General features: G+C 38.3%; 15 protein-coding genes and 1 long non-coding RNA gene across 41 annotated transcripts; 11 read left to right on the top strand and 5 right to left on the bottom strand.

The window, feature by feature from the left end:
• Window positions 1–827: 827 nt before the first annotated feature.
• Window positions 828–1,400, top strand: LOC147517644 (uncharacterized). Its single transcript, XM_086593664.1, has one exon. It carries the CDS (start codon window positions 828–830, stop codon window positions 1,398–1,400), a length of 573 nt encoding a protein of 190 aa, XP_086449790.1.
• A 121-nt stretch (window positions 1,401–1,521) lies between these two features.
• On the top strand, window positions 1,522–2,121 carry LOC147517643 (uncharacterized). Its single transcript, XM_086593663.1, has one exon. It carries the CDS (start codon window positions 1,522–1,524, stop codon window positions 2,119–2,121), a length of 600 nt encoding a protein of 199 aa, XP_086449789.1.
• Window positions 2,122–21,932: 19,811 nt separating this feature from the next.
• Window positions 21,933–22,532, top strand: LOC147517642 (uncharacterized). Its single transcript, XM_086593662.1, has one exon. It carries the CDS (start codon window positions 21,933–21,935, stop codon window positions 22,530–22,532), a length of 600 nt encoding a protein of 199 aa, XP_086449788.1.
• Window positions 22,533–33,671: 11,139 nt separating this feature from the next.
• LOC147517641 (protein FAR1-RELATED SEQUENCE 5-like) lies at window positions 33,672–35,080 on the top strand. Its single transcript, XM_086593660.1, has 2 exons — window positions 33,672–34,914; window positions 35,004–35,080. Exons 1-2 carry the CDS (start codon window positions 33,672–33,674, stop codon window positions 35,078–35,080), a joined length of 1,320 nt encoding a protein of 439 aa, XP_086449786.1.
• A 2,099-nt stretch (window positions 35,081–37,179) lies between these two features.
• Window positions 37,180–39,055, top strand: LOC147517640 (uncharacterized). The gene is made up of 3 exons (XR_015213917.1): window positions 37,180–37,481; window positions 38,455–38,666; window positions 38,799–39,055. It is a non-coding gene; the product is annotated as an uncharacterized LOC147517640 (long non-coding RNA).
• Window positions 39,056–47,977: 8,922 nt separating this feature from the next.
• On the top strand, window positions 47,978–48,544 carry LOC147517639 (uncharacterized). Its single transcript, XM_086593659.1, has one exon. The coding sequence runs from the start codon at window positions 47,978–47,980 to the stop codon at window positions 48,542–48,544; it is 567 nt and encodes a 188-aa protein (XP_086449785.1).
• A 5,428-nt stretch (window positions 48,545–53,972) lies between these two features.
• Window positions 53,973–54,736, top strand: LOC147517638 (histone H2AX-like). The gene is made up of 2 exons (XM_086589794.1): window positions 53,973–54,250; window positions 54,341–54,736. Exons 1-2 carry the CDS (start codon window positions 54,053–54,055, stop codon window positions 54,560–54,562), a joined length of 420 nt encoding a protein of 139 aa, XP_086445920.1. The 5' UTR covers window positions 53,973–54,052; the 3' UTR covers window positions 54,563–54,736.
• A 490-nt stretch (window positions 54,737–55,226) lies between these two features.
• Window positions 55,227–64,068, top strand: LOC147517637 (serine/arginine-rich SC35-like splicing factor SCL30A). Its single transcript, XM_086593658.1, has 6 exons — window positions 55,227–55,363; window positions 55,442–55,606; window positions 55,719–55,768; window positions 55,895–55,944; window positions 62,865–63,290; window positions 63,762–64,068. Exons 1-6 carry the CDS (start codon window positions 55,266–55,268, stop codon window positions 63,795–63,797), a joined length of 825 nt encoding a protein of 274 aa, XP_086449784.1. The 5' UTR covers window positions 55,227–55,265; the 3' UTR covers window positions 63,798–64,068.
• A 3,203-nt stretch (window positions 64,069–67,271) lies between these two features.
• LOC147517636 (DHHC-type zinc finger family protein) lies at window positions 67,272–73,412 on the top strand. 3 transcript variants are annotated; one of them, XM_086589791.1, is made up of 10 exons: window positions 67,272–67,525; window positions 67,608–67,701; window positions 70,598–70,692; window positions 70,770–70,937; window positions 71,021–71,093; window positions 71,188–71,240; window positions 71,354–71,445; window positions 71,536–71,588; window positions 72,382–72,507; window positions 72,718–73,412. In XM_086589791.1, exons 1-10 carry the CDS (start codon window positions 67,377–67,379, stop codon window positions 72,985–72,987), a joined length of 1,173 nt encoding a protein of 390 aa, XP_086445917.1. In that variant the 5' UTR covers window positions 67,272–67,376; the 3' UTR covers window positions 72,988–73,412. The 3 variants fall into 3 exon arrangements, with proteins under 3 accessions (XP_086445917.1, XP_086445919.1, XP_086445918.1); XM_086589793.1 differs by having other exon boundaries at window positions 67,362–67,503; XM_086589792.1 differs by lacking the exons at window positions 67,272–67,525; window positions 67,608–67,701 and adding an exon at window positions 69,221–69,556.
• A 502-nt stretch (window positions 73,413–73,914) lies between these two features.
• On the bottom strand, window positions 73,915–74,862 carry LOC147517635 (uncharacterized). The gene has a single exon (XM_086593657.1). The coding sequence runs from the start codon at window positions 74,860–74,862 to the stop codon at window positions 73,915–73,917; it is 948 nt and encodes a 315-aa protein (XP_086449783.1).
• Window positions 74,863–79,548: 4,686 nt separating this feature from the next.
• On the bottom strand, window positions 79,549–80,280 carry LOC147517634 (uncharacterized). Its single transcript, XM_086593656.1, has one exon. It carries the CDS (start codon window positions 80,278–80,280, stop codon window positions 79,549–79,551), a length of 732 nt encoding a protein of 243 aa, XP_086449782.1.
• Window positions 80,281–81,784: 1,504 nt separating this feature from the next.
• LOC147517633 (uncharacterized) lies at window positions 81,785–85,527 on the bottom strand. The gene is made up of 8 exons (XM_086589790.1): window positions 85,025–85,527; window positions 84,362–84,456; window positions 84,145–84,248; window positions 83,928–84,028; window positions 83,750–83,853; window positions 83,235–83,672; window positions 82,994–83,125; window positions 81,785–82,159 (listed from the first exon to the last, which is right to left on the bottom strand). The coding sequence occupies exons 1-8, from the start codon at window positions 85,268–85,270 to the stop codon at window positions 82,000–82,002; spliced, it is 1,380 nt and encodes a 459-aa protein (XP_086445916.1). The 5' UTR covers window positions 85,271–85,527; the 3' UTR covers window positions 81,785–81,999.
• Window positions 85,528–97,562: 12,035 nt separating this feature from the next.
• LOC147517632 (NADH dehydrogenase [ubiquinone] 1 alpha subcomplex subunit 8-B-like) lies at window positions 97,563–104,874 on the bottom strand. Its single transcript, XM_086593655.1, has 4 exons — window positions 104,860–104,874; window positions 104,758–104,812; window positions 104,163–104,184; window positions 97,563–97,731 (listed from the first exon to the last, which is right to left on the bottom strand). The coding sequence occupies exons 1-4, from the start codon at window positions 104,872–104,874 to the stop codon at window positions 97,599–97,601; spliced, it is 225 nt and encodes a 74-aa protein (XP_086449781.1). The 3' UTR covers window positions 97,563–97,598.
• A 17-nt stretch (window positions 104,875–104,891) lies between these two features.
• Window positions 104,892–106,997, top strand: LOC147517631 (uncharacterized). 4 transcript variants are annotated; one of them, XR_015211520.1, is made up of 3 exons: window positions 104,892–105,034; window positions 105,244–105,781; window positions 106,614–106,997. XR_015211520.1 is itself a non-coding variant. In XM_086589789.1 (2 exons), the coding sequence occupies exon 2, from the start codon at window positions 106,646–106,648 to the stop codon at window positions 106,817–106,819; it is 174 nt and encodes a 57-aa protein (XP_086445915.1). In that variant the 5' UTR covers window positions 104,904–105,034; window positions 106,614–106,645; the 3' UTR covers window positions 106,820–106,997. The 4 variants fall into 4 exon arrangements, 2 of the variants coding, with proteins under 2 accessions (XP_086445915.1, XP_086445914.1); XR_015211521.1 differs by having other exon boundaries at window positions 104,927–105,034; window positions 105,192–105,781; XM_086589789.1 differs by lacking the exon at window positions 105,244–105,781 and having other exon boundaries at window positions 104,904–105,034.
• A 1,010-nt stretch (window positions 106,998–108,007) lies between these two features.
• LOC147517630 (NPL4-like protein B) lies at window positions 108,008–111,169 on the bottom strand. Its single transcript, XM_086589775.1, has 2 exons — window positions 110,174–111,169; window positions 108,008–108,548 (listed from the first exon to the last, which is right to left on the bottom strand). The coding sequence occupies exons 1-2, from the start codon at window positions 111,164–111,166 to the stop codon at window positions 108,294–108,296; spliced, it is 1,248 nt and encodes a 415-aa protein (XP_086445901.1). The 5' UTR covers window positions 111,167–111,169; the 3' UTR covers window positions 108,008–108,293.
• A 197-nt stretch (window positions 111,170–111,366) lies between these two features.
• LOC147517629 (potassium transporter 5-like) lies at window positions 111,367–129,721 on the top strand. 21 transcript variants are annotated; one of them, XR_015211510.1, is made up of 21 exons: window positions 111,470–111,611; window positions 112,564–112,693; window positions 112,790–112,917; window positions 113,070–113,157; window positions 113,345–113,425; window positions 113,941–114,017; window positions 115,543–117,329; window positions 119,278–119,336; window positions 119,489–119,513; window positions 119,707–119,938; window positions 120,381–120,463; window positions 121,337–121,413; window positions 123,904–124,018; window positions 125,463–125,711; window positions 125,797–125,847; window positions 125,989–126,372; window positions 126,451–126,505; window positions 126,680–126,975; window positions 127,517–127,591; window positions 127,693–127,811; window positions 129,387–129,721. XR_015211510.1 is itself a non-coding variant. In XM_086589784.1 (20 exons), exons 12-15 carry the CDS (start codon window positions 125,639–125,641, stop codon window positions 126,314–126,316), a joined length of 276 nt encoding a protein of 91 aa, XP_086445910.1. In that variant the 5' UTR covers window positions 111,470–111,611; window positions 112,564–112,693; window positions 112,790–112,917; window positions 113,070–113,157; window positions 113,345–113,425; window positions 113,941–114,017; window positions 115,543–117,329; window positions 119,278–119,336; window positions 120,381–120,463; window positions 121,337–121,413; window positions 123,904–124,018; window positions 125,463–125,638; the 3' UTR covers window positions 126,317–126,372; window positions 126,451–126,505; window positions 126,680–126,975; window positions 127,517–127,591; window positions 127,693–127,811; window positions 129,387–129,721. The 21 variants fall into 21 exon arrangements, 10 of the variants coding, with proteins under 10 accessions (XP_086445910.1, XP_086445908.1, XP_086445909.1 ...); XR_015211517.1 differs by lacking the exons at window positions 119,489–119,513; window positions 119,707–119,938 and having other exon boundaries at window positions 115,543–115,631; window positions 117,185–117,329; XR_015211516.1 differs by lacking the exons at window positions 119,489–119,513; window positions 119,707–119,938 and having other exon boundaries at window positions 115,543–115,631; window positions 117,151–117,329.
• The last annotated feature ends 12,191 nt before the right edge of the window (window positions 129,722–141,912 follow it).

Raw genomic sequence — 141,912 nt, 5'->3', positions numbered from 1 at the left:
ATGGCCAAAACCTTATTCATAATAATGGTCGCATTAGAGATCCAAGCCAAAGCCGGAAAATCCACCCTATCGTGTCGGTCCCCACTCATTCACAGTCAAACAATGTCTGGGATTGTTTGGGCACAAATCCTCGGACACACCAGTCACAACAATCTGGAACGCCAACAACTGCATTGAGTTCCAGTTCAGAAATGCCAGCATGCATGGAGGTGTCCGGATCAAGATATGAATCCCAGTGCACAAATCAGAATGAGAGTTCACTACCTGCTAACAAAGTGGCAGGCAAAAGGTGGGGTAGAATCGAACATCTGCAATGACCGAATCCCAATCGAATCTTAGCCCGCGATGAACGGATCTGGAGAGAAGAGAATCAAGATGAAGACAGCTATGAGAATATGAATGAACAAAGGGTTAAAGAATTAATTAACCAAGCCGTGACTAGGCAAACCATCCAAACCATCCGAGATGATCCACTCTTGGAAAAGGCTGTGTGAGGTCCGAAATTTTCACCCTTTGTAAATGACATTAGGGACTGTGTTCATCCTGAGGTATTCAAACAGCCCCCTGTTCCGACTTACGATGACGTGGATGGCTGTCCGAACAAGCACGTCATGAGCTACCAAGCGGCTATGACCTTATGGGAATTTCATGAGTCGTTAATATGTCGTATTTTTCCAGCAACGTTGAAAGGATACGCACTGTCCTGGTTCAACAAGTTGGCTCCGCGTTTAATTGATTCATTTACCAAGCTCAGTGATAAGTTCGTTGAACGTTTTTAGTACAATATAAAGACGAAGAAAAGTCCGAGCACACTGTTCAATTTAGCTATGGAGAAAGGTGAAACAATTAAGAGTTTGGTACGACGGTTTAGGAAGCTTCATGCCGAAGTTCAGGATGTAAGTGATGCTTTCGCAATACAGGCATTCCATCAAGCGTTGCATTTCGACAGAGATGGACTTTACAACTCTCTTACTCGAAAGCCGCCTACCACCCTCTCTGATTTATTCACCCAAGTGGAAGGGTACGTTCGAGTGGAAGATGATCAAAAGTCTCGACAGAGAAAGGATGGCGCAGATCCTGCTTCCAAGGACTCCACAAAGGATAAGCTTACCAATCAAGGTAACAAGAGGAGTACTCAGAATAATACAAAGGCCCCAAATCTAGATGAAAAGGTATTCACCCCTTTGACTTTTGGCCTTGCAAACCTGTACGAAAAAATCAGAACTAAGAAAATGTTACTGCCAACTCGGCCGCTACCAGAAGATCCTACAGGTAGGCGGGATAAAAATCGAAAATGCAGATATCACAATGATATTGGGCATGAAACAGATCACTGCAGAGCTTTAAAGAAAGAAGTTCAACGCCCCGTTGACGATGGACAGCTTACTGAGTTTGTTTAAAATAAACCTCGGTCAACCCATATCAACTTGGTTGAACACAACGTTATCGATGTATGCCACGCACGTGTCAATATTGTCTCCCGCTGTCATCGCAAGATAGAAACACGCTTGAAACTTTGTCATGTACAAGATCATTACCAAGTCAACAGTTTCAATTTTTGACCAAGGTATCAATACTGAGACCTATGAAGGCCACGAGTTGAAGTTCACTGAGAACGACGAAAAGGGGGTTTATTACCCCCACAATGACGCTATTGTCATTACTGCATGGATAGGAATCTTTAGGGTGCAGAAGGTTCTTATCGACACAGGAAGCTCATCTAGTGTGTTATTCACCAAGGCTTACTCCAGGATGAAACTGTCAGAGGACCTGATCATAGAAGACCGTAATCCAATCATTGGGTTTAACGGAGAACCAGCCCATGCTATTGGAAAGGTTCATCTCCCTGTCACAGTTGGGCATCAATCTGTCGGGATAAATTTTCTTCTGGTGGATTGTGGTTCTTGTTATAATGTAATTTTCGGTAGGGATTGGATCCATGCCAATCAAGCTGTTGTATCCACCTTCCACCAGGCATTGAAATTCCCGATGCCAACAGGAGTCTGTAAGGTCCGCAGTGACCAGATGATGTCGCATCAGTGTCACGATTTGGCACTGGAAGATACCAGGAAATCCGAAGTCCGGGGCAACACAATCCTCCAGGGTGATCATGCCAAATAGCAATTACAGAAATGTTAGGCTTATCAGGTACGAGAAGCTTGACGCTCTGTAGAAGGTCCCTTGATCGATCAGTTGGAAGAAGTTCAGATAGGGGTCAAGAGTCACGAAACTACTTTCATCATTGTCGGTTTACCCCCAACCGAAAAAAGAGCTCTAATTCACCTGTTATGGGATTATCAAGAAATATTTGCCTGGAATCGACACGGATGTCGCTTGCCACAGGCTCGATATTGACCCGAGAATCAAACCAGTTCGACAAAGACCAAGGAGGATGGCTCCCGAGCGAAAATTTAAGGTCAATGATGAGATTGGTAAACTGCTGGGAGTAGGGTTCATTAAGCCCGTCGAATACCCGACTTGGGTATCCAATATCGTCGTGGTTCCAAAGAAAAATGGGAAGCTCAGGCTTTGCATTGACTTCACCAACCTAAACAAAGCTTGCCCAGTGCATCCATACCCAATACCTCGCATCTCAGATCTAGTCGATGCAACCTCGGGATTCGAACGTCTGTCGTTCATGGACGTTTCCTTTGGTTAACCAGATACCTCTACATGAGGAGGACCAGGAGCACACGACATTCGTCACAGACCAAGGCCTGTATTGCTTTCAAGTCATGCCATTCGGTCTGAAGAATGCAGCTGCCACCTATCAGAGGATGATGAGTACAATGTTTGCCGATCTGATCGGGCGTATCATGGAAGTTTACATCGATAACATGGTGGTCAAATCTAAAGAAAAACCCGACCACCTTCAACATTTACAAGAGGTATTCGATAAGCTCGTCAGATATAAATTGAAGTTGAACCCTTCGAAATGTTCTTTTGGGTTAGCGTCTGGAAAGTTCTTAGGAAATTGAGGCAAACCCGGAACAGATTTGGGCCATTCTCGAAATGCCCCCACCATCGAATAAAAAGGAAATTCAGCGGCTCGCTGGTCGTTTGGCAGCCCTAAATAGATTTATATCAAAGTATTCGGATCAATGCAGGCCATTTTTTCAAACATTGAAAGGTGCCTCAGTTTGGAACGAGGACTGTGATAGGGTTTTTAAGGAAATTAAAGCGTACTTGGTATCACCCCCCGTCCTGGTTAGTCTGCAAACTGGCCAAGATATTGGAATTTATTTGGCAGCTTCTGAGATCGCAGTAAGCACAGTATTGTTCATGAAAATCCCAGAAGAGCGCCTAATATACTTCATTAGCAAAATGTTGACTGGCTCAGAGAGTAGATATTCTAAAATTGAGAAAATCGCGCTTGCCCTAGTGCATGCAGCACGCAGGCTTAAGCCGTATTTTTAGGGACGTGTTGTTAAAGTATATACAAAATATCCCCTTCGCAAGGCACTCAGACAAACCGAAGAGTCTGGCCGCCTCGCTGATTGGTCCAGCTATCTAAGTGCTTACCACACCTTATATGAGCCTCACACTGCAGAAAAAGGTCATGCATTAGCTTCTCTGATGGCGGATTTCCCAGTAGAAGATATCGTGGTTTCGCCAGAGTTATTAGAGGAAGAATAGCTGCAAGATTTTCCCAACCGCCAACCTGATTTCGTTGAAGAGAATTTTATCGGAGGCGAGGCGTGGGTTGTGTATACAGATGGTTCAAGTAATAGGAAGGGGTCCGGGATCAGTTGTGTGATAGTCGACCCAAACGGTAGCCGAATCGAAAGGTCCGTCCGACTTTGCTTTCCTGCTTCCACCAATGAAGCCAAATATGAAGCAGTAATATTTGGAATGAGAGCGGCGCTCGAAATGGGGGCAAAGGAAATCAATATGGTAACGGATTCTAAGCTAGTTACTTGTCAGTTTGGAGGGTCATATCAAGCACGAGATGAGCGAATGACGGTTTATTTAGATGTGATATGCGATCTCGCTGCAAAATTTGAGCGCATCTCAATTTCGCAAAGACCAAGGAATGATGTTCGGCACGCCGATGCATTGGCCTACCTTTCAGAAGCAGCTGATTCAATGGAACCTCAAAATATCAGGGTAGAGGTCCAATTAATGCCTAGCATCGACCTCCCATTGACAGATATGGCTGACGTCTACGCTGCCGAGTGCAAGGCATTCACGCAGATTTACACAGTTATGATGCATGTGCAGCAAAGCATAGGACAAGCACCAAGATCATCCCACTCAGGCTTCTCCTCTCAACCATGAGCAGGATACAAACATCTCCCCAACGATGGTTACTGACTCTGCAACCGCAGACAATGAGGTTGTACAGGAGGAGGACTCTGTAGCTGATTCTAAAACAGATCTTGCTAACAATACTCCTGAAATACCGGACGATCAGTTTTCCGACATCGAGTCAATGGAACTTTTTATTCCCGATTGGAGTCGGAATCTGGTTGAATTCTTACATATTGGAGAACTCCCCGTAGACAAGGTTTTATCTGACAAAGTCAAACGAGAGGCGTGGCAGTTTGTGTTGTTACTTACCTTGGAGGGGGGATCCCGCCTTTATAGAAAACCCATGGGTTCAGGCCCACTCCTCCGGTGCCTGACTCCTGAACAGGGACAACAGATCTTAAAAGAAATTCATGAAGGCATTTGTGGAAATCATTTGGGTGGTAGGAGTCTCGCTCACAAAGCTCTCACCGAAGGATACGTACTTGTGGCCATATATGCAAAAAGATGCCAAATGGTTTGTCCAAATCTGTGTACCATGCCAGAAACATGCTCGGATCGTTAAGCTTCCTGCAAATGAGCTTCATCCCATACTTAGCCCTTGGCCATTTGCTAAGTGGGGACTCGACATTGTGGGTCCTTTGCCTAAGGCCCCAGGTAACATAAGGTTTCTCTTGGTCACAATTGATTATTTCACGAAGTGGGTTGAAGCTGTTTTCTTGAGTCAGATTCAGTCTTCAGACGTCAAACAGTTCATCTGGCACGAAATTGTGTGCCGATTCGGCGTTCCAACTGAAATGGTATCGGACAACGGACACCAGTTTGATTCTACTGAGATCCACATCTTCTGCAAATCCCTAAAGATACGACATAACTTCTCTGCGCCCTACTATCCCCAGGGAAATGGACAGGCAGAAGCAACGAACCGTGTTATTCTTGACACGTTGAAAAAAAGGCTTGAATTAGCTAAAGGAAACTGGGCAAAACAATTACCAGGGGTGCTTTGGGCTTACAGGACAACCCCCCGTCGTTCAACAGGAATGTCACCCTTTTCATTGGCATATGGAACGGAAGCGGTACTCCCAACTGAAATAATCGCTCCAACAGCGTGCACACAAGCCATCTCCACAGAGACGAGTGTTGACATCTTGGCTTGACAAAGTCATGGTGGATGAGCTTAGAGATGAATCCCTGCATAATCTCATGACTTACCAGGACTCTATGAAGCGCAGTTATGATAAGAAGTTGTGCGCACAAGCATTCAAACCAGGCGATTGGGTCTTACGTAGAAGGCAAAGGAGCAACGAAGAACCCAACAGCAGGAAACTCGGTGAAAACTGGGAGGGCCCTTTTATCATTGAAATGCTCGCATCCAAAGGTTTTTATTTTCTCAAGAACTTGACTGGCGATGTTCTAACCAAACCCTGGAATGCGTCTCATTTGCATTTATTTCACAAGTAAATTAATTATCATTAGTTCCACCAATAAATTTCACATACATTGTACTTTCCTTCCATTTATCATCAATAAATTTCATTTTCATTTACATTGTGTTTTAATTTCATATTGGTTACTTAGTTTTACACTTATTAAACCCAGGTGGCGAAGGCCATCCTGCACTTCAATTTCGGCTTGTGTGGTGCAGTGGGCCTACACTTGGTATCATGGTTTAACAATGTAAACCCAAGAACGATAATGTATCGTTTTTTATCTGGGTGCGATTGTTTAGATTACATCAAGCGTATACCCTTGGTGGTGAAGTATACACTATACTCAGATTTAAACCCAACTAATGAGGTACTTCTTGGTTGTCTCTTGGTGTCTGCAAGAATCATTTATTGGAGCATCTTTGCAATGTAACTACGCTTATTCTTCAAATGACTTAGTTGCATTGATATAGTCGCGGCAACGGTAGACCACCGTCTAATATTTTATGAAGATGATTAGATATTACACATCCTATCCATGTTACGTCTACTGACTTTGTTCTTCACACGACACGGCTGCAGCGTTCGATTCATTAGATACTATGTTATTTTTGTGTTATTCCGCGTCACAAAGCCCATGTTATTTCTGATATGGTTGAGCAATGTACCGGGCGTGTAACCCAAGTGGGGGCATCTTAGTTGATGAATGTTGTAATAGGGGTTCTGACATTGATCATGTAAGTCCTCAATGTTGTGCCAGGGACTGCTGAGCAGTGAGCACAGTAGTGGAACCATTAAGAAGTCAGTCATGTTGGCTAGTTTCGCCGCCTGGAACATATATAGTTTAAGACTTGACCATCAAATAATTGGTCAGCCACATAAATCCCAGCTGTTCAAGACATCTAAAAATTCATTTTTAGAATAGCTTCCCATGTCTTAAACAAAGGCCTATCCAAAAGGCCCATCCCAAAAAAAAAAAAAACAACAGTACCGAACACTAACGAAGTTCACCGAAATTCAACTGTGAACTTCCACTCTTGACCCTCTACCACTAGCGACCGGCACCTGTACCGGCAGTTTTTTGGCCGGTTCAGGCATTTTTCACTCGGTCTAGGCGGTTCCCAACCGGTTTAGGTGGTTTCTAGCCAGTTCAGATGGTTTTCATGTCTGTTTAGGCATTGGCCAGTTTTTCCATGCAGTTTTTAGGCCGGGTCAGCATTTTTTTCTTGTCGGGCCAGCATTTTTTTTGTCGGTTCCGCATGTTTTCTTACCGGGTCCAAAAATATTCAGCTGGGTACGCCTCTTCCATAACCATATCACTCATCCCCACCCAACCACCACCCTTTTTTACTTTTATCTTTTTAGCTTGGTCCCTCATTATCACACTTTTTTACTTAAATTCCTTTTTCACGTTTCCTTAATTCTTCAACATATCACCTTCATCTTCGTTTGCTCATCTGTTGAAGAGGGGGCAATGTGTATACCCTATATCATATTTTTGGACCATAGACCGAGAGTGGGACCAACAGTGGATTAGTCGGGTGGCAGTCAAATAAACACTTTTGGATCATCCGGCACTCTAATCCGTCAGAGTTCACAACAAGTCCAGGGCCCATCCAAGTGGCCCAAGTTCATGGATCAAATCCATCCAGATGATTATGATCTAGTAACCCAATCCGCGGAGGCGAGGAATCCTAGAGCAATCTAATAAGATCTTGCACAAGGATAGAACATCCGTACGGATAATTCTGATCCAGTAACCCGATCCACGGAGGCGATAAATCATATTGCAATCCGATAAGATCTTGCACAATGATTGAAGGAAATCTTGGGGAATTATCCTATTTTAGATAGGATCGTACTAAGATTCATGAGGAAAGGTAATTTTCGAGAATCACTTTCTTGGCTGCCAAGGCAGGAGATTGCTATATATACAGAGGCTTCTGCATCTTCCAGAACTACGTTTTAAGAGACTTGATCCCGAATTTCTTATTGGGTACGTAGGCAACCAGAACATTGGTGCAGTCTCTCTTCTTCCAAAATACCTAATCCCATCTCTTTCAAGCTTTCAGAAGCACCATTACATTGGGAACGTCGGGTTAACTTTTTGCCCCGACAGATGTAATATAAGATATATTCAATATATTGTAAGCAATAAATCAAGAGCTTGCCTTTTGTGCATTTATAGGTTTAGAGATTATTTTTGTTGGTTTGAAGTTTATGCTCCAATTTATCCAAATTCAGAATTTGCACTATTGGTTTGCCTTTGAGTTATATTATATAGGCGATTTAAATATGTTTTATTCCTATCAGATAATTAGTCCTTAAGGACACCTTTATGTTATATGGTGTTGATTGATTGCATTGCTAAGCTAGAATATCACCTAAAGATGGGACTGTACTTGGATGGATTCTCCTACCCACTATAAGGTTTGTTATGATTGGTTTTCTCTTCAAAGTCTATTATTCTTTGAGTTTTAATAAATAGGGATGTCCAAACGGGTACCCGACCCTGCCTCAATCCGACTTTTCAAGTTTTGAACGGGTATTGGGTTATCCAAACCCGAACTGGTTTTCAGCGTGTCGGGTTTGGAGTCGGGTATTTTGTTAAGAAGTGTGACCAAACCACACCCTAACTCTATATTTTGGGTACCCATCGGGCTCAAGTTCGGGTAGGATAAAGCTCGGTATAAATGAAGAAAGAAGACAATATATATATAAGAAACTTTATTTGAAATAGATATCTACATTTTATTCCTTCTCCGGCTATCCATCAATCCTTTAAACAAAATAAAACTTCTAATGAACTTGGAAGTAATTATCACCTATACTCGAACATAATTATTTGATATGATTTAAAAATAGATAGACTCGGAATGAACTATAGACACATGATCACGTGCAATTACTGAAAAAATTGGAAATCCCGATATAAATTTTTTCATAATCCAATATATTAAATAACTCATCATTGTAAACATGAATGAGATCATAATCCAAATATTTATCTAACTCATTCTTTTATATGAGATTAGTAGTATCCAATTGAAACCGGATTTGGAGTGGTTTCGAGTTTTTTAGCCCCTTTAATGAGTTTAGTGCTAAATTATCGGGTTGGTCCGGGTTTAGAGAGTGTGACTGTAACGCCCGTATTTAAAATACATATTTATTAATTATTTATTTAAAAATCGGCTGGATTGGATTTGGATACGTGGGCCTGATTTTTGGGCCCGGGTCTGTTTTGGGCTTGGGTTTCGGACCCAATTATATAAACACATTTTTCTAGAGAATAGGGTTTTAAAAATAATAAAAATAATGAAAATGGAGGCAGAGAGAGAAGCTGGTTTGCTGGAGCGTTGGAGCGCGACGACTCGGACTCGGAGAAATTCGTGGAGCTTGGGATTAAGGTGAGTAGCTATTTTGCTATTTCGCCGGATTTATAGTTGTCGCATATCGGTATACTGTTTAATGTTTATGTTTTTTATACTGTTCATTATATTGTTTTGATTCGACGTCGTGTTGTCGAGTTGTTAAAACCCGAGTGAAACTCGGAGTTGATATAGAACTGTCGAAGTTATGAACAGGCGTTCATGGAGGCGCAGCCCATGAAACGCACTGCCCTTTGATTAGGTTGTTTTGTTTTTGTGGGATCGGTTGTGGGGTTAGTGCGATTGCCATTGGTGGTGATTGGAGGTCGTCATGGGCGCTGGTGAAGCTGTTGAGGGAGGCCCAAGGAAAATCGCTCAGTTTAAAAATCACCAGTAATAGTTTATGCAACTGTTATTGTTGGTTTTCATTTTTTATTGTGGATGATGGGGTTAAGTATTGGAGATTGGTGGTCGGACTGTTGGGATGGGTTGTAGGCGAAGGCGTGTGTTATGAACTAGCTTGGTTGTACGGTCAAAACATTTGAAATAATCTCTGATTCAAAGAATGCAGAGCCTAATCTCTGTTTCACTGAAACAAGAGCCTGGTTTCTTCTATTTTCTTCTTAGTTTTCTCTATCAGTTTTCATTACATATAGCACTTGCTTTCTCTCTCTTCTACAACCTGATGATATCTAGGCCATACACGTGGCATCATCTAGTATCACCTAACTCTAAAAAGACTGAAATACTAAACTACCCTAGTGCATTTAAAGTAAGACACACATAACCTTTGCCATGTCTTGGGACATGACAATACCTTCCCCTCTAAACATCCTTGTCCTCAAGGATGAATGTTTGGGATCCTTATATATGGCTTGTACATGAGTCCAATCATCAGCCGCTGCTTATCTATCTTTTTCGCAAGTACCGTGGCTTGACTCTTCAAGGCACCATTTTCACCTAGGATGACAGTTTGGGAACCTTCTGTTTCTCATACATGATATCCAGTCCTCAGTCAATGCCTATCTATCCTTTTTACAGCTTCAATCACCAGAGTTTCAAAGTATCATTTTCACGATGCAACTTGATAACATCCATAGTAGCCATAGCTATAACTAATCTTGCACCATTCATTATGCACCTAAGCGTATTAGCCAGACCAATATGATTTAAATCAGCTTTAGCAGCAGTAACCGCACGAGGGTCCTCCTGGGATGAATAATGAAACGCAAAGATTTCTTTCTGGCAGCAAGTAGCATAGTGCAAATGCACAAAAGGTTTATATAGCTTCTTCACTTGTTTCATGGAAACACCTCTATCTGCTGCCCTAGGATCTAAACCACCAGTGACTTTAGCAGCTTCAGTGATTCCTTTGAAAACACCAATAGGCACCTTAGTAATTATGTCGGGGAAATTTTTTTCTGCTTGGTCTTCGATCTTTGGTTCTTCCTTTTCTACAAGCAAGTATAAGAGGAACACAAGTTATGCGGTCAAAAGTGATGGCAAAGCACTGTCATTGACCAGTGATAAGTTTTCACGTAAGTAGAGCTTGCTAACAACTTCTCCCATGTTCACAGATTCAATGCTACCTCTATCACGATTCTTGGCAACAGAAATAGAGGGCAAAATTTTGTTGTTAATCACGTCCACAAGTGGTCTTCTATTAGATAAGCTAGTATCCCTTGGCCTGATTCCCTCATTTAGTAAATGAAGTACCTCCTCCAAATTTTTATTTTCTTCACTAGTGCTAGTATTTTCCTTAATGTGAAAACAAGTTAGTCTTTGGGCGATTACTTTCACCGCTTCTCAAAACTGCGAGCAAGGAGAACTGAAGGTGTAAAAGGAGGGCTCGACCAATTTTTGGGAGACTACTAGTATGAGAAATCGGTTGAATCGATAATTTCACCAATAAGAGAAGCCAAACTAGGTGAGTTGTCATTTATTTTATTCACCAAATATCCATGTAAACTCTTTCTATACTCAGCAAGGATCATGAGCCTCTCGACAAATTGATGGACACTAATCAAGTCACTTATAGAAAAATCTTGTCCCATAAATCCTTTGGCTGCTTCTGCAAGCTTCCCTTCCAAAACACAACTTCTCACCAATTCAAAAATAGAAGAGCATGCTCGGAAAAGTTGACGCCACATAAACTCTTGCACCACGGAATCACCATGTCGAGCATGATAATGAATTGCACCAGCCATTGCAGCACCTTTCAAAACCTTACAATAATTATCAACTAAAATAGCCATCCATCTCATCTTAATTGTTTGCTTCACAAACCAAACCAGCAACATTCTTGACGAAAAGTAATTCGCCAAAATCACCACCTGATGCAACAATTGTGCTTTAAGTACCGCTGACAACTTACAATACTCAGAAAACTCATCTTGCGATCCAGCATGAAGAGCTTGTCGAACTGTTCCAACATCTCCAGCTAGTGACTTATCCATATTTTCATAAACATAACCTTTTCCTCTATCAAACAACCGCCTTTAATTCACCAAACTTCCAAATAATAACCCTCGCCACTATAACCAAATCTAAAAGCGGCATGCACATCCAACTTCGATAGATTTTCCCACACTTCCCATCAAATAAAACCGGAAGTTCACAGTTAAAGGCCGAGGCAAAACCAGAAGAACCCCTATCATCAGATTTCTTCTCATTTTTATTTTTTGGTTTTTCAGAAACAACCTCAAGTAAACCCCATTTGTTTCTAACACTATCAATACCATTTTTTGATGAAACAATTACATATGAATCTACAAAAGTCAAACGGCATGATGATTTACCTTCGTTGAGTAGTTTAATTGGTTCTGTCATTGATGATTCGTCGACTGAAGTCGATGGTGTTTTCATTCTACTAGTTAGAATTCTCATGGAGTGTTTGAGTGTTTTTTCTGAGTTGGCTTCAGCTTCAGTGAAAGTCTCTAATGACGTCTCAGTGTTTGAAGAAAGTCCTAAATCAATTTGTTTCTCCATTTCTGTATACCCCATATCATAAAGGAGCTTAAAAAGCTTGTCAAATCGCTCATCCATCCTTTTCTCATAACTCTCCCATGCTTGAGCCTCTCTCTCCACTCTTTCTGCTAGTTGAGAAACCCCATTTTGCATCTCTGTCATCTTTGCCAAGGATCGAATGCTCTTGATACCAATTGTTATGAACTAGCTTGGTTGTACGGTCAAAACATTTGAAATAATCTCTGATTCAAAGAATGCAGAGCCTAATCTCTGTTTCACTGAAACAAGAGCCTGGTTTCTTCTATTTTCTTCTTAGTTTTTCTATCATTTTTCATTACATATAGCACTTGCTTTTCTCTCTTCTACAACCGATGATGATATCTAGGCCATACACGTGGCATCATCTAGTATCACCTAACTCTAAAAAGACTGAAATACTAAACTACCCTAGTGCATTTAAAGTAAGACACACATAACCTTTGCCATGTCTTGGGACATGACAGCGTGCTGTCATGGGTGTTGGAAAGGGCTGTTGAAGCTCGAAGCTCCATTAATGGCGGTTCGACCAAACCTCCCTTGAGAAAAAGCGGTTTGAACTGTTTTTGGTTGATTTGTAGGTTGTTGATGTATGTGTGAATGTTGGAATTTGATGGGGGCTGTTTGAGAGCTTAGAGAAGCCATTAATGGCGGTCACGATTTTCAGATCTAGATTTAGAAAGAGTGTTGATTGTATGATTTTCGGTTTTGGCTTTTGTTAAAGTTTAAAGGGTTTTCATGAGGAGGGAAACCGACTTGATGAAATGGGAGATGGTGGTGGCGGAATTTGGGCTCTTTGGTGGTGGAGGAAAATTGGAGAAGATGAAGCGATAACCCATTTCGGGTTTGGGCTTGGTTCTTTGGGCCCGGTTTTAGTTGTGATTAGTTGGGCCTTAGTTGGTTTGTTAGCTGGGCCGAAATGTTTAAGTTTTTGGGCCCGGTTTGTTTTAGTTGTTTGGGCCAACCTTTTGTTTGTTTTGTTTGGGCTCTTTTAGTTTAAGTTGTTTTAGACCGGACCACATTAGTTATTTTTTGACCGAACCACTTAACTGTTTTGGGCCAGTTTCTAATAGTGCTTGGGGCCAGTCCATAGGACTTAAAATAGATCTATATGGGTCTTTCAACTTTTGGACTTTCGGGTTATAAGGTGCATGGCTCATAGGCTCATGACCAGTTGGGTCCGAACCATTACCTTGGTCATGAGCCTATGAGCCATGCACCTTTGACCTTAGCCATGAACCATGGCTATGACCCTGAACTTGTCGAACATGGAAACGACAGTTTGATTTTGACAATGACAGTTTGACTTCGACTATGACGTGTTGATTTTGACTTTGACCATGATGTGTTGACCTTGACCATGATGGGTTGACTTTGACTTTGACCATGACGTGTATACTTTGACTTTGACCGTTTTGACTTTGGAATGTTGACTTTTTCCCGTTTTTCACATATTTAAGAATATGGACAAATATAATAATAAAATATTATCGAACATCATATAACGTTGTTTGTCATTATCGAATTAAGATTTGACGTGAGTAGTGTGTAAAGCTTATATATATTGGGCTTTGATTGTGGGTATGGACGTGGATGTTTAATTGTCTTTGCATTATATGTTGTAAATTGTATGGACAAATCAAATGCTAAAATCTTTGTGGAAGCTTGTATAAATTTGGTGGTCATTATCTAATTAAGATCGGCGTTGATATTGTGACATTATATAATATGTTGGGATATATATATATATATATATATATATATATATATATATATATATATATATATATATATATATATATATAATGCAATATGTTTGGGAGAAATAAATGTATAAACACTCCATTATTATATATGTGAGATGCTACTATGAGGTAGTATATGATTGGTGAATATTTGCCTACGGGATTGTGGCTTAGTGCAATAATATATTGGCACGTGAAAGAATGAAAATGGTTATGAGATATATTCGAGACATTTCTAAATATTGTGGCTTAGTGCAATAATGTATTTGACATGCACGTGATATAGTGAAACGTTTATGAGTCATAAATGTATGACACCTGAATAAATTACGTAACAAAAATCCTAGAACCTGACTACCACAACTCATGTGATCTGCCCTGTGTGGGCGTATTTGATATATAAGATGTTGTATATATATGAGATGTTGATTGACCCATGTGTTGGGCAATCGTAGCCGAATAGGCTTGATATATAAAATGTTGATATATAAGATGTTGTATATATATGAGATGTTGATTGACCCATGTGTTGGGCAATCGTAGCCGAATAGTGGCTTGATATATAAGATGTTGATATATAAGATGTTGTATATATATAAGATGTTGATTGACCCATGTGTTGGGCAATCGTAGCCGAATAGTGGCTTGATATATAAGATGTTGTATATATATGAGATGTTGATTGACCCATGTGTTGGGCAATCGTAGCCGAATAGTGGCTTGATTATTCCGTTCGCAAAATAGAACGAGATGCGCAATATTTTATGCCGAATAGTGGCATTACTTACATAATTGCTTCCGTGTGAGGATTTACCGGTGTCGCGGCATCATTTCGAGGTGGTTACGCACGGAGTGGTTCATTATGTAAGGGGAGGCATGTGGATGTACATGTTCGGCGTTGGGTAGCGATTGTGGTAGCCAGGGAAACTAGGTAAGACATAGATACGACGTGATTTTAGGGACACACAAAGAAAGCCTTAATTAATATAATTATGGTAATATGTTGGTAAATGATATATCTCTAGATAGATGATTGTATATGTTTGGCTGGTTAGTAGTTTAGTCAGAACCTAAGGCGCCTCGTGGAGGAACTAAATGTCTTTTTATTATGCGTATGGTATGTTGTATTAGTTGTTGGAAGTTAAGGCGCCTCAGTGGAGGAACTACCTGCCTAGATTATTGTACTTAAGGATGTTGTATTAGTTGTTGAAAGTTACGGCGCCTCGGGGAAGGAACTAACTGTCGTATGGATGGTGTACATATATGTATAATTATATTTTAGATTTTAGAGCTACTCACACCAGCATTTTTATAATGCTGACCCGATTTGCATGTTTGCTTATCGGGTGTTTCATTAAATGAACACAGTTGATAAGTCTTGACAGGTTTAGTGTTGAAGAAGATTGGTTGCTGCTTGTGGTTTGCGTTAGCGTTGCATTTCAAGATAGGTTTTTGTTTTCCCTTAAGGTGATATAGATTTTCAGTTGAGGAAATATTATTTGTATTTTCATTTGTAATTTTAAATAAGGAGTTATTGAAAAGAGATTTGTAACCTTATCTTATTTGTAAATTTTTGTAATGAAGAGGACATTTGTTTAATTGAAATTTTTATTGGTTTTTAATTATCCGCATATTTAAAACTGTTTATGTGTTTTTGGAAGTTGAAAGTGCGTCACACCTCGGAAATCGAAGAGTCGGGGACAAATAATGTTTTTTCGAATTCTGTCGAAATTCGGGGTGTGACAGTGACCAAATCCTACGCTATGTATTTCGGTTTGGGTTCAGGTTCAGGTTTTGTCGGGTTCGGCAGGGTTCAGTGCGAGTATTTTGTTCGGGTTTTAGGTGGGTTTCGGGCAAGATGGACATCCCTAAGTTTTATATTATGGGGTCTTTTTTTATTTTTTGAGAAACTTTCTCCATATACTTTATAGAAGTTTTCTGACCTGTTTGTTTATTCTATGGTTTTAAAACTGAAAGTATCATGCAATTTTTAAAACTTTCATAAAACTAATATGATTATAATTTAGCATAAAATAAATCAATTTTTATGCTTTGTTGCCTCTATGTTGACATTGGAAAAGTTCATGCATACCAGGAGATTGATGTTTTAAATGGAATAGCATAGGACAGTGAGAAGAACCGCCTTTTTTGTCTGTCAGGTGCACCTGGAAACCATGTTTGAAAAAACCACCCTACTTGCCTTTTGGCTTGCCGGGGTTTTTATTCTTTAAGTTTTATAGTATGGGGTTTTTATTTTTTGAGAAACTTTCTCCATATACTTTATAGAAGTTTACCGACCTGTTTGCTTATTCTACGGTTTTAAAACCGATTAAGTATCATGCAATTTTAAAAACTTTCATAAAACTAATATGATTAGAATTTAGCATAAAATAAATCAATTTTTATGCTTTGTTGCCTCTATGTTGACATTGGAAAAGTTCATGCATACCAGGAGATTGACGTTTTAAATGGAATAGCATAAGACAATGAGAAGAACCGTCTTTTTTTGTCTGCCAAGTGCGTGTTAGGTGCACCTGGAAACCATTTTTGAAAAAAATCCACCCTGCTTGGCTTTGGCTTACCGGGTTAAGTTGTTGCATTCTTTTTACTTATGGTGTTAAAAATTGCCAATGTTGTTGTTGATGGTGGTGCCATTTCTTACTTCTACACTCAGTAAGAAAACTCACTCTTCACATTTGTTTTGATAAAATGCATGTTAATTGGAGAGCAATAGACCTTTTCAGTTCCAATTCTATAATCTCTTCTGAACATCACAGTTTTATTATTATGTGAAGTGTAGCAAATATGTTATATATAGTATATGGTATGGAGTTTTGTACACTGTCATCTTTTAGGATAATTATAAGCAAACTTTCTAATTGTTTTGTAATTTCCGGTTCAATCTTGACACACACACACACTCATATAGTAATTTCCGGTTATAAACACACACACACACACACAGAGAGTAAATGTTTTGAATGTAATTGTCTATCTGTGCTCATAGTATTATTTTCTTGGAATATAATGTCTTGAATTACTTCACGCGGTTTAATTTTACTGTTGTTTATGTATCTCATGTATATTGTTTATATCGTTTTATCATCCTAGCTCCTAGCTTGGGTATTTGCTCTCTGTGTATGGATGCTACGAATATCGCAATAAAGTTAGTGGTGCCGGAATGGGTTCAGATGTAGAGCAAGGCATGCATGGTTCTCCAACACACGACGAAAATGCAAATGCATGTAACTCAGAAAAAACCCTATTCCTCAAACAACTAGTACTTGGGGTTACATCTTCAAAGTTATTTTCCAGGTAAGTGCTTGAACATCGGGATTGAGAATTGTTTTCAAATAACTATTCCATAAGTAGAAAACCCAAAGGAATTGTTTTGTACTATGAATTTTCGAACTCTTGCCACAATAGTTCTATCGTCTTGCTTGCCTTTACATCTTCTATACATATTACCTGGAAACAATGGGAAAAATACTTCTGATGATTTAATATAAGATATATTCAATATATTATAAGCAATAAATCAAGAGCTTGCCCTTTGTGCATTTATAGGTTCAGAGATTATTTTTGTTGGTTTGATGTTTAACCATTTAATCAGTAATCAGTAATCACTCAAGCCTCTGACACATGAAAATTGGTGCCGACTGTTGAAATTAACCCGTCTTTCTTCGTGTTTTTTGTGTTTTGAGTTGTGGGTAGTGCACACCTTGCAAAGAAAAGAGGCGATGGGATGGCTATGGATATTTATTGAAAGATTGAAGATCGAGAATGCAAAACTGGAGGAGATTGACATGCTTCAAGAAGTTACTAAACAAATTGAGGGGCACACCATCTGTGCATTAGGCGATGCTACTGTTTGGTTGATGTAGTGTCTTATTAGACATTTTAGATTTGAGCTTAAAAAGAGGATCAAGGAGCATGCAAACAGAGAATTATTAGATGTTGTTGCTGGAGTCTTGCAGTAAGGGATATATACTCCTATTTGGTGACTATTGTGGAATAAAGTTTTTGAGCAGCTTCATGTTCGGAGAAATAGTTGTTTTCATGTTGTCCTTCCATATACTGAATTTTGTTTTTCAGAAGAACTTGAATGATAGAAAAAATCAGTGTTATTAAGTACTAATTTAACTGTATATGAACTGGGCGGCTCGGGGTTCGATTAATTTTGTTTTTTTAGACAGTTTCTGTTCCAATTGCATATGTTACTCGGACAATTATCAATTATAACTTTGTGATTTCAGGTCTATTTTGTTTAGACGTGCGTATTCACGTACTAGTTCTATTAAAAAATCTCTGTTCCAGAACCGTTCTCCGGATTTTCACCTCGTAAGACTGTGCAAAGTGATACTGATTCGTGTACTGTGCAAAGTAATGCTGATGCAATTAATGGGGCTCACATAACATATAAATACTCAAGATAACAAACACGAATCATATGTCCCCATTGATTGTGACCATCTGATTAAGTTGCTTATACGGGATAATTGATAATATTATGAAAATAACATTAGACCCGTATAAGTTTTTGGATAATCGATCCAACAAATAAATTAAAACATCAAATTTTGTTTGCATTGTTATTTAAGAGTTGAAGAACCTCTCTATTGAAACTTCCAAGCAAGTTTCCGAGAAAAATGTGTTTGCTGAAGTTCTATAACGAAGTAAATCTATTGCACGGAATAAGTACTGAGTAAAATACAAGTTGTAATTTTGACAAAATTCTCACTAGCATGGATATACTCATATACATCTTGTACCCGTGACTCTGAGCGTGGATAGTGTAACTTTCAAATAGGTGTGTCAACATTTAGCTTAGGCCTCTACTGCGGGCGATAGCAGCAACAAAGTTTTTTTTCCGTCCCCCCTAGGGATCGTTTCTTTTCAAATCTCACCTCTCTTTCTGTTCACTTGTTGTTGTCTTGAGCAGCAACAAAGTGGTTTTTTTTTCTCTTTCCTTTCCCCCTTGGGATCTTTTCTTTTCAAAGATCAACTCTCTTTCTGCTCACCTGTCGTTGTCTTGAGTAGGTTATTCTCAGTAGGGTCTTTTAAGGTTTGGTACGAGGCAGGGGTCGTGGGGTTGGTCTAAGGACCTTGGTAGGTAGCCATGAAGATGAAGGAAATAACCTTGGGGGAAGCTTCCTCAGGAAACAACAGAGACCAAAATAGAGATCAAAATAAAATAGATAAACTCCAACAGGAGATGCACAAGCTTTTCTTTTCAAGAAAGAAAGTGGTAGTAGAGATAGATTGCCTCAATATAGAGGAACCGGTGAATAATGCTTTGACTATAGCAGGGAAGATGTATGGGAGTCAAGGGATTGACTTGGAGGGGCTAGGGGAGGATCTGCATCGGACCTGGCAAACAAAAGGGCACATCAACCTGGAACTCATGGATCGGGAACATGTGAAAGTAGTATTTGATGATGATCTGGAAAGAAAGCATGTGATAGAAAATGGTCCTTGGGTTTTGTATGGGTATATATTCTCAGTAAAGGAATGGAACAGGACCTATAATTTTGCAGAATATAACTTTGAGTTTGTTAAATTCTGGATTCATATTTGGGATCTGCCAAGAGATAGGATAAATAAAGCCAATGTGTGGAAGATAGGGGCAGAGCTGGGCAAGGTCATGGAGGTGGATCTATCATGTCCCCCTGAGTTCAATAAACCGATTGCCAGAGTAAGAGTGGAACTAGATATCAGAGAAAGGCTTTCAAAAGATAAAAGGTCAAACTGGAAACGGGAGAAACGATAACGGTCAGGCTAAAGTATGAGAAACTGGAGGTTTTCTGCTTCTTCTGTGGAGTGATTGGCCATGACCAATACACATGCAGAATACGAGCACAACACCGATATGAACTTCTCAAATGTGGTGGCTCACCGAAAGATATCAAACCTTTTTTCACAAGTCAGCTGAGAGCTAATCAGTTCTACAATGGAATAGCGTACACAGGCAAGCATATGGTCACTATATCAAGAACACCAGCAAAACTGCGGATGGATGAAAAGCCGGCTAGCGGAGGAGATACGAAGGAGTATGGTGGCTGGAAAAATAACGGGCAAGTCAGACAAGACAAGAGGGAAAAGGATTTGTCAGCATGTGAGAAGGCAAAAGACGACAAGGAAAAAGGGACAGTAGGATGCAGCATACCTGGGTCTCAAGGTACAGAGACAACGGCTATTTTAATGGACATAAACTTAATGGGCCAAATGCAGATAGTAGAAAAGGGAAGGGGGAACAACTTGACTGGATTAGGGATGTTGGGCTCAAGCCCACAGGGGATTGGAGAAAGGGCTGAGGGGGAAAAGAGTTTAGATAAAGCCCAAGGAGGACGATATGGGCTGGATTTGCAAGGGGCCCAAACCCAGCAAAATGAAGACAGCTGGAACACAGCTGTGGAAATTGAATCTAATCAAGGAGATAAGAAGACAGAGAATCTAGAGCTGCGCGAGGGAGAGATATCTAGCCACAGGGCTACCGCAGTGGTTGTGGAAATCAAGGGGGCTCGACAAGATAGATTGGTCTCCCAACAAAAAACTGATATTTCCCAGGCTTCCCACCAGCCTCATGAAAGGCTTGCCCCTGTACCAGCGCTTGGTAGCACGTCATCAGGTAAAGAACACATTTTTCAATTTGATAGTAGGACAGCGCGTGGTAGGGGAGTTAAGGTCATGGTCTCGAAAAGGAAAAAAGGTAGGGGAAGTAGAGAGGCCTGCAGAAAAAGGAATATACAAAGGGATCAAGAGGAACAAGGGATAATAAAGGCTGGATCAAAAAGGAAACCAGTTGAGTTAAGAGAAAGGGAAGAAATGGCACATAATGGAGATGGTTATTGGACCAGAAAGAGTATAAGGGTGATGGCTGGCCGATCAAAGAAGGCAAAACTTTATGCAGATGAAATGAGGGGACGTGGGTTATGACAAGAACTGATTCCTGAAGATGCTCAAATCATTCCTATTTCTAGTGATTCTACTGGATCTCAGAGACAATCAGACTCTATGGGCCAGGCTACTTCCACTGAGCCATCTTTCTCGGAGTCAGATTCTATCGAAGACAATCAGACTGAGACAGAGGAGGATGAAGAGTCAGACTTGTCTGAAATCATAGATAACATGGATGAAAACTATCATCTGAAGATGAATGAAGCACGGCAAAAGGCAAGTCAGCTGAATATGGAGAGAGGAATCACTATATATGGGGCCCAGGTGATGAGTGGCTACGAAACAGATATAGTAGGATATGTGGATCAACCTTCACCTCTAGCGGTGGATGATTCTGTTGCAGTTCAAGGGATACCAAGGCAAGAAGAGCAAAACAGCTTATTTGGGAATACTAGATTGCAGAAAGGGGAAGGCTCGAGCCATGGGGTAAGTAAAAGGGAAGGACATGAGACTGGAATGAAGGTAAGTGGAAGGTCAAGCAGTGGAGGTCTGTACACTACTCCTCTAGGGTTCGCGGTGGCTGTCCCTTCACAGCCACCTTCACCACAATGAGTATTTACGCCTGGAATTGCCGGGGTATTGGTACCACCACGGCAATTCAACATCTAAAGGACCTGGTGGGGAGTCATAGTCCAGATGTGATATGCCTCTCAGAGACAAAAGCAAGTAGTGAAAGGATGGATTATGTTAGTAAACAGATTAAGTATGGTAGTTGCTTCAGTGTGATGGCTAAGGGTCAGAGTGGGGGCTTGTCAGTGATGTGGGAAGAAGGAGTGGAGCTGGAGATTTTGGGGGCGACACAAAATCACGTAACAGGTAAAATTTTGAATTTCCAGTCTAATGTACCTTGGTTCTTTACTTTTATTTATGGTCATCCTGTTGCGAGTCAGAGGCATAAAGTTTGGAACGAGTTAAGGGATATAGCTACTCTTATTCCTGGCCCTTGGTGTCTCTTTGGAGACTTCAATGCAATATATTCCTTAGACGAAAAGATTGGTGGCCGGAGTGTCATGAATAAGAGTATGCTAGAGTTTAACAACTTGATAAATGAGTTAGGTTTGATTAATTTGGGGTATAAAGGACCTAAATTCACATGGAGTAACCACAGAAAGATTAAAGATCATATTCTGGAAAGATTAGATATAGCCTTGGCTACTGCCAACTGGCTTTGTTTGTTCCCTAACATGCAAGTGACCACTTCTGCCACTGCGTCATCTGATCACTTGGCTATGATGATAACTCTTAATAAGGAAAAGAACAAGGTTAAGAAGGCTAAACCTTTTAGGTTTTATAACATGTGGCTTAGAGATGACACTTGCAGGCCTGTGATTGATGATGCTTGGAACTTGGTTATGCATGATATGCCTGATGTGAATGTTTTAAATAGAATAAAGTCTACTCAGCATAGTCTCACTCACTGGAACAAGCATGTTTTTGGTAATATCTTTACCAACATCAATAAGATTCAGAGAGAGCTTAATGAGGTACTCTCAAAGACCTTCTCCATCACAAACTATAAGAGAGCTAAAACCCTGAAATCCCAGTTGTTTGAGTGGTTGGTTAAAGAAGAAGAGTTCTGGAAACAGAAATCCACTAATCACTGGATCAAAGAAGGGGGGAGAAATACTAGATTCTTCCACCTTTCGACCATTTATAGAATAAGGAAGAATAGAATTGAGAAGCTCAAAAATGATGATGGGGAGTGGAGCATAAGAGAAGAGGAAGTAGGAGTCAACATCAATGATTACTTCTCTCATATCTTTGCTTCTGACCATCCCCCCTAAAAAGACCATATTCTTGATTTGTTCAACTCTTGTATTACTGAGAGGGAGAATGAGATTCTCTGTGCTGTTCCTACTAGTGATATGATCTGGAAAGTGATTAAAAAGATGGGGAGCCTCAAAGCCCCTGGCCCAGATGGGTTCCAAGGGGTGTTTTATCAGAAGTGCTGGGACATTGTTGGACCCAGTATGGTGTCTTTTGGGCAAAATTTCTTCATTACTGGGAATCTTAATCCTAGTTTTAATGAAACCTTTATAGCTCTTATACCAAAGATCACCAATCCTGATCATGTTTCCAAGTTCAGGCCTATAAGCCTTTGTAACTTCTGTTACAAGATTATCTCTAAGATCCTGGCTAACAGGTTGAAATGTCACCTTAATAAGATTGTGTCCCCTTTTCAAGGGGCTTTTATCAAGGGTAGGAGTATTGGGGATAATACTGGGTTGGCGTGTGAGCTTTTTCACAACATGAAGCATATGAAATCTAAGGGTGAGGGTTGGGTGGCCCTCAAGATGGACATGGCTAAGGCCTATGATAGAGTGGAATGGTCCTTCTTGGACATCATCTTTGAGAAGCTAGGCTTCAATGATAAGTGGAGAGGAATGATCCAGCAATGTTTGACCTCTGTCACTTTTCAAGTCTTACTCAATGAGTCTCCTCTGAAGAAGTTTAAACCTGAAAGAGGGTTAAGGCAAGGGGATCCGTTATCCCCGTATCTCTTTATTTTAGTTTCTGAGGCTCAATCTAGGCTCATAGCTAAAAAAGAGCAGGAGGGGCTGATACATGGTATCAAAATAAAAAAGAGGTCCCCCATCACTCATCTGTTATATGCAGATGACTTGATTATTTTTACTAAAGTCAACTCCACAGATGGGGGGCACCTCAGGCAGATTCTTGAAGATTACTGTGAGGCTTCTGGACAGAAAATTAATTTTGACAAGTCTAGTATGTTTTTCAGCAGGAATGTGAGAATCAGAAATAAGCTTCGGCTAAAAAGGTTTTGGAAAATGAGGCAATTTGCACCCAGAGAGAAATACCTTGGGATTCCAGTTATGTTATCCCAAAGGAAATCAGAAGATTTTGATTTCTTGGTAGATAATGTCCACAAAAAGATCAAGGGCTGGAAAGCCAAAGTGTTGTCTCAGGCTAGTAGAGCTACTCTTATAAGCTCCGTGGCCCAAGCAACACCTCTATATGCCATGTCTACATACATGCTGCCAGCTTCGACTTGTGATAAAATAGACAAGGCTTGTAGGGATTTTTTTTGGAATGGGACAGAAACAGCAAAAAGTGTCCACACCATTGGGTGGGAACACATGTGTAAGCCTAAAAAATATGGAGGGCTGGGTTTCAGAAAAACAAGGAAGATGAATGTGGCCATGTTGGCCAAGCTGCCATAGAAGGTTGCCACTGATGTGGATTCCATGTGGACCAAAACCCTATATAATATATACAGCAAAAATTGGATAGGTGATATTGAAAAGCCACCTGATTATGCCTCTTTCTTCTGGAAAGGTATACACAGGGTGTTTAATACTATCAGTGAAGGGGTCATCTGGAACATTCATGATGGGAAATCCACTTCAGTAATGAAGGACCCTTGGTTGATGTGCAATGGGAAACCAAGGACCCTCAGAGAGTTAGGGGTGAATAACCCTGAGCTTGAGGACATGAAAGTGGTTGACCTTTTCAAAAATGATGGGACTGGCTGGGACCATGAGGTGCTAGCTCCACACTTTGAGCCTTTTATAAGACAAAAGATTCAGGAAGTGGTAGTAAGGCCTTTGGGGGCTAGCAAGGATAGGCTGAGTTGGTGTGCGGATAGGTCTGGGAGCTTAACTGTGAAATCTGTTTACTCCATGCTGAATCACAGCAAGTGGGAGGGACAGACTTCCAGCTATAGCTCGAAGACCATTGCTCACATCTGGAAGGCTAGACTCCCAGCAAATACTTTCTTATTCATATGGAAGCTGTATATGCTTGGTCTACCTATGGGGGACAAACTGACCCAAAAGAAGGTTCAAGGGGACCTATCATGCCCCTTCTGCTACAAGACCATTGAGACTGACATACACTTGTTCTTTGAGTGTGATTGGGTTAGAGCCCTTTGGTTTGCATCTGGCTTGGGGCTAAGGGTGATTGGACCTGAAAAGGGTACTATAAAAAAATGGGTGGAAACTTTCCTGACCTGGAGCCAGAGCACCAAGGAGGACATAGCCTATGCTGGGGTGTTGGCTTGCTGCATGCTTAACAACATCTGGAGAATTAGAAATGAGATAGATTTGAACAGAAGCAAGCTAATAGGGAAAGGGTGCTCAGAAGGAGCTCTGTGGAGGCTATGAAATGCATTCAAGCTTTCAAGGAGGAGGGAGTTTCTTCTGACTCTAATCTAGATATGCTTTTGAATGCTTATCCAACTGACTTTGCTGATATCCCTAATGACTGTGTAATTATTAGGTTTGACGCTGCTTTTACCAAAGAAACAGGATGGGCAGCAGCTGGATGCATTGCAACAAATGATGAAGGCAGAATTGTGGGAGCTGCAACAAGGAAGTGTAAGGCAAGGTCGGCAGAAGAAGCAGAGATGTTGGCAGCAGAAGTGGCAGCTCGAATGACCATAACAGCTGGCTGGAAGGAAGTCATTTTTCAAGGAGATTGTGCTGAGGTGATTAAAGCTATCACAAGTCCAAGTTGTTACTGGGCTTTGGAGAGCTTGAGAGACTCGATAAACAATCTTGTATCTTCCTTGCAGTTTCATAGGTTTAGTTGGATAAGTAGGATTTATAATGGGGAGGCTCATGACTTAGCTGGATGGGCTATCCAAGAGTTAAGCTTGAGCCATCTTCCGAAGTGTATGATTGAGTAGAACATACAACCTATGGTGTTTTAAGTTAACAGCTATGAGATGGGTAAGTTAATATCGAAAAAAAAAGAAGAAGAAACTCTCTATTGCAATCATAATTTAGTCAACACACATTGTCCAAGAGCAAAGATAAGCCAAACCGTACTATTTATTTATTCGTGATATTTATTTACCTTGTTTTTTCAAATCATTTTCAAATCATTTGTCTGTGAGGTAGTAAGGACATGTAAAATATGTAATATTTGTCGTTGTTAGTCAAGAGAAGGGCCACATATACTAGTGGAGAAATGCCACCAAATACCAATCAACACGCCAACACAGCTTTTGGATTGGATTCTACAAAGTATCCTTGAAGTTTCAAACAAAAAAATACGTCTTTTACCGAGTGATAAATGGTTTTTGCACTTGCAATTTCTTTTAGGAGACCTACCTAAAATTTTAAATTATATATATATATATATATATATATATATATATATATATATATATATATATATATATATATATATATATATAATAGCTATACCCTTTTGGCTCTATTTTTCAAGGCTTCACATAGTCTCCAATTTGTTGTAAATTCTAATACTAATTACGATATATATATTTTTTTTTCAAATCCTTAGATATATATTATAGTTATACTCTCACCAATCTATTTTTTTGGAGCACTCACATAGATTCAAGTTTTTTTCTAAACTCTATTACTAATTACGAACAAGTAGGATATAAATAAACAACCAATTCTATCTAGAGTTTCACAGAGTCTTCAATTTTTCCTAAACAATATAGCTAATTACGGGGGAAAAAAAGACAAAAAACTAAATTGCTAAAAACAATAGTTTTAGCCAGAAACGATTTTCTTAAAACTCTTAAGCCACAAAGAATAGTTTTTACACTAATCTCATGTGAAGTTTAACATAATAAAATTTCTTTACAGAAAATGATAATAAAACTATGAAAGAACAAAGGAAAAAATAAATGGAGTTGCTTGAACATTTATTTTATGCATTTGTTAACCACACATGTGAATGAGAAAAAAAAATAAAAAAAAAATAAAAAAAAAATCATAAAATAAGTAACAGTACGGGTGTACACCCAAAACATATAAAATTGTATTATATGCACTATATATATGGGCCTAACAAATAAAGTTTGATCAATTTGATGTATCATCCATGGTGGAATTTAGATATTTAGTCATAGTTAAGAATTTAAAAAATTACAATTCCAGCAACAATAATTACGACACATTCCAATTAAATTTATGAATTTTATAATTTCCAATTTTAGCGTAATAACGAGATTCAATTAAAGCGGACGTTGACTTAAATAAATTGTATAACTATTGATTTAGTTAAAGTGTACGTTGGGCTTAAATAAATTATATACCAAACCAAACTAAAACAAATTACATGTGGAAAACTAAATTATACAAAAAATAACATCACAAAATATATAATAGAAAATGAAAAAATAATAATAGCAAACCAATAATGACAAATATTTTAAAATATATATAATACTGCATGAAACTAACGTCAAAGTACAATTAACGGGAAATATAAAAACTAGATATAAATGCATCGAACTAACCTCAAATAATATTTAACGGGAAATCAGAAATTGGATGCACATGCAAGTATTAAACTAATCTTAAAAAGTAATTAATGGACAATCGGAATATGGATACAACTGCATTAAACTAACCTCAAAGAATAATTAACAGGAAATCAAAACTTGGATATAAATACATCAAACTAACATAAAAAAAAAATTGTCAGGAAATCGAAAACTGGATATAAATGCATTGAACTGACCTCAAAGAACAATTAACATGAAATTGGAAATTAGATGTAAATGCATTGAACTAACTGCAAAGAATAATTATCAAGAAATCGAAAACTGGATGCAACTGCATTGAACTAGCTAACCTCAAAAAATAAATAACAGAAAATCAAAAATTGGATGCAAATACATTGAACTAACCTCAAAATATAGTTGTGTTATATGTTGTGGGGATGTCTCGATAAGTATATATAGTTTTGCATTTAAAACGGTGTTTATCTTATCTTTCTTCTTATGATTGGGAACACCTTGCTATTCGAGTAACTTCAATATGAACTTCGTCTTATTAGACAATCTCACAAACCTTCAATCAAACTTCTATTATTAAATAATAAAATGAAAGTGAAAGGTTTTATTAATGGCGAGTTTTTTTTTTTACTAGAGAGTATGTGGGGGTTTCATGTTATAAGAAATTTGGATGAGTGATCAATACAATATTTGTATATAATAGTTCTGCATATATAGTTGCATATATTTTTCAGAATAATTAATGTGACAGGACCCGTTCATAGATAATCTTTGAAGATCTCACATAGTGAGTCAGGTATAATTTAAAAAATAATTAACGGAAAATCAAGAACTAGATAATCTTTGATGATCTCATATAGTAAATCAAACATAATTTATTTTTATGTCATGTTTGCAAAGACACTATAGATGAATCAGTAGAAAGTTGATATTATACACCACATTGGATAGTTAAAAGGAAATTGAAAACTGGATTCAAATACATTGAACTGAGCTCAAAGAGTAATTAACGGAAAATCGGAAACTTTATGCAAATACAATAAACTCAACTTAAAAAGTAATTAATTAGAAACCGAAAACTGACTGCAACTACATTAAACTAACGTTGGAGAATAACTAATGGGAAATTAGAAATTGGATGCAAATTCTTGAAAAATATTTAACGGAAAATCAGAAACAGTATGCAAAAATGCATCAAACAAACCTCAAATAATAATTAACAGAGAATCGGAAACTGGATGCAAATTCATTGAATTAACCTCAAAAAATAATTAACAGAAAATCAAAAACGGAATGCAATTGCATTGAACTCACCTCATAGAATAATTGGCGGGAAATCAAAAACTAGATACAAATGCATTGAAATAACCTCAAAGAATAGTTAATGGGAAATCAGAAACCGGGATGAAATTACATCAAACTAACCTCAAAGCATAAATAATAAGAAATTATAAACTAGATGCAGATGTATTGATCTAACCTCAAAGAGTTATTAATGAGAAATTGGAAACTAGATGCAAATATAATAAACTAATCTAAAGACTAATTAACGAAACATCGAAAAATGGATGCAACTACACTGAACTAACCTCAATGAATAATTAACGGGAAATCATAAATTTGATACAACTGCATTTAACAAACAAACCTCAAAAAACTAATTAACGGGAGATCGAAAACTTGCTACAAATGCATTGAACTAACCTCAAATAACAATTAACGGAAAATCGAAAATTGGATGCAACTGCATTGAACTAACCTCAAAGAATAATTAACGAAAAATCGGAAACTGGATGCAACTGCATTAAACTAAAATCATAGATTAACTAATAAGCCGAGAAATCAAAAATTGGATACAATATCCTTAATGAATATTTAACGAAAAATCGGGAACTGGATGCAAATGTATTGAAATAACCTCAAAGAATAGTTAATTGGAAATCGAAAACCGGATGTAACTACATCGAACTACCCTCAAAACATAAATAACCAAAAATTGGAAGTTAGATGCGAACTAACCTCGAGAAATAATTAATGGGAAATCAGAAACTGGTTGCAGATATATTGAACTAACCTCAAAGAGTAATTAATGGGAAATTGAAACATTGATGCAAATGTAATGAACTAATCTCAAAGAGTAATTAACGAAACATTGAAAACTAGATACAACTGCACTAAATTAACTTTAATGAATAATTAACGGGAAATCATAAACTTGATACAACTACATTGAATTAACCTTAAAGAGTGATTAACGAAACAATGAAAACTAGATGCAACTGCATTGAATTAACCTTAATTAATAATTAATGGAAAATCAAAAACTTGATACAATTACATTGAATTAACCTCAAAGAATAATTAATGGGAAATCGGAAACTAAATGCAACTATATTGAACTAGCATCAAAGAATAATTAACGTAAAATCGAAAACTTGATGCAAATATATTGAACTAACCACGAAACATAGTTGTATTATATGTAGGGAGAATATAATGTCTCGATAAGTATAGTTTTACATTTTAAGTAGTATTTATTACAATTCTTTTATTATGATTGAGAATGTCTTGCTATTCAAGTAGCTTCAATATCGTCTTCGCCACATTGGGCATTCTCACAAAATTTCAATAAAACTTCTATTATTAAATAACCCAATAACCAAAATATATCGATGAGTTTTATCAAGATTTGGTACTTTCTTTTTATAGAGAGTGGCGCAAGAAAATTGAATGAGTGATTAATATAATTTTTATATCTCATAGCTGTGTATAGTTGCTAATATTATTTAGAATAATTTAATATAACGACAACCGTTCGTAGGACGGGTTCAAAAGCTAGTATATATATATATATATATATATATATATATATATATATATATATATATACAGTTTTGCTCTAGTCAGGACTTCCCGGATAAAAAAAATTCCGGACCAAACAAATTCACGTGACTTTTTTTTTCTCTTTCTTTTTTCTCTCCACTTTTTTCTCCAACCCCACCTTTTCTCTCTATTCTCTTTCCATAAATTCATGCTCTCTCTCCTCTCTCTCTCTCCATTCTTACGAAACCCCATCCCCTTAAAAAACAAAAAAAAAGGAAGACAATATATGATAAGCGTACACACGCAATAAATAGATAAACAGTTAATAAATTTAACACATCAAGGAAAAATCGTTTAGTATGTCAAAAAAGATTTGAAGATGAGAAGTCATACATGCTGCTTTTGTCTATCTCAGAGGCACAATCCATCCATTGGTGCCAAACATGGCATTTGTAGGATATCTTGAGAGTGTTTCAAACCTTCATTTAGCTGAGCTTTGATGCAAATGGTTGGCACAATTACTTGATAATCAATTCAATCTCCCAACAATTCGGAACATGCTCGAGCAAACCGGCAAGGAGGAGAAGGTCATGCAGAAAACGACCAGATTTTATAAGAGGCATTGCATCTCAACTTTTAGTATCAACCATAGTGGCGAGATATGCAAAGAAATGGGTTGGGGATTGTGGAGGAAGAAAAATTGGTTATTAGAAGCCTTCAGTTCTTACAATAACCAGGACTACATAGAGAAGAAATTATTATATGTACAGTCTCTATATTAGCAAATCTAATAAACTCAAGGTCAATGAAGGAACTACACCTTGAATTCTCGCTTTTTATTTTCTGGCTGATTTTTATTGCGTAGAAGTCATGATATTTGTCAGCACAAAGGTGGAAGAATAAAAAGTAGTGTACATCAATATTCTTCTACGTTTAGAGAGTTGCAGAAAAGTGAGAGAAAACAGACCGGCAAATAAACCAAGGATGGTTCTATCAACAGAAACAACTATGCTGTGAGATGTATACTGGACAAAAGCAGTGGTTATGATTGTATTGCTAAAACATATTGAAGATGTAGGGTTGTGAGCAATGACATCAAGGTTTTCAAATGACACTAAATGGCAAAGTAAAATTATGAGTAAGAAAGAAGGAATGCATGTGTAGAGTAGAGAGTTAGAGACATGTTGGAAAAAGAGGAAGTATTGTGTATTCTAGAATCCAAAACCCCATAATTTACAAATCCATAGGCTGCACATTCATGCACAGACTAAGCTGTTGGCGGAATAAGCGGTGTTCTTCTTACAGAGGGACTGATTGACCACGGTCTTATAGAATCCGCAGTTAAGATAGCCACGAGGAGGAATTCCATGGCATTTATAGGCTCTTTGGCTGGTGGAAGGCTAGCTTTAGCTTAGCTGGCTAGCGGAAGAATGAATGAATTGGGGATCAGATGGATTTGCGAGTGAATCCGCAAAATTCAGCGATTACGACTCCCAGTCACTAAGTTACGAAGGAAAACTAAAGAAATTCACTTGCTGCTGCTGCGTTTCAAAATTTTGCTCTACCATTCTCAAAAGTCAATTACAATGGGGTTACATGCGTGGTTTCATTTAGAAAAAGACAACCAAACACAAAATTGAAAAAATCCCAACCTTTTAGAGTTTCACCGTCTCCTAGCATGTTTTGGGTGCTCACTGTTTCGTGACTCGTACATCATCCCACTCACAGACTACCACTTGAAAGAAACACCGGACATAGTGATAAATTGTCCTTTAACTTATATTTCAATTGTTGATCTACCTTTTGTGTTAAATGCCTGATGTGTAAGTTTCAATTGCTTATGCTTTAACTATACAGAAACCTATCTCACCAGGATTTTATGCGCCAGAAACATTACATTGAATATTATCTTTAAGTTAATTGAGAAAGATTTGAAACTTCACATTTCTTGATTTGCATATAATTTCTCTCGAGATAGTGACCTCTTTTACCGATAGGGTTCCTCCTCCCGACAAATTTCAGGTGTGAAGTGCGGGAACCGGGAGTTATGGAAGCCGAGTTTTCTCAAGTTAACACTGCAACACTTGTCCAGAATTTTTTGACATCTTGCCGTCTAGGTCCAGCTATATTACCCAAGGGAATAGTTGGAACCATTACTCCCCCCCTTCCTTCTTGGTTGTTGGCAGAAGACGTTAACTATTATGCTAGCAAATTTGAGCAGAAAGGCTTTGCTGGACCGTTGAACTACTATCGGAATTTTGACCGGTACGTTGAGTGCAAACTCGATTTGAAGTCTAACTTGGAGAAAAACAAACCATGACATAGACACACACACACGTTTGTATGCTTATTCTAAAAGTCATGCTCTTCTCTTTCCACAAATTCATGCTCTCTCTCCTCTCTCTCTCTCTCTCTCTCCATTCTTACCCCACACACTCTCTTTCCACTTTATTTCATGTGAACTCAGCCCATTTTTTATTCTCTCTCCTCTCTCTCCATTTTATTTCACCACTTTATTAATTTTGTTTGACCCCACACACTCTCTCTCCAATTTTGCTTCTCACGCCTCTCTCCTCTCTCTCTCTCTTAATTCTTTTATCCACACTTCTCAACTTCCTACCCCACCTTCACACTCTCACCTCAATATCACCACCACACTTTTTCCATTTTTTAAGAATGTTCCAACCTGGAACAAATTGGCCAACGCTAGACTACATTTGCTTTTCAGTATCAGTACACTGGTACGCTCAATTTTTTCCCTGTTTTTTTCTCTCAAATATTTATTATTAAATGCTAATTAATTATATTTCGTTTTCAACATATTGAAATGGTATGTTCAATTTATATATACATTTAATTTCTCAAAAATTATTATTAAATGCCAACTAATTATAATTTTGCTCATATTTTGAAATTGTCATGCATGTGTAGCATCTATTGAATGGATATGGAGTTTGAACATTTAGACTCAGATGAAGAAGAACAGTCTGATATGGTTTATATGCCTGAAGTAAAAGAGGATTTCAAACTAAAAATAGGACAAGAATTTCACTCTTTGGATGAAGCTTAAGAATTTTACAACAATTATGCAAAAGTGGCTGAATTTAGTATAAGAAGTAATTCTACTAAAAGAGATAAAGAAGGCAATGAAATAACTAGGAAGGAGTATTGTTGTTTCAAAGAGGGGAAACCTAAACAGAAAAATGAGAGAGAAAAGAAAAGGCGTCGGGGGATTGTTCGTGAGGGTTGCAAGGCAAAATTGTCAGTTTTGAAGAATAAATTGAAGTCGGGTTACAGCGTCAGCCAATTTATCGAGGTCCACAACCATTCACTTTCGACCCCTCATAAAGTACATCTATTAAGATCTCACCGTGGCGTATCTGATACAAAAAAGTCATTGTCTAATCTTTTATCATCTGCTAATATACCTATAAACCAGCAAATTAGTATTCTTTCAATGGAAGCGGGTGGAATAGAAAATATTGGTTGTACAGAAAAAGACCTTAGAAATTTTGTTAGAGATTCAAAGAGCTTAGTAGATGGGCACGATGCAGAGATATTGATGGAATATTTTTTGTCAGAGCAAGAAAAGAATTCTTCATTTTCTTTCAAAACTGAGACCGGCGACGAAAATAGGTTGACTCATTGTTTCTGGGCTGATGCAAAGGCAATAAGGGCGTACAAGCTTTACGGTGATGTAGTAGTGTTTGATACAACCTACAAAACCAATAAATATGGTATGATATTTGCACCATTTGTAGGGGTGAATAAACATCGCCAGACTGTAATATTTTGTTGTGCATTCCTGTATGATGAGACGACATAATCATTTATTTGGCTACTCCAAAAATGGATGGAAGTAATGTCAGCTGGCCCTCCCAAAATGATTATCACCGATCAAGACCCCGCTATGTCAAAAGTTATTGCTCAAGCTCTTCCAAATACATATCATCGATACTACATTTGGCATATTCTAAACAAGTTTTCTGAAAAATTGGATGCAATCATCTATAGAGATCACTATACTGCGTTTCAAAAATGCATTTGGAATACAGAGTTTGGGGAAGAGTTTGAGGCAATGTGGCAAGATACAATAGGGAAAAGCGAACTAAAAAATAACACTTGGTTAGCTGCTTTGTATGGTATGCGGTCTAGGTGGGTTTCGTCATTTGTGAAACACATTTTCGTTGCCGGCATGTCAAGTAGTCAAAGGGCAGAAAGTTCACATGCATTTTTCAAGAGGTATGTCTCTAAGGAAATTTCTTTAAATGAATTTGTTACGCGATTTAATAGGGCACTTGAATACCAGCGCCATAAAGAATTGCAAGCTGATCATGTTGATAGCAATGAGCGTCCTGTGATGAAAACCCCAATTTCTATGGAGAAACAGATGGCAGATATTTATACATTGTCTATTTTTCTTAGATTTCAGAATGAGTTGTGGGAGAGTTTGGAGTACTTTATTGAAAGTTCAGTAGATAATGAAAAGCAGGTTGTCTACATGGTGAAAAGGCCAAGTGCAAAAGATTCTAGACCGCAGAAAGTTGTATATGATATGGCTCTAAATTTTGTTACCTGTAGCTGCAAGAAATTTGAATTTGAAGAAATTCCTTGTAGACACATTTTGGCTTACTTGAAAGTTAGTCAAATTATTTACTTACCGGATGCTTATATACTGAGTAGATGGAGGAAAGACACAAAATTGGAAGAAATACTAACAGATGGTGGGAAAGAAGTGAAAGAAAATAGTAACAACTTTATGTTGTTGAGGCACACAAAATTATCTCATCTTACTTCAAGGGTACTTGATGATGCTGTAGTTTGTGAAGAGGCAAGTGAAGTATATGAAGAACATTTGAAAGTGGTACATGAAAAGATTAAGGAAGTGCTGGCTATTAAAGGAGTTGGAATTTCTCCAACAGAAAAAACGCATCAACATATGACTTTGAATGAGCCTAATCCTATTAGAGCAAAAGGCAGTGGAAAACATAGATTACAAGGGGGAAAAGAGAAGGCACAGGTTCAAGCAAGTCAACTAAGGCGTTGTAATGGATGTGGACTTACTGGGCAATCACATGACAAAAGAAATTGTCCGAAGTTGATTGGTAATGTTCGATTGCTTACTATTTTTATTTAATAGGTACTCTTTTATTTTTATTTTTATTTGTACTGAGCTAAATATTGGCTGTTATAGGTTCAACTGACACTCAAAGTCTAGCTGATGGTGGTGGTAACTCTTCAGCCTCTACAGAAGTTGAACGCTTGCCTTGAGTGGACCATATAGTGAACTGGTGGCGCTATCCATTTGTGAAATGGAGTTAGTAGTTTTTTTCTTCGGTAAATTAAATGGGGTTCGTAACTAGAATTAGCACTGTTCTTTAGTATGTGTTTTCATCATGGACTCATTAATAATAGCAACTCGTGATTCTAGTTTAATTTCTGCTACTGAAATTTGATGTCTTTCTATTAGTTTTGTAAAGTTGATTTACTCGTTATGCCTTTGTTTAGGTTTATAATTCAAATTTATGCAATATTTATTCAAATTTTTTATATTATGATTGTATTTCCATGAAAATTTGATGGTCCACTTGATGTACTAGAAGACTTCCACCTGTGTTCGTTTGTCTTATGATTGTTCAATGTTCAGAATGTGGTGCATTTGTCCTATGATTGTGCATGGTTGAATTTAAGAGTGGTTGTTGAGCATACAAGCTTTAATAAAACACAAACTAGCTTAACGTACCAAAAATCTGTGCTTTTCGACCCTCGAGCTCACGGGAACAGTGTTACGCTGTAAGCACAATCACTTAGCTGCAAGTAAAGCCTCAAATCCAAAACTTACTTACTATGTTTCTCTTCCATGTTGGATTGTCTAGAAAGAACAACTCACTATCTCCTTTCTCAATTACAGAACTCTCAACTCTCTTACTTTTACCACTCTTCCCCTTATAGAAAAATCAGAGGTATGCTCTGGAACCAGAGTTACTTGTTTATAATCCTAATTCCTTTATAATGAGAACTGGGTGGATAAAGCGTTAAGAGTATGTCCTTATATAACCAAATTCCACATTATTTTCCAACACTAGGAAATAATCTCACCTTTTTTTTTTTGGTAGAATTCGTAGATAAAAAAACAAAGCAAAGTAATTATAAGCTTGTGTTGTTTCTTAATTTACTACTGTTGTGGGAACTAAAGAATTGAGAAATGTGAGCTAAAGAGTCAAGATACCGGTTCTCTTATGTAGTAAATTTGGTCATTTCATTGTTAGATACCAATCAGTCTTTGATATTTTGATCCGTATATTTTCCTATAAGAGTATGTAATAGCTGAATGTGCATTGGTCATTTGCAGTTCCTAGAAATTTCAGATTACTCGAGGAACTTGAGAGGGGGGAGAAAGGAATTGGGGATGGAACAGTTAGCTATGGAATGGATGATGGTGATGACATATTTATGAGATCGTGGACTGGCACCATTATCGGCCCTCCAGGTAGTTATTTCATTGACCTTCAGATTTCTGTCGTTGCTAATATAGAGACTGTACATATAATAATTTCTTCTCTATGTAGTCCTGGTTACTGTAAGGACTGAAGGCTTCTAATAACCAATTTTTCTTCCTCCAAAATCCCCAACCCATTTCTTTGCATATCTCGCCACTATGGTTGATACTAAAAGTTGAGATGCAATGCCTCTTATAAAATCTGGTTGTTTTCTGCATGACCTTCTCCTCCTTGCTGGTTTGCTCGAGCATGTTATGAATTGTTGGGAGATTGAATTGATTATCAAGTAATCGTGCCAACCATTTGCATCAAAGCTCAGCTAAATGAAGGTTTGAAACACTCTCAAGATATCCTACAAATGCCATGTTTGGCACCAATGGATGGATTATTGCCCCGAGATAGACAAAAGCAGCATGTATGACTTCTCATCTTCAAATCTTTTTTGACATACTGAACGATTTTTCCTTGATGTGTTAAATTTATTAATTGTTTATCTATCTACTGCGTGTGTGTGCGCTTATCATATATTGTCTTCATTTTTATTTTATTTTTTAAGGGGATGGAGTTTCGTAAGAATGGAGAGAGAGAGAGAGAGAGAGAGGTGGGAAAAAAGTGGAGAGAAAAAAAAAATCACGTGAATTTGTTTGCTCCGGAAGTTTTTTTATTCGGGAAGTCCTGACTAGAGCAAAACTGTATATATATATACGGTTTGTCTAGAGTGCCACTCTTATAGTGACACTCTTATCTCACACTCCTCTTGGTCCGTCAGATCTGTTCTTTAGATTATCAGATCTAATTCACTAAAAAATCGCGAAATTTCAAAATTTCACACTATTTCAAAAACAAAAAAACGAAACCGAAACCCAATTTTCTCTCTCCTATTACGAAGGTTTTCTCTCTCCTATTCCGATTCTCCAATTTTCCCAAATCCAAACCCAACAATTTTCGGTAAATCAAAAATGGAAAATTGAAACCGAAAATTGAAATCAACAATGTGCTCAAGCTGCATCATCAATCAAACGTTCATAAATCAATTCCAACTTCCTCAGCACCAAAATCATTCCTCTCTCCAGCACCGAAACTTATCCCTTTAAATGTTTCTTCTGCTAGATATGGCCTCCTCATGGTTTTGGATCTTTGAGACAAGGAGTATGGGAGTGATTATGTAAAAGGTACATCTTCGCTTACCATTGTTTTTGCAGAATACTATACTTTATATGTATACTTGTTGTGGACTTACTGATGTTGCGAAAAGGTTTTTTGATAAAATGGGTGAAAAAGATGTTGTGACTTGGAATATTATGATTACCCATTTGAGTAAGCAGGATGATGATATGGAGTTGGCTAGAAAATTGTTTGATGAAACGCCTGAGAGAAGTGTGAGGTCTTAGACTGCGATGATAGCGGTATGTTCAGTGTGGGAATCCGAAAGAGGCGATTTGTATGTTTACTGACATGGAAGCTGCTGGTGGAACACCTAATGAGGTCACTGTTGTGGCGGTATTAGCGGCTTCCATGTCTGTCTTTGTGGATAGAATTGATAGATATGTAATTACTATAGTGCACTTTTGGTTATGGTGCTTGCCTATTGGAACGTTTTAATTGACACTTGGATTGTCATTATACCATAAAAACTTGAATTTTGATTTAATTTAGGTTGCTATGATTATAGTTATGATTGATATCCTCGTTTAAAGACGGCGACAATTTCGGTGAACTCTGTCAGAGTTTGGTGAACTCTGTCAGAGTTTTGAATTCTGTCAGAGTTCGGTGAAGTAGCATATTCGGTGAACTCTATCAGAGTTCAATGAAGTAGCATATTTGGTGAACTCTGTTAGAGTTTTAACTAGCATATTCGGTGAACTCTGTCAGAGTTCGGTGAAGTAGCATATTCGGTGAACTCTGTCAGAGTTTTGAACTCTGTCAGAGTTCGGTGAAGTAGTATATTCGGTGAACTCTGTCAGAGTTTTAACTAGCATATTCGGTGAACTCTGTCAGAGTTTTGAACTCTGTCAGAGTTCGGTGAATTAGCATATTCGGTGAACTCTGTCAGAGTTTTGATGTTTAAGTTATCTACACTGTTTATGTACATTGGGATTTTTGTCTGTTTAAGTTATTTATATTTGTAATTTTTTCGATTTATAGAAATGGAGACAGAGACATCAATCAATATCGAAGAAGACGTAGTTGGGTTTTCGTCTACTAAAGCCCCTGTTCAAGGCACGCAAACATTAGCTGCTCCTTATATAGGAATGATTTTTACAAGTGTTCACGAAGCAAAGACTTACTACAAAGAGTATGGTCAACAAGAGGGATTTGAGACTCGTGTTCGGACGACTTCCAAGCAACAAAATCAGGTCTTCCCCTAAAAAATATCACGCATATTCAAGCATGCAAATGTTTCTACGGTTTAGCTATGTGGAGTTGGTTTAACTTTAGTTATTAATGTATCAATACTTACATATCCATTCTAAATATGTCTACTACAGGTTCCAGATGAGCTTTAAGAGAGTGCCAAAGCAGCGAAAGCAGCACTGGAAGACATGGATGTTGATTAAGAGTGTCAGTAGTGTTTGAAATACATTTGTTTTAGAACTGAGACTCGGAATGTGATCTGCTAAGGGAAATATTAGAAATGACATCAATCCATCTCTCATTGTATGTTTTTGAGTGTTGTTGACCGTTCACGAGAACTTATGTGAATTTGGCATCTCTGTTCTGTTTAAACTCGTTTCTTCTTCTTCTTCTTCTATTGACCACTTCAAGTGGAATAGAGTATCGATTCTACTATTTATACGCAGCTAAAAGAATGGATAATTTGAATCTATTTATCTCCTCATGGTCTTCTTGTCTGTGATCTTGTTGAGTGTACAGGTTTGGTTGAGCATATTAAGTTCTGAGTATCAATTAAATTTTTTGCTGTTGGTTAAACCATTTTCAGCGATGGCTTTGGTGGTATGGTTTCATAATGTGCTTTTCGGTCGCCTTTCGAGATTTAGCTTCGGCTTGATCCTTTGCATTTCGAAGTTCTTAAATCATTGAATAATGCGAGACGTTATTGACAATTTGACGTGAGTAGGATTAAGCGTGTAGTGGGAAAAAAACAACTTTTCCTACTGTTGGAGAAACAGTTTGATTGCAAAATTACACAAAATTTGAAACAGAATAAGTTTGTGGAAATTCGGACTCAATTTCAAATACTCCAGTGAATGCAAATTTTGAATTTGTTTTAGTGGAAGGCAGCCTATTGAGTACTAATGGACAACTCCAATGTAAGTTCGGACTACTATTTCCTAAGGCTGCAAAGTTAGATCCTTTAGTGTCATCATCGCTTGCAGCTAAAGCATACCATTGCCTAGTTGCCGGTCCTCGAGTCGTCTAATGAACACAATGGAAGAAGTTCGCTATGCAACTTTTCTAATATTACAAAAGAAAAACAAAAATATATCGTGAAAGTCTGATTTCGATTGGCCCGCCAAAGACAACAGGAAGAGCTCATATCTTTACAAAGAAAAATAGCAATACATACAGTTTGAAATGAAGCAGGTCGCCACAATTGCAGAAAAATAATATCCTTCAATTTCTTTGTGAGGTCGGACGAGTGGACGACAGCAGAGACTCGATATATAAGGGATGATTGTGATGGATTAGACTCCCTGAAACACCAAAGCTCGTAGGATGTGTGGCTCCTCTTCTCAGCCAGAACCAAGCTCGATCGATGGTTGTTGCTCAATTAACAAGATCAACCATCTAGGAGCTTCGGTTTCGTCGACCTCTCGGTGTCAAACCATTCGGCCCAAGTAATCTGGGGATGCTCAAATCTGTAGGAAAATAAACACCAAATCACATGATTCCATTCAAGCACCCCAAGACTTCCGGAAACTTCGATCACGGGAAGTGAAAATGGTCCGATTATTCCATAACCATCGAACATTCCGATTTTGGCTTATGGACTAATCCTAACCGAAACTTCCACTTCCTTCCCATGATCTTCTTCATGGAATCTTCTTCTCATTCTTTTCAACCATATCTCATAATCCATAGGATATGGTGTACCACGAGATCTGCCAACATAATCAGCGAAAGCTTTAAGCATGTGTGAAATGTCCCCCGTTTCTTTGAATCAATCTTCTTGACCACGAGGCTTCCCTCCATTGCAAAGTGCCCCTCGACCGAATCCAAATCTGAACAGCCCCACTAGTTGTAAAGAAAAGCAAGTAGACCAGGCTCTCATCACGAAGCCGGAGCATAGCCGCGCCTTCGAGAGCATAAGTTGAAGAGAAATGAAGATTCATGACTGGGCGATCCCTCTCTTCTAAAATGGCATGCCCCCAGCCAATAAGAACATAATAAGGATGCCTCACACCAGAACTAACATGGATCACATTCTCTGGACGGATGTCTCCATGCCGAATTCCAGCAGAGGCTGCAGTTGACAAACCCAAACGAAATGATGGCCAAACGAATCTTCAAACTAATTAAATACCATTCAAACTTCAATCTTGTCTTTAAACCCAAACGAATTGATGAAGATTTATCAAAATTCAAGTTTTTATGGTATAATGACAATCCAAGTGTCAATTAAAACGTTCCAATAGGCAAGCACCATAACCAAAAGTGCACTATAGTAATTACATATCTATCAATTCTATCCACAAAGACAGACATGGAAGCCGCTAATACCGCCACAACAGTGACCTCATTAGGTGTTCCCCCAGCAGCTTCCATGTCAAGACTGCTCTGAATCGCCTCTTTCGATTCCCACATGAACATACCGCTATCATCGCAGTCTAAGACCTCACACTTCTCTCCGGGCGTTTCATCAAACAATTTTCTAGCCAACTCCATATCATCATCCTGCTTACTCAAATGGGTAATCATAATATTCCAAGTCACAACATCTTTTTCACCCATTTTATCAAAAAACCTTTTCGCAACATCAGTAAGTCCACAACAAGTATACATATAAAGTATAGTATTCTGCAAAAACAATGGTAAGCGAAGATGTACCTTTTACATAATCACTCCCATACTCCTTGTCTCAAATATCCGAAACCATGAGGAGGCCATATCTAGCAGAAGAAACATTTAAAGGGATAAGTTTCGGTGCTGGAGAGAGGAATGATTTTGGTGCTGAGGAAGTTGGAATTGATTTATGAACGTTTGATTGATGATGCAGCTTGAGCACATTGTTGATTTCAATTTTCGGTTTCAATTTTCCATTTTTGATTTACCGAAAATTGTTGGGTTTGGATTTGGGAAAATTGGAGAATCGGAATAGGAGAGAGAAAATTGGGTTTCGGTTTCGTTTTTTTGTTTTTGAAATAGTGTGAAATTTTGAAATTTCGCGATTTTTTAGTGAATTAGATCTGATAATCTAAAGAACAGATCTGACGGACCAAGAGGAGTGCGAGATAAGAGTGTCACTATAAGAGTGGCACTCTAGACAAACCGATATATATATATATAGCCCGGCTCCTAAAAGGACCTTAAATAAGTACAAAATCTAAAACACCTACAACTTCACCTACAAAATGATTTAAACCCTAATCTTTTGTGCATATGATTAACTAACTATAAATAACATCTCTACAAAAATTCAACTCGTTTGACAATTTTTAACACTGGCAAAAGATGATTGCAAAAACTAGACATTTCTGGATCTTTATATATATATATATATATATATATTCAAAAGAGGAAAACAATTTTATCTAAGTTAGAGGATATCAAACGAGTTGAATTTTTGTAGATATGTTTTTTATGGTTAGTAGATCATATGCACAAAAGATTAGGATTTAAATCATTTTGTAGGTAAAGTTGTAGGTGTTTTAGATTTGGTACTTATTTAAAGTCTTTTTAAAAGCCGGGCTATCTATATTAACAATACAGAGTAGTGTAGGGCCCGCAGGGCCCCCATCCTACGGCTACAAACTTCTTTTCTCGCTTATGACGTGGACAATCTAAGTGAGAAAGCCCCGTACGCTGCTTTACACACCAACATCCGACCGCGTTGGATTTAATCTAATCTAACTCTCTCAATCGTCTCTCTCTCTTCTCGCTCTCTTTTAGTTGCTACCACTCCCTCACGCTCTCTGTTTTAAAAACAACCTTAAATAATCTCTGTGTTTTTAAAAAAAAAACTTTATAGAGTTGTAGATCCAACAACAAATAATCTCTGTTTGTTTTTATAAAGTTTTTTTTTTTTATAAAGTTGTAGATCCAACAACAAATAACTAACGTAGATCCGATCGGTCATTATCTGACTTTCTTCGTTTATGAGCTGCTTATTTCTATTTAGTCTCGGCGGTTTCTCATTTCTCAGGTGCATTTATTTTCCTTATTGTATTTCTATTTTCATATGGACTCAAAACTTCAATACACATTTCTATTAAAGCTACTCTTCTCATTTGAAAATATAGACTGTTTGTTAGTAATGTACATGTGGCAATACTGTCTGCTATCAGTGTGGAGCTAGCTGAGCTTGATGGCCAAATCACTATTTTCCGAGCTTTATCGTAAGAATAAACCTGTTAACAACATGCAATGTAATACTGTACTTATTACAAGTTGGTTGTAGAAATGTATCCATGTCATTAGTCTGCAGTTTTCATGTCAGTGCCGACTATGGGTTTTAATATTGGTTGTCCCCAAATTCCATGCATTCATATTATCTATAGTTTCATTTTGTGAAGTGGGTCCATGTTTTTTCTAGGACTTTCTTAAAGCATTTTCAACTTTTGACATAGCCAACCAAATAACTCTCCATCATTTATTCACCGAGGTATCATGTTTTCTCGATTCCTACCTTTTTTTTTTCTTCTGAATTTAAAATGATTGTTGTGCCTTGAGTTAGTCTTTATCTAATAATTGCTATCTTGTGCTTTATGATATTTCAGGTCATCACATCTATGCACGATAATATTAAGGTACTTTCTCAATAATTTCAGTCTGTGTCTTTTGTTTCATTATTGTAGTGGGTTTCCTGTAAAAAAGTATTGTACAAAAGTCTCTCTGCTGCAAAATGTGCAAAATGCAAGCGGGTATTGTTCATTTTGTAAAATAAGTTTTTATTCTTATTTTAATTTGAATTTAAATTCTTCATATGGAACAGTCTGTAATTGACAAAGAAAGCAAAGGGAGATTATCTTGGAAAAACAGTACAAGTTAGTTCAAACGCTTAATTGTCACCAACTCATTATGCTCTATGGATGTCCGAGAAACTTTTCTAATTTTCTTTCACGACTCAATTTAAATTGCCATTGTCATGTGCTTCTAGGTAGTTCTTTGGAACTCGCTTCCGTAGTTCCACGAGTATACTGGGACTTCACTCTTACATCCAAGTACTTGTAAGAATGATTCTTTGATTGTGTACTATGTGATGTAAGCTAGACATATTCATGCGTTTTACGTTCATACCTTCTTCTTCACATGACCTCCCAAATGCATGGGACGGGGGCAAAGCCCCATGAATCCACGCGAGGATCCTTCAAACCATGAAAACCATAATTCTGATCCAGCCCAAGATAGGTTGACCCTTCAACCACCACCTGCCTTTCGGGTACTACTTCAACTTCTCACACTTTTCTATTATTTTGTTATGAATTTTACTACCCTTCGTACTTGTGCGATGCCCGTTGCTCCTAATTATTAAATTTTTTTCCTTCTTCTATATTTCTTAGTATTGACTTAATCTTTTCTGCTTTATCTTTATTAAGCAACCCACCAGACCAAATGTGGATAAGGGCAAGCGCCCAATGCACCCGTTTGAGGCACTTTCAAACCAAAAAAGACGTATTTACATTCCCCCTCAAGATAGGTTGAGTCTTCAGCCACCTCGTGCCTTCCAGGTCTTACTTCAGTCACCTCATGACTTACTATCTATACATCATTGCTTTGATGCATTGCAATTAAGACTATTATTTATTTGTTTATTGTTCAGCGCCCAACGGATGACATTCCTCCCTCTCTTCAACCGTCGTCTGGTGCTCAGGTCAGCTTCGAATTGAACTTCCCCTATTATTAATATTGTCGATGTGTCCTTCTTCTATATTGCTTAGTATTGACTTAATCTTTTCTGCTTTATCTTTATTAAGCAACCCACCAGATCAAATGTGGATAAGGGCAATGCACCCGTTTGAGGCACTTTCAAACCAAAAAGACGATTTACATTCCCCTCAAGATAGGTTGAGTCTTCACCACCTCGTGCCTTCGTGTCTTACTTGACCACCTCATGACTTACTATCTATACATCATTGCTTTGATGCATTGCAATTAAGACTATTATTTATTTGTTTATTGTTCAGCGCCCAACGGATGACATTCCTCCCTCTCTTCAACCGTGCGTTCGTGCTCAGTCACTTCGAATTGAACTTCCCTATTATTAATATTGTCGATGTGTTTTATTCTACCATCGCCTCACGATTATTTCTCCCACCAAACTATATTATATATACTGTCTATCGTGTTACTATAGAGCTCTTACTTTCTGTCTTGTTTTTTTAATTGATTTTATTTTTGAAATTTCAAATTGTTGTCACTACTCCAACACATTTATAGCTATTATTATATAGATTTTTATATTGTTTCCTTTGCTATAGATATTAACAAAAAGAATGATGGCACAACGTGTTAGAAGGGAACGAGAAAAACACCTTAAACAAAACAATAACTCACACTGTTTGTTCGCACAATCTACCGCACCAGTCTTACCCGATTTCCAGCGGCTGCCTGGGTCCTCACAAAATATCTTTCCTACAAATCTATGTACTCCTCCTCAAGCTGTGAGACGCCCAACTTACCATAGCCCTATTACACCTATTCCTGGATTCGAGTTACTCACTTCCTCTGAATCTCTTCAACGAGTCGTGGGACATCTTAATCCTGTAAGGCTATTTTACAGATGTCCTCCCATCACGTCTTTCGGGACCGATTCTGCAATGGGTCATCAAAATGCAAGGTATTTAAATAGGCAATTATTTGTTACTGTATGATCTTTACTTTTACAAATAACTCTTACATGTATTCTCTACAACAGTATGCCCCCGAAGTCTTCAACCTCATCATTACTTCATGGGATACCACATCCAACAACATCAAATGGTGCTTCAACATTGCATCACCAAAATGCAGGGTATACGCCTGTTCTTATCGAAAAATTTGTCATTATTTGCATTTTCGTCTACTTTGCTGACACAATCGCTATTATGTAGACAACAACAATATGATGGAAATGATGACATGACAGACAATGAAGATGATGTACTTCCTTCTAATGTTCTTAACCGTCCAATTGAACAAGGACGTCACTCCTTAGGGGAAATGAATGTTCAGTGTCCTTTCTGCCATGCACTTCATTGGAAAGACGAACGGTTGACTAGATCGTCGCTAGCAAATCCTCGGTTTGGGACTTGCTGTTTGCAAGGAAAAATATAAATGCCTCCATTGCAGACATTGCCTGCTGCCCTTAAAACTTTGTAATGCGAGGGAGATGATCGCAAGTCAAAGTCTTTTTTCGAAGTACGTAAGACAATACAATCAGCGTTTGCATTTACAAGCCTAGGTGTGATGAACATGTCTTTGTTGGTTGAGGTCCACGACCTTTCACTATACATGGAGAACTACGGCACGAGCAGAGCTCTTATTCCCGATCCAGCAGACAGGGCAACATACTCTCAACTCTATATTTATGATCCAAGTGCAAAGATTGGATATCCGGCAGACTTCGAAATCCTAATCTGGATGTAGATGTTCTTAGGATCCTGCACGAAACTATGCTCCAATATAACCGTTTCTCTGACACTTTCCTCCATGCATATGAGGTTCTTAGATCAGCTTCTGTTGAGAATGATGAAAATCTCAACATCCATGCTTATTTACATTACACTGCGGCCACTAACAGCGCCGCTACAACTTGCCATCAGCTGATGAAATTGCTGTTATTTTACCCGGAGATGGCGGTGGCGGGGACAAGATGCGAGACATTGTGATTTATCTTAAAGGGGGAAATGAATTTGTTCATATCAGTGAATGTCATCCAGCATACTTACCTTTGCACTATGTGTTAATGTTTCCTCGTGGAGAGCTTGGGTGGTCACCAGATCCGAGGCGCGGACCCTCAACTTCAACCACCATCGCCGACCGCCTCTCACACGGATGGACTTCTATTCTTACCGCTATTTCAGCCCCAACTTAATATTCTTCTATTCTCGAGGGAAAAAACTATTTCGTGAATTCTTAGTTGATGCATGAACGCCTTTGAACAAACAAAATTACGGTACTACTACAGATTTAGGCAAGATGTACTTCGTCTTTGAATTATATCAAAATCTCACCGATGTCCCAAAGAGAAATCTTAAATCCAGATGAAGTTGGAAGGCACGTAGTTCTACCAGCATCATACGTCGGCAGTCCAAGGCATATGTTTGAGATTTTCCAGGACTCAATGGCTATAACTCGGTTCAACAACCATCCAGATATATTCCTCACCATGACTGCGAACCCACATTGGGAGGAAGTTATGAAGGCCTTGCAGAAGAACTAAAACCAAGCATCGATCGACCGGAAGTGGTAGCCCGCGGTGTTTGAACTAAAGCGAAGAGCTTTAATGAGAGAGATCGAGACAAGGGTGTGCTTGGTATTCTTTGTTGCACATGTTTACACAATTGAATTTCAGAAACGTGGTCTACCACATATGCACGCTCTTATATATCTTCGACATCAAGACAAAATTGCGGTGCCTCGCTTTTCGGGTTGACCACATTGTTTGTGCTTTGAATTTCCGATCCGGATAATTGAACTGAATTGTTTTAGACTTGTTATCAAATGTATGGTTCATGGGCCATGTGGCTTAAAAATCCAAGTTGTCCATGTATGGTAAATAGGCGTTGCAAAAGTCGTAAGATCCCGTGCTTTCGAAAATGTTACGACCATGGATAAGATCGATATCCTATCTACCGCCGTCGTGACACCGGCAAGAAATATAATGTTAGAGGGCATGAAGTTGATAATAGGGATGTTGTTCCATACAATCCTTATCTTTCTAAGATGTTCGATTGCCATATTAATGTCGAAGTTTGTGCCGGGATACGTTGTGTCAAATACATTCACAAGTACATATTCAAAGGACATGATAGGACAACAGTGGTGTTCAATGACTTGGATGAGATACAACAATATTTAGATGCACGATATATCGGGCCACCTGAAGCGGTTTGGAGGTTGTTCGGGTTTTCTCTTCACCAAGAGAAGCCGGCTGTTGTGAGATTAGCACTTCATCTCCCTGGAATGCACCGAGTAGTTTACAATCCTAATGAATCAACGGATGTTATTCTCTTAAGGGCTCAGCAACAAAAGTCAACTCTAACTGCATTTTTTGAGCGGTGTGCTTCAGATCCTGATGCACGAGGGCTTACATATCAAGAATTTCCAGAACATTATGTTTGGAGTAAAAGGTGGCATAGATGGACAAAAAGGACTCAAGCACCTGCTATTGGCAGAATGTACTTTGCAAGTCCTAACTCGGTGAGCGGTTTTATTTGCGGTTACTTTAATGTTGTAAAAGGTCCGCAATCCTTTGATGATCTAAAGAGAATTGGAAATGGTCCTCCGCTTCAGTACTTTCAAAGAAGCATGTATTATGCGTGGACTTCTTGAAGACGACAAATGAATGGGTGCAATGTTTACAAGAGGTCGCAATCATGCAACCGGGTATCAACTTCGTCGACTTTTTCAGTACTATTCTCACGGAGTGCAATCCGTGCAACCTGAAGCCTTATGGAATGAATTTTGCGAAAGCATTTGTGATGACCTCCCATACAAGCTTCAAACCATGTTCTTCATTCCTCATCCAACAGATGCCCAGGTACAAGATTATGGGTTATTTCTCTTAAATGATATTCTCTACGAGTTAGGTGGTAAAACTCTTGCTCATTTTCCTACAATGCCGCTCCCAATTAGAAATTGGAGCTTGGTTGTTGGGAACAGACTTATATGGGAGCAAAGGCAATTTCAATTTGACCCACACAATGAAGAGGCACATGCCAATGCCATCCACTTAAATGCTGAGCAACACTTTGCATATAGTGAAGTGACAGATTCAGTAGCTCATAACAGCGGACGACTATTTTTCTTGAATGGGGCAGCCGGCACAGGAAAAACTTTTGTTTACAACACCATTGCTGCTACGTGTCGTACTCAAGGACACATTGCTATTATGGTGGCTTCATCCGAATAGCTTCTTTACTATTGGAGGTGGTCGGACTACTCACTCAACCTTTTGCATCCCATTAGATATTATGGATAACTCGTATGGGTGGGTTGAAGGCGTTCACCACAAGCTGATTTATTCGCACAAGCTAACCTAATCATATGGGATGAGGTCCCGATGCAAAACAAGTTACGTTTGGAAGTCGTTGATCGCGACACTTCGCGGATATTCAAACAATGACAACCCATTCGGGAATCACCGTTGTTCTTGGTGGTGACTTCCGCCAATGCCTACCGAGTTATACCCGAGGGTCCCGAGAGCAAATTGTCCGTGCTTCCTTTGCGATGCTCTTTTCTTTGAATCACGCCAATGTTCTCACCCTGGTACAGAACATGCGATTAGAGCGTGGCACTTATGAGAATTTACTATTTGCAGAGTTCTTAACAAAGGTACCAACATTCCTGTCCTAATTTATAATATTCCTCTATTAGAATTCTCATAATATTCTATTTCACATTTTATGTCATCAGGTTGGAAACGATCCTGGAGCAGTTATTGAGCTACCCTCAACGATCCATCATTGCACACATCTTCGTGGACTTGATTTACGCTACATATCCTAATTTGGATGAAACTTCCATCGCCACCCCTCGACTATTTAACCGAACGGACAATTTTCTCGAGGAATGATGATGTCAATGCCATTAATGCAAAGAGCTTTTACGTGATGTTCCCGGGAGAAACTAGGACTTTTCTCGGGCTGCGACAAGTTGGATGAGGCGATGCAAATAATCCTAGAAATATTAATCAAGATCCAAATGAGTACCTAAACTCACTTGATCCCAGGGTTGCCACACCATTTCGACTCAATCTAAAAGAGGGTTGTCCAATAATGTTCTTTGCGCTAATATTGCCCCGAGAGATGGGTTATGCAGCGGGACTCGCTTTGATGGTCTTGCAATGTCAACCACACGTTATTCGGGCCGGAATTCTTACAGTGAAAAATCAGGTAACCGTGTATTTATTCCAAGGATCTCTTTGTCACCATCCTCTTTGATTTTCCTTTCAATATGACAAGAAGACAATTTCCTATCCGTTTGGCTTATTCCATGACTATAAATAAATCACAAGGACAATCCGTGAAGTTTGTGGGAATCGATCTTCGAACCTGAAGTTTTCAGCCATGGCGGTTATATGTGGCATTATCCAGTGCACTTCCGCCAGGCCCGCATAAGTATTCTTCTACCTCCAAAACTGAGAAGCTTTACTACAAATGTCGATACCCGAAGTCTTGCTTTAAGCATTTGTCGTCGGTGCATACGTAGTTTCTTTTCCTTATTATTAGTTTTATTTTATTTTCATGGTTGTTTACATTTACTTATTCAACAAGTCGATCTATTTGCACTCACTTTATTATTAATTCTTTTTTCCTTCTTATGTATTAAGTTACTTTAGTCACCTCATGGCTTACTATCTGTACAACATTGTTTTGTTGCAGTGCAATTACATCTATTATTTATTTATTTTATCTTTCATAATTGTTCGGCGCCCAACGGATAACATTCCTTCGTCTCTTCTACTGTCGTTTGGCGCTTTTATTTCGGGTAAGAATTTGCAGTATGTATCTCAAGTCTGATGGTGACTCTGCATCAACCATCATATCCCGTGGAACATAGAAGCTCAGGATATACAATCCTAAAGAGTACGAATAATGAATTTGATGTCTGTTTTACAAAAGGAATTTATTGTGAAGTATTTATGAAATACTATGGTTAGTTTGGGTAGCGGGCAATATATACAATTTAGAAGATAAACAACGCGGTAGGTTCCGCTGTGCATGGGTCATTCCACCTAAAAGCATGTTTAGTTGGTTGGCTCTGCTTAGCTGAAATTTATTGTGGCTGGCTACAAACTCTTTCATGAATGCCCAAGTGTCTGCCGTTTTTGTACAGCCAAGACCTTTGTGGTTGTGTTTCTTTATGTATGACTTGGTCATACAGTCAATCATTACTTAATCAACTAAAAAATACAATTGAAAGCTACTAGGATATACAGCTTTAAGTTAGCCTCACAAGTATGCATCTCATTATGTTATTCTGTTGTAGGCATGGAGAGAAGCAGCTGAGGCTACACATGAAGGACTTGATCTTTGCGGGGGCACGCTTTTGGGACTGCTTGGGCTGTTCTTAAGATATGTAAAGCACTCAACCCAATGGCAGCCATGAAACCCACTTCCCTTGTTAAATCTGGCCGCCAAAGGCTGGCGGTAAATATAAAAAGTAGCCACATTGGAATCGGTCATTTTGTTTTGTTTATTTATTCTTGTTGTAGGAACTAGATAACTATCCTTTGGTTGAGCCCTGGTTCCTCAATTTATGTAAAATGCCGAGGTCTTCCTTTCTTCTGCTGTAGATATTATTGCTTTAGTTATTCCATACTCAGAACCGGATAATTAATATTATTTATTCCGAAAGGTGTTATATCGATGTTATATCGTTAATAGTGTGAGTTGTTTATCCGCACCGGGAGGCAAGGGCATAAGTATATTGTTTCGCGTCAAGGCTTTGAAGTTATTTTGGCACCGGCGTCGGCCGAAGTTATTGCAGCGTGAGTGTTAATGCGAGCAAAACAGATATGAACAATAAATGTTCGTACCCAAAAACAGATATGAACATTGATTGTTCATACTTTTTAGGTATGATGAAAAATGTCCGTGTTCATACCCAAAAAAAATATGAACCCAAAACAAATATGAACATTGATTATTCATACCCAAAACATATATGAACAATAAATGTTCATACCCAAAACAGACATGAACATTGATTGTTCATACCCAAAACATATATGAACAATAAATGTTCATGCCCAAAACATATATAAACATTGATTGTTCATTTTTCGGGATAGCGACGCGCCTCGTCGAGGTCTCATGGGCTGTAGGCACGGGCATACCCTTTTGTATACAAGTCCATTTAACTTCTTTAACCTTCCCTGATACGTTTCACTTGAACATGATGTGCACTTCATTTCAGTCTTTCTAATTCCATTGTCTTTTCTCCTTCAAGTTCTTGTAATCTTTAAGTCTGTTTAAAAGCACAGTCCAAAGCCGTCTTTTCCTACACACTTTACTCGCTAATAAGCCCATAAGGAATATTTGTCGTTGGAAAGCATAGGGTACCGTCTGACCATTTCTTCATATATTTTATCACATATATAGCTTCTCAATCAACTATATAGTTGTTCTTCATCAGCTGCTTATTAAAACAGATATGAACAATAACTGTTCATACTCCAAATTATGAATATTAGCTATGAACTATGTTGCACGGACACGGACGCGGACGCAGACACTGACGCGGTGACTCGGTTATATCTAAAAAAAATAGGACGCGGAAATTAATTAATATTTATAATTTTATTTTATATAAATTAAACATTAAAAACTTAATTAAATGTATCAACATTCATAAATTCAAAACTATTAAAGATAAATAGCCACAAAATTAAATTTAATATTTCCTAATCAAACTTTAAAAACATGTTATAAGTCTTAACAAAACAAAAAAAATGAAAAAATTGAGTTTTTTAATATTATTTTGATTTATTTTTTATTTTTTTAGGTCAAAATCCCCGTCTTGACCATATTGACCGGTCCCCGACAGTGTCTTGACCAGCGCCCACGACCATGGGACGCCGCCGGACGTGGTCAACATATATCAGAACGTTATGATGAGAAAACAGTATAATAGGCCGGTTTCGAAATGACATTTAAATGGGATTCTAAATATCAATTGGGCTTGGGTCAGCCCACCAAATAAAACCAAACTTCTCCAAACATTTACGAACACACAAGATAAGGTACTTACTCGTTTCTTCTTCACACTCAACTCTTTTTTCACTCTCGAAATGGCAATGGCAGGCGCCAATTTCTCATTCTCCTTGTTCAAATGCAAAGAAACTACGCCCTCTCATTCTTCTTCTTTGTTCACTTTCAACTTGCCCACTTGTAAAAAAAACCTTCACTTCAACTCCCAACAGAACTGTTTTTTCCAAGAGAAAAGATTTCCTCAGGAGAAACTCTTCTTCCATTGGTAAAACTAAAGATGAGATAAGAAAGGAAAAAATATACAGGCCATTGTTTTTCTTTTTCTGTTTTGAGTAGTGGGCTTATTTTGTTCTATTTTGTGAGCTAGATTGAAGATGTTCCTCAAAAGAGATTGAAAGATGATAAGCAACAGAGTTCTGTGATAAGCAATAGGTATGAACATTGATTGTTCATACCTACCCATCTTGAACATCGCCTATGCACATTGATTGTAGCTATGAAAACATGAACCCAAAACAGATATGAACAATAGCGTGCATATCCCAAATTATGAACATTAGCTATGAACAATAGGTATGAACAAAACAGATATGAACAATAAATGTTCACACCCAAAACAGATATGAACATTGATTGTTCATACCTTCTTTAGGTATGAACAATCCGTGTTCATACAAAAAAAAAACATGAATCCAAAATAAATATGAACATTGATTGTTCATACCCAAAACATATATGAACAATAAATGTTCATACCCAAAACATATATGAACATTGATTGTTCATTTTTCGAAATAGCGCCGCAGGCGCGTCGATGTCTCGTGGGCCGTAGGCACGGGCATACCCTAGTATATATATATATTTGTGCGATCACTGAACAAAAAAAAGATTTCATATTTCCTTTCTCGTTCTTCTGAAAAAATCAGCTTGATCCAAAATAAAAGCTCAAGAATCGACAATCTGAGAACGTACTGTCTTAATGAACATTTTTTTTCTTAGAGATGGGCCATGTGGTAATGGGGATGTCCAAAATTTCTCATGTCCAATGTCCAAACTCCAAAGTCACTAATTTTTATCGTGTCCCATATTCACAAATAGGGCAGGGAATCGGGTCGGGTTTGACCCGAACCCGACCGACTTGAACCCGAATAGTTCGGGTTCAAGTTGATTTTTGTATCCGTTTATTTATTCAGGTCGGGTTCGGGTTCGGGTCTGTCAGATTCGAATTCAGATATATTTTTTGGGCTTTTTTTGAATTTTTAGTGTTATCCGATCGGGTTAGTCGGATATAATCGGATTCGGGTCGGGTTCGGATATTAAATTTCAAATATAATCGGATTCGGGTTCGGATATTATAAAATTATTCGGATTCGGATATAGCCATATCCGACCCGAACCCTGCCCTATTCACAACCCAGATACAGCCCAAATATGAAACAAACTTTCTTTAGCAAATCAATACCATCAGAACATTACCACCATCTACGGTCCAAATCACTCAGATATTTGACCTTGAAGCAAACTTAAAATTCCACGTTGGCAATCCACACCCACTTCTCTCAACCAATCACCCCACACCGCTCAATGTTCCCAACACCTATATAAACCCCTCAAAACCCTCCCCTTTCTTCACAGACAATCCCACTTCACAAATAGTCAAATACACACACAAACAAACTCGTTTATCTTCATTAGGGTTTTGAAAAATGAGTTCAACAGGTTCACAAAAGGGTGGAAGAGGCAAACCCAAATCCACAAAAACAGTTTCCCGTTCCTCAAAAGCTGGTCTTCAATTCCCAGTTGGTAGAATCGCTAGATTTCTCAAAGCTGGAAAGTACGCTGAACGTGTTGGTGCTGGTGCTCCTGTTTATCTCTCAGCCGTTCTTGAATACCTAGCCGCCGAGGTTCGTTACGTAAACAATGTCATCTTTACTGTTTCGTTATTTATACATTTTTTTTTAAAAAACAATTTTGTTTTTGTGTTTTTTTTATAGGTATTGGAATTGGCTGGAAATGCAGCAAGAGATAATAAAAAGAATAGAATAATACCAAGGCATATACAATTAGCAGTAAGGAATGATGAAGAATTGAGTAAGCTATTGGGAACAGTGACAATTGCTAATGCTGGAGTTGTGCCAAATATTAATCCTGTTTTGTTGCCTAAGAAGACTGGTAAAGGGAAAGATGACATTGGATCTGCTTCACAGGAATTTTAAAGAGGACTGGAATTTATGAAAATAGTTGTAGTTGGTGGGATCTAAATTTTGGGTTTATGTAATGTGGTTGATCCCCATTTATTTGGCTTAATTGCCTAATTTTGGCCAAGACGTGAAAATTATGCAATACAAAAAAAGAATATATCAATAATATACTATGCTTTCTATTGTCAATTGGTTGCAATTTGATGATACTTTCGAATTTGTCAAATATCAAGTTCTAAGTTCTAACCTGATAAATCACTGCTCTCAATATGTGTAGATAATTTGATATACATAATCTTGTGCTAATAACTCGTACATCATATCAATTATACACTGTCCAACAAAAAAGCACCAAAAAATCATTTCGTCGTGAAAATTGTAAACTGGATAGTTTATATGCAGTTGATGGCCCAAACCCGATTCCACTAATTGGGTTTAAGCATCTTTTTTCGCGCATTATCTGTCCTTGAATCTTTAGGGGTTTTTTTTGTTCCGCATAAAATCGAGTCGAATTATTTAATAATAATAAAATGGGTAGGTACAGAAGCAGGAGCAGAACTTACTCTTCGAAGTAAACGTTACGGTCTTATTCTTCTGGTCCGTCTGGTTTATTAATCCGGAACATCTCTCTTGATGCCAGGTGTCATATGTATATATATATATATATATTTTTTTTCTATATCTTTAAAACTCCATTTTCAGCTTGCTAGTTTTTCTTATGACTTTGTTGTCATGCAGGCCTGAAGACCTTCGAATTTCTTTTGAACGTTTTGGACAAGTTAAAGATGTTTACCTTCCTAAAAATTACTACACTGGGTATGTTTTCTTTTTCTTCTTATGTTTTTTCAAAGTTGACTGCAGTTAATAATAATGTTGTAATTATGACTATTCTAGGGAGCCTAGAGGGTTTGGATTTGTGAAGTTTCATAGTGCAGAAGATGCTGCTGAAGCTAAGGAACGGATGGACCATACAATTATTGGTGGCTGTGAAATCAGAATTGTTTTTGCTGAAGAAAACCGAAAGACTCCTCAAGAAATGTGTGTTACTACCCGGATAAGGTGCAATCTCTTCTTTGTCATTTTGCCTGTTTTCTCATGCATTTTTTTTCGTTAGTAGTGGTTATCCATATCAATTAAGTTGATTTTTTTGTTATTTGCAATTTTTTTGCAGTGATCGTAGGAGGCGAAGCTCGCCGAGATCCCCCAGACGCAGATATCATTGTTAGTTCAATTGTTCAATTCTGTATTTTGGTGTTATATATAAAGTTCTTCCTGGTAGTATATTTACTCTCAAGTGTTTCAGTTTCTTTGCCCTATTAGCTAATTGCTTGTGATATTTTCTGTCAGCATATTCGCGCTCACCCTCACCATCCTGGGGAGAACCAAGGTCCGTATCTGTACTTAATAATTGTTTTTGGTTTATTTGCAATGTGATTGTTTGCTCAGTTAACAATTTTCATTCTTCTGATATAGTGTTTGATTTTTTATATTTTCACTGGGAATTTTTCACTCGTTTGAGTATAAAATTTCACGACATGGAACTTTTCCCACCTTCAAGAGCTTTAATCTTTTTACGAAGAAATTCTTGCACAAGAGTTTTTCCCATGTCCTCCCTATGTAATGTTTCCCTAAAAATTGTTGTTGAGGCTAGGGAAATTCTTACAAAATAGTGGGTTTCTCATAACCACATATCTAGGCTATTTTTTATTTCTTGGCCACATTATGCTTCATTCTTTAGTGCCTTTTTTTAGTGGTTTCCTTCTGTTGTATGGAATTCATGTTTTCTCTGGTTGATAGAGGGATGATATGGATTCGTTGATAATTGAATTTTTATAGTACTTGGTTTTCGAGTGTCAAAGTTTGTATGTATGACTGAGTGCCTGCTCTACAGGTATGGGCTTAAGGCCAACTAGACAGCCTGTTTCCTGAATTTCACTTCTGTCAAAATTGATCACTGAAATCTAACAGCAAATAATTTTTGAAAATAAAATTTCTTCAACTTATTTGACTGTATGTATTAGTCCAATAATTAGACCAATCAATACTCCGCACGCTAACATTTTCCCCAATATTTCGATCTTGTCATGCCTATTACTTTCTGTTATTTATGCTAGGAGATACATATGGTGGTTAGCTTATTAGGTTAAAGGGATTGAGTGTGTAGAAGAAGAAGAAGAAAGGATGGAAGCACAAGAAGAAGGTAGGGTTTAGAGTATATTTACCCTAACTTACAATACATATATTTATACTAGAGATGGAATAATCTAAATAGCAACAAGCTAAATAAGGTACGGTCTCACACTTATAAAATGTGTGAGACCGACACTACATACTTCAACACCCCCCCTTCAAGCTGGAGCATAGATATCGCTCATGCCCAGCTTGTTACCAATATAACTCAGAACTGGATGAATTACTGGTTTGGTGAAGATATTAGCTGACTGATCTCGAGAAGCCACATAAGGAGTACTTATCACCTTTGTTTCAACCTTATGTCTGACATAATGACAATCTACCTCTATGTGCTTAGTTCTCTCATGAAATACTGGATTAGAAGCGATATGAAATGGTCACTGATTAGCCTAATGAAGAGGGATCGGTAGAGTCGCACCTCGAAACCTAACTCATGTAGCGGTCATTTAATCCACATTAACTCACGCAAATCCTCGAGCCATAGCTCTATACTTTCGGACTAGACTAGACTTTGACCTGTTGTTTGCTTTTTACTCTTCCATGTCACCAAATTTCCACAAAGGAAAGTACAATTCCCAAGTGGTGGAACGTCTATCCGAAATTGATCCCCGCATAATCAAAGATCGAATATCCAACAACATCAAAATTTCCATTAGAACGATAGACCAATCCACCCACCGGAGAACCTTTCAAATACCTCGTAATCTGAATAAGCGCACGGTAGTGAGGAATCCATGGTGCATGCATATACCGAGATACTACACCGACCGCAAAGGAGATATCGGCGAGTAATAGTAGTAAAGATTGATCGGCTTTCCCACCAATCTACGGTATCCCTCAATATCGGCATACATCTCTCCAACATCCGACCGAGTTTATCGTTTGAATCCATAGAGTCTCTCATCGGCGAAGCTCTAAATTACTTGTCTCAATCGAAAGTGTCTAATACATACTTTCTCTCGAGAGATGAATTTCACCAGTGGAACCCGGTAACTTCAATGCCTAAGAAATACTTCGGTTCTCCTAGATCTGGTGGTGAACTGTCTTGAGATATTGACTTTAAGTCGATCAATACCCCGTTTGTCGGACCCGTGACAATGATATCATCAACATACACAACTAAGACAATAATCCCTTTGCGGGTCTTTTCGGTAAAATACGGAATGATCATATTCACACCTAGTCATTCCATTAGCCATCAAACCCCGACTAAACTTCGCAAAACCAAGCTCAGAGACCGCTTGAGCCCATAAAGAGACTTCTTTAATCGACAGACTTTCCCCCCTTGAGCAACAAAACCAGGAGGTTGAACCATATAGATTTCCTTCAGAAGATTGCCATGTAAAAAGGCATTCTTAACATCTAACTGAAACAAAGGCCAGTGATGATGAACGGCAAGAGAAATCACAATACGCACAGAGGCGAGCTTTGCAATCGGAGAAAACGTCTCGGAGTAATCAATACCATATGTCTAGGTAAAGCCTTTTGCAACTAGATGAGCCTTTAAATGAGAAATAGTACCATCCGGATTATGCTTAATAGTGAAAACCCACTTACAAGCAACTGCTTTCTTCCCAGAAGGAAGATCTGTAAGAACCCAAGTGTCATTAGAATACAAGACACTCAACTCCTCGTCCATTGCTTGCTTCCGGCCCGAGGGATGAGATAGAGCATCCTTGTAGTTAGGCGGGACAGACGAACAACAAGGGACGAGCAAAAGACTTGACGGATGGTGGTAAATGATCGGTGGAAACATACTTAGAAATAGAATCGAGCATACTTACTAGGGAAGACGCGATATCTTGGTAGGTGGACGTTCAAGTTTTTGAGTGCAATCCGAACATCAAGGTCGGATGGAATGGCAATAGGATCCACGAACCACGATTGGGAAGAGGTCGAGCGGCCGGAGCACTTGAACTTTCGGCCTCAAACTCTGGAATGGCAACCGAAATTTTGAAGCCAGCCCTGGAAGGCTATTAGTGAAGCGCAGTCGCTTCGATCGCCCTAGAACTCGACCATCAAGAGAGCGCAGGTCGCGCTTTGGAAGGTTATCAGTAGGCGCAAGTAGCGCTCCTTCTTCACTCGCTCCCTCATTTTCACCAAGATCATATCCGGACCACCGGATGGCATAATACAATCCTCAAATGGTTGGAGGACATCTTCCTTCAAGAGTAAAAGCGGGACATCTTCAAAAAGATAACATCAAAGCCGCACAAATGATTTGCGCGGAGATGAGGGACTAAAGACTTGTACCCTTTCAGTGTACATGAATACCCAAGGAAAACACACTTAATAGGACGAGAGTCTAACTTATCACGACCTGGCTTAAGATTATGAACAAAGCAGACACAACCAAAAATTTGAGGGGGAAGATGGAAAAAAGATTGACAAGGAAAAAGAACAAAGTGTGGTGTTTTGCCTCCTAATACTGAAGAGGGCATACGATTAATCAAGTATGTGGCAGTAAGGACTGCCTCTGCCCAATAAAACTTTGAGAGATTTGTTTGAAACATTAAGCATCGGGCGACTTCAAGAATGGGTCTGTTCTTTCTCTCAACAACCCCATTTTGTTGAGGTGTATCCACACAAGAGGTTTGATGTGTAATGCCATGGTCATCTAAAAAACTCTGGAATATTGTAGAGATATAGTCTTTGGCATTATCAGTTCGAAAAACATGCATGTGTGCAGAATACCGATTAGTAATCTCAGCATAGAATTTTTGAAAAATAGAGAATATTGAAAACGATTTTCCATAATATAGACCTAACAAACACGAGAAAAATCATCTATAAATGTAATAAAATACTTGGCTCCAAAAAGGCCAGTGGTTCTACAAGGACCCCAGACATCTGAATGGACTAATTGAAAAGGAGCACTAGAACACTTATTTAACCTTTTTTTGTAAGTAACACGACGATGTTTAGCTAACTCACAAACCTCACAACCTAAATACTGAATACTAGAAGAAATATTGGGAACTAAACTTCGCAAACTAGCCAGAGGAAGATGACCAAGACGTCTATGCCATCAGCGAGAGAGATCGGAGATCGTAAGAGCACATACGGTGAGAGTGCCCATAATCATCTTGAAAGTAATAGATGCCCGTGCTCATACCCCCACCAACTAGTGTCTTTGTGCGTAGATCCCGAAACACAAACATGAGTGGAAGAAAACATGACATTACAATTGAAGAGATTGGGTGAGACGATGAACGCATAATAGATTAAAAGGGAAATTCGAATAAGCAAGACCGAGACAAGTGATATATTACGAAGTTAACCTGAATAGTACCCGACCAAGAATACTAGCCTTAGCCCCATTTGCTAATGTGACATATGATGGTGTGTGAGTTTACGCAAAGACTAGAAAACAACGGGGATTACCTCGTCATATGATCGAAGCTCCCGAAGTCAATAACCCAAGAGTTGTTACCACTTGTATGAAGACATGTTTTACCCGATCGGCTAGGGTCGCAGTGGGGTAGTCGACAAACTCGATGAACCGGGAATAGCTTGTATCCGCTTCATCGTGGCTGCAAAGTCTTCTTGAACTCGTTGAAAATCAGTCACTTTCTAATCAACCATCGTGGCATTGTTGGCTTTTGTGCAAAGGTGGCGCCCTGTTATATCCCAACAAAATCAGCACTATGATTTTTCGCCCACAATGTTCACAAGGCTCAAAATTGCCAATACCACGACCACGCCACTCCTCGGGTACCACGACCCCCACGGCCATGACCCCCTACCTCCTTTATCGCCATTACCACGACCAAAAGGGATTGTTATTACCGCTTGGAGGGATCAATAAAGCCCTTATTTATCATTGGCCTTGGAGGAGGTGCGAATCACTGAGACAAACGCGAGTAAAGCCTCGCATTTAGTAGGGAGCTTAGATTCAGCTTGAACTTGGGCTTTCACATTAGCAAACTCAGGACGTAGCCCAGATAGGAATTTGAAAACTTGAAATTCCTCTCTTTGTTTCTTCAACTGATTTATGTCTGTAGTAAGTGGATGATATATATTCAATTCTTCCCACTTGCTACGAAGAGAATTGTAATATTCAGAGATATGATAGACATATCTCCTTGAGTGAGATCAAAGATGTTTTCATACAACTGAAAGATACGAGAAGTATTTTGAGATTGAGAATATGATTCTTGTAGATACTCCCAAATCTCCTTCGAGGTTTTAAAAAACCGCACAGTATTACAAACATCTTTCTCCATAGTATTCCACAGGAAATTCTTAACCAAGGCGTCATCTTTTGTCCAGGTTGTCTTTCCTTTATCATCTGGGGGATTTGTCAGATGATTTTTCTTACCTTTTCCAGTAAGATAAACAGTAACTGTCTCTGCCCATTGAAGGTAATTGGCAACACCCTCCAATTTGACAGAGGTCATACCAACAGAGAAAACAGACGTGTTACTGAATTTATCGGATTTTAGAACAACATCAGTCATTGTAAAGAGAATAAAAACTCACTTGATGAAAAAGAATACAAAACTGCGAGACAGACGTCTCATCTTTATCAATACCGAGAGATTGCGGAAGCGAAACAATACTAAGACACCAACTAATACTAAAACTGGAACCTTGAAACTGAGGATCTCTCTCCTAGCATTCTCTAAACAGAGTCGGCTCCGATACCATGTTATTTATGCTAGGAGATACATATGGTGGTTAGCTTGTTAGGTTAAAGGGATTGAGTGTGTAAAAGAAGAAGAAGAAAGGATGGAGGCACAAGAAGAAGGTAGGGTTTAGAGTATATTTACCCTAACCTACAATACATATATTTATACTAGAGATGGAATAACCTAAATAGCAACAAGCTAAATAAGGTATAGTCTCACACTTTTAGAATGTGTGAGACCGACACTACATACTTCAACACTTTCTTTCCATCTCTCTTCTGCTAAAACAAAACCCTTTACACTCTTTATATGAAAAGAACAACGAAACAATCCACTAACTTATCGACCTTTAGGATGTTTCTTAAACAATGCAAGGACTTATTTATATGAAAATAATGTTAAAGAAGTTAATATACCAGCATGTAGGATCATAAGTTTAATTTGTTTGTTGACTTTAGATGTCTTCTCCATTGCATGTTGAGTTGGGCCGGATGTAGCATGTCATGCAATGAATGTGAATAACAACTGCTGGTGATTCATGTCATGCAGATTATTAAAGTGAAAAGGGACACTTAAAAGAGTCCATGGATTTGTAAAGATTAACGACAAAGAGATCCTAAAGTCATTACGACTTGCTTATCTATTGAGGTCACTACATGTGTGGACTTTCCATTTTTAGCCTTTTGGATTGTACGTCTGATCACCACTAAGTGGAATTGTCAAAACGCAGGTTATCTTGGTTTGCGAGTTAGATATTTAGAAGATAGCATTATAGTTTTTTTTTGTGTATGCAGCTGAAAGTTTGAAATTTTGGTTTTTGCATAGTATCCAGTTAAGAAAGATTCTAGAGCTCATAGTTGCTTAAAGAAAGAAATCCTGTTTCGAGGGAAGGGATCTACAAGTTTGGTCCTTACTGCTAAAGATAGAGATTAAGTTCCTAAATTTGATGTCAATTCTTTCCTTCGAAAGTAAAAGATATTTAGAGATTTTAAAGAGGCAGAGAGCGGTGTGAAGTTATCAGATGCTGACCAACTAGTACATTGTATCATAGCTCAAAAGGTGTTTGAATAATTTCATTTTTTTTGTTCGTTTGTTTGTTCAGAATAATGTGATTTATGCAGGTAATGAACTTTTCCACACTCGGGTTCGAGGATTTAAGCGGATCTCTCTTCCAATGAGAACACGGACACAAGTGGCTAATATTTGTTTTTCATTTTTGTTTTTCTCAGTAGTTTGTTATCATTTTTCGTATTTTTCTATTCTTATTTGGACATGTATGAGCAATTTCCTAAATTCCTATGGGTTCGCTTCAACTACGAAGAACTATAACTGGTGTTTGGCCTAGTTCACTTTCCGTGACTTGAAATTTTTTTTATAGGTTTATCTGTGGAATCCTTTGTGGGTACTGAGCTTTACTTTGTTGCTGTGTTGCACGGGTATGAGGATTAGGACACGGGTACGACGATTTGGACACGGCGAGATCTGAGAATTAGGGTACTGTTTTGCTTGTGTCCGGGTGTCCGTGTCCGTACAGGTACGCGATACAAAGGAAATTAGGGCGTACCTATGCAACAGAGCTTTGTTGGGACTGCAGAAACAGGGTTCGTGATTCTAGGAATGATGATTATACACCACGTAGAACCATCTCAAGGTCTTGCTCTCCCCGAAGAGGAAGGTCCATCTCAAGGTCACTCTCCCCTCAAAGGAGAAGATCTATGTCAAGGTCACCTCCTCCACGTGGAAGATCCATCTCAAGGTCGCCTCCCCCACGAGGAAAAATATCTAGGCCAAGGTCACCTCCTCCACGTGGAAGATCCATCTCAAAGTCACTTCCTCTACGTGGGAGATCCTTCGCAGCGTCACCTCCTCCTAGAGGGAGATCCATCTCCAGGTCACCTCCTCCTAGAGGGTTCCTTCAGGTATATTCCAGTTTCTCTCTGGTGCACTTGTTCAAGCTATGCTAAAATTTTCACTTTCAGGTTTTATGTATTATTTGTTGACTGCAGTAATTGCTAGATTTGTTCCATGATTATTGACTATTAGTATTACTAATTTTTTTCCATCTAATCTAGTAGCCTAATTTCGCAAAAAGCTTTTTTGTTCTCTTTATGGACTGTATATTGACTATTATTATTATTATCGAAAAAAGAAGTATATTGACTATCATTAAATTGTTAACTTACTCATGGGTGTAGTAGTTTTAGTGGATCATTTGCTTACTACAGTAATCCCAGAAAAAAGGGGAACAGTTAAAAAAAAAATGAATGGACATCAAGTGATTGACTATTCTGATATAAAGCATATAATTTTCTGATTAACTTTTGATTCTTTCTCGGAATAGTCCAAGTTAGCATAAGCTTAATATTAATTCTTTTCTGTGTTCTCTGCAGTATGTCCTTTCCGATGGTGGTTTCTTCATCTTCTGACCTGTACGAATAAATATGGTATCAACGTTTCTGTCAAAGGAAGACGTTGAAGTTGTTAGATTAGGTTTTAAGTTATACTTTTCGTTATTGTCGAAACATCTTTTTATTCGTTTCTTTTTGGATAGCTACTTGGAAGGCAGTGGTTGACCCAAACAGTTGTTAAACGGGCTCTGTTTGTTTTTAGTTTCTCTTAACTGTTACTTTGGGTTTTATTAAGATCTAGTCTTGTACAAGGCCCAAAATATTGTCGATATATATTGTTTTTTAGTACACCGACATTGATATATCCGATATATATCTACCGAATATTGAATTTTTTTCCCGATATATATCGGAATTTTCGATATAAAATTTTATATTGCTGATATAATCGATATATGCGATATATATTGTTTGATTTTTTGACCATTTTTTAATATAAATATTTTTGATATATCCGATACACTATAAAAAATATGAGTGATATGTTCGACAATTTCTCAACGGTGGGTATAATTCTGTATATACTTGGGTAGGGTAGTGTGAAGCAGTTAGGATTCAAGAATTGGGTATGGAAGTTGACTAACCACGTCACTCATTTATGTATTGATGTAATTTATTTATCTTATTTTGTAATTTGAGACTTTGAGTACATTAGATTATGACATTGTGGTTAATTATTTGTCAATATTTTTTTTTATGGTTTTCTTGATAAATAAATGTTGCTATTATGTCTTTCGATATTTCTGATATTTTTGATATTTTAGATAGTTTGAACTGGTTACAAAAAAAATGGATATATATAATATTTTCGATATATCTGATATATATCGGTTTTTGGGTACACCGAAATATTCACTGAATTCGATATTTTAGGCCTTGGTCTTGTAGACTTTTTCATATATTCTGGCAAGGCCCAAAATATCGAATTTGGTGAATATTTCGATGTATCCAAAAACCAATATATATCGGAGTTATTTATTTTTTTGTTGACCAGTCAAATTTTTTGTTTTGTATATCGATATATCATAAATATTGTCAAGATATTGGTCAAAGTCAACAATATTTGGTCAAAGTCAACAATATCGATCAAAGTCAACAATTTATATCGGATATACCATATATATTTGTCGATATATATTGTTATATCGTAAATTGCGATATATATCGGAAAAAAAAGATTCAATATTCGGTTGAGATATATCGAATATATCTATATCGGTGTACCAAAAAAACAATATATATTAATGATATATTAGATATATCAGCGATATTTTGGGCCTTGTATTTTGGTGTTTATAAGTCTACTGGTAAGTTGTTATATGCATTTTATTTGCTATTTCCCGCAGAAAAGGTTTGCACAAGTATCTATATCTTTTCCATTGTGAAGCATTTGATTGCAGGAGTTACTATGTTAGCTGATTGCGTTGCTTATTTTCCTATATTTAAAATGTTTTGATTTTACAAGGAATTAACACAAAGTCACAAACTCGCTTCTTAAACTGCTAGAGTGGAGAACGTGTTTCCGATTAAATCTAATAACAAATTACACCTACAATGGTCTACCTGCTATATAATGTCCTGCGTAATCTAACTTGAGAACCGCAATAAGGAAGGGGTGCTATGGAGGAGGGTAATTGACTCAAAATATAGTAATGCATTTTATGGTGGTTTGGCCGAATCAGGTGACTCAAACGCATGACATGAGTCTATGGAGAGGCAAACTCCGTAATGGAACTCTTATTCGTTTCTGGCTCGATACATGGGTCGGAGACAAGCCTCTTTGCGACTAGTTCCCGTTAGTATTCCAAGTCACTACTATGCGGCATAGTCGGATTTGCGAATTGGTTGTTAGGCTGAGTCCAATGGTTTTGGACTCTTTATCCTTATTCCTCAATTTAACAGTGTTTTACATATATAGATAAAGAAAATGGGTCCAATGGTTTTACAGGTGTAAAATGAAAACCTCAACAAACCACTCCACTTCATCTGGCTCAGAATGCAAATAAAGAAAAAATTAATAAAATAAGTCATACCACTCCACTTTAACTGGCGCGGAATAGAAAAGTAAGCCATACCACTTCACTTGAACTGGCGTGGAATAGAAAATAAGTCATACCACTCCATTTGAAGTGGCGCGGAATGTACTATGCATCTCAATAATACTCCACATATATAGAGAGTAAATTACAGATAGAGAGTGAAAACCTCTACTTTGGCCTCCACTTTTAAGGGGATAAAGAGCCATTGGACTTAGCCTTAGTGATCAGAGTGGTTTTTCATGGAATCAGCACCTTCGTAGGGCCTACAACGATTGGGAATTGGAGCAGTATACTACCCTATCTTTTCTCCTCCAGTCTGTTTCCCCAACCGACCAATGTGATACTTGGTAGTGGAAAGCATCGAAGGATGGATTTTTTTTTCAGTTAAAACCTTTTACAGGGTCTTAATAGAGTGAAGTAGGGGTGTTGACTACATGGTGCATAACTTCCCAATGCAATTGGTTTGGAAAGTGCCTATTCCACTCAAAGTAAAGTTCTTCTTTTGGTCGGCTTTGCTTGGACATACTCTTACAACGGATGCTCTCATACATAGGGGTTCAGTTGTTTCGTAGATTTGCACTATGTGTGGTATGGTAGACGAGTCTATATCTCACCTATTCTTACACTGCTCTTATGCTCTAGAGGTTCGATCCATTATGATGCAACCTTTTGGGCTATTTTTCCCAAGACTTGCAAGAGCTGATCATTAGAAGATTGGCTTAGGTGTTGGGTGAAGATGCGAGGAAATGGTTTCATAGCTATATTGTGGAAGCTAATTCCTTATGCAGTTTTGTGGGTGTTGTGGAAAACTAGGAACTACATAGTTTTTTGCGAGAAGATCATCCCTCCAGCGCGTTCCTGTATAGGAGCCAAAACTTTTGTTTGGTATTGGTTATGCACTTCACCAACAAGAAGGCGCTATCACTTCCGGGATTTGGTCTTTCACAGTGACACTATTATTTATGAATTCTAAATAATTCTCGAGGATCTCCCTCATTATACTCTAATTGTGGTGGACTTTCTGGTCTTGCCCTACATTAATAAAATTTACTTATATAAAAAAAAAACAAAAAACAAACTTGAGAACCACAACAAATTAAAAAAAACAGGATTACCAATAAGTAATAACCACCATCTGAACCTCACTAATAAAAAAATGTCTGTATTTGCAAAACCATAAAATAACTAGTATGTATATGTATATAGTCCCATGAACTCTGGAAACATCACTGGTCATACATTAATAACATCTGAACAATCTATATATATAAAAAAAAGAACGTGTGAACAAATGTAACTTCGAAAAAGAGGAAGAACATGCTAGTGAGGAATTAAGCCCATAGGACAAAAGCCCATATTGCTGGGGGCCTTGTTTGATAGAATCTAGATTCTCCGTAGAAAATCTAGTGTCAAACTCAAAATTCTCAAAGTACAGTTTAAGTAGATTGAGTTTGTTACCACTCGTTACTTACGTGGGGAGGGTAGATCTCTTTTTCTCCAATAATAATATTCAAAGTCGTCACCACTCTAAAAACTTAACCAACTCTCTCTCACATTCATGGATGTACAATGGATTCTAGTCTTGCATGGCAGCATAACACTCTTAGTCATTGTTTCCTTTCTCTGTGGAACATGGCCAATTTTTCAAGGAACTTTTGTTGAACGTCTTCACTACTTCATCACTGGTGGTGCTTATGACTATTTCTTGTAATTGTCCTTAACTCCTCTTTCTCATTTCATGACTCATAATTTTGCCAACTTCTAATGTGTGGGATGGTTTCTTTTGCAGACGATTTGTGATGTATGTATGTGGTACTAGAGCTAGAGATTCTATTTTATCTGTTGAATACTTCTGTTGTGATCGGCCCAATCCCATTTTACAGGTTCTTTTTAGTATTCGTCCTTAATTTTTCTCATTTTCTCTGTAAATTGTTGTTTTTTATGCTAATTATATATCTTTCTGTGGAATTGTTATTTTGATTGACCCAATCTCGTTATATTTTAGAAGTTGTAAATTGAGTTTCCATATTTCCTATTGCTTTTGATCACATGTCCCTAGACCTGCTTTGCTTTGAGATTATGTTGTTCATGAGAGGGATTAGAGACAGTCATACAGCTCATATGCTCTATAGAGTCAGATGTAAATAGTGATTTTAAGTTCCATCAGGTTGGTCATAAGGGTAGAATTTTGTATCTGGTCCTTACGTGAGAAGTAATCTACGTCTGTTCATGTCCAGAATAGATGCCAAGAAGCAATTCAAGTCATTCATTATTACTGATTAATAAAGTATATTTCCTTGTGGTGTAAGGAAGGCTTTACCGTTTAGAAAATCATGCTAAGGTCAAGAGTTATCACCCAAGAGGAGGGCAGAGGTTTGGCAGGGCCCATTCAGTTTCGATGATCCTTCTAATGTTGATTCCATCCAGTTCCTGGGGTAAACGATTATCCCCATACCATCATCCTTCTGCAAGTGCAAACCAACAGGAATTTAGATGTAATTCTCCTTCATAAAATAAAATGTTATAATCCTTCCATCAACACTCTGACAGACTGACTCTTGATTTCCACCATATTATTTCTTCCGATAACTTGTTAAATGCCACCACAGAATTAGTATCATTTTTCTTTTATCAATGGGAGACAATACCTTATGTTTCTACTTGATATTCAGGCTTTCATGGTTTTCGTCTATTCTTTTTCACCATATGCCTATGTCTTCCAGCTTTCCAGCAATTCATAGCTTGTTCTTTCATTGAACTGATAAAACCCCAGCTGCTCTCTAGTTTTATATTGAAGAGTTTGCTCTTGGAACAACTTGATCTCCAACAGCAATTGAGAATCCTGCCTTTCCATAACTTTGTAGTCCACAGAAGTGGAGATTTGGACACTAGTCAGAAGCTTATTTAATGAGTTCACTTGCATGACTTAATTGAAGAGAAAAACTGAGCACTAAAGAAGGAATAGCTAATGTTGCATTATCAATTGTTTTTAGTTTATTATTTTCCGTGAACTAGACTTCCAGTGGGAGGGATTCCACCAGACCATATGATGTGGGTGCATCCTGTTGGCCACGCCTATTAGTTGCTGGACCCTTGACATACTGATTGGTAGGCCTCAAATTGTGTTGTTGGGCATTAGAACCAAGCCCATCAGTTGCTTTAAATCGTCTGTGGGCTGGGTGGTTAGAAGCCCGTTGGTTTTTCCCTAATTGAGCCCAACCATCAGGAGTGAGAAAGTCATCGTCTTTGCGAACACCTCTTCCTGGTTTCACTAATTCTCGTCGTCTTTCTCGAGTTGGAGTCAAACCACGATGCTGATTATCGGGAGACATATTTTGTTTTTTTTATCCTGAAGATGGTTAGTTGTTGGTAGCAAACCACCTTTGTGCTTCTGATTTTGAACTCGAAGCAGTGGTTGGGGATTTTTATCACCACCTCGATGTTGATAGTAGAGCTGAGTGTCCAAGGCGTTGCCTTGAAAAGGAGTAATAGGAGGAAGATGACGCCGATCTTTTCGAATAGGAGATGATGGGGTCAAAGGTGATTCCTCTCTGTCAGGATTGTCGATTTGTTGCTGTTTGGGGTTGTGAGAAACACCCAAATCAACAGCTTTAGAATGGGAAGTTGAAGCTGAAGAGTTATCGCGTGATGGTGCATGAAGTCGACGATGTGCGAGTTGAGGAAGTGAGGAGCTTGACGATTTGGCGGAGTCAGTATCAAGATTGGAGTCTTGGGCAGGTAAGTTGTCGTCTGCTACCTTCTCAATCTCTAAAGTCTGCTCAACGTCAATTGCTTTTGCTTTGCCTTTCTTATTCTGTATCATCTGTTGTATATCCAAAATCGCATCTTCTACTCAGCTCAGCCTTGTATTAACTCCGGGAGGTCTACCACGACCTCGTTCTTAATTTGCCATAGCAAAATAAGCAAGAAAGTTGCTGAAATCTGATACCAATTTGATGTATCTTTGTCGCGGAAGCAAGAACAATAGATACACAATGTATAAAAATACCCAAAACTAGGGTTTAATGAATAAAAACGAATTTCATAAATTCAATCTAATAATAAATCAAGTCTGCCCATCTCTTGTTTACAATGGTATTTATAAACAATCAATGAAACCTAATTAGAAACCAAATTCTATTCCTAAATCCTAATTAGAAACCAAATTCTATAAATCCTAATTAGAAACCAAATAGGAAACCATCCTAAAAAGAAATAACTAGTCTAAATAATAGAAATATGTAAGCATGTGCGTGGCACATGCTAATCATCATTTGTCCTCACATCACCATACCATCAACATATTCACATGCATCTTTGATGCTTTGGTTTAGATTCTCTTCTCTTGGATGAAAATCTGATGCCCACTGAAGCTCTCTCAATATGCTTCAGCCTAAATTATGCAAGACATGGATGCCATTTAACTTCAGCAAAGATGTTCTTGGAGTGGTATATTAGTAGGTGTATAGGCAACCAAACCCTGAACCTGTGTTAGTTTCCTGGCCCCCCTCATTATATAAATGCGTGAAACACACCCAATCATAGCCCATTGACTCCAAATTTCCGTATATTTGTTCATCGTACGTATTTCTTAGATCTCTATAGGATGATATTATCAGCTTTCATTCTCAAGATGACATTTGTTATTTTGTCTCACCTTAATCTTCTTTTTCTTGGTATACATTTTAAATTTTTTATTATCTTGATACTTGCCTGTCACTGGTGTTGCATTTTGCAGTCTGATTGCACCTTGATATTCTGTTATCTTTCGTCTTACAGATTATATATTTGGCTATAATTGGAGTGACATACTTTTTAGTTGTGAAGTCATCCTTTCAATATATACCTGGCTATTACCTCTCTGAAGTTCACAGGTACCTTCTGAAGCTTAGATACCTACTGCTATTTTCCAGATAACCATGTTGATTTGTAAGACGCGTTCTTATGGCAGGTTCACAAGCTTCTTGGCAGTTGGTGTGGGTGTTCTACTCTTTATATTGACTAGCTTTTCTGATCCAGGAACAGTGAAAGCGGAGAATGTTACTAAATACGTCTGTGCTTATCCTTACGACAACATAATATACACGGAGAAAGAGTGCTCGACTTGCAAGATCCTAAAGTGTGTATTCTTGTTTTGGTTTCTACAAAAAATATTTCAAGTTGAGTTTAATAATGTCTAAAGTAAGCTGTATTTTGATTTAGGCCTGCTAGATCAAAACACTGCAGCATATGTGATCGTTGTGTTGCTCGATTTGACCATCATTGTGGATGGATGGTTGATTTCTTTCTCTTTCTGGTCCATTTGAAACTTTGAGTGGGGTGATTCTCAATAAATTATATATCTTTGTTTTTTTTGCTCATTACTGCAGAACAACTGCATAGGGGAGAAGAATATTCGGTATTTTATGGCTTTTCTGGTTTGGTAAGCTCCTCACTGAATAAGTGATTTATTTTGTATTTTAATTTTCTTTTCTTTGGCGTATGTGTTTCCTTTTCTTTTTTGGTAGTTGATCCTACGCTTTGTTGCTTTTGCAGGCATTTCCTTCTTTGTTTATACGGGGCAGTCGTACTTGGATTGGTTCTAGCCAGTCGACTGAAAGAGTTAAAGGTTATATACATTCTTACAGGTATTCTTTTTTGACTAATCTGGATAATTGTGCATTGCTTATGGCCATTTTGCCTTTAGTATTCATTTTGTATTTTTCTGTGCATGGCAGCTTATTATGGCGTTGAGAATTCTTTCTTTAGTTTAGCTCCCCACATTGTACAGGTGAGGGAAAGAGGTTAATCTTTTTAAGGGTCCTCCTGTCTTTTATAATGTGTAAGCAATACAACTAAGAGAAATAGAGAATGAATTTCTGGGTTTTTCTCCTGTGCATCACTTAACGTTAACTCAACAAGCACATAAAAAAACGTGCTTGTTGAGTTAACGTATCCAGTTCATGGCCATTGCTCAAAATTCTAGTCCTTTCTCTAATTCATAGAAGCAAAAGGACCTGCTAGTTCCGGGACCATCTGTGGTCCATTAGGTGTCATTTATGCTTGATGAATGCAGATGCAGTTTTGCTATCCAGGCACCATGATTGCCCCGCTTATTTTTCTTAATAACAAATTTGTAGTGATTTTTGTACGTTATGATCTTGATAATTTGCGCAGTCCATTGATCACGAGGCATGGCCTTCCTGCATCCAATGGCTTCAAGTCCCAACTCTGATATTATTTTATATTTAAAAATTCCTTTTTGGGGAGGATAAAGAGTTTAGAGGATGTTTCTTTGAGTCTTTTGTAGCTAGATGAGATCGTCTTATGTTCTTAGACATGGGGTGAGGGTGCATGTCTTGGGTTTTTTTACTTATGATTTGTTTCATCTCTTGTAAATATTTTTTTTCGTTTTTTCTCTTGTAATGTAGGCCTTCTCAGCCTACTTTTCCTTTATTAATGAAATTTCACTTTACCGAGCTAAAAAAAATAAAAATAAAAATAAGTTTATATATGTTGTGTAGGGCAGTGTAGCACCTTTATTACTCTTTGGTCTCTGAGAAAATTTATTTGGTGTGTACCAGTGGCTGTTGGGTTCCTATAACACACAAATACTACTAATGGTATTCTTGGCCGTGGTTTCATTGCTACTGGCGGGCTTCGCGGGGTACCATGTCCATCTCTGTCTGATAAACACCACCACGAATGAGGTAAGTTTCACATCATTTCACTTGCAAGATTTCTGAAATTGGAATGTAATTGATAGTTCCTGTTTGCACCAATTGCCAATGTAAAGAGTTTGGTGTGTTTAAGGATCAAGAAATGCTGAAAAGAGTGGAGAATCTTACATCAGCTTACGGCAAAACAGGTAGTAAGTTTTTCTCACGTTTCACTGACTTGTATTCTTTCTTGAATTACAGACTTTCAAGTGGCAAGACTACATCAATTGGAAAAGAAAACTAAATGAAACAAAGACAAGTGCTGCAGCTCTCAAGGCTAGTATCAGTGGGATGACTGGAGAGAAGAAGCCACCAGAAAGCAAATGGAGGGCTTTCTTTCGAAGGTCTCCACTCGAAGATGTAGAGGTCACTAAGGATAATATTTATGATAAAGGATTTGTTAGAAATCTTCTGGAGATTGTATGTCCACTCTCCTCCAAAAGATCATTTACACACAACAAAGTTGATTGAGATTGAATAGTTCTTTGTTCTTACTCTGTTTTGGGTTGAAGTGGGCCACTGTTGTTTGATATCCGTTCTTCATGGAAATGGCCTAGTAGGCCTCTTGATGACTAGGTGGCTAGTCAAAGCTTCAAGGCGTGAAGCACGGATAATGAAATACTTAGTTTGATGGTCCAGATCAGTAGTCGGCGATTTACATGTACATCATCTTCATCTTACTATACTGAAAAAGTTGAGTTGCTTTTCACGTTTTATGAGTGAAGGGAAAATCTAGAAAGCATGTTATTATTTTATACTGTATAGTATTATCTCGGGATCTTTCTAAATCAGGGCAGTTCCTATAAGTACTTTGGTCAGAAAATATTTATATTCTTAAGATTGTTGTAAACATTTTTTATCTTATCTTATTGAGCCCATTTTCAGGCAACGGCCAATTTTTTGCCCTTTTCTTATAGTAACTTAAGTTTTCAGAAATGTAACAATATGGTTGAGTGTTCTTTTTCTTCATGTCAGGTGTTAGAATTTCAGTCTTAATATACTGTTGAGGTCCTTTTTATAGAATACGCATGTTGATTAAGCTCACTCTTGTTTATTAATCTGTTAAGCTTGCAGTCTCCAATCTGTGAACTGTGGCACTGGATGCCAAAACTTTATAATTCGATTCTGATAAATGCCGAGAATATCATGACAGATGATACTATCCAAATCAGTATGTCCTCGGCAGCAGCGCCTGTAGTAAATATCATTTTTTTTTCGATAATAACTTATATATTCATATAACTAGATCATTACAGGGGTAATCTTGTTTGTTAGGATACAAAATGGTAGCTGCTCCCTTTGTTGCTGTTGGGAGGCCCATTTTGCTAACTGATGAGCCTTACCATTAGACTCCCTGTTTATCCACTTAAATTTACAGAACTCAAAAGCAGAACTTGACTAAACTACATAGTCTCTCAAGCTCTCATACAACCATGAACACGACTGGCTATGTAGTGCCTTTATAACCTCTGAACAGTCCCCTTCTATATACACTTCAGTCCATCCAAAAGCAAGGGCCAGTCCTATAGCCACCTTAGCTGCAACCATCTCTGCTTCCTCTGCAGACCTGGCTTTGAATTTCCTAGTGCCTGCCCCTATCACTTTGCCTTCCGAGTCCCAAGCTATTGTCCCAGCTGCTGCCTCTCCTGAGCAAGCCTGAAACGCAGCATCAAATCTTAAGTTAACACAATCATTAGGAATCTCAGGGAACATTGCATCTAAATCATATTTAAATCTATCTAAAGTAAACTCAGGGGGGTTAGAGATCTCATTCTGTTTTTTGCTTTCTTCAAAGCTATTGGTGCATTTGCAGGCCTCCAGCTCACTTCTTCTAATGGTTCTTTCCCTGTTTGGAACCCTTTGTTCAAACTTGGCTTCATTTCTTGTTTTCCAGATGTTATTAAGCAGATAACAAGCCTGGACTCCTGCCTGAGATATGTGTTGGCTTTTCCTATTACACCAACTAAGAAACTTAGTGATCCATACTTTGGCATTGTTGCTGCCTTTGTTTTCCATTCTCAGACCTAAGCCTGAGGTGAACCACAGCAGTCTGGACCATTCACAGTCAAAAAACAGATGACTATCTGTTTCCATACTCTTGTAGCACAAAGGACAGGAGAAATCCCCCACCATATGTCTAGCCTCCAGCCTATCCCCTATTGGCAAAGCATCCATATACACTTTCCATAGGAACAACTGGAGGTTAGCTGGGAGTCTAGCTTTCCAAATGTGCTTCACAGTATGTGTATTTAGATTAGAGCTCTGCCCTATATCCTTCTCCATCAAGATGTGTTTATAAGCAGATTTCACTGTGAGTTTCCCTGACTTCTCCTCACTCCAAACCATCTTATCCTTCCCTTGCCCCAAAGGTCTGATTAAAACTTCCTTGATCCTTGCAACTAAGAAAGGAGGAAAGAAGGCAGTGAGCTTTGCTTCATCCCATCCAGACTTGTCCTCCTAGAACAGGTCTGCCACATGGAGATCTTCCAGTCTGGGATCTTCCACCCCTAGCTCTCTCAGAGTCTTGGGCTTCCCATTACAGAGCACCCAAGGGTCATCCAGAACAGATGTGGAAGTCCCACTATGGATCCCCCATATCAAACCCCCATTAATCAGATTGAAAGTTTTGTGTATGCCTTTCCAAAAATAGGAAGCATACCCAGGTGGTTTCCATACTTCCCCAATCCAATTCTTTCCATATATACTTGCAAGAGTCTTTGTCCATATTGAATCAAAGTCAGTAGCTGCTTTCCAAGGAAGCTTGGCTAACATGGCTACATTGATGTCTCTCATCTTTCTAAAACCCAAACCCCCTGTAGATTTAGGTTTGCATAAGTTGTCCCACCCAATGGTATGGACACTTTTCGAATTTTCAGTGCCATGCCAAAAGAACTCTCTACATGCTTTGTCTATCTTGTCACAGGTAGACTTTGGAAGCATATAAGTTGACATATTATAGAGAGGAGTGGCTTGTACCACAGACTGGATTAGGGTAGCTCTTCCAGTCTGGGATAGCACCTTAGCCTTCCAGCCTTTAATCTTATTGTGGATCTTATCCACTAAAAAGTCAAAATCCTCTGCCTTCCTTTGAGACAGCATAATAGGGATCCCTAAATACTTATCCTTTGGATCAAAAAGCCTCATTTTCCAGAACTTTTTTAGCTTTATTTTGTTTCTAAACTTCAGGTTCCTACTAAAGAAAATGCTTGACTTATCATAATTAATCAGTTGCCCAGAAGCATCACAGTAGTCTTTCAGGATGTCCTTGAGGTGTCCCCCATCCTCAAGATTACCTCTTGTGAACAGGATTAGGTCATCAGCATAGAGAAGATGGGATATAGGAGGAGAAGCTCTCCTAATTTTAATCCCATGGATTTGCCCCTCCTCTTCAGCTTTGGCAATCATCCTTGAAAGAGCCTCAGACATAATGATAAATAGATAGGGGGATAGAGGATCCCCTTGCCTCAGGCCTCTTTCAGGGATGATCTTATCAAGAGGATTCCCATTCAAAAGGACTTGAAAGGAAACAGTAGATATACATTGCTTAATCAAGCTTCTCCACCTTTGGCTAAATCCCAACTTCTCAAAAATGTTATCCATCAGAGACCATTCTACCCTATCATAGGCCTTAGCCATATCCAGTTTTAAAGCAACCCACCCATTCTTCTTGTCTTTCATGTTTTTCATATGGTGAAAGAGCTCACAAGCCAACCCAGTATTATCCCCTATATTTCTCCCTTTTATGAAAGCCCCTTGAAAAGGAGAAACAATCTTGTTTATGTGCCTCTTTAATCTATTGGCTAACAACTTAGAGATAACTTTGTAACAAAAGTTGCAAAGACTAATAGGTCTAAAATTAGCCACAGTCTCCGGATTATTTATTTTAGGAATAAGAGCAATATAAGTTTCATTAAAAGTGGGGTTAAGCTCCCCCTTAGTAAAGAAATCTTGTACAAAAGCAACAATACTGCTGCCCACAATATCCCATGAGTTTTGATAAAAACACCCTTGGAACCCATCAGGTCCAGGAGCCTTTAGGCTGCCCATCTTTTTTACTGTTCTCCAAATATCCTCATAAGAAGGGATGGCAGTAAGGCTCTCATTTTCCTTGTCTGTGATACAGGGTTTGAACAGATTTAGGATACTCTCATTTCTTTGGGGATGATCAGAGTTGAAGAGAGCTCTAAAGTAGGAGTTTATATTCTCCCCTACTTCAGTTCTCCCTACACTCCATCCTCCCCCTTGCCTCTGTAGCTTTTCTATGCTATTTTTCCTTCTTCTGAAAATGGTTGAAAGATGGAAAAACTTAGTATTCTTCCCCCCCTCCTTCAACCAGTGAATAGTGGATTTCTGTTTCCAGAAGCTTTCCTCCTTTACCAACCACTCAAACAGCTCAGTTTTTAAACCTTTTGCTGTTTCATAATTGGATATAGAGAAAGGTTTCTTCAACACATCTTCCAGCTTTTTATTGACTTTTTTAATATTGGTAAAGATATTGCCAAACACTTTCTTGTTCCAAATGGAGAGATGTTGTTTTGTTATCTTGTGTTTAAGAATGACATTAATATCCGGCAAATCATGAGAAATAGAATTCCAAGCAGTAGCAATAACAGGCATGCAAGTACTATCAGTGAACCACATGTTATAGAATCTAAAAGGTTTTTCATGGTCTCCTCTACTCTCATCTGTGTCATTTAGATTTATCATGATGGCCAGGTGGTCTAAACTAGCATTTACCACATTGTATACATGCATGTTAGGAAAAAGAATAACCCAAGCATCAGTAGCCATAGCTCTATCAAGTCTTTCTATTATGTGACTTTGAGGGGCTCTATTATTGCTCCAAGTATACTTAGGGCCCTTAAACCCTAGGTCGATCAAGCCAAGCTCATTTATCAAACCATTGAACTCCACCATACTCTTGTCAAAAGTACTTCTTCCCCCAATTTTTTCATTGAGAGAAGTAATGGCATTGAAGTCCCCAAACATACACCAAGGTCCAGGGATCAAGGCAGCTACATCCCTGAGCTCCGACCAGACTTTATGTCTATTACATGCTAAGGGTGCCCCATACACAAAAGAAAAAAACCAGGGTTCAGTGCAATAATAATTATTTAATTTACCTGTCACCTGGTTCCTAGTAGCCCCCAGAATAGTCAGGTCTACCCCTTCCTTCCAGAGAACAGCAAGGCCCCCGCCGACCCCCTTTTGGAACACAATAGCACTCTCAGACTTAATCATCCTACTTATCCCTTGCATCCTTTCAATACCTACCTTTGTTTCAGACAGACATATAATATCAGGATCAAATCTACCTATTAAGTCCTTTAGATTCTGAATTGCCGTGGAGGAGCTTATTCCCCGGCAATTCCAGGCTTGTATCATATTTGTCGAGGCAATTTGTTGTGGGGGACAGACTATCATGAACCCCTGGAGGAGACACCAGACCCCCACTGCTTCCACTACCACTAGACTTACTCTTGCCCTTATCAGTTTCCTCTTTATCTTTGCTAACCTTACCTGAACATTCCCCCTTATACTGTGTCTGCTCTATACCGGATCCCTTTTTGATCACCCAGGAATCATCCACAGCTATTGGCTTTGGTTGTGGGAACCTGATCTGAGTAATGCTATCCTCAGAATCATACTCCCCTCCTTCCACACTGCCTTGAGCAAGGTCCATAGGCATGTTCCCAACAGACACTTCCTCTTGCCCCCCATTATTCTGAGCAACCAAATTTGCTCCATCCTCTTGATAGTTATAGTCTTCCCCCCATTCTGTAAAAGCATCAGAGGGAATTTGATCCTCAGGGATGGAGTGACCTGAGTCATCAGATGGGATGGTAGAGTCCAGGGATCTATTAGAGATCGATGGTTCAGTGGATACCTTTGAATCACTTGAGATGCTTATCACTGGTGCTTCGTCAGGAATGAGCAAATGCCCCAAACCTCTAGCTCGCAAATCATCAGCCTCTCTTTTCGCTTTTTTTTATTACCTTACTACCTTCCTAATACAGTATCTTTCCCATTCACCATCATCCATGTTTCCAAGCTTTCTCCCAGAGCTATCACTGAGTTTTCTTTTTTCCCCCACTTCAACCCCTTGTATTGAGTCCACGCTTCTTTTAGCCAACCCTTTACCTTTACCTCGAGACACCAACGTCTTAAAACCCCTGCCACGTGCAAGTGATCCAGAGAACCTAAAGGGGGTTGGTGCTGTTTCAGCTGATGTGTTGATTTGCAGCAACCCATCTTGTTTGATATTCTCAAGATATGGCATGAATGTCTCGGAACCAGATGAGAGAGCTTTCGGCGAGGCGTGCTCCTCTTCAGATCTGTTGTCTATTCCCACAGATCCACTTCTTAGAGCTAGCACCCCTAGGCCTCCAGCTGTATCTTCCAGAGAATTCGATTTGTCCACCCGGGCTTTATTTTCCCCATCTACCCTATCCACCTTTTGTGGATCCAGATCCATTTCTGAGCTATCCAAGCCCCAGATTACTAGACCTTGTTCCTTTGATGCTGGCCCAAGGCCCAAACTCAGACAGTCCTCCTGGGCTTCATTATGTCTAAACTCCAGGCCTTTGGCCCAAACTACCAATTGGTTGTTTCCCCCACCCTCCTTCTGACCCTCCATGTCTGCTCCCCCAACGGCTACTGACTTAGGATCATTCAAACCTAATCCATCCGTTCTGACTCCTGTCAGACCAGTCCTGTCTTCCTCTGTCTCCCTTGTCCTGTCTTCCTCTGTCTCCCTTGTCCTGCTCTCCTTCCCAACAGCCTCGCTGGCAACCCTTGGTGGAGTAGAGAACAGCCCCATCCCTTGCCCTGTGTTTCGCGGGAGACCCTCTATTTTCGGGCTGGAATCTGGTCCAACCTTGGTTTTTGGGGGGTTCCCGAGATAGTGACTGTTGTCGGGGAGGAGGAGGCTGCTCCATTGTAAAACACATTTGCCCTCAACACAAAAGAAAAGTTATTTTTTATATCTTTAGGGGAACCTCCCAGTTTCCTTATCTCGCAGACTTGCTTGTCTCAGATGCTCTGTAAATGCAGATCATGCCCAATACACCCGTAGAAGTAACAAAAAATGTCTAGCTTTTCGTACTTGAAGGTCACTGGAATAACTTCCCCCATCTCCGTGCATAGCTCCATACCTTTAAGAAGCCGTTCTTTGATGTCCATACGAACTCGCACCCGCGCAACAGGTTTTTTGAATTCAGATGAACAACAGATGTCAACCCCTTTCACTTTCCCAAGATTCATCCCAATGATCCTAGTATTCTCTTCATTTATCCGATCCCTTGGGAGCCCATGTATTTGGACCCAGAAATCCACTCTGTCAAACTTCCGATCTGCTTCCAAGACTTCTGAATATTTACCTTTTTTGATGGATAATATGAATCCTTGTATAACCCAAGGTCCATTCTGTTTTACATGATTATACTCCTCCACATTGTCAAACACCATCTTGTAAAAGCCTTTTGTGATCATTTCCATGTTTGTTTCTCCCTTTGTTTGCCAGCACCTATGTACCTCTTCCGCAAAATCTGTCAAGGCAATATGTTTTCCCCCATACAGCTTCCCAACTAACGTTGTGTGTGCTTGTGGATCTCCTACCACGTTTTTGCAACCAATATTAACTTGTTTCTTCTCTTTTGAGCAGAACAGATTCTTCATATCAGCTTGGAGTTTTTCTATATTTGTTTTCTTTTGATTTTCCTGTAGATCCTCATCCCTCACATCTCTCCCTTGTACCCCTGCCATCTGTTACCAATTGAGCCAGTTAGCAGCCGCTACCCAGGAAAGATTGGGTTACAGAATCAGAAAATCAAGGTGATAGAGCCCAGATGTAGAAATGGATCTGTATATCAGATAAGAGATGTAAAATTAGAAGCCTTAGATAATCGTTTCTACCCTGGCCTGATAGATCCCTTTTTATTCTCTACTCAGGAGGAGAGAAGAAAACAGGACCCCCCAGCCAGATAATGTTAGTATACCCAAGCCACTAGGATTCCCAGTTTGAAATTTGAACAAGAAAGAGGGGGAAATTAAATGAATAAATCAAGAGAGCAAAGCTGCTTTAAGCCGCAGAAGAGCTAGACCAATATTGCACAATTGTTTCACGCCACTTCCTGTAGTAAATATCATACTGATCTCAAAGTTCTCCACGGTACTTCTCGGGAAATGCGTAGCCCCATACACCTGATGGTTTTTGGAGTTATATGAGCTTCATGATTTTGAAAAGTAAATGAGGCATTAGAGACATTAGACACAGTTTACTAATTAAAGTTTCAAAATAAACTTTTTGTGTCTAATATAAGGTAATGCCTTCCCGCTACATCAGCTAGAAGCTTAACAGCAGTGAGCAGAGCAAGAACAGCGAAGAGAGCATATCAAAGAAAGCCATTTTGCATTACTAGTCTACTAGCTACTCTTCCGTTTTGAAGCAGCCTGTAAATTTCCTCGCCAAGCTCTGATGCTTATTGTGTAGTATATAATTCATCTAAAACTATCTCAACATCCTTTGGCACTAGACATCGGTATCTTATCAGCCTCAACTAGAACGACTATTGGATTTCAGATAGATTTAAAGCTCTTAGTTTAAGAAGATCAATTAGTTGATCAGGGGTTTCCACAACCACTTTTGACACTACATAGCTGTTCTCACTTGTTATATGGGCACAGCCAAACAGTACACATTGTAGCAACGCTGGGGCTCTACATTTCAGTTCAAACTCAACTTTCTAGCATCTTCTATGATTCGAGTTAAAACCAAAACCAAGGGTGTCCGTGTACTGAGCTTAATGATAACTTATAAGACTGGAATTCTTACTGCCAGGCTCTAGCTGTAGCTGCTCTAGCTCACATCCTGCGTGGCTGGTTCAAGGACAGCTCTCAGTATATATGTAAAACCAAATTTGGTTGCTTTTGTGGAAGCTCGCGTACTGCATTCATCGTAGAGGCACAGACTGTGCAAACTGTTAGCATTGAGTGACTTTTGGAATTGCATTTTCTTGCGAAAGCTGAGGGGATAACTTAGGAGCATCGAATTCAAAACCAAATCACAATGAGTGTAGTTGTCCCCATGATCTTTTATATTATGATTATATGATGAGTGGAGTTCAGATGCTCGATGTGGAACCTTATATGTAAACACAGTTAACACTTCAATTTGTCAGAGGTTCAAGAGGTAAATGAAAGCAGCTGATCCAGAGGTTGTTTGGGATTTGCGCCATAATACGCTCATTTTCAGGCTCAAAACTTCTGCTCAAGCTCAAGATGTAACTAAATATATAAACCTCTGCTCTTATGTGTGGATGTATATTTGGATTGAAATTTTCTTGTACCTACAAACTAGACAACTTGGTAACAACTACAAAAGGATAAAAACAATCACATTTACATGCAGGTCGGCCAAGAACACAAAATTGTAATAGGGTCACTGCCCACTGTAGTAGCTTTTCTGTTGTTCTTTCATTAAAACTATTGTTGCATATGGTTAGGTAGTGTTGGTGGAGTGGTTCTAAATACATGCTTCCTGCAGCGCTCGAAAATTCTGTCATACAAAAGATCAAATTGTACTCCAGCTCTTTCCCGATTCACAATGAAAAATATGTGATCAGCTTCCACAATCTTGTAGTACCTGCACTTAGTGAAACAAACCAAAATGTTAACATGTGAAATAGGAAGCAATTTTTATCATAGAAATGAAGATTTTTTTTTTCATTACTGAGTACACAGATCATAATCAATCGAAACACTGTATCCGTGCTTTGTAATTAACGGAAATTTTCTTGCGAAGTATGTGTCCAGACAAACTTTCATGGTTATCCTAACTCTACCACATAAGAGCCAGAAACAAAGTTTCATCGAAATTCTACAATGATTAAAATGCTTCATATTGGTGCCATCATGGTCTGATTTTGCAGTGGACTTCTATTTGGATACTGACCATTACCAAATGTCCTCCTCAAAACCTTTATTTTATTTTATTGTTTTATTAATGGCTGTCCAAACTTTTTCCTGGTACTAAACAGAGCCTGTATCCTATATTTTCCTTCAGACGTGGAGTCTTTTCCCAAGTAGATTTGATTACCAACTCAAACACCCAGACACTGAGAGGAAATATGAACAGGTGTGATGGGAGGAGTAACAGCTGATTCAGGTCTTTTAGACAAGCTCAACCAAAATTTTCATCATAATGAATTGGAGGTACTGGTATATCGCTAAATTAGGTTATATCATTGAAGACGAAGATAAACATAGAGTCAATGATTAAGGATGGAAATGATAAAGGATGGAATCAAACCCAAATAATGGAGCTTTGTCAGCCAGGTATTGGCTAGGGGTAGCAATTAATATGGCAAAATATGGTTGAGGGAAGTTAAGATAGCACTTTCAACATGATAAATGTATATACTTGTACCATGCAATATAATTTAAACCCAACTGTGGTTGTTGCAAGGAGATGACATACCAGATGCCTGGTTGCAGAGGCTGACATTCGTATTCATTTACAACAAGCTGATTGGCGTGTTCAAATGGAATACGCGGGTGGGTCATGGATATAGTGTTCAGTGCACCATCATTATCTTGCCAATCCTTATCGCTGTACATATTTCATAACGAAATGTTACATCCATTAGAAGACACATTGAAGAAGGATGGTAAGAAAAATTTGTATTTCAAAACTAATTATGAAGATAGTAACTACTCACTTGTAACCTTTATATGGAGGAGAAACATCTAGAGGATTGCGCCATTGGCTCATCTGCAAAACTCTTATGAAGAGCAAGGGGTGAATGCCAAGTATGCTGGAAGGGACAATTACCCCCATGATCTTCCTCGTCCGCTTAGTAGCATAGCTGAAATAAAAAGTGTTCGGAAATGTGTGTAGATGGTAATTCAGTCGCATGGATCCTTGAATTGTGAGATCGGGTAAGATCCAATCATTCGAGGCAAATGGACCTGAATTCCCCAAGAGACAGTCCACAAGACCAGATACACCCATTTTCCTCCATGACATGTTGAAATGATCGAACCCAAAATTGTAGTAGTTCTTTAGCCATGGAATGTCAATCCAGTCATACATAATAACTCCTAGGCGACACAACTGAAGAAGACTTACAGGCTTCAGGGATTTTCCATCTTCTGGCCTGGAACAAATGGTAGTTGAGTACTTCTGGAGAAATGAAATAAATGAGAAGAAAATATTTACTGTGATAGAACTCACTGAATTCCATCTAGGTAGGTTCTTGTAGTTCCATTGAATGCACCAGATAAGGAAGTCACACTCACTACCCAATTCTCTGAAGTGTTCTCATACCCCTTGAAAGCCTGAAATTGAGAGTCCTCATGATTAGCTAAATTTCTCTTGATGATATATTATTTCAAGATTGAAAATCGCTAACCTTGTCTGCCAGCATTTGCTGTAACAAGCGAGCGACCTGAGCTCCAGCTGAATGTCCAACAAAGTGAATCGGATGATCTTCATCCCATTCAGGGTAATTCCCTGCATTCATTTCAGAGAGAAGAAAACATAACTTAAACTTATACTTTAGCACTCTTGATTGACAACAAATAAAACAGGAGGGGGGACTGTATAAAACAGAGCTTAGATTATCTTACCTTTCTCATATATCTTCCCAAACTGTGAATGCCCACATATTTTGCTGTGTTCTTCTCCATAATCCACTTCCCCGCCTTTCAAATAATAAAACAATTCACGAGCCCTGAAACAATTAACCAATTGAGAGTCCGTGATTTATATATGCGAAACAAAAAGGAAGGACCTAGGACAATGATATGAACCTTAATTATAGTGTTCTGAGCTTCAACTACTTACCTATCATATATGCTAGTTAAGGAGCCCAAGTCAGGAACCAGAACATGTTCATCCTTTTTCTCTGCTCCTGCAAAATATGACAATCCACCCAACCTCTGCAAATAAGAGAAACACCAAAAAGTCTATGAACAACAAAGAAGATAACATATTGCAAGATAAAATGTGATCGAAGACTACATGAGAACCTATTCATGAGTTTGACACTAAAACAAAATTCCAAATTCCGCTGAGAAAAGACAGAAGATATGGAGGCATAACCCAAGGAAAGCATTTCAAACGATGATCAAACCTAAAGACGAACCCCAATTGATCAGAACACTATAATTGATAAAGACCCAGTTTATTTAAGATGCAAAATAAAGTAAAAAACCAAAAGCTACATTACCAACAAAGAGAAAGATATCTGACTCGGAAACAAGCATTAAGACCAAGAACTAATTGAAACCAAGTTCCTAAAACTCAAAGGAAAATTACCCAAAACTACATTAACAACAAGAAAGCCTTACCACTTAGCTATACTCAATATGTAAAGGAATAACCAAAGAGCTTTCCAAATCAACAACAGAGGAAAAATCCATTTCATTATGAGAAAAAAAAAAGGATAAAGAAATAGTCTTTTAAATATCAATGCATTCGGATATAAGGTCTTTTAGTTTTGCATACCCCTTTACCAAAGCCAAAGATCCCATGAACTAAGACAATAGGAGGCAAACCATCAGAACGTTTTGATCTTTCAGGCTTTTCATCTACCACCCCAATACTCCTATTGGGTTTAACGCATTCATTTGCAGCTTGTGAAAGATCTGATGCTACACCTGAGCTGAATATGTAAAACCCATAAGCTAAATGGATTACAGAACTTAAAAACAACTCTGATAGCTGAAGCACTCCAAACCATAATCTGAACATTGATTCTAAATGTTCTATGGTAAAAAATATGCAACTTGAATATTGCTGGTTTTTTACAGTAGAAGCTTTTTCTTTCTCTTTCAAACTTGACAAAAGAAAGAAAAGACTCTTCTGCTGGAAGACAAGTCACAACTCCACACAACACAACTTCTATATACAGTGTGTTAGTTGACCAGCCAACTGTTTGTTCGGAAATAAATTGTTCCCTCTTTTTTGGACATATACATGGGGCCCATTTTCTTGCAGCCATAAAATGCTGCAATTTAAATTGTTGTTGGATTGGATACTACATATATTTTCTTGCAGACTCGCAGTTACTTCTCCTACACGTGTTGCCAATTAAAAATGTCAACAAACTATTAAGAAATGCTAATGCCGAGCTATAATTAATTTCTAACTATTTACAAGAGTTGCACAGGTTGCTAATCCCAGTAAATGTTTCATTTATCCATTAATTTTATCCAGATGATGAGATTCATGCATATTGCGTGATGCATGCCTTGCCTGTTAGCACTGCCTTTATTTTTCCATTTTTGCCTTGATCATCACTCATCAGTACAGTTCACTCCTTGGACAAACTGACAAACAATCAATAATTGTGTCAACACTGTGTATATACATCTAATATCACCAAATTATTGATATGGAGCTGACCTTGACTGAGAGGGCAGTGGCCTCTGGCGTGTAGGGTCACTTGAACATTCCATGGACCATGACACCAACTGCCCAAAGGATTAGGGGCCAATACAAAGAGTTTTTAAGTTTAAAAATGATATGCAACAATGTAACATGAGTAGGATGAGAGCTGGAAGGTGAAGGTGAAGGTGCCCTATAACGCTCAACTTGTCCCCTTACCCAAAACTCTCTTTCAATTACCAGTGAATGGAGCACATGCACAGTCATGTGGGTCGTATTAAATAATAAGATTAAAACATTGTTTGACTATCTTTGTTTTTATATATCTATCCCTCTTTCACCAAAAAAAAACATATCTATCCCACTTGATTATAGTCTTCTTCTCCTTAACATTAACACAGATGTGTTAATTAATCTGAAAGTTCTAGGCGTGGCGTCTGCAGACCTTAATAGTTTTAAGCATTGAAAGTTAAAAACTTTGAATAGGTCTCTAAACACAATTTTTAACACCCCACTGTTTAATGGCTTCAGTGTTGAGTGCATGAATCATATGGCAAAGTAATCCCAGTTTTGTTCAGATTAAGAAGTTCTCAAAGGCATATTGGCAATATAAACACCAACACATTGCTGCCTAATCCAACACAATGCATTGGATGTTATATACAAAAGAGTGATTATAATAGCAGGGACTCCGGATTGAGTGTTATGGTGTCTAGTCGCGACATCCTCCCGGAATATAAAGTTTCAAAACATCAAAGCGGGTTCCCTCCACCAATATCCCAACTCCCAAGTGTGCAATTATCATGGTATCATTCTCAAACAGTCAAACGTCGTCAGTAATTCCAATAAGTCAAATTCACATTATCATTTTGCTTAACAGTTCACAATTGTAACCAACCGACCATACCAACTATCATAGATGATGCAACAGAGAAGAAGACCCACACGTTATGAGTACTTGAAAAGAAAATTAAATAGATTGCTTTTAAACAAGAAAAACCTAGATTGCGTTCAACCATTTTTAACCATGTCTGGTCGAAGAATATGCCTATTTGCGTACTATAAACAAAAAACAATAGCCCAACTGCCCAAGTATGTGTCTATACTCTCCATATCAGAAAGAGATAAATAGTGCGGCACTTATGATTGTTATGAAGTTCATACGGTTTTCTTCCCACAGGTAATTCCGTAATTGATTAAAGTGCTCCAAGAGCATATAGAAGAATGGTTCAGAAAATGGATCAGCAACAACACAATGTCGTGTTTGATAATTGATACCACAAAGGCACAAACCCACTTTAACAGTTGAGGAAAACATCAGTAACAAGTAACAACCACTGTAAAGGAGCGTTTTGGTCTTCTCCTAATTACAACTAGGATGAACGGGAAGGGTTAGGATTTTGGATGTGACCGAGGTCGCTGTGAGCGAACTGCCTACGTATCTTCTCTCGCTTTTCCTTTTTCTGGGGAGAGAAGAATCAGGTCTGACGTAGTTCCAGTAGGTGGTATTTATAGGATTTTGAGAGAGGAGATCCTTCTGACACGTGTATTCTTTTGTACAAATGTAGGGTGGAGATCGCGGATGAGTGTTGAATTGGATCTGTTATGATTGGGGGGTAGATGCGGTAGTCCCTATTTCCCGGTGTTGAGATTTCCACTAAGATTTTGGCAATCATTACCGGGTGGGCGTGTTTCTATTCGGCGTTACGTATTTGGCGAAGTGTTAAATGATCGAGATATCTCCGTTCGCACCACCTACTCGAGTCGCCGCAGTCGGTCTTGAGGTCGATATCTTCGGTTCGCTTATGCTCGCGCGAGTCGCGATGCCCTATGAGGATATCGGCTCCCCTAACTGACCTACCGGTAGAGGCGTTGGTGTAGGGGAAACGCTTCTTGAGAGAAATAGTCTGACGAGCGTGGTGGAGCGTGAGCGAACAGTAGTGGATGAACCGACTGGTAGAGCGCCACTTTTGAATGTTGTGGCCTCGTGAATTGGCGGGAAAAGGTAGTTTTAACTTACGTGCACGCGATGTAATCGTAGCGGTTGAAGCGAAACGCGTGTCGCTGGCGTTATGCGGAATCTAGCGAAAGGGCGATGCCTTGGAACGTGTCGCGGGCTATAAGCGTGAGGGCTGTAATGATTACACCTTGGTAACCGAGCGGGCGGTTTATACAAAATCAGATTTGGAATCTGAAAAAGTTGCCGTGTTTTCTTCCGCAAAAACGCCCGACTAGGGTTTTCCCGGTGAGTGCTCTATTCTTTGCATTATCTTTCCCATTTCCATTTGCTTTCCCTCTGTCCGGCTCGTTATTTTAAGTAAGTAGGTTTATTATGCGGCTATAGGGTTTAGAATGAATATTTGATAGAAAAGGGGTTGTTAGAATGTCGATTCGATGATACTCGGCCGGAGGAGGTCCGAGATATCTTTGAGTTGTGGAGAGTAACGAGGATGAAGAAATCGGTAAAGTGTCGGCGTGGGGGTTGAGTTAGAAGAAGAAGATAGGATAGGCGGGGTAATGCCCGATCTCGGTCGAGATGATGGCGTGGCGATCGACGTCAGTCGAGGGAGAGGTCGAATCAGCGATGTGCCCCTAGAAGTGTGAACCGTCGTCTTTGCTAACTCTTTCCCCGAAATGAGGGCCAGATGGGATTAATGTCCCCGACACGGAGATATAATGAGCCCGGATCGAAAGTGAAAATGTTCAGTAGTGAGGAGTATAACCCCCGAGCGGTGGAGTTATAATCTGTGAGGGCGGGTGAGAGAGCGCAGATGCACATACCGTTCTCGAAACTGGTATGCGACTTCTTGGCGCTTTGTTGGAAGTCTCCCTGTCAGTTCGTGGGTAACACCTGGCGATTATTTAAGGTGTTCGACCTGCTGAACGCGAGTGGGGAATATGACATAGGGTATCGGATATAGTGGAGCACTATGTGATACGTCGATCGGGGAACATGAACTTTAGCTTGCAAACCATGACGACGCAGCGTTACGCCGTGATCGATGGAGTAAGCAATGAGGCCTGGACTAAGAGACCGTTGTTGCTAGTTGGCAATTAATTGTGTGAGCGGGTGTATACGGCGAACTAGGATTTGTAACATATCCGGTGGGTAGGAACACTTTTTGGTTGTTATTTTTAGAACGTTTGATAGCTGCTTCTAACAGGTCTTTGTTTTGCTTCGCCGCAGAGTTTTCTCGCGGAAGCGCTTAACCGATCGTGGGGAGATAGAAAGATTCGCTCGGTGACTCGTCTTTGAAAAACAAGCGAAGTTGCCCGAGGTTGCTCATTTCTTTGAGGAAAAGGGAGGGCTGCGATCCCGAGAAGAGGAAGGTGCAAAAGGAGCGGGCTCTAAGTCGAACGAGGCGAGGGTGATGGAGAAGCGTACAAGTGATCTGATAACACGAGAGGAGAGGCAGCGGGTGCAGGGGAGCGCAAGGCGGCCTGTTAGGGGGGGAACCGCAGGAGCTGGAGGATCGGGCAGTCGGCCTGAATGGGGTTCGATCGAGGCTCCTGTAGAGTTGGAGCCAGTGGTTTTGACTGCTCGTGCTAGGGGCAGGTCGGAGAGGAGGCCACGCGATGTCTCTGAGCAGGACGCTGGACGAGCTGCGAAAGTAGCTCGACATGCTCGTGAAGATGGTGCTAGCACGGGGGGCGGATCTGATGGTGGTGCGGCTGGGGCCACGGTATCTCGCCGTAGTGGAGCCCGACCTGAGCAGGTCATGGACTTGGCCACTTTTGGAGTGGGGTCCAGTGCGCCTCGACTGGGACGCGATCCCAGTCCGGTGAAGAAGGCCAAGGCTCCACGTAAGGCGACTGGAAAAGCGGTGGCGTCTGCGGACGATCTGGAAGGACATTTTGTCTATCCGACGAGAATGGGCGCAAACAAGACCGCGGAAACGGGTTTAATCGGCCGCCTTCCAGTCGAGAAGATAGCGAAGTTGTTTGCTAGAACAAATAGCTCGGATGGCAACCGCGAGAGCTAGATGAGAAAGGGTTAGCCGACAACTTGAGGCGAATGGAAATTCGCGCAATGCTTGGTATGTCTTATAACTTCCTCTGAGATACTTGCTTGCTTATGCAAATTATTGTTGTGTTAACCATGTGTATGTTCGCGTAGCTGGTGAGTGGATTCCAGAAGTTGAAAGAGATCGCCCGATTCGCGTAATCGATAGGGAAATGGTTTGAAAGCCGGGTGAGGAGCTGAAAAATGTCGGGACGACGCTTGAGATGGAGCGAGGAACTGGAAGATTTGAAGAGAACTCATGAAGCGTTGAATCTCGCCAAGATGTTGAAAGATACGGAAGCGGAAGAGCTGAGGCAAAAGCTAGAAGGAGCTGAAGATAATGTGCGAGCAGCTACCGTGGAGATTGGGGAGGTCGAACGATTATGCCTTGACCGCAAGAAGGTTGCTCGGACGCTTAATCGTGCCTATGACACACTGGACGCAGACTTCGTTGAACCGAGGTCGACTACAATGGCTTGAAGGAGGAACACGCGCCCGCCCCGGCCCCATCCCTCGGTGGAGGAGGTTCAAGGGGTGCCGTTGGGGCGATTGCCTCTTCCGTGAGCTGCGAAGCGCCGGGTGGTTCGAAATATTTGCACCCGGACGGTGATGAGCTTAGAGTTGGATGGCATATCGATCATTGTGGGACGGAGAGATGCCGAGGTCGATGAGGCGTTTGGTGCGAGGGAGGAGAAGTTAATGTGGTCGGAGATGACGAAGTTGTAAAATTTGTTCTTTGCCTTTTTATCGCCTTATATCTTTGGATACAATAGAACCGGTTTCTGGGGTAACCCGGATTCGCCTTTTATGTTTGTTATCGTAATCCCCGAACAAGTGGGTGTCTCCCGGTGATTGGGGTAGCCGAATGTGACTAACTCGTGTGGGGCGGGTTGGATTTCCGAGTAATCTCAAAGAACTCTCGCTCAACATCGAATTGAGATGATAACGCTATTACACCAGATCTTCCTTTGTTTACATGCGATGATAGATAGTTGTGTTGTGTGTGTATGTCTGAGTCGGTTGCTCACTCATAGTTATGTAGGATGACACGGCTTAGAATGGAACGTGGTAGGCCCATTGTGATGGCGACCTCCTTACTTACGAGTGGTAAAATGAAGGGAGCGTCCTGTCGTTGGAGTGCTTTAGATTGCGAAGTGTGACGCGCGACGTGAGCATCAGATCGCTGGAGTCTGGCTCGAGATGCAGGTCGAATTGCTCTGTATTCTGTGCCGCCAACTGCAGTGTTCCCTTGCGTGCATGACACGTGTAGGGAGACGAGGGGTTCATGGGACATAATGATGGCGGGCAGATGGCGTTTGGCGTCTCAAGGTAATTATGAGGCGCTTAGGAAAAGACGTTTCCTACGGAATATAAACGGCTCCTCGAACATCATCAAGGGGTTTAGTCATCGTTGTGCCTAAACTTCACTCAGTCTTCTTTGCTCTGCTCTGTCGCTGTGCATTTCCTTCGTTCCTGCTTCATCAGGTATGTGGTTTCTTATTTGTGCACATTATTCTTGTTTGAGAAATGCTTGGGATAAACTGTAACTCATTCCGCAGTAGCTTCATTGCTAGGTGATCATGGCTAGATGTCGCGCGTTTGTGAGAGAAACATCACCATTGATAATGGAGGAAATGGAGTTTGAGCCTCATGTTCATGGTGACCGTGGTAAGAGGAAGGTTACTGGTGAAGAACCCAAGGGTCACAAACGACTGAAGAGGGCTAGTTAGCCCATCGGGCGGCATTGTGTTCAGTCGCACGCGAAAGCATTTAAACCGCTATGATGATGCGCGAGGGTAACGATCCGAGGCAAAGGTCAAGGTCGTCCCTGTTGGTGAGAGTTCGTCCCCCCAATGTAGGGATGTGGGGAGCGAATTCTACTACCTGGGGAGGACGGGGAAGAAGCGGATGGTGAAACGATCGGACTGTAGCTTCCACTCGGCGCCCATAGCGACTAGCGTTCTGAAGGGGATTGTGCTAGATGGTGATAAGGCAGAGGTGGAGGACGAGGACATGGGGACACTACTGGGGACGATGGATATGGCCGCTTGTTTGGTGAGTTCTTGATAGCTTAAGCTGTTGTACCGACTTCCAGGGGAGTCTGGCGTTCTAACTATGTTCATGCAGTTTCTCGCAGGTATGATAAGTCGAAAAGATCTTTGTCTGGCCGTTTCGAGACTAGTGGTAACCCGCACGTGGAGTTGGGGTTGATGCGAAGCGCGTGGGGGTGGAGAAGAAAACTAGAAGTGATGTCCACCAAGTACCGTAACGTGAATCGCTGAGAACGCCAGATCCGGGTGACGGATATGACTGAGCTGGAAAGGGAATTGGCTGTTGTGACTGCTTATGCGAAGAAATGTCGGTAAGGTAAGCGAAGAAATATCGATATCGAAGCCTGTATCGCCTATGCCGCGCTGGACGAAAAGTATGACACGCTGAGGAAAACGATTGCAGGCGAGGAAGGAAAGCCTGAGATGCGTGTGATGCTGAGGTCAGCTCGGCATACTGCTTCGACTAGCGCAGCCCCGGAGGACAAGCATGTCATTACTGAGAATTGATAAGGTGATCGTCATTTGACTCTGTTGGTCTTGAGTTGTGAGTGTAGTCTTCATTTCTCTCTCTTATACGAGAGCAAACAATAGAGCTGGGTTTTCAGGCTTGCCTGAACAGTTCGACATCTTCATTCGGCAAACTGGTTTCCACGAAAGTGGCAGTTCAAGACTTGGTGAATTTTTGTAATGATCATCGATCTGGATTTCCTGGGTAATCCCAGCAGATCGGTGGACGTAGTTGTGATGACGTATTGTCATGTAACGTTGTTTTGGATGTGTATGCATGCTACTGTGTATTTGTGTGTAACTAGCATCTTGATCTTATAAATATGCGTCCTGTTAAGTAGTCAACCCTAGAAATATAGGTCGTTGATGCGGACAGAACTGGATGGGTTACGGTGCTGGAGCCGGAGAGCGCCATACGAGGAGAGCGTTCTCGTGTGGTCGATCCTAAAAATGTAGGGCCGCGACGTAACAAGACTTGGAAAGGCTATGTAGCCAGTGAGCTCCAGAGAGCTGTGTGCTCGCGGAGAGCGTTCTCGTGTAGTCGATCCTAGAAATATAGGTCCTCGACGTAACAAGAATTGGAGAGGCTATGTAGCCAGTGAGCTCCTGAGAGCTGTGTGCTCGCTGAGAGCGTTCTCGTGTAGTCGATCCTAGAAATATAGGTCCTCGACGTAACAAGAATTGGAGAGGCTATGTAGCCTGTGAGCTCCTGAGAGCTGTGTGCTCGCTGAGAGCGTTCTCGTAGTCGATCCTAGAAATATAGGTCCTCGACGTTACAAGAATTGGAGAGGCTAAGTAGCTGTAAGCTCCCTCGGAGATTTTATGCGCTTTCTGGAGAGCGTATGTAGCCCCGAGTCTTTGCTTTCGGTAGGGCGCTTTGCTATGAGGAGAAGTATGTAGCCCCCGGTAGGGCGCTTCATCGGGCGCTTTGCTCGCTGAGGCGTATGTAGCCCCGAGCGCCGCTTCACGGGGGCGCTTTGCTCGCTGAGAGCGTATGTAGCCCCTGAGGGCGTCTTTGCCGGGAGGCTGAGCTTTTATTCGCTGGAGAGCGTATGTAGTCCCCGAGGGCTTTGCTTTCGGTGGGAGGCGTATGTAGTCCCCCGAGAGCGTCTTTGCGCCGGCCGGGGGAGCGTATGTAGCCCCCGAGGGCATGATGCTCGGCGGGAGGGCGTTGCGTTTCGAGCACGCGTTGAACTCCCCGAAAGTTTTGTTTTGTAGAGAACGAGCTGTGAGTGGTTTCCTCATGCTAAACCGGTTGTAGAAGATGAAGACGACCGAGCCGGGTCTCGTGTGATTGTTTTTAATCGAGGGATGGAGATCTTGGCAACAGGAGTTGGTGCGACCTCCGGGTCTTGACAACAGCCGAGAGAGAAGTGGTGACGCTTATGTAGCGTTTGAACTCGAATGAAGCGTTATATTCACCGGGTGTCATGGACCGAAAGTGAGTCCGTGGGCATCCCGCTTTGGAGATCGTCGTCAATAGCTAGCCTTGAATTGGCGCGGACTATAGTTAGCCCCAGATTTTGGAGCTTTATTGACTGTAAAAATAAAAATGCGAAGCTAGCACCAAAGAGTTAGTACTGAACTAACAAGAGTAATTTTGGAGATGCATGGATCATAATAACTGAATTGAGCCTATTGAGATGACAATGACTAGCCCCAGTTCGGAGATGGCTGTGGCTAGCCCCTCGTGTGCATTGGAGCTTGATTGACCTGCACTAGATCGAACTAATATCCAAAAGAAATTAGAACAAAAAATTGTTAATTTGGAGACTTTTCTTGCTGGAGCAGGGTAATGTGCCCGTTCATTATGCCTAGGTGACCAACTAAACTCTGGACTTGAGCTTCGAGGCTTTCCATGCTTCGTGGGCTTGAGAACCGTTGGTTTTTTAGTTTTTGAGTTTTTGAGTTGTGTGAAAGTGGTTTCTCAAGTAATCGAGACCACAGACGGCGCCAATGTAAAGGAGCGTTTTGGTCTTCTCCTAATTACAACTAGGATGAACGGGAAGGGTTAGGATTTTGGATGTGACCGAGGTTATTTGGAGCTTAATCGCCTAACGATCTTCTCTCGCTTTTCCTTTTCCGGGGAGAAGAATCAGTCCGACGTAGTTCCAAAAGATGGGTGGTATTTATAGGATTTTGTGAGAGGAGATCCTTCTGACACGTGTATTCTTTTGTACAAATGTAGGGTGGAGATCGCGGATGAGTGTTGAATTGGATCTGTTATGATTGGGGGGTAGATGCGGTAGTCCCTATTTCCCGGTGTTGAGATTTCCACTAAGATTTTGGCAATCATTACCCCAGGTGGGACGTGTTTCTATTCGAAGCGTTCTGTATTTGGCGAAGTGTTCGTACTGAGATATCTCCGTTCGCACCACCTACTCGAGCTGCTCGCAGGTCGGTCTTGGAGGTCGATATCTTCAGTTCGCTTATGCTCCTCGCGAGTGCGATGCCCTATGAGGATATCGCTCCCCTACAACCACCTTTCAGCAAACCAACTCACAACGTGGCACAGGATTTTGCCTCGTACCTTACAATGTTTGTTTATTTATCTTGTTTTTCATGAACTAATTAACAAATACAATTAAAATGCAGAAGAAAAAGAAAGTTGGTGACCACCTTGGCAAATGTTTAAGCTGAACTGAAGTAGACAGCCTATTGGGTTACCCACTTACCCACATCGCTCCAACTGTAATGAATAATGATTTCAACGATATCATCAATAGGCGCTCCAACTGTATCAAGGAATATCAGCTGTACTGATACAAAAGGTTGCTGTTTGTTTATCTTTTTTTTTTTTGGTGAAGATCAACATTAATATTCCCATAAGCAACAAAGAAAGGCATATAAAGCATTGCTATATCCGATAAGGGAGAACTAATCAAGGAGTACTTTTAAGGTAAACAGATAACTCGTACAGATAACAGATGTTAAAATACTGATTCAAACCAACATTTGCTTCAAAGTTAAAACCGACAAAAGAAGACGGGAATCAGAGAAGTATCTCTGCTTTGCAAAGTGAGACCCAGAAGTTCAGTATCTAAGTTGTCGAATTGGCAAAGTCCGTAGCTAATTACAATAACTTGTTACACTATGAAAGAGAAAAAGGAAGAATATTTTGGTAGAAACCTGAGGAAAGTTTTCCATTGGTTCATTCTTTTTAGATAAAATTTTCTAGCAGCATCTTCCCCATTCCCATGGACCAGATACTCCATAAGGTTTCCTGTGGTATGAGTTATGATAAAGATGAAATTTACTCTACCATTTTTAAGTCGCCTAAACCTTGTCTTTGAAAACTTTTTAAATGGTCTTAAAGTAGGTGTAATATGAAGTGTAGACTCAGGACCATAATTTTTATCAAGGCCTTAAGTATATGATTCCAAGGTGGTCCTGGACGGTGAGACTCAGGCTTAGACTCCAAGTCGATTGTTAAATGGCTCCATAATACCTCTATACAATGATTAGTTATCTGTTCTATGGAACCTCTTCAGAAAACAAAAGCACAGTAACGCAAAGGAATGTCCACCGAAAAAATACACACTAACTGAAGGAATAAATGATTACTAGCTTCTATCTTAATGAAGATGGGTTAGGGTGCAGTCTCGGCTACTGGTTGTCTGGTAAAACTGATAGTATTAAATGGAGAACAATTCAAGGATATTATATAATTTATTTAGAGGGTTATTTAGATTTTGGTCCTACTATTAATAGCGAAATTAAGCTTTAGTTCTATTCTTCAAATTTATTAGGTTTTGGTCCTATTTTTTTTCTTGACTGTGCGTCAACAAAATTGACTTTGGTCATTCTGTTTGGTTATTGCAAATGGCCAAAATACCCCTAAGCGTGATAATCACGTTTCAAAACAATCATCCATAGCCACGTGGACATCAGAATTGAAACGAAACAAAAAACGAACAAAGCGAACTGACGTCCCAAACAGGCCCAACTTCATCACCTAGCACCACCATTATTAGTCACATACTAAAATCCAATTTTCCACCAAATTCAATAAATCACCATAAATATTATCATCACCCGCGCCCGTCGTCTTTGATCTAACATCAATGAAACCATCTTCTTCCTCCACCATGAACCATTGCCAATCCTCATCAGAATTAACACCACCGGCCGGCGGCCGCCCCCACTCTCCACCATCTTTCAATTTTCCCAAACCAAACCTCAAGCACTTGAAGAAGAAGATGATATATTGAGAATTTAATCCAATTTCAAAAACTACTATTGATTAAATGTAATGATTTTGAAACACCATAGAGGTGCTAACTCATAGAAACACTACCGCCATCTCTTCTTGATTTTCTTATTTGATTTCGTGGGTTGAGATTTCTCAATTTGGGTTGTTGGGTTTGATTTCTCAATGTTGATTGTTTGGTTTCAAGAATATTCCGTCAAGTTTGAACGTTTATCAGTTTGGGTGGATTCTTTTTTGTCTCTTTGGATTTTTGTGTTTTGGATCCATGTTTTATGTTGTTTTTTTGGAAAATAATATGTTTTGGTCTTTGAATACTTTGATTTTTCATATTAATTTCATGAAGAGAAAAAGTGAGGAAAATGATGAATTAAACAAGTGAGAGTATCGTGACACAACCTTTAGATGAGTGGTCCAGATCATGACACGTCTCTGTCTCATTTTAGTTTGGTTTCAACTGTACCACGTGAGAAGCTTCAAGCACAAGACGCTGGGGTAGTATTATGGCCATATTGAAAACACAAACAGACTTAAACAGTTTGACCACGATCAATTTTGTTGACTCACAGTCAACAAACAGAAATAAGATTAAAACCTAATAAATTTGAAAAGTATGATCAAAGCCTAATTATAGTAGGACCAAAATCTAAATAACCCTTTATTTAGATGTGACGACCATAGAGGGAAAGAAATATACCAAGGGAAATCAAAGAAATGAACAGGTTTTGCACTACGCACTTATGAATGAGGAAACAAAATCTCCATCCTTGGCAATAAACAATCTCAGGTAAATATGATGGATGCAAAATGAAATCATACCTTACAAACAGTCCAGTAGGATTTAGGAAGAGAGCATAAGTGTTTTTTGCGCAATGGAAGTTGTTCCAAATTATTTATGAAGAGGAAGAAAATATAAACAACTACTCAATTCCACGGGCACGCTTTCTCAAACTCTTGCTGCTCTTTGCGACACAAATCAAACTCATTGGTGTGGTAATACATGCAACCTGCATAAGCATCCATTTCCTTTGTGTAAGTCTGGTGAAGACCTTTCAACCTACAAGAATGAACTCGTGTATTTAAGCAAGAACACCTAAGACATGTAGCTAATTTGCCGACTTTTTGGTTTATACAGATAATTAAGGCGATGTAACATCAGTTTAACATGATCATATAGAGGCTCAAATGCAATTTAGTATCGAAAAACAATAAAAAAAAAGGCTCAAATGCAACGTTTGGTTCCAGAGAAGGGAAAAAAAACTCGATTTAAAAAAATAATCCAGTCACATTATTCTCTCTTTTCTAGGTTTACACATAAAGAAAGAAAATGAAGTTGAGACTTGAGAGCACATATTGGCTCCAATACAAATAAAGAAACTGACCAAATAAAGAAAGAGAAAGAAATCACAAACACCTTCAAAGAAACAACACTACCAATACAAACAATAAAACCAAACATGAGGTACTGAAAAAAAATAGATAAACAAAAAACAAAGAGAAAAACCCTGGTTGAATCTAATTAAGGCACCATTTTAACAATGGCTTTACTCTCTATGCAGTTTTAACCACAATACCTATAAGCTACAATCTCAATGTAGACAATTTGCTGAATATAGATTTGGGATTCATCATTAGCAGTCTTCTTTGATTGAGGCCTAGAGCTGGTGGGAAGTTCAAAAGTTTTTAAGTATTCACCCATGGTTCCCACATCAACAATTACCGATTAAGAGAAAAAAACTAAAAAGGTTGAAAAACGTAAGGGATTCAGGTGAACAGATCCACCAACTAAAATGTATAGCAAAAAGAGGACTCCTTACGTTTTTAAGTTTGAAGTGAAAAGGAAAAGCCCCTACTTCCGTAAAAAGGAAATCGAGAATCCGACATGATTATGTGCTGTAGACTAATAGATTCATATTGCCACACTCATCTTGACCCCCACCCAAGGAAAAAAAATATATATACACACACACCCCTGATTGCTTGTCTTAACCCAGACTCCTAGTTATTCAAATCCATATTGAAAGTACTAATCACCATTCTCCTTAATTCCTACATAGCCACATATCTACTCAATGAATGCATGGTCATATTGTTGGTATACGACTCAGATTTGGATAAACCACACAGTTAAGGTTTTGGTTTCCTATTCTAAATAGGATTCTAATTTGATACCCACCTCTATGAATACGAGACCAGTTAGTGGGATTTGTAAGGTTCAATTTGTGAGAGAGAGTTTGTGAATTCTTCGGGATTTGTTTGTGAGTGATTGTACTCTATTTGTTTATCTCTTGATTAGTAAAATTCTCCTCTTTTGCTTGGTAGATTAGGCTAACGCCAAACCACATAAATCTCGTCTCCACTTCTATTGGTTATTCGCTTTGCATTGGTAAGTGTTTTAATTGATTTGTTTTTTGTCGATTTCTATCACCACATTCAATCTTCTTTGTCCAATTGTCACGCTTCCGCATTCGTTTACATAACAAATTGGTATCGGAGCCAAGGTTCTACCTAGGGCTTCTTTTTGGTTTATTAATTGTTTTGTGGTATATGAAAGTTTGAGAAAGTACGGCGACGGATCCTCCATCGGGTACTACTTCTATGACGTCTAAGGAGAAATCACCTCCTACGACTTTGAATATTAACCATGCAAGGATTGATGTGGAGAAATTCGATGGATCTAACAATTTTAGTATGTGGCGTTGTGAAGTTATAGATGCACTATGCCAACAAGACTTGGATGATGTGTTAGACAAAAAACCATCAGATATAGAGGAGAGTGTTTGGGTTAAGAAAAATAGGCAAGCTTGTGGTATCATAAGATCGTGTTTGGCTAGGGATGTGAAGTACCTTGTTCTCAATGAGACTTCGGCCAAGGAAATCTGGAGAATCCTTGAAGAGAAGTACTTAGATAAGACAATAGAAGGTCGCGTCTTTATGAAATCAAAGTTGTATGATATGAGAAAGAAATAAGGTATTTCATTGTCCCAGCATATGAACGAGTTTAACAAGTTACTTACGGACTTGTTGAACATTGAAGAAGAAACGAAGGATGAAGAAAAAGCTTTCCATTTGTTGAGATCTCTTCCCAAGGAGGAGTATGGGCATATAAAAACCACCATTATGTTCGGGAAGAAAGCTTTGAACTATTTCGAGGTGCGGTCAAGCGTTGACAAGTTGGGATATGATGAACAACAATGAAAAGGAGTCAAGAGAGTCGAATTTGTTAACCTTTGCTTTTGTGGTAAGAGGGAGGTCTAATGACCGGCCCAAACTCTGGTGGTGGAAGAAGTAAATCTTGTTCCAAGTCGAGAGGGCGAAATCTAGCCCGTGATGAGTGTGCTTTTTGTCATGAGGTTGGACATTGGAAGAAGGACTACAAGAAGTTGAAACACAAGCGTAAAGATAATTCGAAAGCGTAAAAGCAGTCCTAATGTCAACATTGCTCAAGGAGGTAATGATTCTGATAGTTCAAATTTCTCTTTTCCTGTTACATCGAGTATTTGTTTCATTGATTCCAGTTATTGGATTTTGGATACGAGTGCTACCTATCATGTCTGTCCCATAAGGGAGTGGTTTACAAGTTTCAAGGAGCTTGAAAGTGGTGATGTGTTGATGGGGAATGATCAACCCTGTCTCAAGATGTATGATGAAACAGTTAAGGAAATAAAAGATGTTCGATATGTTCCCGCTTTGAAGAAGAATCTTATCTCTGTTGGTACTTTAGAAGCTAAGGGCTACAAGGTAGTCATTGACAGTGGTGTTCTAAAGATAGTTTCTGGAGCAATGGTTATCATGAAAGGCATACGTTAGAATAACTTATACTATTTGAAGGGTGGTACAGTTAGTGGAGAAGTAGCTGTTACTGAGTATTCAGAGGCAGTTGCTAAGGAGGCCACCAGATTATGGCATATGCGTCTTGCACATGCAGGTGAGAAGTCCATCCAAACGTTAATAAAGCAAGGATTGTTGAAAGGTGCTAAGACATGTAAGTTGGATTTTTGTGAGCATTATGTTCTGGGCAAGCAGACAAGGGTAAAGTTTGGCACCGCTATCCACCGTACGCGTGGAACCCTTGATTATGTTCATTCGGATGTTTGGGGTCCTTCTAGGAATGCATCGATCTCTTGGAGGGAACAACCATTATTATGTGACCTTTGTTGATGATTACTCTAGGCGTTTGTGGGTATATACCATGAGAAACAAGGATGAAGTCCTAGATATCTTTGTGAAGTGGAAGAAGTTGATTGAAACTCAGACTGGCAGAAAGATCAAAAGACTCCAAACTGATAATGGTGGTGAATATACGAGTGATCCGTTCTTGCAAGTATGTCAGAATGAGGGAATAGAGAGGCATTTCACAGTGAAAGGTACACCGCAACAGAATGGGGTAGCTGAGCGTATGAACCATACTCTAATGGAGAAAGTGCGGTGCATGTTATCCAATGCTGGATTGGGCAAAGCGTTTTGGGCTGAGGTTGTGAGTTATGCATGCTACCTTGTTAACAGGTTGCCTTCGGCTGCAATTGGAGGTAAAACTCCTATGGAGGTTTGGTCTGGTAAACCTGCTCAGGATTATGATTCCCTTCGTGTGTTTGGGTGTCCTGCTTACTTTCATGTCAAAGATGGTAAGTTGGATCCTAGAGCAAAGAAAGCTATCTTTGTGGGTCTGAAAAGTGGAGTTAAAGGTTATAAGCTATGGGATCCAAGAGATAAGAAATTCATTTTGAGCAGAGATGTGACATTTGATGAGGCTTCTATGTTGAAGGCTGCTGACTCTCAACAGGTGGAGAGTATGGCTAAAGAGGTATTGCAGCAGGTGGAGATTGATGCATCTTCACCTAGTCCAGATGGTTCTGTATCTAGTAGATTGACAACCATGGATAGTCAGTCAGTTAATGTTCCAGTTGAAGACACAGAAATAGTGATTACAGGTGATGGAACAAATGATGATGCAGAGGATATGACTCCATTAGAGGAGCAGATGAATGTTGGTCCTTTGGCTCCGGTTCATGAGCCTATTGCAACTGGTAAATCTAAGAGAAATGTTCCCCCATTGTATTGGCTAAACGATTACGTTACCTATGCACTTCCTATTATTGAAAGTCTTGATGAAGTTATTCCTTCCTCATATTATGGAGCAATCCAGTGCTCCAAGTCAGAAAGGTGGAAGACAGCTATGGATGAGGAGAAGCAATCTCTTCATAAAAATGATACCTGGGTGCTTGTAAAGTTACCTACGGGTAAGAAGGCGATTGGCGGGAAATAGGTGTTTGCATTGAAAGAAGGATCTCTAAGTAATGAGTTACGTTACAAGGCAAGATAGGTAGCTAAAGGCTACGCTCAGAGGGAGGGGATTGACTATAATGAGGTGTTTTCTCCGGTTGTGAAGCACTCCTCCATACGCATCCTTTTGGCCTTGGTAGCTCAGTATGATTTGGAGCTAGCCTTTCGATGTAAAACCGCTTTTTACATGGTGATTTAGAAGAGGAGAGATCTATGACTTCGGCCAAGTGGGTTTAAAGTTGTAAGCAAAGAGGATTTGGTGTGTAAACTGAAAAAATCGCTATATGGTTTGAAACAGTCTCCCAAGCAGTGGTACAAACGGTTTGATCGGTTTATGCTAGGGCTCAAGTACACAAGAAGTCACTCTGATCATTGTGTTTATTTTATAAAAACTACATGATGGTTCTTTCATCTACTTGCTCTTGTATGTTGATGATATGCTTATAGCCTCAAGAAGCAAGACTGAGATTGATAAGCTTAAACAGCTTTTGTCCCCAGAATTTGAGATGAAGGACTTGGGTGAAGCTAAGAAGATTCTTGGCATGGAGATTCAGAGAGATAGAGCAAAAGGCATAGTTTGTTTGTCTCAAAAGACATATTTGAAGAAGGTACTACAAAAGTTTGGTATTGATGGGAACACTAAGTCTGTGAGTACACGTCTTGCCCCTCATTTTAAACTTAGTGCTACTATGTCTCCGAGTTCCAATGAGGAGCGTGAGTACATGACTCATGTTCCATATGCAAGTGTTGTTAGTAGTTTGATGTATGCGATGGTGTGTACTAGGCCAGACATTTCACAAGCTGTTAGTGTTGTTAGTAGATATATGCATAACCCTGGGAAGAAACACTGGCAAGCTGTGAAATGGATTCTACGATACATTCTTGGTGCTGTAGATGTTGGTTTGATGTTTGAGAGGGATACTAGTAAGCTTTGTGTGGGTTATGTGGACTCTGACTATGCAGGTGATTTGGATAAGCTAGTCCACTACTGGGTATGTATTTACTTTAGCTGGTGCTCCGGTAAGTTGGAGGTCTATTTTGCAATCTACAGTTGCATTGTCTACGACAGAGGCAGAATATATGGCGGTGACTGAAGCTATGAAAGAGGTTATTTGGTTGCAGGATTTGTTAGATGACTTGGGTATTGTGCATGGTCAGCTCGAGATTCACTGTGATAGCATGAGTGCCATATATTTGGCCAAGAACCAAGTTCATCATGCTCGTACGAAGCACATTGATGTGCGTTTTCACTTTCTCAGAGAAATTTTAGAGGAGGGTGATATCTTACTCACTAAGATAGACACCAAGGAGAACCCAGCTGATATGTTAACCAAAGTGGTTTATGAAATCAAGTTTCAACATTGTTTGAATTTGATTCATATCCTTCATTTGAGATGATTTGGCTCTTAAGGGCATTGGTGAACTACGGTTGGCTTGATCTTTTAATAAGGGTACGTAGGCAGCCACTATGTGGTACAGTTGTGTTTGGTCCTTCGGGACATTTTGTTATTTGTTTGGTCCTTCGGACATTTGTGCTTTGAAGAGGGGATTTGCTATTTGGTTGATTGGCTCAGATTTGGATAAATCTTCACCGAGGTGGAGAATTGTTGGTATACGACTCAGATTTGGATAAACCACACAGTTAAGGTTTTGGTTTCCTATTCTAAATAGGATTCTAATTTGATACCCACCTCTATAAATACGAGACCAGTTGGTGGGATTTGTAAGGTTCAATTTGTGAGAGAGAGTTTGTGAATTCTTCGGGATTCGTTTGTGAGTGATTGTACTCTATTTGTTTATCTCTTGATTAGTAAAATTATCCTCTTTTGCTTGGTGGATTAGGCTAACGCCAAACCACATAAATCTCGTCTCCACTTCTATTGGTTATTCGCTTTGCATTGGTAAGTGTTTTAATTGATTTGTTTTTTGTCGATTTCTATCACCACATTCAATCTTCTTTGTCCAATTGTCACGCTTCCGCATTCGTTTACGTAACACATATCACTTATCTGTTCTTTTAGAGTTTTATGGGATGCTGCATGCCATGTTTTGGAGCCGTTTTCTCACACGTATTCACATAATTAAGCCAGCATTCCATTCAATTATGTGTAAAACTTGCAGAAATCCATTGATATTCCTCATGTGGTCATTGGTATTAACAAAATCGAAATTGAAAGAGAAGGAGAAATTAAGAGAGATGGTTACAAGGTGAGGACACAACGAGTAACTAGGGCTGGTCATCGAGCTACCCGAGTCGAGTTTTGCTATACTCGAGCTCGACTCGCACATGCAGAAGCTCGACTCGAACTCGCATTCGAGCTTAATATTGAAGCTCAAGCTCGACTCGCCTAGTTATACTAATAGCTCGAGCTCGACTCGTTTTACACTTCGAGCTCGAGCTCAGGTTCGAACTTCGAAGTTGATTATGCTCGTTTGAACTTCGAACTTCGAGCTCAAACTCGAAAAAAAATGTATATAAAACATTAAAACTAGTATAAATTGTAAATTATAGTTGGGTATAAAGTATAAAATGTCGTATAAATTATAAATTATATACTACGATGAGCTTATAAAGCGAGTAGCTCATGAGCTACTTTCGAGCTCGGCTTCGACTCGAGTAGCTCACGAAAGTAACTTCGCGAGCTACTCGAACTCGAACTCGAACTACTCGCTATCTAGAATGAGCTTTAAATTAAGCTCAAGCTCGACTCATACTTTTGTGCGAACGAGTTTGAGTCGAGCATTCAACGAGCCGAGCTCGAGTTACTCACGAATAGCTCAACTCGATGACCAGCCCTACGAGTAACGTCTTGCCCTCTGTCAAGGCATTTCTCAGGATTGGGGTCATTCTTCAACTACGCCCCATATTTTGCCCACCACATTTCGTTGATGACGTCGGAACTGGAGTCGACGCCATGATCCAAAATCAATTTCAAAACATTCCAACTTACCGATATTAATGGCAAATTTGTAAATTCCCTGGAGGATAAAAAAGTAAATAACAAAACAAAAATAAAACCTTGACTAAAACCCTCACTCGGAAATCGGAATTAGCAGCAGCAACCATAAACTGAGAGGTATATTCCAATGCCTCCGCCTGTTTTATTTTTATATTATTTTGTATCACCATTTATGTCATGCTAACCCGTTAATAATAATGCTTACTAATTTGTTATTGTTTTCTTTGAACAAACATTGTGCTTGGTGTTTGAAACATTATTGAAATGGCTGTAGAGAATATAGGCACACGTTGAGATTTTGTTTTGTCCTTGGTTGCTGAAAGCAGGTATCTACCATGATCACTAAAATTCCCAATCTATGCCATATGAGGCGGCTTTTCTTCTGCCATAGAACGACCCTCCAACGGTCTCTATGCACTGCTACAGCAACCGAAACTCAAACGCAGAAGCTTGAGAGAATCGCAGATGAGATTCTTGATCTCAATAAGCTTGAAAGGCACGATTACCAAATTCTTTTTGGGCACAAACTAGGGTTGAACCATTATGGACCGGAAATCTCTAGGCTTGATTCCTCAGGATCTGCAGTGGGAGGAAGTGGATCTGCTGCAGAAGAGGCAAAGGCTTTTGATATAAAGTTGGAGAAGTTTGATGCAGCAGTGAAAATCAAGATAATTAAGGAAGTGACAACTTTTACAGACTTGGGTTTTGAGGAAGCTAAGGATTTGGTAGAGAAAGTGCCGGTTGTGTTGAAAAAGGGGGTTACGAAGGAGGATGGCAATCCTATTATTGAGAAGCTTAAGGAGTTGGGAGCTACAGCTGTGTTAGAATAAAGTGGTGGCTTTTCTGTTTCTCTAATAAAAAATGGTATGTCTAACGGAAGTTCCATAATGTGTTTGTTCTTGACCTGATGAAGATCATAACTGAATTAGTGTAGACTGGTATTCATTATCCTTATCTATTGGAAGAAAGTTAGGATTCGAGGTTAAGATATTCAAATCGTTACCCTAGTTCTATGGTTTGCGCAAGTATAGGTTACATTAGATCGCAGCTCAGAGTGAAGGGATATCTATACTGCCTCCAATGTGACCACTCTCTTCAGTTTCATAGAGTCTATCACCTCAGCATTCTAGCTAATTACTAAAGCTTAGTTAGTACATGTTCGGTGGTGGTGAAGGGAAGAACTGGAAACAGTATAGCCAAATTACACTCTGGTGTCAATAGATTGAGGTTTTACGGTTGTTCATGAATTCCAGATGTGTCTTGGGAAAAACGAAAAGGGAAGGGCAGCATTGAATAGCTATTCCGATGAGTCAAATTGTTATATTTTTGTTGGTTAAGAGACATCATACTGCTTAAGAAAGCGAGGGAGCATGCTGTCCTTATCCTTCAGTATGACTTTCTCATACATTTTTTATTGGTTTCAGTCTGGGTCTTGAAACATTCTTAAAGTGGCTTCAGATGATTATAATCCTTGTTCTCATATTTTAATGAACTTATTTTACCTTTGTTCTTATTTGGTTTATGAAGTAATTGCCTTAAGGCTGTCATAACTAGTCGAAGAATGTTTTTGGGCATTCCATTTATAAATGTCAGTTGTAGAGCCCAAAACCACATTGAGAATGTGCATTAATCTCTGAAGTTATTTGTCCAATTTACAATTTTCCTATACCATTCTGACAATAAGCTGATTTTGCAGATTTAGCTCAGCTTCACTATTTAGGAGTTATAATGGGGAAGGCCAAGGGTGGTTCAATATTCATCAGGCTTGTCTCTGCGGCAGGGACGGGATTTTTTTACGTGAAGCGTAAGAATCCACGGAAGATGACAGAGAAGCTTGAGTTTCGAAAGTATGATCCACGAGTGAATCGTCATGTGCTGTTTACTGAGGCAAAGATGAAGTAAGGAGTTATGTTTTGTCTTTGGGAGAATGATATAGAACTCCACATAACTTAAACACTCGTCCCCACCCTGATGTTTTTGAGATTTCTTAATTGTTTGGATCTAGTTGTTATTCAACTTTTTATGTAAAACTCTTTTACCTTTCTAGGAAGAAAATGAGTACTGCTCTATTTCTGTGTTACCTGTTTAGACTCTCCTATATAGCATGCATAATTTTCCATTCTGCACCTATTTGATGCTATATCACAGCCAAACTTAAATCTCCCCGAAGTTTACACATGTGCATTTTTTATTATGCCAGTGATGTATAAAAATGTCTATCATAGGTCGGAGGGTTGAACTTACCATCTCGTGTGTTCTTTCAAATCCCCACTGAACCTTCCAACTTTTGTGTATATTAAGCCAAGGCATTTGAGAACAACTCATGTTATCCTCCATTCCTCCCTTATTTCTGGACTTTGGGTGATCAAAGTAACAAGTCTTCTCGTATATCTGGAAAGTTTTGAAGCCTTGTATTGTTGTCTTTGATCATTGATAAAGTTTGATTATCTTGATATGTTTTAGTATGGAACTTGTATGGAGTCTTTTATAAGATATGCAGCCTGTGCCAAATTCCGGTATAAATCATTTGGTTTTGCAATTCAACATGCCTGTATTCACTAAAATGTGTTTACACCTTGGCACTCTTACGATCAATAGCCATCAATCAAATACACATGGATAGAGGGGAATAAAAAGCTTTGCTCAAACTAGACGAGGATGAATTTAGTTTGTCTGATGGTGACAAGTCGAAATCCCGACTGTCCTAGGGTGCATTTTGGATTAATGGTTATGGGCAGTAATTGAATTCGGATACACCATGTGTAGGCAGTATTTTAGGCTTGAAACACGAGTATGTCAATTGTAACTAAACAGTAAAAGGATGCTGGATTGGTCTTATAAACGCACACCCATGATTTTGGGGGAATACATGATGTACGAGTGTATCCCTAAATTTGCAGAAACAAAGTTGGGCAGAGATCCTTACGGTTATGCTAGTCCGTGCGCTGGTATCCAAGTACCTATGCGTGGATCTTGCCTGAGATTTGATGTGGCATCATAGGGCCAAAAACACACAACTAAATTAGTTGGGAAACTATCAGAGACGCTCTTAGGAAAATACATCAATTCAAAATGCTTAAACAATATAAATTGACGCAAAAAGATAAAACGATTCATGTTTTGAAGGATCTTTGCATCTACGATGCAAGGTCTGATAACACAGTTTTTAAGAGTATAATTACACCACACATTGATCGTCATGAAACATTTGTTTTGAATAACCAAAAACCAACTGATCACTGCTACGCATACATCACAGCCAGTAATTAACTGGTAACAGAATCACCACTGCATAACTCCAGTTAGAGCATGTACCATGTCCGAAAGGATTTTTTGCGCATAACTAAGGCAGAGGACCATGGCACGACCATTCAAGTCAAGAAGCATTAGCCATTGAATCTATTAGTAGCTGGTAACCTTCTGGTACTGATGTTCCTGTTTGTACACACTCTGCTAATGCGGGAATATCAGCATTGGGGTCTAAAAACCTTGACAGCAGGAGTAGCAAGTGAAAATCTGAAATTTTCTTCACAAATGGAAGGTTCTTTGACTTGTCCAGGTGAGTTTTCAGTGCCCTCATCGTCACTGGTACAGTCCTGTTCTCGACAGGAAATGTTGTTGAAAGTGGCCCCTGAATCATCAAAAAAAAAAAATTACATATGAAACTTTAAAATTAGTTAATATCCGAACAAGCGGGTACGCTGCACCAGCTTTGTGCCTTAAACAATTAATACGTAAGAAAAACAAAAGAGCAGAATTCAACAGTTAGGTTTACAGGTTAATGTAACACTCAGCCTACAGAAGACACAACAGGGTATGACCATTACAAAGTAAGAGAACCTGACTCTAATGCATGTAAAGAAAACATACTAATGATGTGGATTATACCAACCACATCACAGAAAAAATTAAATCATCCTCAGTTCAATTCAAACCAGAACCATAAGGATTTCCCGAACTGGGGTAAAAATATCCACAACATCCAATGGGAATATTTTGCGGAAAATGTATTTACTTTTTGAGTGTGAAACCTGATCTATTTCTAGCAGACCAGGTAAAAATGGTCTTGTCTATCAATCACACAAGTCGCAGTAGTCTTCTTTTTTTCCAAGTCACATTGACACGGGTAATGCGTGTCGGTGTCCGACACAGGTACATAGTATTAGACACGGCGACGCATATGACATAGGACACGGCAACATATCTATTTAAAAAGAAAACAATTACTATTAATTAGTTACACAACTAATTCTTGGGTTCAAAACCTTACACATCACCTCCTGACATATAACTACTATGAAAGTGGCATATCATGGAGTTGTAACTATGTCAATAGAATTTGCTCCTAGTCTTTTAGGTTTTAAGAGAAGCGCTAGCCTGAAATCATATGCATAATGTGTCTGTGTGTCCGACATGTGTTCCAACCCCACCCTCCCCGCAGTAGTCTTCTTTTTTTTCCAAGTCACATTGACACGGGTAATGCGTGTCGGTGTCCGACACAGGTACATAGTGTTAGACACGGCGACGCATATGACATAGGACACGGCAACATATCTATTTAAAAAGAAAACAATTACTATTAATTAGTTACACAACTAATTCTTGGGTTCAAAACCTTACACATCACCTCCTGACATATAACTACTATGAAAGTGGCATATCATGGAGTTGTAACTATGTTAATAGAATTTGCTCCTAGTCTTTTAGGTTTTAAGAGAAGCGCTAGCCTGAAATCATATGCATAATGTGTCTGTGTGTCCGACAAGTGTTCCAACCCACCCCACACACACACACACACACACACGTGAAAAAGAACCTTGAGCCCATCCCCGAGGGTTGAAATTGAGAATCTTCTTGACGGTTCTAATCCTATTCTAATCATTTATCCTAAAGACCTTGAGGGTGGAGGGGGTACAAATATATGATGCACTTCTTTTCCTATATGGTAGAGTATGCAATAGCGACGGACCAAACACATGAACCGTAAATTGGTGAAGTTTACAGTATGAAATGTACTAGAATCAATCAAAAAGTTCTTACGTTACAAACTTTTACATTGATTTCTACATCTACATAAATATAATCTCTATAAAGTATAAACCCCAGTAATGATGTCAATTACCCTAAAATAAACTTTTACTTCAAAATTAAATCTAACAAAAAAAAGCAATTGTATTTAACAGATACTATATAACATGAGTGCAAAACATGATAAGTGAAAAACATTAAAACAACCAACATAAAGTAATAGCGCACCTGATGATCCAATATCTTAACAACAACCAAGAAAAAATCATTATCAACTTCCTTAACATCCTTAGACCCAATAACAACCTCCTTTTTCATCCTCGATAGCTTTGGATCAAACCCTTCACCAACATCAGTCTCAAACCACCCTTCTTTAAACAACCTAACACACATGTCACTCAACTGAAACGCTTCAAAATGCACATCATTACCACCATCTTCATTCACTTCCATCTTAACTATAGCCGTAACCCATTCCTTCAAGCCACTCTCTCCATGCAACTCCGCCGCCTGTAAAACCTCCACATTGGACAATGTATAATCCTTATTACCCTGACTAATCGTCTGCGTAAAAATAAACCCAACTTTCCTCATCCCCAAACTACCCGCAATCGCTTCCACACACTTCTCTTCATTCTCATCCCTAAATAACAACAACCCTTCCTCACTCCCTTGTTGTGGCATCTCGTAAATGAAGTCCACTTCCACTCTCCCATCTTCCCCAACAGTCCCATACATAAACCCGCCTCGTTTAACCGCAAACGCAAGATTCTCATTCACATAACTCTGAAACACATTAGCAGTATCTCTATCAAAAGAAACAGACTCACAATGCGCGGTTTCTTGACGCGTAACTCTCATTTGTTTCGCGATTAAATCATCCATAGTCATTTTTTTACCAAAAGATCCCGCGGGTGTAACTATCTTAGGACCAGCTATATTTCTCTCACCTTCGTAAGTTAAGTAAATAATTGAACCGTGGGTAATACCTAAAGTGGAAATTAATGTTTTGGGGTTGGACATATCGGTAAATTGAGTGATTTGTTGTGGTGTTTTGGAGAGGAGCAAATTTTGGTTTTGTGAAAGGGTTTGTTGAGGGATGGGTATGTTTAGTTGAGTCTGGATTTGGGTTTTGAGATCAGAGATTGTTGTGGTTTGTGGGTTTGTGATTGTTACTCTTTCTAAACCATCTCTACTTCGTATACGGATTGTCGTCACCATGGTTGGTTTAGTGTTTTTTGTGGTAAAGAAAATTGAGAGATGTATTTATATGGTGAGGAAAAATAAAGAATTGGAAGTGATTTGAGTCTCTTGCTGCATCTAAACCGTTAGATTGAAACCCAACACGTCACTCTTTTTCTTCTTTTCCAAATTAAAAACGAAATAAACCAAAAACCAAAAGAAAAAGAAAAAGAAAATTAACCGAGAAACCAAAAACAAGTGAAGGTCTCTCCCTTTGTCTCCCAAATCTCTCTCCAAATTTTAATAATTTTACCGCCTTCAAATCTCCTTTGTGTTGCTGCTGCTCCTCCACTGTGTTTGACTAATTGGTTCATCGTTTGGTAATTGTCTCTGAACACTTCTCAGTTTTTGTGTGGTGGTGTGCCTTGAGACTATAGTAGATAGGAGTGGGCAGGAAATATATGTTCAAATTAAGTATAAGATGGTAAGCATTTTCATTTTTTGTAACTAACAGCTTAATTACTTGGACTGTAATTTCATTGTTCATATGAAATGGATCGCTATTTTTGAATTGAGTAAGTGATTTGGGTTTGAAGAGTGAAGCTTATGCATTCTCAATTTTATGATTATTCTTAAAGTTAAGCTTATGTATTCTCAGTATGGTGTTTTTGTATCTAATTAGGTGGTTAAGTTCTGGTCATGTTTGAAGAATGAGGCTTGTTCTTTAGTGGGTTTTTGAGAAAATTGTGTAGATTAAGTTAATAGGAAGAGTAGTTGTGAACCCATTTTCAAATTTTAGAATTAATTGCTTGCTCTCACCATATTACTATTCTGTATCGGCACAATATGTAGACTGAAGTATACTGAGTGGTTCTGAGTTTATTATGCCCACTCCATTTGTATACCTGATTCAACTTGGCGTAGTTACTTATAAGAGAATGGAAGATAAAGTCAATTTTAATCAATTGATCAAGAGTAGGGTAGTGTTGCAGTAACGACATTTTGTGTGATAGATAGACATAGACATTGTTATCTAGCGCAGTTGGATTTCCATCACCGCTACAAAAATTTCCGTGTGTTCTAAGTTCTAACACCATTACCATTATCCCAATTTTAGGCATTTGTACATGAGTACATTACGGTTTTGCACTATTCCGTTGTCGGATTGTGTTTAGTAGTTTTGAATATGGACATCAAATACTTGCATAGTAAACAGCAATCTGTTAATGAAAAACGACAATGTATTGATGATTGTCGTTGAAAACAATCACAGAAACCATTATACAAAAATATACTGAGTACCCCATCTTATCGAATAATGAAATATTTGTTTGCAATTGTAAACCTTAAACCCTAGTTCATGTAGTTGTTCAATTTTTCGTTGAATGATAATGCTGTGTTTATTTACATCTATTATTGTTATTGGCTTTGTGCAGGATCGGGCAAATGAGATATATAAGAAAGTAGTAGATCATAAGTCTATGAGGGGAAGAAATCTAGATGCATTTTTGGTTGCTTGTCTGTTCGTTGTTTGTCACCAAGAACATAAGCCTCGCACTGTAAAGGGTACAGGCTAAGCTTCCTTAATATGTGGATTTCTTCCCTATTTATCTTACTTTCAATGTGATTTATTTTCCTACATATGTGGCTTTGGTCAACTAGAGATTCACTCTATTGCCAATGGAGCCACAAAAAAGGAAATTGGCATGAACAAATTCTTCATGGAGAAACAATTGAAAGAGATTGGTGAATCAATGGAGACCGGAGCGACATATGCTGGAGATTTTATGGTGAGATTAAGTTCTGTTTCTTTATTACCAGATTATTTTAGTTGCTTCTTTAGGTATTACTTATGAGGCTATTTAACCTGTTTCATGTATTTGGAATTTGTATGTACAAGTAGTTAAAGTTTTAAACTAATCCCAACCTCCTTGATCTGCAGAGGCGCTTCTGTTCCGTCTAGGCATGAATCACCAAGCTATTAAAGCTGCACAAGAAGCAGTCCAGAACTCTAAAGAGCTTGATATAAGGTAGCCTACGTACTGTCTCTTATACTTTAATCACGTCATCTTGCTTGGATACAGACTTGTAGTCTAAAGTTGTTACACACTTGCTCCATGTTGGTTTGGCATTATTACTTTTCAAGGTGTCATATAAACTATATTTCTATAATTTTACCAAACTGTTTGCCAATCTTTTCAATTCTTATTTTTGCAGGAGGAACCCCACCTCAGTGGCAGTAGCTGTTATCTACATGCATGATTACGCAGCTCTCTGACGACAGGAAGTTTCTTAAAGGTTAGCATTTGCTGCACAATATTTGTTGTTTGAGTTTATATCTTGATTTCTAAACTAAATCTTACTCAGAAAATAATATGAAGTTCTCACAAGGAATGCAAATAGCCACTACACCATAACACCATAACATCCGTTACAATATTTGTCACATATGTGATCCGTTAGAAATGCTACCAACCGTCACATTTTTTGTAGGCAAATACTTGATTTATTTAGTAACATTTACTCGATATTTTGTGACAGATACAGAAGTGTTACTTATTGCAAAAAATAAATGAAAAATATTGAAAACAAAATAAATTGGGTGAAAACTATGGGGGCAATGTTTTTCATTCTCGCGCTCATCTCTCTAACCCTTTCAATAATAACAATAGAGAAAAGTGAAGAGGTAAGCTAGGGCAGATGTAACCGCTGCCGACTCCACCTCCGCCGCTCGCTTGTGTTTCCCACTGAAGTAAGTCGTCATCATCTCCTTCATTTTGTTAATCTTCTCTCTTCTTCTTCCTTTGTAACAGTATGGGTTTTGGCTAGAGTGTTACATTTACACAAGCAACTGCTCAATCTACTCAAGAAAACTTCTTCTTTGGCCAAGGTAAACATTTTATTTAGTGATGAATCCTCTTTTACTTGCGGTTTCCAGTGTTTCATTTTTCGGAAAAAGAATAAGCTTTTGGGTTTGTCCAGACATAAGATTATTAGGGTGTATGTTAACAATAGATTTGTATAATCTGTCAACCATGGCCAAAGAATTGTGTATCATTTTTCTTGTTGAATTGTGTATCATTTTTCGGAAATCTGCTCATGTTTGTTTCATTCACTTTGATTTCAGGTTAATAGTTTATTTAATTAATGAAGCTGTATATTTTGAATCTCATCACTTTGGGTTTTGAATTATGTACTAAACTTTGTTCTTGAAGTGAAGTTTTGGATTTTGGAGACTGGTGTTTCTTTCAAATTATGGGATACTTGTGTTGGTGCATAGATCTAGTCTATTGTTATTGTTGGTCTTTTTGTGTTAACGTTTTAACTTTGTGTAACTTAAATAAACTTAACACTGATTTACAAGCCTAAGTTAGTTTAGCAAACCACTTGCAAAAATTTTAATTTGCATATCATTGGTTCATTTAAAAACAATTTATCGAAAAAAAATTAATACGCGTAAATTTAACGAGTCAAAATTGGATGGTAATAACTTTGAAGATTATTACTATCATGTTAGATTTTTAGTAGACTTGCTTTCGCTGATAGGAATTAATCGATATTATGTACGCAAAACTTAGACACAATTAATTACTACAAATTGTATGTGAAATTGGTAGTGTATTTAGTGAATATTGGGAGCATGCAAGCTTTTAGCTAGTTATAGAAGCACCTTAGCAAAAGACTTGTATACTAGTATCTGGTGGATGAGTTTGGTTGGAATTGGAGAGAGGTGACCCCCACCTTAACACTTACAAGTGGGCTAGTAGTAACAAAAGTGGGAATTGACACTACAAGAAAATGGACTTTTGTATACTTTCCTTTTAAAATTGAGTGCTACTTGTTTTTTAAAATTGAGTGCTACTTGTTTGAGTGCTACTGATTGGGGATTTGATGTTTTGTCAATCTCTTTGTTTGAGCCCTAACTTTGGGTTTTTATCTGGTGTGCTTGTAAGGAGTTCTGAAATTGGTTGAAATAGGACGACCTATTGGGACAGGCATTCCTGTCTTAAATTTAGGATGGGCTTTTGAGTCCCAAACATGAGAAAACCCGTCACGAGGTCTTAGCCCGAAAAATAGATGACAACTTCTTTTGTTCTTAATCTAGACGGGCGAAAGTGTATCTAATTTTCTTTGATGTAAAATAAGGCACACTGGTGATACCTAGTTAATACCAGAACACGCCACCCCCCTCTTAACCCTCCTGTTGTATTCATATACTGCATATACTTTGTTAAGCGAATTGTTTAATCACTTATTTAAGTTAAGCGTAGTTGTTGTGCTTGTATGACCAATTTAACTGGACTTAGACAATGTTTGGCTAAGGTGTTTTATTTGTTGTTGGCTTCACTTTGTATGCTGCTCAAGAAAAGAATATATTGATGTTGTGCTTTTAACCGCTTTTCTCTACTTAACAGGGCATTTAAAGTTTTGGAAGAAAAAGCCTGTTGGCATTGAGTTTGCTAAGCATTTCGGATCGCACCTTGGGCCTATTGAAGGACTAGCTGTGAGTTCTTGGCTACACTATACTAAGCAATTATTTAAAGTTACTTGCATTATGAGTTATGATATGTGCTTGCCTTCCATGTTGGCCTGAAGATTTCTGTGTGAATGTAATTGCACACTATTTAGGATATTTTAAATTGGTGTTTATACTTCATAGTTTGTTTGGAAAGTGAGTTTCTCATTGTTCAGACCTGTTGTTTTAAATTGGTGTTTATACTTCATATTTATTGTTTGGGATTTTCACTGTTTTTCGTTTTATTATTGTGTAGAACATAAGTGTTTGAAACTGAATTTTGAGCTAGCGGAACACAAGTCATTACCTTGTTTGTTCACCTTATTTTCCTTTTGAACACAATAATGTGAAGTCTAGTATGTATAAAATATTTAGACTATATTTGAATCTTATATTTGAATCTTTGTAAGTTGCCTCTTAGCATTATTTAATGTTTTGTGTTGTTGCATCTTCATGGAGCTAGTTCATAAGTTACATGTATACATAAATTGACGTTGTGTAGTTATTTACACAAATCAACTTCATATGGATATGATGGATATTGAATGAGCTAGGATTCGTGAATCTGTAATATTTTTGATCTAGTACTTGTGAAGTATTGTTGGTAATATTCGTTACTCTACTTGTGAAGTTATTGTTGGGGGTTGTATTAGATGTTGAGTTAGTCAAAGGGCTATATGTTATATGATATTCTGATTCTACTTTTTGATTCCTAACTTGGTGTCAAGTAGAGAGCTTCTGATTTTTGGTTTGCAAGACTTGATATATACCGAGTATTTTACCAAATTGAACTTGCCCCAAGGTTTGACCAAAAGTTGGGATCTGCTTGGGAATGCTATTTGTTAATTCCCTACTTGCCTGGTTGGTTGATTGAAGAAAGGTTAGTAATTCATGAAAATATAAGTATGAAGAGTCATTTTTAGTGCAAGTTAGTAGTAGCAAACATATTGTATCTTCGATTATAGAATTAATTCACAAGTATGAGCCTGCAATTCAGTTCACAAGCTTGCCATAATAGAATTAATTCAATATACCGCTCTGTCTCATGACTCGCCTTGTAGGTTTGGAAAAACACCTCTCTACCCAATGATCCGTCTTGTAGGATCTTCGATTTTGCTAAAACCTTGATGGTTTTGACTTGTATATTCTATTTTATTTCATATTGAAATTGTTCCTTTTGGTTTCTTTGAATTTATATAAGTAGATAATGTCTTCGACAATCCCAAGCAAGAATTGGATGAAAACTGAATTCATCACCTATATATATACCTTAAAAGCATTATATCATTCATTCAATTCACACAAGACAACTTGGGAAAGGAACTCAATTGGTATTGTTTTCCTTGCGTCAAGTGTCATAATCTAGGAGGTAAATCGCAAGTGGAGGACATTCTAGTAGATGGTGATGAAAATTTACTTATATAATATGATTAGGGTTCAAGCAGGATTTATGTGAATGGTATTGTCATTTTGGAACTAAATCAGATTATATTTAAATTTGGTATAGTAAAATATTCTAAGTATGTTTTGGTCGCTCAAAGAGAAAAAATAGCTCGTGAGACTACTGATGCAAACTATGCGACCGTCCTAGAACGACTTGATGAAGAGTCTAATGCTCGAAAGAAACTTGAGGAAGAAGTAGCAACAATGCAGCGAGAATCTTCTAGTAGGGGCAGTTCATCTCAGGTAATATTATTTTTGTAATGCCTAGCTTTTGTCATAATTGCTTATAATACCAAAGTGGGGGGGTATGCACAGGGCATCATTCTTCAAACCTTATACAAAATTCTGGTTTCATAAAATTTTGCTTTTGATCCACTTTGTTTATTTGATTAAATCTGATGGTAGTTGACTTAAGGGTGCAAGTGGATATCCAAATATTCGAATCCGATTCGAATTCGTATTCGAAAAATCGGATATTCTCTGAAAATTTCAGATTCGGATTCGGATTTGGATATTTTTTTTATGTCCGAACTGGTTTCAGATATCCGCATCTGATAATATCTGATCCGATTTAAAAAAGTAATAGTTATTATATATAATTAATTTATTCATTTTTTATTGTATAAAATATTATATAAAATCATAAACTAATAATATAAAACTATTATAACAAAATAATAATAATAAATGACAAATATATATATTTGTACTAGTTTTTATAGTGGTAAAATGAATTATTCAAAGCAAATAAAATTTTAATTAATTTTAATTTTCGGATCGGATATTATCCGATATCCGTTTCGGATATCCGAAATCGGATTCGGATAATTTTTTTAATATCCGTCGGATTCGGATTCGGATATCGGTATAAATTTTCGGATTCGGATACAGGCATATCCGCATCCGAACCTATCCGTTTGCACCCCTAAGTTGACTCATGGGAAGGGGCTGGCCTTGGTTTCTCAGGAACCAAAGAGATGTAATTGAGCTGTTTAGCATATGTGGTTTCTTCCTCTTCTTTACATCCGAGACAGAATGAAGCCATTCAAATTCCTTTTCTCATGATCCTATAACAGGATTTCCAATAGATGAACCATCGGTATTGGCCTTTACCGTTCCCAAGTCTGGAAGAATTCAGCTGACTTCTTTGATACAGCATGAGGGTCTTGTTCTACTTCTGATATTTAGTGAGTGTAGAACAGACAAATCCTCAACTGAATTAAAATAGTATTAAACATATGCCCTATTGTAGATTTACCCGTGGCTTTTATGGCTTGTAGGACTGCATGCTTGATGACATTTTTGTTCATTCACCAGTCCTCAAAATAGAGTCGGTTTCTCGACTTCCATAGCTGAGACATAAGGCTTGCAGCAGTAGAATTCGAAATTTGTTTTCTGATTGGGCTAAGGGGTTTCAAAGCATTTATAATTACTTGAAAGCTTTGGACTGGCTGAACCTTTAGGACATCAGATAGCCATTGCCATAGCTCTTTAGATATGTTGCAGTCTCACAGCACGTGTTGACGTTCTCTTCTTCATTTCCATATAAGCGACATTGAGAAACTATGTTAATTCCTTTGCTCCTGACCCTATCATCCTTTGACACTACATTCTGGATAAGTTTCCAGCAGTGCCTGCTGTTCTGGGGTGCAAGTTTTTGATCCATAGTCATTTGTGCCAAGTAACCATGCCCACCCGTTCTTTCTTTTTTTTTTTTTTTTTTTTTTTTTCTGATTGTATCGAAAGCTTCCTTGACTGTAAACATGCCATCTTTAGCTGGTTTCCATATTCGAATGTCCTCAACCTCGCCAGAAGGTGGTAGCAAAGTATTGAGATCAATTCTTACCCGGCAGACATCCCTCTGTTTTAGGCCGTCGACATATCTGCCGGTTAATAGTTGTTGTACACTTTTGTCGGATATTTCTTGTATGCCGACTGTTTTTTAGATTTGGCAACCGTCGGCTCGAAATGGACCCTGGAAAACTCTCACCAGCGCCAAAAATGTCTTAGTTCCCCCCAAAAGAAAATAACGTAGTCTAAAATTTTTAGGTCACTCACACAACTGCAGCAAGAGGGAGGCAAGGTCATCTCCCTCAGCTCACTCCTAAAACTAATTTTCTCTTAAAAATATCTCACTCCCTCACAAACACTTAGCTCATTATCTCACCTCCAAATTTTTGTTCTTTTTCAGAAAATTCAATGCTTATATTCTCTCCAAATTGTCTCTCTTTTCAACGCCATCAATCAAAGGTAATTCTTCTTCCTTTAACTCATGTATCTCTTTCCACTCTAACTCGTTCTCAATTTTGATTTTAGAGATAGTTTTTTTTTTCTATGGGTTTAGCTATTGAGCTCAAATGAAGTAACTTTATTCATTATATTTTTAAAATTGATGTGAACAGGTCTTGTGTGCGTTCTCACATCAAGGTTCGTTTTTTTTTTCCTTCTTTCGATTTGTGTGGGTTTCTCATTCTAAGCATGACGTTGTTCTATAAAGTCGATTTTTTTTACCTAGTTTTGCATTAACTCTAGATTGGGTAGAATATAATTTGTGAATATAGCTATAGTTTGTGAATGTTTGTTTATATGGTTTGTAAATCACTGATGTTGAAGTTATTAGGTTCTCGGATGATACTGATTTTTGGTCAAATTCGTTTAGTGGAGTGGAGAATGAGGGGTGATTTTAATGGAATGAGGGGGAGGTATGAGGAGAAGGGTCAGGTAGTTGAGGATGAAAATTTGAGCGCTGGGAATGTGTATTATCAGGAAAGGGTGATGCCCCAAATGTTCTATACACTGAAGCTAAAGAGCCAAATTTATCATTTGTCCAGCTTCTGCTGAATGTAAATTGGGTGGGTCACAAATGCAACCTGTGATACCTGCATTTTTACGGCTATGGCTTCTATAGCGTATGAGCTCCCATTTTTACAGTGTCTTCCTTTCAAATCATTGTCCTAATTTTCCTCGCTAAAAAATGGAAAAATCTAAATACTTTTGCTTGAATAACCTACATCTTACTTTCTCATCATCCTTCTGTAGCAACGTAACATCAAATACTAACTTTTTCTTCCTTTTTCCCTTGGTATATTATAGTACTATAGAAGTCATCAAGGTTATTTTTTGTTAGGTACCTATATCAGGAATCATCTGTATTTGACTATTTGTCTGTAATGCATCTAAAGTTTGCTTAACAAGAAGAATGGGTCATAGGCAAATGAATACATGCAGTACTTTGCACTCTTGTTTGCTATCTTATGTGCGCTTTGTTGCTTGATACTGTTGCTTGTCTCTTAGGTTCTCAAGGAGCGTGGTGTGGATGATCGCGGTGTGGATGATATTGTAATCAACAATGTTGATTTGAGCCAACCATGAAATAGGTAAAGAACGCTTTAAATGACTAGCAGGTTACTTTTCTACTATGACAAAACATAAATTGGAAACATTATAGTAATAGACGAACAGGTACCCCCTCCAGGTTGAATAATCGTTTGCGGGTAGTTCTTGAATATTATGAAATTCTCGAAGTGACGCACTTTTGATATTTGTGATTGTTTGTTTATATGGTTTGAAAATCACTTAGTGTTAGATGAGTATGGAAGTTTCACATGGTCTGTTTTTCGCTTTTTTTGTGAAATGAATTTGTAGCTCAACTTACTTATCTCAAGATTGAGTAAGTTTAACATTTACATCTCAAATTCTTAACAAACAAATACAAGAAAAAGAATGCGTGTTTATGTAATGATTTTTTTTATGTTTATCGTCAGTTTCTAGTGAGTTAGTTTTCATAAAATTGTATTGACTTGTCATCAGGAGTGTAATCTCATAGTTTTTGAGCTTTTAGACAACTTTTAGTACATATCGTTCTAACTTGCCCACCATTTTCTGGTTATACCAACCCTAGTTATGTTCTTAATCTCTTATGGTCCTCATAGTTTCCCCTGAATCAAAAGTAGGCGCTAATGGAACTGAAAGTAAAAGAATTGGGTGAAAACTAGTTCAATGTTTTTGGGTTTGATATACAAAATTCAGTCAAGTGATTGTTATCTACTGAATGAAAACTAGTTCAATGTTCTCTAAGGCACAAGTAGCTTTACATGAGGTATATATGAATTTGTATCGTATATATGAATTTGTATCTGAGTTTAACTTATATTCTTTATTTAAGATTGAGATGGATTTGTTGCGTCCATTTGTTGCATATCCTATTTGTTGACTCTTTAGTATTTCCCTTGTTCACTTTCGGCATGCAGGTTGCCTAATTAAAAAAAAAATGGTTAAAGGATAGAACTGCTAAGAGTTGGGATGAGGCACTAGTATCATATTTCAGGTGCGAGTTTGTATCACACTTTAACTTATATTTAGTTTTTAAGATTGGCGCCCACTTTGACTTTTTGGCTAGGAAGGGCCAACAAAATTCACTGGTTGAAATTCAAAGGCTTGCATTCGTGTGACTTTAGATTTGAAGATATAGTACCGCCGAGATCTAGTACTGATGGTTTTCCTCCCTATGCTACGGATATTACAATTTTCAAGTTTGATGCACCATATGTTTGTTTCTTTGATTTTCATGTTTCGTGCTTGTATAAAAAATTATACGTAGTGTTTAACATTAACTTGCATGCATGGATGATTAATGTTTATATACCTAGCATGCTTTCGGGATCTTGGTTAATTCAATCTTTGGCTTTGCAAGTTTTTTTTTTGTAGATTTTTCGGGATAATTAATGAGGTGTGGGATGGTTATGGTGATTAGTGGTTATTTGTAGGTATAAGACCTTTGCTAGGTGATTGGTGGTTATTTGTGGACTTTGCCATGGTCTATAGCCGTCGCAAAAACAGCAGATCCCACAGACCACAACTGTAGGAAAAATTGACCTTTTCCCAAGGACCAAGCCATAGGGAAAAATGACCTTTTCCCACGGATTTTCCAACAGTTTCTGTTGTGGCCATACCCAGTGGCGGAGCCAGGAATTTGTTCCAGGGTGAGCCGGCGGTGAACTCCAACTCATATCAAATAGTGTGTACATGTGATTACTAGTTGGTTTTATTTTGGTTAAATAATTGCATATCAAATTGTTTGACAAATTGTTAATTTCTCTAGTTAAATTAATATTTTGAAAATCAAAAGTATATATATATATATTTTAGATAACAGACATTTCCTTATTTTGAAAGTGTTGGATGACAAATCGAATCTACTAGTTTGGTTAATTAGACTAAATAAAATTGTTAATATATTTTTTGCTTTAAATAGGGTGTTTAACTAGTACTCTTATATAGCCCATAATATGTTTTTTCCCCCCTTTTCATTTGTGAATAAATAATATCACTTGGGCGTAATGCAAAATACGCTTGTGTAATGCGGTAACAAAGAAAAGTTCACTTGTAAATTTGTCATGTCGGTTTGTTTTCTAAATTCTAACGGCAAAATAAGCTTGTGTAATGCAAAGAACAAAGAAAAGTTCACTTGTTCTAAATTCTAACTACCAAGATGTTTTGTAGTAATTTAGTTTATACAAAATCTAGTATACATGTTGTTGTACTGTGCTCAAAGATCCGGGCCCTCTAATAACCAAGGGGGTGAGGGTGTATTGCCACACAAGGAGCATGCAAAATGACCAGACTTATCATATCACTTCTACTTTTCATTCATTGGAGAGACCCATGTGTTATGCATTTGTTTTTCATTCTTTGGAGGACCATGTTTTCGGTTTTTAGGTGAAGCTTAAGTCAAACTAACATGTCAATTACCAAATCACCTTTAGACCCAACAAACTAAAGCCTTTATCTATGGGCAAAATAGGCAATTCATGAATATAAAAGAAAGTAACCCAAAAATACCTTTAGACCCAGCAGACTAAAGCCTTTATCTATGGGCAAAATAGGCAATTCATGAATATAAAAGAAAGCAATCCAAAAATATTTCTGCCAAAATCCAAAATTCAGGGTGAGCCAGGGCGTACCCTGGGCCCCCCTGGCTCCGCCACTGGCCATACTGACGGCAATAGCTGACGCAAAGACCGTCGCTATTGGTAGGCTTTACCACGGTCATGACTGTTGATAGACTATTTCCGACGAACAAAAAGCCCACAGTCTTGCGACGGTCCAAAACTGTGGGAAAAAGTCGGTAAAACCTGTTTTCTTGTAGTGTGAAAACCAAACTAGTTCAGGAAGATAAATACAAGAGAAGCTGCAAAGCTATAATAAGACAAAAGAAAGGAATGATTACCTCTTCCTTTAATTCTCATATGTTCTCAACATTAGAAACCTTATGGCATTGCTTCGCATTAAATTGAAGGTTTGAATTGTTTATTAAATGAAGAATTAAAGGGGATTTCCAATTATGGGTCGATGAGTATGGTAGAATTGGCGAATAGATTAAAGCTTTGAGAGTGTCTATAACTCTGACTATAACTATATATTTGCTTATATATAGGAAGTATAAGCCAAGTTTGTGCTACTGCTATATACAGTTCAGTCCATGTAGAAAACTTATGGCTATTGGTACAATCTATAGACAATTGAATAAAAGTTTCAAGGAGAATCATGTTGTCAGTGTTGGTTTGAGGCCTGCAGTGGCCTGGCGATGGTCTGGTCATGGCCTGCAGTGGCCTGGTGATGGTCTGGCCATGGCCTGCAGCGGCATGTCAATGTTGTGTAGCGACCTAGCAATGTCTTATAGCAGCGTGGCAGTGTCCTTGTGTGCTAGTGGTGGGAAGGATGGGGTTACTTTACTTTGGGATTTAGCTAAGGATAAGAAATTGTATTCACTTGATGCTGGTGCTATTATTCATGCTTTGTGTTTTAGTCCAAATAGGTATTGGCTATGTGTTGCGACGGAGCAGTGTGTCAAGATTTGGGATCTCGAGAGTAAGAGTATTGTTCAGGAATTGAAGCCTCCTGTTGAGTCACCAACACCTGGAAAGAATTCGGTATATTTACTCTTAGTTATTTTATTTACATTTTTGGTGCTTCTGTGATTTATACTGTTTGGAATAATTTTTTTGGTTATAATATGTGTTTTACTTTTGATGTTTCAAGTATGATATGTATCATTTTAGTAGATAGCTTATGAAATGAACATTGTTATCTCTAGAGAATATGCTACTATTTTGATAATTGGATGGGCAATGTATGCAACAAGGACATTTCTCTTGTATTGTTTAAGAAACAATATGAAATTCTAAGTAGAAATAAGTAAATTTTTGAAAGGGTTTAGCTCAACAGTATCCAAAATAATAATTACATATCTTGCATCCTAGCATGATGAGGCAAACAATTTAACATTAATGTGCCTTTAGCGTACTAGATAAACGTCTAGACATCTTAATTCTTGGAAAAAAATTGGTATAAATACTTGACTCGTTGATTAATTTATCTCTGGCATGTGACTTTTATATTGTGTTTTCTTTTCTGGTTTACTTGTATTGATACTGTTAATCACATGCTAGATGGGTGTTTGGTATGTTTAATAATTGGGTAGAATACATATAATTTTTAGTAGGTATTTTTGAGTCAATATGCTATCAAATGACTATCTATGGTATTGTTGTTTTGTATAAGGGGATATAGAATTGTGGAGGTATTTTTGAGTCAATATTCTATCAAATGACTATCGATGGTATTGTTGTTTTGTACAAGGGGATATAGAATTGTGGAGTGACATTATTAGTGTTTAACTGCATTTCATCGATAATAGATTACACATATCTACTTGTCTGATTTAGTTGTATTGATTATTGTAATAGCATGCCAGTTGAGTGCTTGGTCATAATGTGGACTAGTTTTATTTAGGACTATACTTTTTATGAAATGATCTTTAATTGTTGGATGGCTTATGTAGAATATGTATCATTTTGCAATAAGTAGGGTTGAGTATAGATGTTGTCAGATAAATTCCAATGGTATTTCTGTTGTTGATTGAGTTGGAAAAATATAAATTGACTTTAGATGTTTAGAGCAATGAGACATACTTGTTTGAAGATGGTACGAATCTAGGTTAAGGATATATTGACTCGTGCTACAGAATCACATTGGCATCATTTTGACATGTCCTAGTTGTTGCCAATGTGATTATCAAATGACTATCTATGGTATTTTTGTTTTGAGTTGAATGAGTGGAATTTGAGTTGGTGATAGAATGAGTAAAATTATAGTACATACTTTGGGAGCTCTTGATATATTCTGAATAATGTAAATGGTTTTATCTAAATTAGAATCTTGCTGAAATTTTTTAAGTTTTTCTAATTTTCACCCTTGCGGTGGTTCGAAAATGGTGGACTTTAGTAATTACTTTGTGAGCTTCACTGTTGGTTCTCTTTTAAGAAATTTTTCTTGTTGAATTGAAGGTCACATATATGTTTTTAAGTGTTGTAGGTGGAACATTTGCACTCTACTCCTTGATATGTCGCTATGCGAAGGTAAGCTTGATTCCTAATCACCAAGCAGAAGACGGGGAACTATCCAATTATAGACTAGATACACCATCAAACCAGTTAAGGAGAGCCCAAAAAATAAAAGAAAAGCTGGAGAAAAGTAAAGTGGCTCAAGTTATGCTCTTGCTTGTCACGATTCTAGGCTGTTCCTTGGTGATTGGAGATGAAATTTTGACTCCATCTATCTCGGGTAAGTTGTATAGACTACCAGCTATTTTCATCCAATACAAATGCTTATAGTCCAAATTTGACCAATTTATATCTTCGCCGTGCAGTGCTTTCTGCAGTGAGTGGTATCAAGCAGTCAGCAAAGTCCCTTGATCAAAGTACTTGTACTCTGAAACCTGCAGCATCCACTCATTACCAAGCACTAACTATATCAACTTATACTGTCTTATATGAATGTAACGTAACTTTGCAACTAATGAAACTTAACTGAACCATTTCTCCAACTTTTTTCTTCTCAGATGCTGTTGTTAGCATCTCTGTGGTAATCTTGATCCTTCTCTTTTCTGCCGAGCAGTTTGGGACTGATAAAGTTGGTTATTCATTTACCCCAATCATCATCTTGTGGTTTTCCTTTATAGCCGGCATTGGTCTCTACAACATATTCAAGTATGATATTGGTCTCTTGCGCGCTTTTAATCCAAAATACGTAGTAGACTATTTTCAGCGAAATCATAAGCACGCATGGGTATCTCTTGGTGGAGTCATACCGTGTATTACAGGTAAGCAATACGGTTTAGAAAGTTTGCATCTGGCTCGCTCATTCTTTATTTACTTATCTTTAGGTAAGCAATACGGAAGCAATGTTTGCTGATCTTGGACACTTCTCTGTCCGATCAATTCAAGTAAGTAAAGCGTGCTGTCTGTATGAATTTTCAGAAACTCGCTGATTTAGCTACTGAGAAGTTTTGTACTCTGTTCAGGGGCAAAGTTTTCAATCTCTTTCACTTGGTAACTTTAAGCAGTAACATTTTTCTGGTAAGACTCCAAACAATGACTTCTATACTATAATTTTGTAGATTAGTTTCTCCTGCATTGTATTTCCATCATTGATTTGTGCCTATTCGGGACAAGCTGCGTACCTAACTAAGTTCCCAGATCATGTTGCTGATACATTCTATAAGTCAATTATATGATTCCACTTACTTGCAGGTCCATTATATGATTACCTGGGAGAATTTCTCTGGTATCGACATGGATCAAAATGTGTGGATCTTGTAATTAGTATCGGTGAATGGTGATGACCTGAATGGACAAGATGACCCATGTGATATTGGAATTTTGGTTCAAAAGCATAATATTATAGGACTGGTCTATTATTATGTGTTGCTGGGCTACTGAAAATTCTGAACAGTCTGCATTGCCTCCATCTCCCAAAGATGATGTCAGACATGACCAATCCAATGGTGGCACATTTAAGGGAAGGGTTACTCAAGTTCCAGGGCCAGGTATTAACATCAGTTCTATGTTGGGAAACCTCTCTTTATGGGATTTTATTTACAAATATTCAATTTTTATCTGCTATCGACTTGAGCCAGTGATTTAAAGATTGACTAATGTACAATGTCGCCCCACTTGGTATGTTGGAAACCACAGAAACCTGCAAGATTAGTGTGGTTGTCTGAACCAAGTCTTAGTTAATTTGTTTGTGAAAATACCCTGTTATGTCTTGATTCTTCTGTTGGGTTTCAGAAAAGAAACAAGAACGCCGTAGTCATGTAGCACAGGGTTTCTGGGCTGAAAGTGTTGTCTGTGAGTTTGTAGTGGTGCCCTAGGCTTAGGACTTGTACGGGGGGAGGGGTTCTATTCTTTCTTAGGCTTTGAACAAGGACTTGACTTTGGTTCAGGATAATCAGGTGCTTCTATATCACATGGTACTTTTTCTTATTCTTTTGTTTATGTTGCTACACATGGCCAGTATCTTATTTCACCATTCCGTGTTTATATGATTATTCTACTGTAGAATGTTGTTTTATTGTCTTATTTCAGTGGACATCACCACCAAGCTGATTTTATTAGTCTATCTTGATTCTAGAGTAGGAAGCTGCAGGTGTTATTATAGATGTAAGTAATTATTTTTCTTACTTGTATGATTTCTGCTTGTTTCTATTCGATCATGTCGAGAAACTCATCTTATACTCCATCCTTATATTGTTCTTGTGTAGGATTTTTTTATGCATTATTTCAAGTCAAATCCCCCAGAGTCTTGGAATTGGAATGTGTACGTGTTTCCATTGTCGTGTTTTGGCGTGGTGGTTAGATATGGGATACTTTTTCTTGTTAGGTGAGACCATTTTTACTTTGGAATTAAAATTGCCATTGCTCCTGGAATGAAATATGTTTTTTTAAAATAGATAGTTCTTATTTTAAGTTTACTTTGGTTGTAGGAGACATGGAGTTAAAACAGAACAAGTTTTTGCCTGCAGAAAACTAGATTATAATTGCCAACCCAGATCTAAACATTGTATGTACCATATGTTTTTTTTTAAAATTTTTTTTTTAAAAAAATTAATTAATTAATTAATTAATTAATAATAATTATTATTATTTACTATTTTTATTATTATTATTTTTTTTCTGTAAATGAGGTGGTTCATGATACGTTAATAAGAGCTTGTAGCTCATATATTTTCATAGCTTCAAATCTTCCATAGCTTGTGCATATACTCGACTTTATACCCAGATGTTTCAATTCCCAGCCTCTCTGGCTCATCATTATGCACTTCTTGCTGAAAAGTCGAGTTCGGTTTATTAACAAAAACACTTGTATATATAGGTTCGACTTTATGTTTAGCAATGCAAACAAGTTGTGCATTATTAGTCTAATTAAATCACTAAGCCCTAAAATCAAAGTCTCACTATTGCCCACACCCCTTAAGTTCCAGAGGGTTAACTTAAATAACACTAGAAAATAGTTTGTTAGTTTATTGTTAAAGTAATCTACTGAATAGACATATATATTATTCATGTGTTCCATTTTTTTCCTTCTGGGTGGTATTCAAGCTTTTCCATGCTGGAACGAATATGCAAAGCTTTTATGCAGTGGAGTAATTTATGTAGTTCTGTTATTGTTTCTTTGCTTTAGTTTTAATTTTTTGTCGATGAAAATTGATAAACATGTACTTTAACTAGAAGCTTGGTTTTTGCTTATTTGTTTAGTGTTAATAGATGGGTGTAATGAGTGGGGCTCTGGTTGGCGTGGGCATTTAGAACATTTTGTTGTTTTTCATTACTTTTTGTTGTGTGGATGAATAGAAGGAATTTAATTACTATAGTTTGTTAGAGTTATAGATGAATAGAAGAACTTAAGTGATACATTGTAGAGTAAAAAAAAAGTGCAGGTACAGGTGCACCAGTACAGGTGGCCCACATATAAAAGGGCCAGAGAAACCATTTTTTATATAATGAAAATTCGTTAGTAACGGATATAGAACTGTTAGCAACAAATTTTTTTTTTATACAATAAAAATTCGTTAGTAACGGATATAGAACCGTTAATAATAGAAAATCAAAGTGAGGATTATATCCGTTACTGATAGAGGATAAACAAATTTGGTAACCGTTACTAATAAATTATAACGATTACGTATCTGTTATTGAAATTAGTTTCAGTGATACTTTGTAACCGTTAGTAAATTTTGTAACGGATAAGTGTTACAGATATCCATTACTAATATTTGTCACGCTTTTGTGTCAACGCAAGATAACCGTTACTAATATTTTTTGTAACGGATGTATATCCGTTACAGATAGACTGTTATGGTGTAGTGAGCATTGCCTCACTGTCTCACTCTCACGTTAGGATTGGAATTTGTGTTACAGAATCTTTATTAATAGCTAATGGGTTTTATATATGCAGATGTTGCAACAACAACTGCAGTGGCAGAACACACCAAGGACCTTTATCCATATACATAAGGTTGATATCTAATTGGTATGCCAAGGATGAAGACCTAAAGAATCTTGGCACTCTTTGTCAATGACGAACTCATTCCAATGCATAGTGTTAAAAGGGGTAACTAGTACAATGCCGTGGACAACACTAGCCATTTTGTATATTCAGATTTCAGACAAGTGTTTTGCGTCATTTATAACAAAGAGATATATTTTTTTCTATTTTCTTCCAAGGCATTAACATCCTCTTCGAGATAAAAAAAAAGTAAGATGATGCTTTACTTGCATCTCTTTTGCTAAGATACTTTTCAATGACATGTATACATATTTAATTTAATCATGCGAACCAAAATTTATATCTTTGAAGCTCTTAGATAAACATAGCGCAAAATTATGTATGAGAGGGACATTGAGTAGAGTTCTCTGTAGGGTCCAATAGTATTACACAATTTCACTTGAATTATCTTTTATCTGGCCATATCACAAGCACAATTTGTCATGGTTTGACACTTCTGAGTGAAAAATCTTTGTCATTTAAGCTTTTTAGGGGCGGAGGATTCTATTTATTTATTGCTAAAAAGTGTTTATTAGTGAAAAAATATTTTTTGAAAAAATAAATGTATTTGTTCTCTATTTAAAAAAAAAATAGTTTTTTTATCTAAAAAACATTTTTTGGTCCCAAAAACTAGTTTTATGATAATTAGGTAAAATTTGTTTTTCAAGTTAAAAAACTATTTATCTTTGAGGGAAACTCTTTGGGTGCTCAAGGCAAATGAATTGTAAAGATATTTTAGATTTTAGTACTTTATGCTGCGATATGTCGAAATATAGTACGAAATCTGATTTGATCAAATAACTTTTAAGAAAAATCACAACCAAACATGTTTATTCAAAAACTATTTTTAGAATAAATATTTTTTCATAAAAATGCGTTTTAAGAAAAAATGAGACCCAAACACCCACTTAGATTCTCCACTAAAAAGTGTGTTCACAAGAAACGCTTCTCGCAACAACCAAAACACACCTCGTGGGTGGGTGACATAGTAAAAATAAATAATTTAATGTCTAACAAATCCGACAATAAAAAACGTAAAAAAAAAAAATAAAAAAAATAATAAATATAGTAATGTCAACAAATTCATATTGCTCTAATTTTTTAAAAGTCAAGCAAAGGAAAAAAACAGAGACTCAAAAGAAAAAAAAATTATTATATAGTGGAATGTTAAAATGTGTGTTTAATTCAGTAAAGAGATTTATAGGAATGAGATAAGTCATGAACAATTTTTACATGAAGAAGTAAAAAAACGTAATCAATTTGTCTAGTTGGTTAGGATAATCGGCTGCCACCCGATAGAATTGAGTTCAAGTCTCAGCAACGGAATTTATTGATTGAATCCGATTAGTTAGGAAATGTAAATAATAATAATAATAATGAATATAGTAATGTCAACAAATTCATATTGCTCTAATTTTTTAAAAGTCAAGCAAAGGAAAAAACAGAGAATCAAAAAAAAAAAAAAAAAAATATATATATATATATATATATATATATATATATATATATATATATATATATATATATATATATATATATCGGTTTGTCTAGGGTGCCACTCTTAGAGTGCCACCCTTACCTCACTCTCCTCTTGAGCCGTCGGATCCGACCTCTAGATCTGAAGATCTCAATGAGGGTAAATATGTATTTTCCTCATCATCTTCTCAAAAAAAGAAAAAAAAAACCGATCTAACCAAAAAAAGAGACCGATCTAACCAAAAAAAAAACCGAAATTCAAGTTCTCTCTTCATCATCTTCTCAAAAAAAAAAAAAAAACCGATCTAACCAAAAAAAGAGACCGATCTAACCAAAAAAAAAAAAAAAAACCGAAATTCAAGTTCTCTCTTCATCATCTTCTCAAAAAAAGAAAAAAAAAAACCGATCTAACCAAAAAAAGAGACCGATCTAACAAAAAAAAAAAAAAAAAAACCGAAATTCAAGTTCTCTCTTCATCATCTTCTCAAAAAAGAAAAAAAAACCGATCTAACCAAAAAAAGAGACCGATCTAACAAAAAAAAAAAAACCGAAATTCAAGTTCTCTCTTCATCATCTTCTCAAAAAAAGAAAAAAAAAACCGATCTAACCAAAAAAAGAGACCGATCTAACCAAAAAAAGAGAGGGATCGACTAATCTGAGGGATCTACAAAAACAACCATATATTGCTTTGTCAGATTTGATTTCCATCTCGTGCGACTCTTCTTTTGCTGCATGCCTTCACTGGGTATGTGAACTTACTGGTCTAATTCACCACATCTAATTTAAGAAATGTTTTCCGTTTATGTTGTTAGGTTCTAAAAAGGTTATTTTTTTTGTTCGTGTATATTTGGTGGCTCAAGATGCTTCAGCGTTGAAATCAAAATGATAGAAGCGGTACTGATACTTCCTTTTTCTGATAGCATTTCATATATCGGTTTGTCTTATATTAAACCGAACCTTATTAAGTAATAAAATTAAACCAAGTAATATTCTTTTTGTTTTAAGAATGTAAATTTGCTTATGAAGTGGATGTGATTTAACTTGCATCTATGTCATATGACTAGAAGCAACAACTAATAACCGATAGAAATATTGGATTCGAGCATTTTTTTGCTTATTGTATTATTTGGAAGATCCAAATGCAATATGACTAGAAGCAACAACTAACCTATCAATATCCTTGAATACTTCGACACCACCCCTATTTGTATTAGCTTTAGAGTCGTTTTAAGCTGCCAGAAGAATCTACTACTCTTATGCTTAGCAGTTCAAGGAGCTAAATGTGTTTAATTAGGTGTTGGTGCAAGTCCAGTTCAAGGAGCTAAATGTGTTTAATTAGGTGTTAGCATATTTGATGAACTCTGTCGGGAGTTAGGTTAGTCTGTCGAGTTTGAAATTCGGCCGAGTTCGGTGAATTCGTCGAGTTTAAATTCGTCGAGTTCGGTGAATTCCGTCAGAGTTTTGAATTTTGTCAGAGTTTTGAACTCTGTCAGAGTTCTAAATTCTGTCAGAGTTCGGTGAACTCTGTCAGAGTTTTGAATTCTGTCAGAGTTCTAAATTCTGTCAGAGTTCGGTGAACTCGTCAGAGTTTTAAATTCGTCGAGTTTTGAATTCTGTCAGAGTTTTGAACTCTGTCGAGGAGTTCGGTGAATTTCGTCAGAGTTTTGAACTCTGTCAGAGTTCTAAATTCAATCAAAGTTCGGTGAATGCAGTCGAGAGTTCTAAATTCAATCGAGTTCGGTGAATTTGTCGAGTTTTGAATTTGTCGAGTTTTGAACTCTGTCAGAGTTCTAAATTCTGTCAGAGTTCGGTGAACTCTGTCAGAGTTTTGAATTCTGTCAGAGTTTTGAACTCTGTCAGAGTTCTAAATTCTGTCAGAGTTCGGTGAACTCTGTCAGAGTTTTGAATTCTGTCAGAGTTTTGAACTCTGTCAGAGTTTTGAACTCTGTCGAGTTCGATTGAATTGTCGAGTTTTGAACTCTGTCGAGAGTTCTAAATTCGTCGAGTTCGGTGAATTCGAGTTTTGAATTGTCGAGTTTTTGAAACTGTCGAGTTCGGTGAATTTTGTCAGAATTTTGAACTCTGTCAGAGTTCGGTGAATTTTGTCAGAATTTTGAACTCTGTCAGAGTTCGGTGAATTCTGTCAGAGTTCTAAATTCGTCGAGTTCGTGAATTGTCCGGAGTTTTGAATTTGTCGAGTTTTGAACTCGGCGCGAGTTCGTGAAGTAGCATATTTAGTTAACTCTCTGTCGAGTTTCGATGTTTAAGTTATTTACTTTGTTTATGTACATTGGGATTTTTGATTTGTTTAAGTTATTTATATTTTTTATTTTTTTCGATTTATAGAAATGGAGACATAGACATCAATGTTATGTTTATCCAAGTTCAAAATAAATAAATCATTAAATCAAACAATGAAGTTATGAACTTATTGTCTCTCTGTTGATATCACTAGATTTTTATTTGAGGCCATATCGACCGGAGTAATCGCTTTGCTTGATTCAAAATAAATATATAGCTCTGTTTGTGTAAGCTGTTCTATCTTTCTATCTTTTTTTTATATATATATAATGTTATGTTTGATTCAATTCTTTTGAATTCTAGACACCCATTTTTTTGTACTTTCCCTCGTTGATATCACTCATTCTTAAAATGAAGTTAAGAATGCATGAAAACCAAAATAAAATTTGAACCTAGCTAGTGGTCATCCATCTAACACAAGTTTCACAAGATTTCGAAAGTATAACAAAATTTATATTTTCGCAAGTATAGCGGATATATATAGATACGTTCTGTAAGATCCACATCAAATGATATCGAAGTTTTGCATTCACCAAACTCGGGAAGGATAAATCAATTGATAATCGAGAGAAGTGAAGTTAGACAAGCTCTTTGTGACACCATTTAGAATGGTGTAATAGGAAGTAAATACAAGCACAAACTAAAAGAAAACAAAGAACTCATTTGCCCTATGGAAATCCACCAAAGGGATAAGAGTTGTGTTACTAGAACTCACCACTCTATGGAATCCACCAAAGAGATAAGAGTTGTTTCACCAAGAAGAACCACTTCTTCTCAATAAAAGTCCTATATCTTCATTCAAATACTGCTCTACTTCCATTACAAGTCTTAGAGAATTTATAGCTAAATACAAACTTAGGATCTTGAAGAGACAAGCATTAAAACTATTCCTGATTTTCTTCTAAGTTCAAAGTCAAACTTGAATCTGAACAGGACGTTTCTCCATACATAACACACACCACTAGAAAGCTCATGAAGTCTAGTTTCCAACCAAATTTATGGTTCGCAAAACAAAGGTTTTTAGAGAAAGTTATGATCATTTTGTCGTATGTTGTCAAACTGGACTGCCAATCCAAATTAGACTTATTTGGGCTATATCTTGGACTTTCGATTGAATGTTTCGTCATCACTTTGGCTTATCGCGAGGAGTCAATCTTGCTACTTGGGCGTACTTCCTTCTCAGGAACGGTGAATAAAGCTAGGTACTACGAGTACAACAAACCCTTATGTGAACTAATGACCAATTCATTGTCCTGAATCAAGCCAAAGCGTCTGTGCTTTATATACAACCAATATACTTAGATGCTTATTGTGTTTCAGTTAACCGATCGGCACCAATACATAGTAAATCGAACACTTCAACGTCGGATAAACTCTCAAAGGTAACTATCGGGAAGTTACTACTCTTCAAATTCTCATCAGATTACTAGTTTATGGTACCGATCTCAGTCAACTAAATTAAATCTTTAAGTTGTACAAAGTCACAAACCTTATTCTGAAATATTTCTCAAAAAGCTAACCGAATCCAAAGTCTAAATCTTCCAACAAAGATGTGATCAAGAGAAATGTAGAAACGATACCAAATTCAACATAGAGTTCATACAGATCGATCAAAGGTGAAAAGATGACAAGACACCACTTGAGCACTAATTCAACATCACATATATTATTTATTTGAGATATTTTCAATAATGTAGGGTAGCATTCTAGCAAAGCGCCGACCGTGATTATAGGTGGCATTCATGGCGGAAGGAAGGATATCATAGAACAACATCCTTTTCACACACCAAATGTAAACACTCATTCTTTTATGTTAGTACATTATTAGTAAAAGAAAACGTTTGTTAAGCAAAGTAGATTTAGGTAACTCACACATAGAGAACAAAGAAATCCAATAGCAGATCCAACTAAGCAAACACCCCAAAAATCTTATCCACACAATACAATCTTGATACATAATATCCCACTATTTAGCAACAAAGTGCAGAAAATTGAGTTTTCCAAAGTGTAGCTAAATACACTAATTAATAGAAGAGTTATTCAGTTTCCTTTTTCTCTTTTGTGTGTGTATGTGTATCACTAGATTTTTATTTGAGGCCATATCGACTGGAGTACTGCTTGCTTGATTCAAAATAAATATATAGCTCTGTTTCAGGTAACTGTTCTATCTTTCTATTTTTTTTTTTTTTTATATATATAATGTTATGTTTGATTCAATTTAGTTTTTGAGTTAGAGACTTAAGATCGAGTATCGACAGTTGTTCCCCTTTGATTAGGGGTGGTCATCGAGTCGAGCGAGAATCTTGGCATGCATGCTCAGATTCGCTCGTGAGTTTTCGAGTCGAAGTTCGAGCGAGGTCAAACTCAATGTCGAACTCCACTTTGTGCTCAAACTTCGACTTCGATTTGAATTATAATTAGCTCGAGCTTCGACTTCATTTCGACTCGACTTCGTTTTACAAAGCGAGCTCGAGTGAAGCTTCGACCGCTTTCGAGCTCGAGACTTCGTAGGTCATGAGCTTGCATATGGAAACGATGGCATATATACTCAAAATTGTTGAATAAACCCCATTTTTGTATGATTTAAGTACAAAAATTCCAAAAACGTAACCAAGGTCTGATTCTAAGTCCGCGGTCGGCTGGTGCTTAACCAAAGCGGTTTGTCGTTGCCTTAAAGTTATGAACTACAAAAAGAGAGAGTCCCGAGGGAACTTGATGAGGATTATATTCGCTTTGCTGGGTCTTGCGGACATACCAACATGCGGGGATGAAAACAAAAGAGGGAAAGAGCTGTCTTACTTTCGGTGGCCAAGCCTTTGATGTGATTTGATCTCAACCTCGATCTCTATAGTTACTCATCACACTACAAAAGACCAATCTCTTGTTACTAATATTCGTAATCCGGGGACCACATCATTTATGTACGCTCTCGGCCAAGAAGGGGTACTACCTCTCACAACATCCCTCAAGCGAGGGGTAGGTGGTAGTTTGGCTTAGCTTTACCCCCAACCCGTACCGAACTTATATCTAATTTAGGGGGCGGGTAGGGTGAGAAAGTCGTCTTTCGGGGACATGCTTTGTTGAAGACATCTCTATACCCATTCAGGAGTGAAGGGCCTAGTAGGCTCCTCCTTGGAGAGATAAGTACTGATTGAGATAGGGCGCAGGTCCTTGTAGAATTGGTTGGGCGCAGGTCCTCGTAGCTAGGCGCATGAAGGATCGAATCTCTTCTTGTTGACAGACTTCTTCCCTGCTTCCTCACCCTAGGAGAGAGCAAGATCTTCCTCCTACAGGTAGGTTTATAGGAAGTTAGGATAGATTCTAACCTATTAGATGTAGCCATCTGGTTCTTCCTGTAATCCAAGATTGCAACTATCGAAGAGCGTAAGAAAGGAAAAGAAGTAAGAAAGGGTATGCAAGCAAGGAGAATCTCTCTATCTTCCCTATAGTCTGTGTAGTCTGTAGCTTCATTTCCTTACTGCATCTATTCTAGAAGGAGATGCAAGCTACACTAACAAATCTAAATGTTTAGATTTCAACAAATTTCATAATACCTCACAGTACTTTGAACTATATCATGTATGGCGTACATTTATTCCAATAAGTACTAATTTGCTGCTTAAACAAAACACTTATCTTTCAGTAAGTAAGAAAATAGATCAACATAATCAGGTAATTGATAGAGAACCAACAAACAAACATGCTAGGAGAATATGTCGTCAAATTAAAATGATAGAATTGAATAAGATGGCCAAGAGGAGCTATATATATATATGTGTGATTCAAACCAAATTTAGAGTTTTAATAATTATAGTTGTAGTTATCCTTTAGTAAACTTAGGTTGAACCATTAGTAAGATAAAACCTAAACTAGTATAATTTTTTGGGATATGTTAATAGCCTTTGATTCAATTCTTTTAGTTCCATATGTATTTTACAACCTAAAGAAGACTACTTGTTTGATTGCAAGTAAAACACGAAGGATACAAGACAATTAATTATTCACCAACATGAAGAACTTTCAATAATGTACAACAACTCCCGTCCAATGATTTTAAAGTTTTCATCCTCATATCCTCAAATAATAGTGTACGAGGGTGAGGAAAACCAATTTGATTTGATGTCCAATGGTAGAGAAATAAACTGAGCCAGTTTAAGTAGGTTGGTTTGAAAAAACGGCAAATAAAAGTCAACAAAGTGGAGCAACTACTTCAATTGGTTTAAATCCATTTTTTGCAAACTTAAACATTAAAAAAAAAAAAAAAAAAAAAAGTGGATGAAAGGAGGAGACATAAAAAAACTATTCTCAAATGGACTATACAAAGAAGCACTATCACTCTACACTCAATTCCACAAAACCAACACTATCCCAACAAATTTCATATATCCATCACTATTCAAAGCATGTGGAAAGCTTAAAACATCCCGTGTTGTAGTTTTGATTTGCACATCATCAAGTCTTTTGTTCTGTGCAGAAGACAACAACAGTCTTATGTGTTTTGATGATTCTGATAATGGAGTTCTTTGGAGCAATAAACTATGAAGAAAATATTTGGCATTCACAAAACTTTAATCAAAATACTAGCCTTTTTTGTTTTCTTTGCATAGTGATGAGTGTGTTGGGTTAATGGTTGAGAAAGAATCTGAACATATGCCTAGACATGATTATTTGGCAAGGTTGAAAGGTGGGGATTTAGATTTGGGTTTGAGAATGGAGGTCGTTGAATGGATTTCCAAAGGTTGGTTCCGGGAAATTTTTTTTAATTTTATGAAATGGGATTTCTTTTCTATTAGATTTACGATTTATCTGAATTTGGAACCAATTGATATAATTTTATGTTCTAATTTTTGAGATTTAAGTGTTCTTTGAAAAAGGCTTTTCGTTTTATTTTTGACTTTTGACTTTTCAGGTGTTTTTCTCAAATGTTTTACTTTGAGAAATTGGATTTTTGGGTTTTTTTGTTTTCTTTTTTAATTCATGATGAGTAATTTGTAATGATTATTGTGAGTTGGATTTACTGGGATCTTATTTGCACACATGAGCAAGATTTTTGCAATTTTGAGTAGGTTACTTTTTTCATTCATTAGATGTCTAATGTCTTTGCCCTTGATGTTAAGGTTCACGCGCTCATTACAGCTTTGGACCTTTGAGTGTCTATTTATCAATTAGATTGGGTTTTTTTTGTTAGTGTGTGGAGGGGGGATTTAATAGAGGAGTATAGTTTGCCTAGATACATGCACACCTTAGATATAGATTGGCATGCACACCGCCTTATTTTGTTCTTTGTTTTTTCACGTTGGTATTGCAACAATTTGAATTAGTTGAATGTCTTATTTTTAACTCCTATTTATTTTGTAGCAATGCCTCGAACAAAGAATCTGAATGTGAAAGAATGCACAAAAAGTGTTTTCCACGGGTGCTAAGAAGTTGTTAGGTGGGGGAGTAGTAGTTCGGTCGCGATGAGGAGCTGAGAAAAAGAGAGGAAGGAGAACAACCACTTGGCATCGGTTAAGTAGGGGATCGGAAGCGGATGATCCCGGTAATGTTGTAAGTGGTGTAGAGTTAGGAAATCAAAAAAGAAGAAAAGGGACGAGATGATGATGATGTGATGTAGATGTAGATGTAGATGTAGATTTAGATTTAGATGTAGATGACCATGGCGTAAATATGGATCGTGGGAAGAGTGTAGTTCTAAGTCATCTTGATAGTGAAGAAGAGGGTGTTGATGATCGAGAGGAGGAGGACGAGGAGGAAGAGGAGGCCGAGGACGGAGGAGGAGGAGGAGGATGACGAGGATGACGAGGAAGTCCATGTACTGTACCTCCGGTGAATATTGTGAGAAAGTCTAACAATGACTTGGAGTTCAAGAGAGGTGTTTATGGAGGTGGCCCCTTGTGTGTCACATCTATTGTATGACTATGCGGTGCGTGGCTCGCGATGTTTGGGGGAGGGGCAGGTAATATTATCATATAGTGTCTATTAGTATTTAAATTTTGTATTCTGAAACTTGTGCATACATTAATACTAAGTTTTTGTTGTTTTAGGCGGGCGAGGGGTGTTGAAGTGCCATAGGCACCTCAACAAGTTGGTACAATGGGATATCGAGGAGAGTGTTAATTTGTTCTACTTTTCACGTGGAGCTTCAAAGGACCCGGCTTATGTGCTCTGGTCTTAGGTGTATCTGGGCATCGGGATCTGTGTTGGTCTGCGTTTGTGGAGAGGTGGCATCGAGAGACCAACCGTTTCATATGCCGTGGGGGCGAGATGACAATCACGTTGGACGATGTTTCCCAACTCTTAGGAGTTCGATCGAGGCAAAAGCGGTGGTGGGGACGATTTGACCTTGGAACAGAACAAAAAGACTTCTCCACAAAAATCTTGGCATACCCATGGATAAGATAGATCACGGAGATGAAATCCAATAAGTTCACTTTCAAAGTTAGGATGGATTTCTTGATGAAGCGAGTTTCTTTGGGAAGGTAAGAGATGAAGATTTACGTGATGAAAATGGGGTTGTTGAAGAAGGCGTCAACCCAAAAAGAGGTGCAGTTCTTTGTGAGAGCTTTATCTGTTATTTTTCTTTGGATGTACCGCCTTCACCGACACCGTGGAACCGCAGTTCCGTTTGTTATCTGAGGCGCTTCGAAATTTGCGAGATCGGAGACTCTGGCGTGGGGTGCGACCTTCTTGGCTTACTTACTTGCGGGGTCTTGGACTGCCACAAGTGCCAAAGGTGAAGGGTGTTTCGGGCTATTTCACTCTCCTACGGTATTAGTTTTTTTTGTTTTTCTTTTCAATGTCAATTTTATCTATCTATTACAATATTAACTTCGGTGTCTATATTAATGTAGGCATGGATTTATGAGTACTTCCAGTGTTGGGCCATACCCAAATAGGGACTATCATTTGAGCATGTCGATGCTAATAGGTACTTTCGATTACTTTCGGTCTTTTTATGCTAGCACAAACAGCTGCATTGAAGTATACCGAGCCACCATTGATAATATGACTTGTACCGATGTAAGCATTTTTGTATGTAAATAGTTTTATTTATTAATTAATATTATTAGTATGTGATTAATGATTAATTTCCTCGATCATATGCTATTTGTGGTTGAATGGTATCCCTATGTTGAAGTCCGAGCTACGGCGGTGGATGAAATAGCATTTTTCGAGGGATTTATATGCTTTCTTGATAATGTCGAAAGCGATACAATGTTTGCGGGGGTTGTCGTCGGTTTGGGTCATATGCGGTTTGTACCCTCGGATCCCCAAAACCAAAGACCTCGGCGAACTACTTCGGACGCTGGTATGATGTGAAATTTAATATTGCGTCTTCCTCTTTGGAGTAATTGGCGAGAATCACTTGATTCAACTTGAACAAGCGGACCCATTCCGTCTTATCCATGGGAGTGTGTTAGTAGATACATGAGTTGAATGCGAAAACAATAGTCATATTGAATGATAAACCCCGATCATCTTAGTCACTACTCCCTACGAGTCTTCCATATCATAATCGGTGAGTTAATATCTTACAGCGTTAATTTTGTTTTGTTTGTTTTGTTTTGGTATTTTATAAATGTAAATGTATATACTAATGTAGTTTTGTGTTTTAATTTTTGTGACACCCCGTAAATCGATGAAATTTTTCGCTTGCTCAATCAAGGCACGCAATTGGGTGGGGCTGCGATTCGAGGAGGATGCCGCGTAAGCGAGTTCATGGAGGCATACAATTTGACCCGGTGCAAGTTCATTGGCGGACGATATCGTGAAGGAGCATAGGATTTAGGTATGTTGAGTTTGGTTAGTTTAGGGTTTAGGGTTTAGTGGTTAGTTTGGTTAGTTTACCTCCTTTTATCTTGTGTTGGGATGAGTGTTGGAAATGGAAATGGTTTGTTTGTGTTAGTTGAGATGATGCGGGAGTGTTTATTGGCATTTGAGATGATCTTTGGTTTTGCTTTACTTTTCAGGTTTGTGTTAGTTGAGATGATCGCGGGAGTGTGTATTGGCATTTGAGATGATGCGGGTTTTGCTTTACTTTTCAGGTTTGTGTTAGTTGAGATGATGCGGGAGTGTTTATTGGCATTTGTCTTTGTTTGTTCTTTTGATTGATCATGACTTAAGTTCAAGAGTTTTCAGTCAATGAGGTTTCTAGATTTGGTGTTGGATTTGACATATGTGGTACTATTTATCTTGATTCATGTTTTTTTTATTGGGGGTAATTAGGGGAAATGGTGGTGGCGGAAGATGGTGAACATGAGGAAGCAAGTGGAGAGGTTAGTTTTTTTGTCATACCTTAAAGTTTGATTTAACTTTGTTTGGTGATCTGTTTATTCAATTTTTTTGTTTTGTGGGAAGGAGATAAAGTTGAGGAAAGTTAGATTGGAAATCTCTTTGTAGTAAAAAATGTTATGTTAGGACTCTTTTGTAAGTGCAAGTTGTTGATATGTAGCAACTTAGCTTTATGTTGATATAATTGGACAATGTATTTCACATGGCAATGTATAGCTTTATGTTGAATAATTGGACAATGTAATTGGACAATGTATTTCACATTGTTGAAATATGAAATGATAGTGATCTTGCTTTGGACTTGTCATTCTTTTCATGTTCACCTAAGATCCTAGGGTTTCATGTATTTCATGTCACATTGCCTTTG

This window comes from Coptis chinensis, chromosome 2 (assembly GCF_015680905.1).
Source record: "Coptis chinensis isolate HL-2020 chromosome 2, ASM1568090v1, whole genome shotgun sequence".
Classification (NCBI taxonomy): Eukaryota; Viridiplantae; Streptophyta; class Magnoliopsida; order Ranunculales; family Ranunculaceae; genus Coptis; species Coptis chinensis.
The sequence above is the reverse complement of the archived record's forward strand: the minus strand, read 5'-3'. Positions and strand labels throughout refer to the sequence as shown.

What these genes read in the sequence shown, in the direction of transcription:
- LOC147517641 (XM_086593660.1), top strand. Translation starts at nt 33,672, where the DNA reads ATGTCAGCTGGCCCTCCCAAAATGATTATCACCGATCAAGACCCCGCT. An exon ending in AAATTGTCCGAAGTTGATTG is followed by an intron (nt 34,915 to 35,003) that starts GTAATGTTCGAT and finishes TGGCTGTTATAG; the next exon opens with GTTCAACTGACACTCAAAGT.
- LOC147517636 (XM_086589791.1), top strand. Translation starts at nt 67,377, where the DNA reads ATGGATGTACAATGGATTCTAGTCTTGCATGGCAGCATAACACTCTTA. An exon ending in GGCCCAATCCCATTTTACAG is followed by an intron (nt 67,702 to 70,597) that starts GTTCTTTTTAGT and finishes TTCGTCTTACAG; the next exon opens with ATTATATATTTGGCTATAAT. An exon ending in TACCTCTCTGAAGTTCACAG is followed by an intron (nt 70,693 to 70,769) that starts GTACCTTCTGAA and finishes TTCTTATGGCAG; the next exon opens with GTTCACAAGCTTCTTGGCAG.
- LOC147517643 (XM_086593663.1), top strand. Translation starts at nt 1,522, where the DNA reads ATGTACAAGATCATTACCAAGTCAACAGTTTCAATTTTTGACCAAGGT.
- LOC147517644 (XM_086593664.1), top strand. Translation starts at nt 828, where the DNA reads ATGGAGAAAGGTGAAACAATTAAGAGTTTGGTACGACGGTTTAGGAAG.
- LOC147517630 (XM_086589775.1), bottom strand. Translation starts at nt 111,166, where the DNA reads ATGGTGACGACAATCCGTATACGAAGTAGAGATGGTTTAGAAAGAGTA. An exon ending in TTAAGATATTGGATCATCAG is followed by an intron (nt 108,549 to 110,173) that starts GTGCGCTATTAC and finishes TTGATGATTCAG; the next exon opens with GGGCCACTTTCAACAACATT.
- LOC147517629 (XM_086589781.1), top strand. Translation starts at nt 123,581, where the DNA reads ATGGCTATTGGTACAATCTATAGACAATTGAATAAAAGTTTCAAGGAG. An exon ending in CAACACCTGGAAAGAATTCG is followed by an intron (nt 124,019 to 125,462) that starts GTATATTTACTC and finishes TAAGTGTTGTAG; the next exon opens with GTGGAACATTTGCACTCTAC.
- LOC147517631 (XM_086589789.1), top strand. Translation starts at nt 106,646, where the DNA reads ATGGGGAAGGCCAAGGGTGGTTCAATATTCATCAGGCTTGTCTCTGCG.
- LOC147517633 (XM_086589790.1), bottom strand. Translation starts at nt 85,270, where the DNA reads ATGTTCAGATTATGGTTTGGAGTGCTTCAGCTATCAGAGTTGTTTTTA. An exon ending in TCTTTGGCTTTGGTAAAGGG is followed by an intron (nt 84,457 to 85,024) that starts GTATGCAAAACT and finishes TCTTATTTGCAG; the next exon opens with AGGTTGGGTGGATTGTCATA. An exon ending in CCTCCATATAAAGGTTACAA is followed by an intron (nt 83,126 to 83,234) that starts GTGAGTAGTTAC and finishes AAATATGTACAG; the next exon opens with CGATAAGGATTGGCAAGATA.
- LOC147517634 (XM_086593656.1), bottom strand. Translation starts at nt 80,280, where the DNA reads ATGGCAGGGGTACAAGGGAGAGATGTGAGGGATGAGGATCTACAGGAA.
- LOC147517637 (XM_086593658.1), top strand. Translation starts at nt 55,266, where the DNA reads ATGACTTTGTTGTCATGCAGGCCTGAAGACCTTCGAATTTCTTTTGAA. An exon ending in TGTGTTACTACCCGGATAAG is followed by an intron (nt 55,607 to 55,718) that starts GTGCAATCTCTT and finishes ATTTTTTTGCAG; the next exon opens with TGATCGTAGGAGGCGAAGCT. An exon ending in GAGAACCAAGGTCCGTATCT is followed by an intron (nt 55,945 to 62,864) that starts GTACTTAATAAT and finishes TCTGAGAATTAG; the next exon opens with GGTACTGTTTTGCTTGTGTC.
- LOC147517632 (XM_086593655.1), bottom strand. An exon ending in CAGAGGGCAAGACGTTACTC is followed by an intron (nt 104,185 to 104,757) that starts GTAGGGCTGGTC and finishes GACCAGCCCTAG; the next exon opens with TTACTCGTTGTGTCCTCACC. An exon ending in ACTCGTTGTGTCCTCACCTT is followed by an intron (nt 97,732 to 104,162) that starts GTAACCATCTCT and finishes TCATTCTTGTAG; the next exon opens with GTTGAAAGGTCTTCACCAGA.
- LOC147517638 (XM_086589794.1), top strand. Translation starts at nt 54,053, where the DNA reads ATGAGTTCAACAGGTTCACAAAAGGGTGGAAGAGGCAAACCCAAATCC. An exon ending in TTGAATACCTAGCCGCCGAG is followed by an intron (nt 54,251 to 54,340) that starts GTTCGTTACGTA and finishes TTTTTTTTATAG; the next exon opens with GTATTGGAATTGGCTGGAAA.
- LOC147517639 (XM_086593659.1), top strand. Translation starts at nt 47,978, where the DNA reads ATGGGTGCAATGTTTACAAGAGGTCGCAATCATGCAACCGGGTATCAA.
- LOC147517642 (XM_086593662.1), top strand. Translation starts at nt 21,933, where the DNA reads ATGCAAGTGACCACTTCTGCCACTGCGTCATCTGATCACTTGGCTATG.
- LOC147517635 (XM_086593657.1), bottom strand. Translation starts at nt 74,862, where the DNA reads ATGGTTTGGAGTGAGGAGAAGTCAGGGAAACTCACAGTGAAATCTGCT.